Below are 107,423 nucleotides of genomic sequence, written 5' to 3'. Positions count from 1 at the left end.
GCCCCGTGTGCGGGAACCGGTCTGTGATCCCCCAGCCCGGGCTGGAGGGGGCTGCAGCCGCTGCCGGGGGAGGCTGCGGGGGCGGCGCTCAGCGGATTGTGCCTGTTGAGACAGTCACGCCGCGTGCGGTATAGTAGCACAGCAGCTGTCAAACACTTCATCAACACTTCAGCAAGCATAACCACTTTCCCACTGCCGCTGGTGACTTGTTCCCACCCGTTCCCGCTGCCTCCACGGGCGTGTTTGGGTGGCCAGGTGGCAAACCTGTTTGGGGAGATGATCCACGTAAGGAATAACCACTTAAAACACTCAGCTGGGTATTCAACAACGTCAGTGCGTCCCAGCATTTGGGTAATTTTGATTCTGTTCGTCTCAGAAGCGATGCTCAGTGCCACAGTGGTTTGGCATGGCTGCTTTCCACAGCCATCACGCTGCTGTTGCGTGCAAGCGTGAATTTTCACTGAACTCCCACCTTCTGCTACACAGAATTACTTCACGCTGTAAACTACAGTCAGAAATCAGTTAAATACTAATCCTTCTCGTGATTGCTTTAATCACTCTTTTTGATTGGTGCCCCCATGAGAGTATGCAAAACTGAAGGTTGATGGTCTCGTGATTGTTTTTTTAAAGGCAACAAATTAAACAGCTTGTTTAGTTTGGAGCTTGCTGGTCTTGTAATGCAAATAGAGATCTGGGAGTTTAAGCTGTCAGACTATCAGAGCTCTGTGTCTTCCAGGTCCTGATATCACTGACCTTTGCAGATACCAGGATCTGTGTAGCCTGAGCAAGTAAAAGAGAGATTTGCATATTAATACAAATTGGGACCATGGGCTCTAGAAGCCCCAAAGTAAGAGGATGGGTGAGGGCAAGTTTATTTTGCTTGAGCTATTGAAGTGTTTATGTCTCATATTATTCAAGTGCATAGCATGATGATTATTCCTAGCAGTGTATAGAAAATTAAGTTTCAGTTGGTTGATTTTGTATGATTTTATTTTTAAAGGGAGCATGGGGGAAAAAAAACTAACTGGTAGAATTGTAGTGTGACATAACCCATCAGTTATAGCACTATAAAGTTTAATGGTTCCACCTAGTTCATAAGTACATTGGAGGTTTTGAACTTCTGTTTTTGAAACATACCCTAGCTGCACTTTTGGAGATGGTCTTGTACATCATGGCAAATTATTTTCCTGCTGTGCATAATTATTTCTTCTGCAAAAAATTCATGTGTAATCTCTTTCTATAAAAATGACTGGTTTTAATGTTTCCCAGTCAGCATAAGTAATTTACCTTCAAAGGCAATGAATAGATAAGCATCCGAGTTGTTGGGTGCAGAGCACCAGTAATTGCTATAACTATTGCTTAATTGAGCTTGTCTTCATGATAGTGTCAGGTGGCAAAGCAGCACTGAAATGTTTGGAGAGTTAGGCTCTCTAAATACACACACTAGCTAAGCAATTGCCAGCTCCAGCATTGGCAGCGCTGGTTCTATACCCCATGTTGCTGCCTTGTGTTTAAACAGCAGCTTAGTTTATGGTAGGAGCTTTCATGTGTGGCCAGGCAGAAAACCACGTTCCACTTGTAGCTGGATATAAGTAAAACCATGCTGTTAACTCGGGGATATCAGCCATTCTCACACTTTGCAGAGAACAGGATGGAAAATAGGATCCAAAGATGTTGGGGAGGTGTTTAAGTTAAAATGGAAGTCTCTCTGTGTTGGCAGAACATGTACAAGGCCTCTCACTTGAGGGTGGGTATAAGGAAACTGCTCTAGATTTCATGTCTGATGGTAATAATTCCCATTTGTGAAGCAATTTGATGGAGGCCTCTTTCAAGACACAGTGATGTCTGTAAGTGGGAGGCAAAGGCATAAGAGCAGGTTTAGAGGAGAGGACAAGTATCCCACCTGATGTCTTCAGATCTTCAGGGAGCTGGATTCTGAACGGTGGAAAAGTGGTGGAGATGTTTGGCTTCAAGATTTGGAATAGTTAATTTATAGCTTTTTCTAGTCCTTCCTAAAAAAAAGTGACTTTCTGTAGCTTTCTTTGCTCTAGGAGCTTTCTTTGCTCTGTGCATACAAATGTCAGAATATCTGAGATGTTTTAGGGCTCCATTTTTAGTAGCTTTCAGAGGTAAAATGAACGTGCACAGTTGCTCTTTAGTTCCACAACTGAGTCTCCCTGACCACAGCTTGGTGCAACGTGGTACTGAAAGGAGTTGTTTTCTCTCTGCTTGAGGAAGAGAGGGAGGAGGGAATTCCTGTCTCCAAGCACCAGCTATGCTGTAGCTGAGGTAACAAAGCTGAGGACTGAAAAGCAGAGTGGCAGACAAGTTCACTGAGCTCGAAGAGGCAGAGGGACTGGTAACAAAGGTGCCTGCAGGTGGTATGTGCTCTTACCCTGCTTGCTGCTGCACTCTGTGGATGGGTAAGGCATGCTGGGCATTTCTCTCTTTCTCTTTTCCTATTCTTTTTGACATATATTTATTTCTCATGGCAATTGATATGTGGCTCCACCTGCTGCAAACCACAATTCAGGGGCCCAGAGTCCCTGGGACATCAGAAGAGAACAGGCAGTGGGGAGGACACTGATTTTGGAGAAAGTGGAGAGAGGAGAATGGAAAAAGTCTTACTTGAAGACATCAGGAGAGAGTTAGAAAGAGTAAGGTGAAAAGTGACCTTGAAGGAGTACAGAGAAAAAGCGAGGGTGTGGTTTGGAGGGGAAGAAAGCATTTTGTTGTAAACAAGGAAGGGGACAGCTAGGATTTTTGTTTTTCCTGGCAGCTGGGATAGGAACCTGATTGTTTTGACATCTTGTCTAGTAACTGAAATGAGTCTCTAATTCTTTTCCAGTGCATGCAATGACAAAGATACTTTGATTGATGGGGAGGACCAAAAACTTCTAAGCAAGAAAAAACCCTAACACAGAGCCCGAAGCTGCCGAGGGTAAGTTCTTTCTGCAGTGACTGTGAAAGATCAATGACTTTTTGAAAACTTCAGGTGAATTTAGCCATTGCTGGTGGCTAGTGGTTTGACACTGGAAGAACTCCTGTTTGAAGACACTCATTCTTGGTGTTGAATATTCTTTAGACCTAAGCCTCCGTACTATACTTCTTCAGAACTCCTTTGCTCAGGTATTCCACTTTTTGAAAGGTTAGGTGGCATATAAATCAAGAGTTGCTTTCAAATAAACAATGGCTTTCTTAATAACTCTTTTACCTTTAAGAATGAACAAATCTCCTAATAAACTGCATGGTTTATTCACTTTTAAAGTACCCCAATGCCCAATCCTTTAGTCATTAATCAAGAGCAATTCATGTTGTCTTTAGTGAAACCCACTTGGCAGTGATGATGTCTTGATTTCTGTGTGTCTGTGTGCAGGCATGCTGGGGAATAGTGAGAAGGCAAATCAGATCAATCCTTTCTCAAATTTTATTTCTAAATGGGCTCTACTTTGACATTAAGGAGGGCACAGTTTTGTCTGCCAGAAAACTAGGCTTGAACAGGGTAGTTTTCCAGTCATATATTAGAAAGCAATAACCACATGCTGAAAAGATATTAAAATTATGTACAAATGATTATGTGTTTTTAAAACATAATTGTGTTCAGGAATTTATTCCTTGTGAATCTCTTAGATTTGATTTAGGAAAGTCAGAGCAGACTAGGGGTGAAATTTTGACCTATGCTAAGAAAAATTGCCATTTAAAAACATCTTAAAGCACTGAGAGGCTCAATAATTCCGAGAAGATATCCTTGGAGAATTTTGCATGGAGTTCTGGAAGATTCCCTTATAATATCATCACCCGAGGGGGGTGGAACATAGTCTCAAGACATATTAAGTATTCTGATATTTGCATTGAAACACTTTGCAGAGTCCATGTGAGCAATCTTTACTTCCAGTGGCACCTTGGTAATGTAGCTTCTCTGGAACTGGATCATTACAGATGTGAAAAAATCTAGTGTTTTTTTTTCTTCCCACTAAAGCAGTTCACAAAACTCGAGCTCTTTCACTGTCAGTTTGACAGTCTGGTAGGCTTCATTATTTTTATATCCAGTGTTTGTACCATTCCAAACTCCACATAACACGTGGAGTATTTAGTATAGCTAAAAATATTTAAAATAATTGAAATTGTTTTCAGTGGTATAAGAACATTGGGTTTGAGTTTTTTATTCTTGATGTGACATTTGTCGGTGAAGCTTTATCAAATGAATACAAAGAGCAGTGCCATCTGAAAACCTCTTTTGCTGGGGAAGCTGCTCTGAACATCTCTTTCCTTAAAATTAGGAAAATTGCAATATGCCATTTTCAATGAAAACTGGAAGCCTCTGCTCTTTCTGAATGAATCCTTTTTCAAAACAGTGTATTTCAAAAAAGCCTTTGAAGTTGGTGTTCATTTCTCTCTAGTCACAAACCGAGTCTGTGTATAACATGAGTCATGCAAAGCGGTTGCCAGAGTTACCACTCCTACCTGCCTCTGCTCCAGCTGCACCTTCACAACTCTATCAGGTATGTGATCTCCCTCTTGTGTCACAGTACACATGAAATTACATGTGGTAGCATGATTTTAGGCATCATATATTACGAGGCCTCAGGCAGATCAAGTAAGGGTAGGAAAAATTAAATGGCTGACTTAAAGTACTAAGCAGATTGTCAGGTGCTTCATTAGAGCTGCTTTTATTTAGAAAAGTGTTGTTACAGTTTCTGTTGTGATCTGGATATTGAACCTTGGCAGTTTAAATCTGCTTTTTTTATTTTATAGTTCATTATTTGCTGTTAAATTTGAGATTAAATATTTTGAGTTTAAGTTTCTGGGGAAGGAAGCAAGTAGTCAAAATATTTCTTTCCAAACAAGTTGTGATTTTCCACATCCTTTTACACTCTATTTTACTCAGAGGCAGAGCACAAACCCCCCTGAGTTAGACTGCTGTTCCAAAACCAGCTGAGAGCTGGACAGCATTGATTGTACAGCTGCACAGCTACAGCCTCTGCTGTGTGACAATTAAAAATTACTTATGACAAAACTTAAGGCCAGGAAGAAGAGAGAGCTGGCATTCCCAACTGTAAATGCCTCACAGTTGCTCTTTTGGCTCATTTCTGTCAGCACTGCAGTTCATCTAAGATATCTTTCTTTAGAAAGATACTGTTTGTGAAGAAATTCAGGTAGCTTGTGATGGAAAATGGGCTATTTTGGATTTTCACTTGAAAGTTCCTATTTTCAGACAAACATATAGTCTAAAATAATGGTAAAAATGTGAAAATTGTTTAGTAAATATTTTAATTTAAAAAGACTGTTTTCATCTAAAAGTCAATTTGAAACAGCTGTTCCTATCTCACCAACTTTTTGCCCAAGGGGTTGCCATGGGTATTATGACTGGCAAGGCACCTGCTCCACACTCAGAGAGTTCTACCTAGAAGAAAAGAACATATCGTACAAAGGGGACCTAATTAAGAGAGTTTATACCAACTTTAGCAGTTCCTAAAGATACCCAGTGACTGTCTGGGGAAAATCTCCAGATCTCTGAATTATTTAAAATTCTTGTATCAATGCATCCTCCAAAACTGTAATTCAGAGACCTACCCACATGTCTAGCATGTGCAGTGGAAGAAATTGAACTGAAAAGGTTCTGTGAACTTTCAGAAGCTAATTTAAGGAGTATGATTGCAGCAGTAGTGCAAATGCTTTTTTCTTTGCTGATAAGATCAGCCCTGTCAGTCAGAAATAAAATGCAAGGCAAAGGTAATAATCTTGCCTTAGGCTGTATTTCAGATTGAGAAACTGTATTGTTGTTCTCATTAAAGCTAGCTAAAAGATTACTTCATAGCTGCATCTTGGGGTTTGGACTGGATGATCTCTAAAGGTCCCATCCAACCCTTACCATTCTATGATTCTGTAGGTTACATAAAAGAAGACATTAGTGTGAGGTCTTCTCAGAGGTCATTAAATGCTGAGAAGACAAGCTTAACTGCAGTTCCTAAGGGAAAGGAAAGAGAAATGAGGGAACCAAAAATGAGATGTTGTGAATGTATTTAGAAGCTTTTTTAAAGGGTGATCTAAAACTGATGATGGTAGTGCTGCATTGTAAAGAGGAAGAAATGAGTAATAGGACATGGCTGGATTACACCAATGAAATAAAAAATCATTAAACAAGATGTAATAAATATAGAAACAAACTAAATGTGACTTTAGACTGAGAGCTTTAGAAACCAGGGCATGAAGTACACTCATGATATTATGCTAGGCGTGCTTTCTCTGTGAGGGTATCTTGCAAAGAAAGATACTTCTTGATCCCATGTCCCTTGTGCCTGTGACCTATGTCATTAAAGTTTATACATCAGGATGGATGCCAATCCAATCAATAGATACCAAGTCACCTGAGAAAACATGGAATGAACAGATAGAAGAAATCAATTACAAATCCTGTATTGACATGCAAGAGAGAGAAAGACAAGAGCTGGATCTGATGTGCAAGAGAGAGAAAGATGAGAGCTGAATTTGTTAATCTGTATTACTTTTCAAATATTACATGGACTGAGTGTTAAAAGTAGACAGGTCATTAACAAAGGCTTGAGGAATAAGAACTTTCTAAATTTAAGCAAATATGGAGAATAAAAGAAGCAAGATGATGATGTGAGGGAGTAGAGAGTACTAGATAATGTGTAATGCCTTCTCTTTCTTATAAAAAAGACCTTGATTATGCAAAACCATGTACAAGTACTGCTGAAATGTTGTGTAAAATTATTTTTATACATGTGTAGGACATGAGGATCTAAAAATAGATTGGTGGTCAATGACTAAGTCAGACTTATGTATTTGTTCTTTATGGTAATTGATCTTTAACCCTGTTCTGTCTCTAAGAAGACTTTAAACTGCTGTGTTGGGTAAAACCATTGCTTTTTTCCTGCAATTTCAGCTTAAGAGCAGCTGTTATCCTCCTTTGATGCAACAAGCATCATGGACTAGGGCAGCTCCATTCAAAGAGCAGAGTTACTACCGAAACCCGAGTGACTCGATAGCTAATAACTACACTCTTACTGCACGGGATTTAAAGTTGAAGAATCTACACCAATTCAAGTCCTCTTCAGTGACAGGGACATCACTGGGTTCAACAGAGCAGAGAACAACCTCACTGTGTATCCATATTTCATGTGTTTATAAGTTTAGCCTTGCTTGGTCTGTACATTTTTTGTCACTATTCATGTCTGTTAAAGCATCATCACTGGAAAAAATGACTTATCCCTAATAAATACTTACAAGCTTATCACCTCAGGGTCTTCATAGACAAGTTTTCAAAAGCATGAATAACTTTATTAAAGGTAAATTAGATTAATAGATGAATACAAATTAGTTAAGCTCATCTCTCCAAATAGTCACATGCAATTATTTGGAGGGAGTTGAACAAAATATAAGTGAGCTCTTATTGTGGCTAGAAGTAAAAGTACCAATGGGAAAATAGAAACAAATTCAAGGTGCTCCCCTGTTATGCTCATACTTTTGAGTCTTGCATAACAAAGCAAGATGGAGGACAGGCATTAAAATGTTAACCTGAGGATCAAATCCAATAAATGTTGCCTAATGCACTGTTTACATCTAACCTGTGAATTGACATATTTGTTAGCAAACTGGGCATGCATATGTAAATTCTGCAATATGTGATATTATATGCTGCTGTTTCAGCTTGACACTGATAAAAAGCAAATAAGAGTTGTAATACTCTTGCTGTTTCAGTTTACACATATGTATGTATCAAACATTTTGCAGAAACAATTTGCTTAGGCTTGAAGTATCTTACCAGTTGCAGGTGGCAAATTAACTCTGTTACTTAGTCTGAAAATTCCAAAATGAGCAAGTTTTTAATGAGCTTTGTTTCCTAATTAGTTAAATGTCCTCTGTATTTGGTAAGACTTTCATAAACCATGGCTTTCTACATACTGGCAGTCTGTGGGTATACTCATCCTGCATTGTTGCTTTGCTTCCCTGAAATTGTTTTGAGACATAATAGCTTCAATATCTGCCTAGTCCTCTTGTACACCGTTTAAGAAATTTTTGGTTGTGTTCATTACATCTCTTTTATCTGTTTCTTTATCATACACTTGATTCTTCTACTCTGTAGTTTTCATGGGTGGGATGGGGTAGCAGGTCATGGTGTTTTTCTTAGTGAAAAGTCATGGTGTTAAAAAACCTCATTTATACTCTGAAAAGCACATGGTAATAGTTTTTACTTCTCAGGTTTTTCATGTGCAGTGTATTTGGTGCAACTATACATCTTACAGAAGTGCTTTTATATTCAAAATAGAAGGTCCTAGTGCAGAAAATATAGATTGTTCAGGGAGATGAGTAAGCACTGAAGTCTTAAGCATGGGCTGAATGCTTTCCTGAAGCTGGTTTATAGTTCCAGAATCAGCAAGATTGTTTAACAGATGATTTTAATGTCTTGTTAAATGCTAAACCAAAACTAAAGTTGTAGTTTTAGGTTATTTCATTTTCTGTTGTTATTCGTTTATTAGTATTGTTATTAATTATGTTATCTCATTATCTGATTAATTGACTTGGCTGTTTTTCACCAATCTGAAAGGTATCTTATTTGAAAAATATTTCTGCATGTGATTTTCTTAACCAATGCTTAAAGCTTCAAGAGAATTTGCTTGTTCTAGGAAAAAACTCAAACTTACACAAAGAAGGCAAGAGAGTTCTGATAGGTAATGTACTATAATGTTATAAATATACAGATCATTATAATTGGTCTAGATATCTGAGTTGTGATTTGCTATTTCTTTTTACCTGGATGCTATGTTAAAGATCCAAGCATGAAATATAAAGTCTCTAAAAATATACAATCTATGTGCAGTAAGACTGACATTCCATGGTGTGCTAAAGGAGTGTCTTCTTGGTGCGTGGTGTGCTGCTTTGTGACAGGACACATTTCAGTCTTGGGCATGCAAAAGGAATGGTTTTCCTTTCATGATTACTGACTTGAGAACCCAGAGTTTAGTTAGTAGATGCAGATTATGAAAATGAAGTCTCTCAGTTTTGCTGTGAGTGTTTAAAATCTCTGTAATGTAGCTAGAGTGTGTCAAATTGGGTGCTCTACTGTAGTAATATTTCCTTTTATCTTCTCCTGTATCTTATTCCTTGTCAAGATAGCATGATGATGAGTACCATAAAAAAGACAAAAGGGATACTTAAATTCTCTCCAACTAAGAGCTTGATAATGTGAAGTAACTCAAATATGGAGTGACAGCTTGTTGGCTTAGCACTGTGGACTAAGTCCTGATAGAAAACAACATATAATCATGAAAAAGCAGCCTGTAGTGTAACATTTATGCAAACAAGCATAAATATTTAAACTTTTTGCTCATTTTGGCAAGATAATCACCTGAAAATAGATGGGCAACCTAAAAAATAGTGGCAGTAAGTCTGGCTCTGATAGAATTGCTTATAAAAGACTGCCTGAGCGATACTGTGCACTTGTAAGTTCCCATGATTATATTCTTTCTATTAAAGTCATATGCTATGCTATAGAATTCTACTGACTTTTTAAAATGAGTAATTGGAACACTTCATAGATGATATTTGTCCTAAAGGCAGTGTAAGTTGTTTATATAAAGCTTCCCATTAGTCCATATTGATTTAAGAATCCATTACTGTTTCTTTATTCACTAAACTTGTTTTCCTTTTTTTTTCCCCAGAAGTACACCAACTTTGTTAAGCAGTTTGGATCCCATTTCACTGTGTGCACCTGCTCATATGCCAGAATTACGTATCATAAATTATACAGGCAACCAACCATTGACCCCTGAACAGCAATTTGTTATCATGCACTTACATGAGAAGGAGATAAGTAAACAAGAAAAGCCACCTTCAAGAAATGATATAGAGGTATTTATATAATTTCACTTTTAAGATAAAAGCAGCAGGAGTAATCATCTGCAATATATGTCTGTAAACTGTTTACTTAAAAGTACTTGAGGAAAGAAGGTGGTATATTAGGTTTAGAAGATGTAAATATTGAATATAGCAAGCTGCTGTTAAATATTGTCAGCTACTTTCCCATTTGTTTCTCTTTCTAGCTGCTTAGTCTGATTTTTGTTCTAATGGGTTGGCAAGTAGAAGTGTCTTCCCAAATTCTTAACCTCTCACATTGTTGGCTAGTACTTCAGAGATCAGTAATTTAATGTGCAGTTGTATTAGTATGTATGCTTACATCAAAAGAGATGGAAGTGTTGCAAAAATGTCAGGCTTTGGCAGTGATTTAAAAAGAACCAAGAGGTAGATAGCCAAAATACATCGTAGTCAAACACTTTTCCTTTGCAGAAAAGGTTCAAATGTTAGAAAAAGCTAAAAGTGTTTTCTGTTCATTCATGATCTGTCAGAAAATTAATACAATAAGCATAACGTTTTGCACATATTTTAGCGGTATTGTTACTACATCTCTAATGGAGTGCGGGAAGACATGCTGGCACCTCAGGATAAGGAAGTGATGGATGTAATTTTAAAGCATATTCCAACTCACATTCTTGCTAACCCAGACCTGGAGAATTTACTTGCAAGTCTAAAAGAAGAGATTAAGGCAGACTATCGTATCAGCCTCGTGAAAGCCATTGGTAAGACTCAAAATCTCATAGCAATTCAGAGTGTGTAGACATTTACTGTGCTTGGAAAGCAAATCTGTTCTTGGCACCTATGGAGAATTCCTTTGGGGTCAGTAGAACTGCAATAGATATCTGAGAGGATATAATCTGTGATCACACTACATAACATTTCAGTTTCATCAAATATCTATTTACTGAACCCTACATCTTATCACTTAAATAGTCATTTCTAAATTCAGTAGCTCCAGGTGCATGGAACTCTTTTGTCCATACTTATACAATCTCCCATTCCTAATTAAAATCCAAATCACATTCAGAATACATAATCCTGCATCATCAAATCAGATGTATAAAGTGGGGGTTGATCAAGTGGTGGGAAACAAGGAGTAATCATCTTAATTTGCAGCAGAAGAAATTAGGTAAGAAGTTAGGAAGTCATTGTAACTTTAAAGATTGTAAGGTACTGCAGCAGGTTATTAATTGATGAATGTGCTTGGATTCATTGATGAATGATGCTCTGAAGTGCATGATAGACAAGTAGCTGTTAACAGCAGTCTAAGTGTATTTGATCCTGATATGAAGAGAGGGTAAGCTGTGCTATTTTAACAGATGCTAACCAAAATAAGAGTAACTTTGTTGTTATTCTGTAGTAAGTCAGTAATACTCATTAACCTGTGTCTCATAACCTGAAGTCAGATGTTGCACTGAGATCATGTCACAAGTTCAGAGAATTTAATTTAAGACATTACAGGACTAAGGAAAATTACATGGTACATTACTGTACATGGTTACACTGCTTATGTTCAACAAATAGTGGATCATCATGTATGAATAAATATAACAGAATGTCATCATCCTTAACATTCAGTAATGCCCATCTGAAAGTGCATGTGAAGAGCAGAACATGAGATTTTCAGTTTGCTTTCCAAGAAGACTTACAGTTTTCTTGAGTTTTCCACATGTGAAATATTTCCTTTGAATTTTCTTAGGCATGGTGACGAGTAAGTAGGTGTTGCCTGTCATTCATGATAACATAAAAAGGGTAGTAGATTGAACAGGTTTCACTCTGCCTTCTGTGATCTCTGATATCTAAATAGCTTTTAATTTACCTTTTATAAATTGTAGTGTTTGCAGTCATGTTTTGTGGTAAGCTAATGTCAACAAGGGATAGTGAGTCTGCTTCCCAGCTTTTGTTACCAGTATTAGGCAGTTAGTCAGAACTGGTAGCACCTGAGTTTTGGCACATACCAGCTGATAGACCAGCCCTTTGAATATCATATCCTTCCTAGATGCAATTCTTAAGATTTATGTGTTTCACAAACACAAACCTGGATGAGTTCCTGTGTGACCTACTCTAGGTGGTCCTGCTCTGGCAGGGGAGTTCAACTAGATAATCTTTATCATGCAAGTAATTGTGTGACAATGTATACATTTAAACACTTTAAATGGCCATGCTATGTTTTCATATGTAGGTTTTGACCATACGTGCAGCCTCACCATGATAGATATGATTTGTTCTAGTTGATTACATCTTGATGGATCCAGCTGAGAGAGAGAGGCTGTCTATTGAAAGTGCCCCACGCCCTTTTCCCCAGAGAGTTGTCCGTGCACCAGTCCCATGGCACAGCTCTTATGAAGAAGTGAAAAGCTGGAATGAAAGGAATCTATTCATAGTGAATTCATTGATGCCCACTTTGCAACAGCTCTGGCTTTCTGAGTAAGATGTCTTGTTCCTAGGATCTTCATTAACTTGAGAATGTTTTTACTTTATGTCTTGATTAGAGAGTGCATCTGCCAACTTCTGTACATAGGCTACAGAGATCCTGGGGGAGCCAGTAGAGAAAAAGTGGCAAAATCTGTTCTGTTTTCTAAAGAACTTTTTTTCTGAGCCTGAAAGAAATTCAGCATAAAATGATTGTTTCCTGCAGACTCTGAGTGCAGATACAAACATGTTTTGCATGTCCTCAGTGAAGAATGGATAATTTTTTTGCTATGAAAAGATCCTCCCCTTTGTTAAAAGCTGTTATCCCTAAATTAAGATTCAAGACTCAAGTAAATGGTGATTTGGAATAATCGCCTTGATTCCTGGGGTTAACAAAATTAACTCTTAAAACTGAATCTCTTTCAAATGTCTGTTGTTGGAAGTTTTTTTCTGGGGGACCTTTGAAAATTGAGATATGTTTTTTATGAAGTTAAATATGGCAGTCAGTAATCCTGTTTTCATTTAAGCAACATTTCCCAGCATCACAGGATTTTGCAGGAATTTAAGCTCCCGGATGTTGAAGACTGTGATATCTCTAATCATTCCAGGAAAGGGATGGGAAATTATTCTGACCCTTTTAGTAAAAAACCCCACAATGTTAAATATAACAAGTACAAAATGAAATTTGTGAAGCCCTTATGTTTGTGAGTAGCAAACAAAACCATTTGAAGTGCACTTGTTGGACAGCATAGCATTATGTGATATGCAGCATTGAAATGAGAGTATTAGTGTATGGTGATAAATACAACACATATGAGACCTTCCTGGCTACTTTTCAAGGATTTTTTAAAAACCAGAATTCCATAGAACATCTGCTATTTGTTTTACTTCCATAGGTACAGTCACCTAAGGTTTGTTTGCACTGAAGAAATGCTTTGTAATGAGTTGCCGCTGTTGCCTACTGAATTTGAGGAGGTCATTCGAAGACACTGTGCAGAAGCTCACAATATTCTTCAGAACAAGTCAGTGCCAACAGTAACAGATAAATAGAGTGTCTTAGGGTCTAATTTACATGAAGCTCCCTTTTTACAACAGACCTTAGACTGAGATTACACTGGTTCCACACCACAAGGCTGCCAAAACAAAGGGGAAAATAGTAAATAAAGATAAACATCTGGATGCTGAAAGAGTTATTGAAACTACAAGAGTGCTTTCACAAGGGGAAATGGCAGTAAACTGACTGTGAATGAATGTAGATTGGTTTCTAACCCTGAGAGGAAGGGAGTCTAAACCTATAAAAAAGGTGACAGAAAACCCAACTTCTTAATTATGGAAATCAGTCAATTTAAGGAAGAGATTATGTGAGGTAATAGTCCATGATATAAGGTGACTGCAGTCTGTCCTCTGAGATCTCTTCTAAACTAACTTCCCATTTAATGGGAATAATTTGATGTTATTGCTAGTATTTTGTCCATTAATATTGATTAAAACTAATAGTAGGGCTCCATTATAACAAGAATGCTTAGTTGAAGAGCTCAGGTTTCCTCTAGGTCCTAGTAGGTAGTTTTGTTTGCCATCTAGTTAACGATCTCTGCTAAGGCTTTGAATTTTGCTTACTCTGTGGATAATTTGTGAGGTTAGATTTCCTTGCAAGGAGCAAAGTAAAACTAATGAGCTTTTAAAAAATTATCTCCACTGTTTTAGATGGATTCCAACTTGTGCATCCATTTTCCTTGATCAGAAAAAGAAATGGCTGCATTTTGCTCCTGAAGATGACCGTGAATCCTCTCAGCGAGTTGAAAGCTATTTTCATTCGGTGGCAGCTCTGATGTCGCTGCAATTAAGGGAGATGGTTGTGAACTCCTTAGAAGATCTTCTCTCTTTTTTTATGATCCACAAGGTATATGCTGTGAAGCATACCTATAGTTTTCAGTATTACATGGAGATAATCTATGTAACCATAAAATATAACGCTCTCTGAAGGCTAAAAGATCCCAGATAGCTCTTGCCTCTGTAAAGCATGACTGGGACCTTCAAAAGGTTGTGCACACTCTGAGGATGGTTTTTTTTGCATAGTCAAGAACTTCTCACTCAAATAATCATTTTACAGACCTAGGGTTAGAACCAGAAGTTTAGAGGAGTTTCCAACTCTCAAATGTACAGTATTTTTAAAAAGAAGTTTTCTTTTTCTTGACATTAACCAGGCAAAACAAACAGGTTTTTCTGAAAGCACATGAATAAGCCCTTTTGAAATCAAAAGTGTTCGGAGTCATGCATGTAATCCTTTGCAGAGGTATTTTCTGTATGCATTGTCCCTGTCTATACCAAGTGAATGCCTTATATTAAATCGAGTAATGCACATACTTGTAACAATAAGCATTACACTGTGAGAGCTTCTACCAATGTTTTGTCCACATTAAAGTTGCCTCTTAGTGGAAATTATTTCTTTAATTATCAGATCACCCAGGATCTACCATGATAAGACAAAAAGCATGTCCTGCTTAAACAGAATAAATGTGGCAGATTAAATACTGCATTGCAGCCAGAGGATCACACTTAGTACAATGTGCTGTTAAACCTTACGTTAAACCTTGCCTCTGGGTGATGATATTGCTAATAATTGGGGATTTGTATTTCCTTGTGGGTTGGATTTCATTTTGTGTTTTTCTTTGTGTGTTTTTAGTTTTTCAAATTGTTACAGCACCTACACTGGAAGTCTAGTCATGGATTAGGACTCCATTACTGTAAAGGCAATGTGTGGCAGTTCTTAGTGACCATACAAGGCAATTAATATTTGATTCTAAAATTTGTTTCTGACAGACATTGTGGATAATTTATTTTAGAGCTTTTGTTCTGTATGGTAGTTGGTTCTTTACTTCTGTTACTTAATGGAAAATCAAGGCAGTTAAGCTTAGATCCAGTTTCCTAATTCCAGCTTTCATAGATTCATTTAGGAATTGACACCTTAAAATCTTGTTTCTGGTGCATCAGTTTGTTGAATAAAAATCAGGGAAGAAGATCCCATTGGTGTTGTGTAGACAAGAGACTTGAGGGAGGGTGAATCTTTTTAAACTTGTTATAGTTACAGCTGATTTCTTTGGCATGTAAAAGTTTCATTCTTTTCCCTAAGGATGGAAGTGATTTTACAGAACCATATCAAGAAATGCAGTTCTTTGCACCTCAGATACTAACAGTCAAACTCAGTGTGGAAGAACCCAAGATTGTCTTTGAGCCATCTTTGAAAGAATGTTGGGATTTAATTAGTCGTTGCTTCAGAGAGATCCTGCACAGTGCTGAGGAACTTCCAAAGGTACTGGATAAATTATAGCTGAATACAAAGTACAGCCTAAATACTGTCTATGAGATAAAAACTGATGAGGCAGCAGAAAACTGACAACTAGGTGGACGAGATGAGGGTCATGCATCATGAACTGTGTAAACTTTTGTGGTTACACAAGATAGCATAGCAATTGTTCTTTTTCAGATTCAATTTATATTAAAGCCCTGCTTTCATTCCCATATAGTTTTCACAAGCAAACTATGTGTGTAACCAAATGTTAATTGCTAATAAGAGCCTTTTCACATTGCACTGTTTTTATCAAATAGTACTTTTTTTTTGATAAGTGGCAGATGAATGAGTAATACAATACCTTATTTCCTCTATTGTATGTATTATTACAGTACTTGCAATGGTTCCCTTTAGGTAGAAAGACTGTTGTTTCCAAAGTTAAAAAGAGATGATCTCACTCTCAGTACAGTCAAACCAGATGAGTCATTGTTTTCAGAGTATGTGAACAAACTTGAGAAGATCTTTGAAAGCAACATACTTGGTCCACAGAAGTAAGTTTTGGCTATTAACTCCATTGCCCATCTAAACCCTTAGAATCCATTGGACTCAGTTTGAGTTGATTTGTTTCCTTCTGTGGAGAATCTTCACATTGGAGTCTTATGTTTGTTTTTGTGATCTTATTTGTTTAAGGTATTTAAATGTGTACAGAAAGTACGGCAATCTCTTGAACAACAATGCCCAGCAAGATGTCACAAGTTTCTTGAGAGAAAGTCATTCTTTAGAAGCTTTAAGAGAGGTAATATGTAACTGACAAATGCTACACGTTCATACAGAAGCTAACACAGCACACTTCCTAATATATTGCCTAAAGAACTCCCATTCAAGTCACTTGTTTTAGCCTTGGGAATGCTCTGGAAGCCATCTCACTTTATGCAGCCCATTACTGCAGGGCTGCTGTGCAAATGTAGAAGGAGGTTTATTTATGGTCACCTTGTATTGATTTTGTTGTGTCTTAGTAGAAGTCCAGTGGAAGGCTACCCAGAATATTTGGGGATTCTGAGGCTTGCTTGTCTTTTGACTATCTTGTCCTTGGTCTGTTCTGTCTCCTTTTCTCTGCTTTCCTGAGTTAATCTATGGCTAAATAATTTTTGAGTCACTTGTGATGTTCTTTAATAAGGCATATTGTTTGCAAAGCTTTCAGCCTTGGAATCTGAGGACAGGAGAAAGATAAAAAATATTTGTTCCTTCTGTTTAGAATGTATTATCCATTTGCTGAATGGAAACTAAATTGTTGTTGTCTAGCATTTTTCATCTCTAGTCTTTAAGGAAAAAGAACACGTTGTTTTGTTTTCCATTTGTAGAAGATTGGCAGCTTAACAAAACTGAAAAGAGAGATTGCTTCCATGCATGTCACCGTCCCTCTGGCCATGTTCTGTCTGGATGCTGTACAGCTCAATGAGGAACTCTGCAATCGAACACAAAATCTTAAAGATAGACTGATCGAATTTGAAGTGATGGAAAACAGAGAGTTAAATAAAAGGTACATGTTTTTAGCATGCATGGTTCTTTCTGTCTGTGTGGACTGATGCTGTATATCTGTAGATGAGGACTTAATCTGTTGGGTTTCCTAGTGCTGACCAGACATCTGTAAGGGCAACAAAGTGGGTATTTAAAATTAACAGGAAAAGAAATACTTGTAAGTAAATATCTAACTTAGTCTGTATAGGGTGTAGATAGAGATTAGACTGGACACACACCATTGTTCTTTCCTCATTTACTGACCTTCTAGGACTTGGATTAAGGTCCTTGTTTCACCTGCTAAAGCAACATGACAACTGTACTAGGCAGCCCAACATTTGTCTTGTCTCTGACTTTTTTTTCTCCTCTTTTTCTTTTTCTTGTTCTTGTTCTTTTTCTTGTTCTTGTTCTTTTCCTTTCTTTTTTTCTTTTTCTTTCCTTTTTTTTTCTAGTGAAGTAATGGTCCTGATTTAATATGTTGTCAAGAAAAAAAAAGAACAACAAAAAGACTCTTACAATATAATTTCAGTCCAATGTAGTAGGATTTCTGTTTCTGTGTGCCTCGTCCCACAATCACCAAAAAGCCACCAAAAAAACCCCAAACCCCAAACACCTTGGCAATTATGGAATGCTTCCACAGTGAATGGAGAGAGACAATCACCTTAAAGAAGTGATTCAATCCACTTACCTAAAAAGCATCTTCAGGTGGAAAAGAATCTCACTCTAGAAGAGGCCTTTCTGCATTCACTTACTGTGGAGGAGATCTAGACAATGAGTTTATATTGAACACCTGACATTTGGAAGGCTTGAGTTAGTTCAGGTGAACCTGCACTTTGTGTACAGTTGCTGTTTGCATGCCTGTTGTCTGTATAGGTATTTGCAGTACTCACCTGGAATCTGGAACAAGAAAATCAGAATGGTAGGGGTTGGAAGGGACCTTTAGAGATCATCTAGTCCAACCCCCCTGCAGAAGTAAGTTCACCTAGATCAGGTCGCATAGGAACATGTCCAGGTGGGTCTTGAAGACCTCCAAGGAAGGAGACTCCACAACCCCTCTGGGCAGCCTGTGCCAGGGCTCCCTCAGCCTCACACTGAAATAGTTTTTTCTTATGTTTAAGTGGAACTTTTTGTGTTCCAGCTTCATCCCATTACCCCTTGTCCTGCTGCTAGCTACTATAGAAACAGGGGATGTCCCAACCTCCTGACACTCACCCTTTAGATATTTATAAATATTAAGATCACCACTCAATCTCTTCTTTTCTAGACTAAACAGCCCCAGAATGTATCACTGGAAGAAGGAAAATAAGAGGATTTCTTCCTTTCTTAATTTTCTGTTCCAATGTACAATGTCAAATAAGATTCTTTGATAATTTTTCTCGTTTTACCTTTATTTCATGCCATGCACATGATTTTGTTTTTCTGGGGTGGTTAAGGGAGCATCCTTTATAAATGTCTATATGCTGTTGAAATTCAATTTAAAGACTTCACTTATGAATAAATGTAGTATTATATTTATTTTACTAATATTTAATATTATTGTTTAAAAAACAATCTCATTAACAAGGCTTTGCATCTTCACTTGTGATCCCTGTGATATGTTTTCTTTTTGTTGTAGAATTTGCAATGAATATAACTTAATTGCAAAGAGAATGAGTGAGATGCCCCTGAACACTGAAGAGATCGTGGAATTTGATTCATACTTAAAGAAATCCAGTGAAGTTACAGCTCTTAAACTGAGAGAGGAGGTCACTGAAGCAGCACGGAGACTGGAATTCCTCATGGACTATGCTGATCTTTCTTGTATGTCTCAATGATGTGATGTAAAACACTCCATATGAAAATATTTATCCATAAATACTGGGCTATGCATGCATAAATGTTGCATCCTCTAGAATGCTAATGGAAAGCTCCAGAAGAGACAGAAAGGAAATAAAGATAACTTAGTAGAGGCCAAAATGTACCACTGCAGGAAGGAAAGGTTAAAGAAATGGAATACAACCCATGCAGTGCTTTTTTTCTGTGATTTAGAGAGTGTCTTAGGCATTATCAGATTAAAGTCATGTATCTGCCCAAGTGGTGTAACACTTCTGTGTTATTCAATATGTCCAGTGAAAAGCCATCTAAAATGTGAGAACCTGCATCTCTGCAGTTGAGTACTAGATCAGTGGAGACCTTTTGTTATGTGTTTCAGGAAATAGTTCTCTTCACAGTGAAGATAATTCAGCAGCTTGAAACATGTAGCTTCTTAGACAGCTTATTCCTAAATGTACTTTTAGCTATTTTGCTTACTTTTCACAACAACCATTCTACTAAATCATATGTTAAAAGGTATTTTCTTAAAGACATCTGTGTGTTTTTAATTTCAGATGATGATGTAAACCTGAATAGTAGAGTTTTCCATTGGCCTGCTCAGATTGAGGTAATCTTTGAAAACAGTAGAGATCAGTTGTGTAGCAGGAGGAATCATGCAGAGATGGTTTTGCATGAAAGGTATGGTGTTAAGACATTTTCTTTCCCTGGGTATTTTTAAAGAAAAGAAAAATCACGTTATCAGTAAAAGATACAATGTCAAAGAAAGAGAGTTTGGAAGGGAGCTCTGAAAGTAAGAAAGAAACCTGGTTTACAGTATTATGGAGATTTCAGAAAATACCATTGATGAGAGTGGATTAGAGTGTTCCTGTGCTTAAATAGGTCTGAAAGAAGGAATGAAGGATGTTGTTAGAATGGTCATACTTTTGTTGCTTAGTACAGCATTACACATAAGTTTATTGCTCTTCTCTTATTTCCTCCAGGTAGTAAAGGTAGCAAATGTAAGTGAAGTAAATGAATATGGAGGTTTGAAAACAAACCTTGAATTCTAATCCTGTAAATTGCATAGTAATGATATAACTGATGGTATAACTGAGTCCTCACTGACGTCTATATTTACGCTAGTACTGAGATCAGATTTCATTTGACAGTGCCTATTATAATTCATAAATTAATTGAAACCTGAAAGAGAATGAAACAAACATCATATTACATTAGCTATCTTTACCTTAGGTGCTCTCAGTTTGAGGAAATTCTTGAAGGCTATAATAGAGAAGTAGAAAGCTACAAAAAGCGGGATGTCATGACCATAGAAGAAATGAAGAACAACGCTGAGAAATTTAAGGAGTTAAATAAGAATCTAGATAATGCACTAACAGAATTAGAGGTTAGTATTTATTAGTCAAGGATGGACTGACTTTCCATGTGCAAAAGTTTGGTTCCTGTCTCTGTTTTTTTTCAGGGTTCTGTCCCATATATTGTCTAGATAATTTTACAATTTCCAAAATCATTAACGTGTGGCAAATTTCTTCTTGTCCCTATGTACTGAGCTGTTCCTGCTGCTGCGTTGAAGAGCATAAATTTTAGGGAAAAAGGTTTAGGGAATGAAAAAATTACAATATTGAATTACCATCTTTCCAAGCATTCAGTAGTAACAGGACACTATCCACAGAAATGTGGCAGATTTTGCAGGAGCAGAATCTTAGGGAAGTGGCATTTCCCCTGAACTCTGGTTTGTGCTGCTGTAGCTGTGTTTTCAGTCCCTCTGCTTGCCCTCTGTTTAACATCAAATGTTTACAACTGTTGGTATAATTTCCAGCAGTTCCCTGTAAGCATTAAATATGTGTTATATCATGGAAATGGAAGTTTCAGATGCTAGAAGGAAACTTAAGACCAAGATTCCTAGATTCTATTCAGGGTTCTCCATCCAGTCTACTGAGTGGTTCTAGGTAGAATAGTTTGTTGTATCTGTTCCTCCACTGGGATATGAGAATGGTTACCTTTGAAAGATCTCACAGGCATTGTGAGACATAATTAATCTTCTAAATCACAGTGAGACAATGAGATTTCTGCATATATGGAGCCTTAAGGATCCAGATTTTAATGAAGTCTCATTCAAAAGAGAAAACGGAACCAATCAAATTAGTTTAGGATTTAGTTAAATTGCTTGTCCTACATGTTAACACTCTTCATCTGATTTAAATGCATCTAGTATATTTAATTAGTGTGAGTTTACACCATTGATATGTTGTTAGAGATATATCAGAATAAGTAATTAAGTTTCTTAAGATATGATTACAATTACAGGTCTATGCACGCAATGTAAATGATATGACAATCAGCTTTGTGAATATATGAAGTTAAAAATCATCTTGATATGTGGAAGTTTATGTTTTCTGACTCAATCCATATTTAATGTCTTCATTTCAGAGAGCATTTCTCTGTCTAAACCTTTGCACATTGATTTATACTGTAAGGTCTTCTGGTCAAAGACAGTATCTTACAATGAATAAGAATACCAGTTCATATCTGTTTTGTTGGAGCTCCCAGATCGTTCTATAATAAAAAACATGATCATGAGTGAAAAAATTCCTGTAAGCCTATGTGACTGAGGAGCTTATATCCAGGTTTCAAAGTGAGTTGGTAACTTGTGAGCCTACATTTCACTGAATGGGTTATTTGAGTAGTGAAAGATACCAACAACTAGGGGAATTTTCAAGAAGACAGTTACGTTATTTGGCTAAATCTGCAAATCTGCCTGGCTTTATGATCTGTAAAAAGTTATATTCAATATTCCCTATTTAAAAGTTTAAACAAAAGGAGGATTTTTAAAATGGAAATAAGGTTATTTTCTTTTTCCTTGAAGGCTATTAATAAAGAAGAGGAGTTATTGGAGCAGGAGAAGAGTCACTTTCCTCTACTGCAAACTATAATTGCAAACAAACAACCTTTTGAGCAACTTTGGGTAACAGCATATGATTTCCATACCAAATCTGAGGAATGGATGAATGGTGAGGCTTTTGTGTTCGTTTGATGAAACATGTCATTTTCAGTTAGTTAAGTAGCAGATGAGAGGTTTGATTAGTTTAGAGAAGATAATTATAAAGAAATAAATGCTGTTAAGCAGTGTGAAGTACAGCAATTGCCTTGGATCTGGAACTAAAATAGTTTTTTTTGGCAACACAATTGATTTTCAGTTAAAGGAAAATGGTTATAAATACCTGTAAATAAACCACCCTGGAAATCTCCTCGTGCTAATGTGCCTGCTGTGCTTTTTAAAATACTGTTGTATTCAGGATCTCTCCAGGAGTTGAATGCTGAGGAAATTACTGAAGAAATTGGAAATATGTGGAGGACGATGTACAAGCTCAGTAAGAGCTTTCCAGATTTGGCTGGGCCCAGACGCTTTGCAGAAACTGTGAAATATAAGCTTGATAAATTTAAACAGCATCTTCCTGTCTTGTCAATTGCCTGCAATCATGGAATGAAGGAGAGACATTGGGAGCAGGTACTTTAAACTTTGCTTTAACTGTGGGAGTATGCTGCCACAGAAACTGGCAGTTCAGTATACTTACTCTGTATATTCCATAGTGTGAAATACAGTAACAGTTCTGTATTTCACAATAAGATCCTTTATCCTGTTACATAATTGATCCAGTTTTGAAATTTGTAATGGTACAGACAGGAGCTTCTTTGAATTAAGAATTTATGGCAGAGAAGCAAATTAGAGGGCTGTGTTAATACTTCTTTAACATCTATTTCTTTCTGTTTGAAGAGGCTGTTCCAAACATGCATCTCGAGAAAAGATTTTCTTTCTTACTTTATTTTCAGATTAGTGAAATTGTAGGATGTGAGATCAGACCTGATGAAACTACTACTCTTAAAAACATCCTGGAATTTGGACTCTCAAAACACATTCATCAGTAAGAAGCTTACTCTATCCTCATCTTTAAGACAGTCACTGTACTTTGCATGTTAGATACCAAATATTAGTTTGCTTGGGTTTTTTGTTGTGCTGTTAGAACATACCATCACTTTCAATCAATGCTTGTCAATCAGCTGTATTTTCTCAAGCTATGGATAGAAATGTTAGTTGTTCTTGTTGGAACACAAAGGCACCAAGAAGCAAAGTCAACTAAACCACTTAATTTGCACATTCAGAATTTTGACTGTATTTGTCTTCAAATTAATATCAATATCTCTAACCTGGTGAGCCTGACAGTGCAAAAGTATCCCTTGGAATAAGAGTCTATGATAGTATTAACAAACTCCTGTGAAAGGTAGTCTGGTGTGCAGCTCTACCTACAATTGCTTTTATTTCCTCTTCTGCTATGTTGAAAAACATTTTGAAGATATGTTTCGTTTCAATTTAGGCTGGAACCTATCGGAGCAGCTGCAAGTAAGGAGTATTCCTTAGAGAAATCAATAGAGAAAATGAAATCTGAGTGGGTCAACGTTCAGTTCAGTCTGGTGAAGTACAGGGACACTGTGAGTAAACACCAAATCAAGATCTATTGTTGAAAATAATTACTTTGGTTCTGGATACCAATTGAGAAATATTAGAGGAAAGTTACTGCTGATTCATTCTGGCATGATGGAAAGTGGCATCATACCACAGAGCCTGGGCAAATATCTCCATTGCTTTTTATCCTGATATTTAAACCTTATCATCTGGATAACTGGTGATCTCAGCATATTAATCCTAAAAAAATCTGTTATCCTGAGAGCTTCTCCAGTGTTGTATGTAAAAGTGACAGTAGTGAAATTTTAACTTGCCTGGGAGAAGCAAGAGTCACAGTGCAAAAGACCAAGTCAGAAGTCTCAAGCATCCCTGACTAGCATCCCATTCACAAAACAATCTGTCTCTTGACCTTTGAAACATATGTACAGTGGAGATACAATTTGACATCTTCAGGCATGTTGCAGGCTTTCTCAATGCCTTGCCACTTTCTTACCTTCAGCCATCATAGAGGAGAGGGAAATAGGAAACTGAGTGTGTGTGATTGGAGAGCAGTGAAATAAAGCAACTTCTGTTTGCCTTATCCAAATGTCATGTATTTACAGAACACCAGCATCTTGTCAGCAATTGATGACATCCAACTTTTGCTGGATGATCACATTGTTAAGACTCAGACAATGTGTGGCTCTCCCTACATCAAACCGATAGAAGCTGAATGCCGGGTAAGGATAAATTGGTTTGAGTGAGTCTGTCTCATTATGCTTTCCCTAAGTGCTTTAAGGTATTTTGGCATGATAAGAAGATATATAGTTTTTAACTGTTTTTAAGAACACATATTCATATTTTTCTTCAACAGCTTTGAATTAATGGTTTCCCTACAAAGGTATGCAAAGCCTGCTTTACAGCTAAAGAAATTGTAATTACATTACTAATCTAGTCATTATAAACATTGGGTTTTGTCTTGGGAATGGATCAGTTGATTTGAACAGATCCTGCTGCATTGTCTAAAAAGACATAGGTCTGTCAATTGTGAGAAATAATTGCCTTGAAATTCTCCAGTATTGTCACAATCCATAAGGGTTGCAAAGGCTTTTTGTTAGTTGTCTGAAGATTATGCAGAAAGCAGACTTCTTTCCCATCAGCATTTAATATCACTTTTCCTGGCCTAATAGCAATGATTTGTAAACAATGCTAAGACCTATCCTTTCCTGTGGCCTTCAGCTAAATTTTTGCTAAAGGTGAGCTCTGCTTTGCAGTAGAGCTGATGAAATGAGAGGGAAAAATTAATATAGAGTTATCATGACAATGTCCATGTAGCTGTTGCAGAACAATGACCATTAGAGGCTGGCTCTGTTTTCTCCCTGCAATACAATCCCTTTCATATCTCTTACACTGTAGACTGTCAAAGTCACAAATGCAATGCTATCTGAAATTCTGTATTCAAAAAGAATTTCTCTCTGATTTTAAAACAATTTGTATTGGTAGAGTCCCGTGAAATAGTTTTTTGAGGGCCCAAAAATGGAACCTAATCCAATTAGGGCCTGTGAACTAACATTTACTCAGTCTGCTGAATACCTTGTGAAGATTTATCCTTTTATATGAGAAGATAGAAAGCACACAAGTAAAATTAAGAGAGTCTGGATTCTGCTATGCTAGTAATCTCTGTGCTTTTTAGTCAATTCTCTCATAACTTACTGTAAAAAGTAGAAATAATTGTACTGAATTCTAGAACTATTCAGATGTTTATGACTTTTTATTTAAAAAGTTTAATTGTTGAATTGTTTGTGCTGTTTTGTTCATTTGTTTATTTTTATCTTTGAAGGCAAGCAACTAGTGCTCTTGGATTCCTCAGTGTAGATTAATTCTTGATATAATTTTGCTTAAATATGAAATATTGTCATTACAGGCTTGGGAAGAAAAGCTGTGTTTAATGCAAGATATTCTAGATAGCTGGTTAAAATGTCAGGCAACATGGTTGTATTTGGAACCAATATTTAGTTCAGAAGACATTGTAGCTCAAATGCCTGAAGAGGGCAGAAAGTTTGGGGTTGTGGATTCATACTGGAAGGACATTATGGCACAGGTGGTAAGTGCTTGTATTTAATAAATTGTGTGTTTTTGTGCACATCTGGTTATGTGATCATTGCTATCATGAAGATGTATTATCTTTTCTGAAGTTAGATGTTCTTATTTAAGTCATAAGAAGGTGTAACACAGAGTGGAAAATCCTTTACTAAAGCCCACCAAAATCTAGTCTTGCAATAAAACTGGTAGATTATATCATTATTGCTTTGACATTTCTGTTAAGCCTGAGTATTGCAGGATGAATTAGAGCTCAAGTAACATTTTTGTTCTAAATTTTCTGGCTTTTGTATGGTTAAATTGTCAGGTAGAAAGATGAGTGATTTGTGCTTTCATGATCTGCTTCAGAGTTCACTGACAATCTGTACAAAGTCTACTCTGGATACAATTAGAATTTGCATTAAGCTTTTAAGGCACACATGTTACTAGAGCAACTAAATGGCTTCTTTGTTTTAAATGAGATTGTTCTCTAGTATGTCGTGACACAGTTATTCAGAGCTGGTGAATACATACTGAGATGGTAGAATGTCAGAATAAGATAGTAAGGATATTAAGTGTAATTGGGTATCCTGCTCAGTTTCCTATAACGAAGAGATTGAGGAAGTGGCCAGATACTTAGTGGTAGCATGAGCTGTTTGTCAAAAACGTTGGGAATATGTGATTGAGTGATAAAGGTGTTGAAATAATTAATATAACTAAATAGAACTTCAGACCTGTCTAACAGCTCTGACTCTGTGAATGATGAAGCCTGTTCTGAAATAGATGCATCCTTTCAAGTAGGAAGGGTGTTACCAGAAAGAAAAAATGCAATCTAGATGTCAAGAACAGAGACTAATTGTCATGTACTGTGGCTCTGTTTGACAGAACTTATTGAATGGAAAAAAAATGTAGCAAGCTCAAGACAAGGGCACAAGTGCCAAAGATTTCAACTCCTGTGGATAATTCCTTGTTGCATTATTGTTTGTAAAGTTCAAAGTGGTGAAACTGACAGTCTGAAAAGCAAAACTAGAAAATAATGTATACATATTTAATAACAGGAAGGCACACAACAGAGAAGGATGTATAGCTTTTTAACCTCCTGCAACATATGTGATTGATCATAACAATTTTAATGTAGAAACCTATTGAAACTTTTAGCTGTTTGTGCTGTGTGTTTGTTTTTACACAGGTGAAAGACACAAAGGTACTTGTAGCAACTGAACAACCCATGATGTTAGAGAGACTTCAGGAAGCAAATACCCTCTTAGAAGACATTCAAAAGGGGTTGAATACTTACTTGGAGAAGAAAAGATTATATTTCCCAAGGTAAATTAATTAAATAGGCCTAAGTTAGACACAAAAAGCCATAAGCTCTTTCAAACCTTATCTACTGAACTGAAAAGTCTCGTTTTATAAACACATGGGACACAATCCCATGCAACAAAAAAGGAAAACCTCTTCTTTCTTCCTGAGACAACTGATTTTCTGTTAACTGTTTTTCCTGTTAAATTTGCAATGCCAGGGACAGGCAGAGGTGGGGAGGCAGGATCTGTCCAGTGCAGCATAAACTTGTGATTAGAAAGACATTATCACTTGCAGGGCATATCTGAAGGAACTTACTGCCTTCCCATGGCTGATTTGCAATTCTGTCTCTACCCTGCCTTCTTTAGTTGTGCAGAGCTGTACGGTACATTGGAGTTATATAGAGTTATATATGATTGTGAGGAATGGGATTCTGTGTTTTTACAAGGTACTTATTCATGGCATAGTATGTCTAGTCTTCCCTGGGTGAGTTTGAGAACTCTCTTCCTTTGCATGAAAGGGTGATCATACTGAAATTCTGAAAAACAGGTGTGATGAGTTTTATGATGTTAAAAATGGCTCAAGAAACGTTATATTAGTGTCTTAAGCAACAAGAAAACCAATAACATCTATGTTGCATTAATAGATTATTAATGATGGTTTTCGTGATTGGAAAATGCACATTCATTAGTTGTATTTTTCTAACAGATTCTTTTTCCTGTCTAATGATGAGCTGCTTGAAATACTGTCTGAAACAAAGGATCCCCTTCGAGTACAACCACATTTAAAGAAGTGTTTTGAAGGAATTGCTAAACTGGAGTTCACAGAAGATCTGGAGATTGTAGGCATGATCAGTTCAGAGAAAGAAATTGTTCCTTTCATTGATAAAATCTATCCAGCAAATGCAAAAGTAATTATTTTGTCTTTACTATATGCTTTTAAATTAATACATGGCCCAAAGCATATGTTTTTTGGGGGAATGAGATTTTAAAACATTTAGGATGAGAGGTATTTAGGAAGTGGGAGTGCAGACTGACATTCTAAAACAAATAGGATGCCTACAAAACTGAGTAAGACATACCACTTTGGGGTTTAATTCCTTTAGGCACTTTTCTGCTGCTTTATGCACCTACTACTGTTAAGATGTAGATAGATGAGACAGAGAGATATGCACACACATTACATCTAGGTAAACTATGCTGTCCAAATACCTATGTGTGTAACATTGCACAGCATAGCTGAAAGACAGGAATAAGGAAACTGACAAATGATTGGCAGTGAAGAATCAGAGCATTAGTTGAAAAGGCATCTCAGTAGAAACTGGAGCATTGTGAGTCTTGAAAAGTGTCTCACTTCCAGCTTTTTGTGCTGTTCTCAATGTGAAATTATGGAGCTGAGCTGCCATATGGTAGCCAAAAAGAGATGAATGGTGGGGCATATTGTAAGTTACAGATGTCCTTTTTCTCTTGATCCTTCAGGAAAAAAACATGCCCTGGGTTAAAATGAACCAAGCTTAACTGACCATGCAATCTATGGGGTTTTTTGTTTTTGCTTGTATGAAACATATCTGGCTGTGTCCTCAGCCTTATTATCTTTAGAGTTAGCTTGATTTATACCTGCCTTCAGACAGTGTTAAGCTGCAGTATTGCCTGGAAGAATTTGGGGAATATCAACCTCTCTTCCACATCTAGATCAGAAGAAAGCATTTTTAAGCCTAACACATTTTAAACAATTTGTCCTTTAAGAGGAATGTAATCAGGAAACGTGTACTGACTCTTAACTGTTTTGCTTTTTTGAAGGGCATGGTAGAAAAATGGCTTTTGCAAGTAGAGGAAATGATGCTGGCCAGTGTAAGACAAGTTCTTCGAGATGGCATAGAAGGATATATCAAGGTAATTATTCCTGAATGATAGTATAAAATAGATTTCACAAGCAACTGGACGTGAACAAGTTGCTGAAATTCTTAACCAGGGAAGTTGAAGCTGAATGGAATCCAGCTCTCCTTGTTCAGTAGTACCAGTCTGAAGCTTTAACTGAATTGCCTGAAGAAAAAGTAGTAAAGCTTTCCATGCTGAATCTCATTTATTCACATCATGAGACAAAAGAGCTCTGGGGAAAGTGATTGTTATCAGTGCCATAATCTAATGTGTTTATATAACTTCCCGTGTCTGGAATGGATCTTTTTGTTTAAGGTTCCTCGGAAAACATGGGTACTGCAGTGGCCTGGACAGGTGGTTATTTGCGTTTCATCCATTTACTGGACAGAAGAAGTATCTGAGGCTATAAGGGAAGGAACTTTACCAGTAAGATTTTCTTCTACCTTTGTATTTCTAAGTACTAAATTCTAATTAATTAAGAAAACCCTTCTTCTAGCAAAGACTATCCTCAGTTAATAACCAATTACAATTTACTCATGCAGTGTTCTTTTGTCCAGGTCCTCTCCAGCTGATTTGCCATAGGCATGTACTGGCATGTGGGGCTATTCCTTCCCAGATACAGGACTTTCCCCTTTGTTAAATTTCATGAGGTTCCTGCCTGCCTCTTTCTCTGATCTGTTGAGGTCTGTCTGAATGGTAGCAGAGCCGTCTGGTCTATCAACCACTCTCCCCAGTTCTGTATCATCTGTGGACTTGCTGAGGATGCACTCTGGTCTGTTGTCTAGGTCATTAATGAATGCTTAGTTAATCTTATATTTCATTAAACTTTCTCTTTTAATAATGAGAAAATAATTTTAAATGCTTAAAGTCACTAGAATCTATTAATTTGATGAATTTACAATTTACTACTAATTTACGAAGAAACCTAACCCAAATTTACCCAACAGAGAGGATCTGCTCATCTCTTATTGTAGAATGTTGTCATTTCTATTAAGAAGGAAGATGAGGCTTCTGCTTACACTGCTTTCAGGTCATACAGCTTTTGGAAATCTCCTTAGAAAAAGAAAATGCCAGTATACGAAAGAGAATTTAGAATGTTTGTGTAGTGCCCAACTGCCATTATTATGTTTAGTTGAAGAGATTGTCTCCAATGACTGCACCCGTGGGAGCTTAGGAACTGCTAGGTACAGCGTTACATGAATGCCTATGTTCTGTTTCTGTGACAGGATTTCTTGGAGAAGAGCAATCAACAAATTGGGGACATTGTTGAGTTAGTGAGAGGAAAGCTGTCCAGTGGAGCCCGGCTGACACTTGGAGCTCTTACTGTCATTGATGTGCACGGTAAATGTGCAGTGGTGATAGTCTTCTTCAATCTGGGGCAGTGTTGCTGTTGTTAGTTGGGTGAACAGTTTGAAAGAGGCAGCTAAAATGCTTTCTCTAACTTGAAATAATCTTTATTGTACAGTGTCTGGGCAAATGGAGATTGCTCTGTCCTGCACAGCTATGTCCCATCTACTTAGAACTGGCACTGGAGTGTAGATCATATTAAGTTGATTCCCTACGCAAACCAGATGCAGATTCTTTTCTATTGTGAAAGCCAACCTAATACTATAAATGTTGATTTACATAGCTATAAGGAAATGTTAGTTACTTATAAGTTGTTTAAAGTAAACGTAATACCATACAGGTGTTTTGATTTTTCAAATCATCTGTCCCTTACTCTGCAGCTCGTGATGTGGTTGCAAAACTGGTTGAAGACAAAGTGACAGATCTGAATGACTTCCAGTGGATTTCTCAGCTGAGATACTATTGGGAAGAGAAGGATGTAATAGTACAAATGATTACAACAGAAGCCAAGTATGGTTATGAATATCTAGGCAATTCCCCACGGCTGGTTATAACCCCACTAACAGATCGTTGTTATAGGTAAAGCCATATTGTTCTACAAATACTATTTTCATTCTTTGCATTGATCTGTATTTACTTCCAGTTGTTATAGCTAATAATAGCAGGAACCTCTGCAGCTAAGATTTTCCTGTAGGTTTTGGAGGCAAACCTTATATATTGTTTTTGCCTGAATATGGTAAAATATTTGCTATTTATAGGCTTCTACACCAGTAGAGTAATAGTCTTTGATGTATTGTAGAACATGCTTTTGAAATATGTTATCAGCTCACAGTACTGGAACTGCAGAGAACTCTCCAGTAGCACTGGTCAATTAATTTCTTTGAAATAAAACATACAGGTAGGGTATGCCTGCCTGTAAAATAAATGAGGTAATTATAGAGCCCTTCAGCAGATATTTGAATGCAGTTAGCTTCCTGTTCCTCTGCTTGCTTGCAAGAGGTTGAAATGGAAATACTTCATTCCTCAAGGTTGAAGTGTTCAAGGGCATTTGCTATTTCACTTCTAGTGGGTCCTGGAGACAGTAGTCATCTCAGCAGGTAGTTTTAGGTCTAAGGTTTCAGGAACTTTCTTTTATATTATCTCCAGGCAAATATACAGTTAGGATGTAAAGATTTTACTTCATTACTTAACTGTGAACTCACCAGTGTGTAGAAGCCACTTGTAGCAAAGTGCCTATGATAGTGCCTATACTGGCAAATGCTTTATATTTTGGCATTCACAGGAGTGTTGGAAGAGCTGCATGGCTGATGCATTAGCTGTACACTGGGGTTGGTGTCAGTAGGATTAACTCAATCTAAACTAAAACTGTGCAGTCAGCTGTGCCAGATGTAGTTTCAGAGCAAGCAATGAGCAAGTAGATTGTATTCAACACAACATAACAACTGCTTTTGGTGGGAAAGCCTTTTAATGTGGCTTCTGTAAAATCATCAGATCACTCCAGTGTTAACAAGGATCTCATTTGTAGTATGAAAATGACTTGGAGAGCAACATGATTCCCAGGTTCGTGAAACAGCCTTTATGCTTTCTCAGCCATTTCTAAAGATTGACTTTGTTTATAAAGCCAACTTGAAGGTCTTGTCATGAGGAGTTCCACCTGATGAAAATGGGTGTTTTTCCGAGCTCTGCCAGTTTGCTTACGGCGCTGTGTGTTTGCTTGTGTAATTAAGGATATATAGGGCAGATGCATGTAATAAAAAGCCTTGACATCCCTTGTAGGCCAAGTGGGTGAATGTGAGCTTCCACAATTGGGAATCAGTTATGAGACAATACTGGGTTTTTTAGGGCAAGCTGCAAGGTCAATAGGGAGCAAGCAAACTGTTTTCAGGAGAACTTGTACAGGAAAATACTTATCCATCCCTTCAGAAACAACCTGCCATTAATGATTACTAATTCCAATGCCTGTTCTTGTTTAATGTAGGACATTAATGGGTGCCTTGCAATTAAATCTTGGTGGTGCTCCAGAAGGACCTGCTGGGACTGGCAAAACAGAAACAACAAAAGATCTAGCAAAAGCCTTAGCTAAGCAGGTACCAAAATGCAAACTCTTTTTTCTTTGCATTGTTTATGTCTGGATATGTAGATACTCTTGAAATGTTGTTCTTACCCAAGTGCTGCTTCTTGTGTACCTATTCTTTATTCGCAGAAATAGTTGGCAAGAAGCACACATTTAGGACTGTGTTTATATGGCATCCTAGTGTTGTAATCTAAAACATGCAGTAATAATCCCTTCTCATTCTCAATGCTAAAAGTTATATTGTGGACTTTGTGTTGCTACTGAGAGATGTTCTCTGTGTGTTTTTGTTGTAGTGCGTGGTCTTTAACTGCTCTGATGGTCTCGATTACAAGGCAATGGGCAAGTTCTTTAAGGGGCTGGCACAATCCGGTGCATGGTCCTGCTTTGATGAGTTCAATAGAATTGAGGTAATATTTTAACTCAAATAAAATGAAAAAGCTATAATATAAACCACAAGAAGTTTTAGATGTAGACATGGCAACATTATTTACTGTTTTTTACTTTTATTTGTGATATAACCTCTTTGTTTCAGTAATCACTGACACAGAAATAAGGTACTCAGCTGCCTGCTTTAGGAGCACATGTCTGCCTATGCTGTGTGGCAGAAGTCTTGTGTTCTGAGTTGTTTCAGCTAAACAAATTGTTCCTATGCACTTTCTTCTTTTGCATGTGACAGTCATTTGTTGAGAAAGAACTGGGCTTCTCTTCTCCTTGAAAAATCAAGCTACAGCTATGGGGCTGCATTATTTGTGTTCAGCCAGACAAATCACAGTGGAGAAATTCCTGTGATGACTAGCAGAATCACTAACTGAGTGACCTGGTTAAGTAGCTGTGTAACCAGACACATCTAAACCAGTCCTTGGTCTTTGTCTGATTTTTTGGTTTTGCTGTTTTTAAGAATTTGGGTACTAATGACTTTGGATAGATTTTATTGTTACTTTGATGAAATTGTATTTAAGTAAAAAGTAATAAATGTGGAAATTCCATGAAGCTCTATTTGGCATGTTTTAGCATCCTTAACCCCTTAATTTCTCCATTTGTCTGCTGTAACTTTTTTTTAAGGAAATCAGGTATTAGCATTCTCATTTTCCAACATTCTATTACCTTGATACTTTAGAGCCCTGAAGACTAGCACTAGGCTGCCTTACCCATTCTTTGTTTACCCTCAATTTGGGGTGCAGAGTCAATCAGCCTTTCTGAAAAGCCTAAATACAATGTCTCTGGTGAAAGGAAAATGCTTTTGGAGGCCTCCAGAAGGAGTTCCTGTCCACTTAACTTAGATAGCTACATTCAGGCACATGGTGTTTCTCTGTGGAGACTTTTAGAAGCTTCTGTTAGCTGTCTAGCTTGGTTGAGTAGGAAATGGTGGCACTCACTTTCAAAGAATTTCTTCAAAGGCAGCTAATATTTAGGGTCAGTTGCCAGGCATGGGGTGATTTTCATCTGGGGAAATGTGAATATAGCCATCAAAATGTACAAACATAAACACTTTATGTTGTCTCCAAATGTCGTATGTTTTCCAATCTATTCTGTCTGTATTAGGTTGAAGTATTATCTGTAGTTGCTCAGCAAATACTTAGCATACAGCAAGCTATTATTCGCAAGCTCAAAACATTCATCTTTGAAGGGACAGAGATCTCTCTGAATCCTGCTTGTGCTGTGTTTATCACAATGAACCCTGGGTATGCTGGACGGGCAGAGCTGCCTGATAATCTGAAGGTAAATCTGGAATCCTGATTTCTTGAAGAAATTAAACAGAATTTGCAACTTCTTGTCCATTGTAATAAGAAAGGGAAGGCAGCAATCAAGTACCACACTGACAACCTGTTCAAGTGTATTCTGCTGTATTTTGCTAAGCTTTCACAAGTGTATAGGATTGTACACAATGCAGTCTCAGTTTGATCATATTGATACCAATTCACAGGTTTTACTGTGCTCTAAGTGGAAATTATTCTGATTTCCAATGGCTTGGCTAGCCAAATCTCAATTTAAACTTATTATAACTTTGCAAGTTGTTGAAACACTGCAGAGACTGATACAGACCTAGTTCTTATCCTAGTTTTGCCACAAGTTTTTACATGACCAAAATTACAAGACATTAACCATACCATGTGCTATTTTTGTCCATTATGACAATGAGATGAATGACACTTCCCTTTTCCTCCATTAATAGTTCTTTAGCATTGGGATTCTTTCTAAATGTTGCTCAGTTCTTAGCACAGATCCCTTGTTTACAGTTCTAGTAACAATTCTAAAGCAATCTCATAGATTTCAGATGATACCTAAAGTAACGAAAATTGAATCGAGAGTGTAGAAGTTCATGAATTTGTGGAGAGATGCTATTCTTACGAAACAAGAGCAAGTTATTACCATATTCTATAGTCTAAGCTTATACCTTACTTTTTCCTTCCAGGCACTGTTCCGAACAGTTGCCATGATGGTTCCAGATTATGCTTTGATTGGAGAAATTTCACTTTATTCCATGGGATTTTTGGACTCTCGGAGGTAAGACGTGCTGAATTTTCCACCTCAGTTGCATCTAACATATCTCATTCCTCTCTAAGGCATATATGTGTGTTTGAGACATAATTCTGGAAGGCTGTCCATGTTCTGTTTCTCCAGAGAGTCCTTTTTAGTCTCCCACTTTGCCATCATTTATAATTTACTATGTCATGTTGACAGATATACACCTCTGCACAGAATCATGTGGAAATGTATCATAACATCCAACAGAATTCCTAAATGGCACACACATTCTGTTGGCTTGGCACAATCAACACTTTTGCATCCCAGGTGTTTTGGGCCATCTTCTCAGCTGATGTGTCTGATAATCACTGCAGTTATTTCGTACTTGTATTATTTCCCTGCGTGGTGAGATGTTTTCATTCTACATGTAACATTTTAATATCCACAGTCTTGCCCAGAAAATTGTTGCCACTTACCGTTTGTGCTCTGAGCAGCTGTCATCTCAGCATCACTATGATTACGGAATGCGTGCTGTTAAATCTGTCCTGACAGCAGCAGGAAACTTAAAGCTGAAGTACCCAACTGAAAATGAAAGTGTGTTGTTACTTCGGGCTTTGCTGGATGTTAACTTGGCCAAATTCCTGGCACAGGATGTGCCATTGTTTCAGGTAAGCTATCAGGTCAGTGTGGTTGAGTTTTCTGATGATTAAGTCAGTTATTATCATAGAATCATAGAATGGTAGGGGTTGGAAGGGACCATCTAGTCCAACCCCCCTGCAGAAGCAGGGTCACCTAGATCACGTTGCATAGGAACATGTCCAAGCGGATCTTGAAGACCTCCAAGGAAGGAGGCTCCCCAACCCCTCTGGGCAGCCTGTGCCAGGGCTCCCTCACCCTCACACTGAAACAGTTTTTTCTTATGTTTAAGTGGAACTTTTTGTGTTCCAGCTTCATCCCATCACCCCTTGTCCTGTTACTATCTACTATAGAAAAAAGGGATGTCCCAACCTCCTGACACCCACCCTTTAGATATTTATAAATGTTAATAAGATCACCCCTCAATCTCCTTTTCTCCAGACTAAACAGCCCCAGTTCCCACAGCCTTTCCTTGTATTACAGCCTATATAAACATGTCATTATTTTCACTTACAATAGTTTTATCTTCATGCCACTGTATTAATGTAGAGTTATTTCAATGACAGAATCTTAAGGGTTGGAAGGGACCTTAAAAGGCTATCTAGTCCAACCCCTCTGCCAGAGCAGGACCACCTAGAGTAGGTCTCTTTGGTTCTTTTAGTACTATTTTGAAAAGTAAACTTTCAATGGTGGAAACCATTCTTTAAAGTTTGCATTCTGTCTTTTTGCTTCCAAAGAGACATGGACAACTAAATCAATGAAAAATTTGAAATCAGAATGAAAATGATGAAGATTCTATTTGCATGCTCCTTTAATAGAAAATAAAGACTATTCTATGCTACAGAGCAATCAATATTGAAGACCTAAAGGCTTGGGTACAAGTACACACAGAGTCATTGTGCTGAAATTTCAGAACATATACCCTTCTATTTAATTACTGAGATTCTTTCAACCACTTTCACATCCTTTCCAGTAAGAATTCTGGGGGTAATTTTGCAGAAAGTTAGGCTTCGTTTTACAATCTTGGTGTCTGTATGAAAAGCACAGGCACAATTTCTTTTTCATGTATTCAGAATACTTTCATGGCTACAGTTTGCCTAGAAGTTCATTTTGTCCAGCTGAGAATATTTCCTCTTAAGCTCCTGGTAACTATGTGAATATTGTTTTACTTACATATTGTTATGCTGTAGGATTTTCCCCTTTTTGTAATCTGTGTATAAATACTGTTCTGTTCTGTCTTTCCTTAACAGGGCATCATCTCTGACCTGTTCCCTGGAGTGGTTCTTCCTACACCTGACTATGACCTGTTTGTCCAGGCACTAACTGAAAATATTGAAAAGATGGATCTTCAACCAGTTCCATGGTTCATTGGAAAAATTATTCAGGTTTATTTTCACGTACTTCTGGGGAAGAAAAGTGTGAGAACAGAAATGTTCTTCACTCACTGTCTGTTTCGTGAATGAATAGCTAATAGTTTCCACGATTGATTAACAGAATATATTAACAGCATATTTTTACTGAGTAAAAGGAATGGAGTAAAAGCCTGCTTTGCTCATGGGGATTTTTTAATTCAGCCAGCCTGTGAGGGAGCTAATGTGTGCAGCCACGTCTTACATCTTATGGTTAGGGATGGAAAATGAAACTGAATCTCCTAGTAGCTGAGACAGTGTAGCCTAGTGAACAGATCTCTGGACTGGGAGTCAGTCTGTGTTCCCACATCTGCTTACAATCTCTTTAAAAAGTCTTGAAAGGGGTGATGTTTCTCACCCTTGCAAATACTTCACCTCCAGCTCTGTGTTCTCAGTGTTTCACATTTGCTAGTATTAGTGACCTTGTAAAGCATGCTTAACTTTTTATTCTTCTCTCATGAGTAGCGCAGCCCAGTGACAGTGTAGTGCCAAGGGCAAAACTGCATGGCCTGGGGCAGGATCACGAGGGTCCCCTCCTACAGCAGTTCAGACTTTATGTCCTATGTTCATGCTTGATTTATGCTGCTTTGCAAACCATGCTTTATTGTTCGTTTAAATAGAGGTAGTATTAACTGGTTAGGAATTTAAGGTAGACCATAAAATATGAGCTTTAACCTGTGATTAACCTGAGGACTTCTTACAGATTTATTTGAATGTGTTGTGTTTGAAGGCTTCAGTTTGAGCTGTGGCAAGATCTTGTGGGATGACTAAAGAAGTTATCACCCTTGCAGTCCAAAGCCAGCCTCTGTGGAACTAGTTATGTGATAGATCCTCAGAATTGTAGTTTCAGTCCCTTTGTGTCAGCTTCATGGGTAATCATTGATATGAGCTTAGGCTTTTATCTGCAGGCTCTGACTAGTACACTCACAGCCTGTACAATGATGCTTTTACAGTTGAGGGATGATATTTAGGAAGGAACAAAGGAGGATATCTTGAAGCAAAGACTTCTTAAATTGCATCCATAAGAATTAGAAGAATAATATGATTTCCCTTTGACTTGATTAACGCTTTGGTCAGTGTTAATAGAGTGCAGATATTTGGCTGATATTTTGTACTGCCATGTCTGAGTGCAGCAGAGATATCTCTAGTTTAATACACACAATGCTTGCTTTTGTACTGTGTTAAAGAGTCAATTTCTTGTCACTGATGTAGATATATGAAATGATGCTGGTGCGCCATGGTTTCATGATTGTTGGAGATCCTTTGAGTGGAAAGACCTGTGCATACAAGGTGTTAGCTGGAGCCCTTGGTGATTTGTGTGCAGGTAACATTATTCAGACACAAACTTCTCATTAAATGAAGTTAATTCTATGAGTAATGTTTTTCCTTTGCAGAGATATGCCCAGGTTGTTACTATATTCTGCTCTCTCAACTGTAAAGCTTCTATTCATTGAACTATTTTTGCCACATGTCTGTTTCTCTGGAAGTCTTTTGTCTGCATTTATTGGAATAGTAAAACATATTAATATGTTGATGCTTTAATGAATTCTGTTAAGCATTGTATTTGTGTGTAATACCCTTGAAAAACCAGTTTTGATTGGGAGATTGTAAGTAGCTCCCATAGACAGAAAATGTATTCTGCTCTGCTTTTCCTTTTTTTAACATGTGCTTTTGCACAGAGAACTTTATACTTCACTTGCACAAGTAACAGAAGTTCTTATTTACTGCTACCTAGCTGCCAAGTGTCTGTTTTGATTTTTCTTTGCCTGAGTCAGCTAAAGGAGGATCCTCAAGAATCTTCTTGTTCTGTATTTCAGTTGTTGAATGAAACGAACCTATCAAATCCTCAAGCTCATCTATTTGTCTTTTTACACAGCAAAATCCATGGATGAATTTGCTGTTGAATACAAAGTTATTAATCCCAAAGCAATTACTATGGGACAGTTGTATGGCAGTTTTGATCCTGTAAGCCATGAGTGGACAGATGGAGTTCTTGCAAACGCCTTCAGAGAACAAGCATCTTCTACCACAGATGATCGGAAGTGGATTATTTTTGATGGCCCAGTGGATGCAGTTTGGATTGAAAACATGAACACTGTGCTGGATGATAATAAAAAGGTAGCCTAATCTTTGCCAGTAACTTCATTCTAGCAATATTGTTACCATAGTAGTCAAAGGAGTTGTAAGCCTTAGGAAAAGCTGATGTGCTTAAAAGCATTGTTTTTGCCCTCAATGATATCAGTTTGGTTTAGTAAGCAATGTTAAGCTGTTACTTCTCCATATAAGTCTTGTCTTGCTCCTATTTTATTGAAATGAGGTTGCTCACTGGGGCTTTTTACTGACACTTTTAGGAAACTAAAATACATAAACTCAATTCTGTAACTGAAAACTGAACTTCCTTAAATTATTTAGGGAATAAATGAACCAAAAATACCCTACAGGTCATAACTGCTTTTCCTTGCAGAGTTATTTAAAGATGGAGTCTTGTTCTCTACAGTAAGAAGTGGAAAAGTTGAGATAAGGCTAGAAAATGTGTTATGAGAACACAAATGAGTGAATGAGGAGTGACACTAAGTAGTCTTCACTGATTTTATGACAGGCATTGCTTTGACTGGCTGATCAGCACTGATATGACTAGATCATGTTTATGTGATATTTTTCTTCTAGTTGTGCTTAATGAGTGGTGAAATAATTCAAATGAATTCAAAAATGAGTTTAATCTTTGAGCCAGCAGACTTAGAGGAGGCATCTCCAGCAACTGTCAGCAGGTAATGTGAAGGCATTCAGACTTGAACTGTTTTAGCTGTACATCTATTCCTGTGTCATAGTTGTTTGCTCTTCCCAGGTGTGGTATGATCTATATGGACCCGCAGCAGTTAGGTTGGGAGCCACTGAAGGATTCCTACATGAAGACGTTGCCTCCAAACCTGCAGGAAGAACACCAAGAGCTGGTACGAGACTGATTATGTTTACATAGGTTGAATTCAGAGGATTAAGTTTATAGTGATGTTCACAGTTTGCAAATTTAAAGGCAGGAATGCAGAATCAAACTGTTTAAAGTGCATTCATGATCTAGAGGGTCCTAAATCTCCTAAAGGTAAGTTATTTTATGGTGATGAATGTAAAATGTTGTTGCGAGGAAAGTGAGAGTTGGAGATGCCATGAGTACTAGAAATGGAATGGGAAATACTGGAAGTCTCAATGTTTTGAAGTCATCCTTCTTCTGTCTAAGACATCTAGAATTTAGCTTAAGAAATGCTCCATGGTAGAAGCAACTTGTGTTCACTATCAGATGACAGTTTGACTTTTTGATCCTTGAAGTATTGCCTTACACAGGTCCTTTCCTTATCTTCCTTTTGCTAACCTGGAGAATTTCTGATACCTTATATTTTATTGAGAGAGAGTTGAGGGATAGTGGGAAATATTTCAACTCCTGCATTGTTTTAAAGCCTTTTGCTTTTCTTCTGGCAGGTCAACGACATGTTTATGTGGCTAGTCCAGCCCTGTTTAGACTTTATTCACCTTCATTGCAAAGCCTCTGTACAAACATCCTCTATTCATCTGAGTCATAGCTTGATGAAACTCTATACCTGTCTGCTTGGTAAGTACCCTAAGCCTTATTCTTTTAATTTCAAGTTTTCTCTTTTTCCTAGTGTGTCCCATAACAAGGTGCATGTTATCACCTGCAAGGAAATACCAAAGCAATCTATTTACTCTTGACATCATACATCACAAGTCTTTTCTTTCACTGATCAGTATTAATAATAGTGCTCTGACTGGCACACAGAGCTTTCACATTTGAACACTGGTGGTGTTACAAAACTGACCATGATCTTGTGAGTGTGTTCCATAGTTCTCATCACTGTTTGCTAGCATCCGAAAAAAAATAATTAGGACCTTTTGTCCTAATTCATCCTTCTCATTTATTTTTCGTTGTAAACAGTATTTTCCACAGACAAGTTCCCTGCTCTGTAGATTGGCTTCATTCTCCTGAAGACAATGCTCTAAGTTTGTCTCAGAATGCTATTGCAAAAGGGCATTTTGTTTTGAGATCTATGGTTATTGTTGGCATTTAACTAACAGTCAAAACCTTTGTTTTAGATGAAATAACTGAATCTAAAGAAGAGGAGAAGGAAAGCATATCTAGTCAGCATCTCACCTTGTGGCTGCAGGGGCTTTTCCTTTTTGCTTTGGTTTGGACAGTTGGTGGGATCATCGATGCAGACAGCAGAAAGAAATTTGATTTGTTTTACCGCAACTTGCTGATGGGAGGGAATGAGGAACACCCACGCCCTAAAAGTGTGAAGCTTACCAAACACAATATCTTCCCAGAAAAAGGTGCTTCTTCATATCTGTACTTGCCTGTCCTTTTATAATGCAATAAGAAAGCTCAGCATGTCAAGGGAGAATAGAGTGCCTGGCAGATGTTAAGTGCAGCAGAGCCACCATCTGCCAAGCCTTGGGCTTCACAGCTGGGGGCTCTTTCCTGGCTCTTTTAACCAGGAGTAGCATATGCCTCATGTTGTACTCAAACAATGTAGCTGAGTCTGACCTAAAATAATTACATGATGATAACAGCAGTGGGAAGGGAGAGTAACTCTCATAGTAGAAAACCTTTGTTATCTCAGTGCTGGACGTCACATGCTAAAATGATTGAAATTTGGTTTTATTCTTTAATCAGTGGCTTTTCCTATGTTGTGTTTTTCAATTAACAGGGAGCGTTTATGACTTTTACTTTCACAAGCATGGCAGTGGGCAGTGGAACTTGTGGACAGAATACATCACAAAAGAGGAGCAAGTTATCTCCCCTGGGGCAAAGGTTCACATTGCTGTCTTTCATTTTAGAAAATAATTATTTGACTAAGTGATTTAGAGGTATAACTCAGCTACATTAACTAGCTCTGATTCTACTGTATCAGGCTGATTAATGTTTCATCAACAACACTTCATCAATTTCTGCAAGTTCCCTTCCATACTTCTGTCTTTATTCTGATGCCATCAAAATTGAAAGTTCAGCACTGCAGATGGACATGGAGCCCTGAGGTTGACTGGTGGTTAACATTTTTGGTTCTGCTTTTGACTCTGTAACAGCATCTGATGCTGGGGAAATGATCTTAGGAAAAAGGCAAAGCCTGAATTTCTGTTCCTTCTTTTTTTTCCCCCTATGTTTTATATCATGATATTATAGTATGAGTTAATCAGAAAAAGCAAGAAAAGATATTCAGTACTTCTTTGGGATACGAAGTGCAATAGTGAGAGTTCTGGATCCTCTCCATTTCCAAATAGGGGCACTCACATTTTGATGGCAGCTGTTAACTCAAGGGAAGTGCAGTGTAGCAGAGATCTGCAAAAAGTACCTATCCTGCAGATGAAATTTCAAGATAACTTAAGTGATGTTTGTTCTTCTTTTCATTCCATTGTAATTGCAACTGTTTTGTCCATTAAGTACGTGAGAGATGCAAAATTATGTTTCATTCTGCTGCCTAAAATCTCTTCTTGATACCTAATTCACAGCTGCTAATGATAAATGGAAGATGAGGAAGAGAGAAAAAAAAAATCATAGCACTGGTCTTCTCCCTTTGCACAGCAGGGGACCAGAATTAAACCATGCTTAACCCTGGAGTTCTCCTGGGTTTATATATTGTCTGTGAACCATAATACTGACAGCACGAGTTGTGCTATTCACTGTATAAGCACTGAACAAGAAGTGAGGCCATCTTTTCTACCAGAGTTTTGTTCTAGCCTAAGTTTTCAGAGAAAATAAATATATTTTTAAAAGCATTTTTGCTACACCCTTGATGTAGTTGTTTGCAAATAGTCTTGTTGATTAACGTAATAAATGTTTGCTTTCCATGAGTTGTTTTACTTTCCTGTGTAACAGGTATCTGAGCTGATCATTCCAACAATGGAAACTGCCAGGCAAATGTTTTTTCTTAAAACATATGTGGAGCATAATGTTCCTTTGCTTTTTGTGGGCCCCACTGGCACTGGAAAATCAGCTATAACAAACAATTTTCTACTACAACTTCCAAAGCAAAAATACATCCCAAGCGTCATCAACTTCTCTGCAAGAACCTCTGCTACCCAAACACAGGATATTATTCTGTCCAAGCTGGATAGAAGAAGAAAAGGATTATTTGGACCTCCTTCGGGGAAAAAAGCTATAATATTTGTGGGTAAGACAGTTTTTTGCAGGGTTTCACTACCATTTTAATTCTGATTTTGGGCAAAGGAAGTGATAGACTGAGCCTAGTAATTTTGGGTTGGCTGAGTACACTCTTTTTTCAGGCGCTCAAAGAAGGATTAGCACTGCCCCCTGCTGAAAGGTTTAAGTGGTTGTCTTCAGAAGAGTTCATAAACAGAGCAAAATTCATAAAATAAAGAGTTTCTAAAGTACACCAAAATCACCAACCACACTAAGTTAAACCATCACCTCTAAGTCTGCCTGCGATATGTAATGTCATTTGCTTCTGGTTAGTTTAAAGGGAAGCAAGACATAACATTTTTGTGCCTCTAGTTGATTTGTTTTGTGGCTTTTTTTCTCTTCTTAGCTTTGAAAGACACTATAATTCCATTTCTTAGGTTTTTTATTCACTGTGTTGTCCACAGATGACCTGAACATGCCTGCAAAGGAAGTGTATGGAGCCCAGCCACCCATTGAGCTTCTCAGACAGTGGATTGATCACGGTCATTGGTATGACAAGAAAGATGCATCCAAGATGAATATCATAGATGTGCTGCTTGTTTCAGCTATGGGTCCACCTGGGGGAGGCAGAAATAGTATTACAGGTAGGAAATATATTGCTGTGACAAGTAGTTACCTAATCAAGAGGCAGATTCAGTTTTGCTGATGACAAATTCTACCTTCTACATAGTTTAGTCGTAAACCCACAGAAACATTCATGGGCTGGGTCATTCCAAATAGAAGCCTGTATGCTCAAAGTCAATTGTGTACCTTTTCCAGGGGGAGCTTAATCAACATTAGAAACAATGTTTTCAATGTTGATTAAACTATAGATAATGGAAATAATTCTAAAATTAGAGAACTGGACACTTTTCCCATTTTCTATTCTTTGGAAGGGGGAGGGAATACATCTTCTTGCCAAGTCTTTCTGGCAAATCTCTTCTGAAATTCTCTCTCCTGCTGCTAAGATAGCTGTCTGCATTTACTTAAAAGCATGTTGCCTGCAAGTCCACGACTCCTATTGTATCACCATGAGGGAGGTCATACATTCTTAATGAAAAAGTTGTGTCAGTAAAAGCCCTAATGTAGATGCAGCTACAATGTCATAATGCACTTTATTCTACTTTGCTTCATACAAACACTCTAATACAAGTATAACTGTATGTGCTTTCAGAGGGTCTTGTTCAAATAACTATTCAATGCAGACAATTTGTGCAATGTACCAGTGTATGGATTGATTTTTTCAGATGAAAGCTGGTAACAAGAGATATAATTTTGAAAAGTTTTACTGTGTGCTATCACAATCAACAGGCCTAATGTCAGGTGAAAGCTGGGTGATAGTGCCCTTGTTAGAATGGAGATTCATGTTTACCATATTAAACCCAATTGTTCTAAGTGATATAAAACATAAACCATTTTATATTTGTTTTGCATCATTGCTGAGGCAGCAATTTGCCAGAAACAAAATCGTGGAGCTGAAGCCAGGTTGAAAAGTCATTGTTTGAGCGACAGCCAGTCCCAGAATATGTTAGCTGAAAAGTGGAAAACTGTCTGCATGTTCCCAAATCTTTCTGCATCTTTTTTTTTGTGTATTACAGGACGCTTCACACGGCACTTGAATGTTGTATCCATCTGTGCTTTTGATGATGACATACTAACCAAGATTTTTACTGCAGTTACTGACTGGCACTTCAGCAATGGCTTTGAGCCTACATTTCTAAGGTAATGTGATATATATCCCATAACACCTTTGTCATCTTTCCCCTTGCAATTTATCTGCAGAAGTTAAAACTGCATCTCTTTTCTTTCTTAAGGCTGGGTAAGGTGATGGTCCAAGCAACAATGGTGATTTATAAAATGGCTGTTGATAATTTTCTCCCAACTCCTTCAAAATCCCACTACGTCTTTAATCTACGGGACTTTTCCAGGGTTATTAAAGGAGTGCTCCTCTGTCCAAACACTCATTTGCAGGTAAGTTGTAGTTTAGTTATGTTGCTGTAAGAAAGAACAGCAAATGAAAAGAAAGAGTAAAGAAAAAGTGAATTATTTTTATAATACCAGTAAGTAAACACCTCAAAATACATGAATTGTGATTTCAGTAGACTCACAAGGTTTCAACTCGTATTATTTACTTTCTGTCTATTTCTGAAGGAGATAACTGTCATTTTTGCTAATACTCTTTACATATGTTACAGTTAGCCAATCTGTCAAGGCCTCTACATCAAGTCAAACAATCACTTCTCTTGAACTTGCAAACTAAATACACAAAAGAAACAAGTATGGGAAAAGACCAGCATCTGTCTTTTACAAATGGCAAGCTCAGCAATGAACAGGACTGAATGATTTTGCCTGTTGTCACAAACCGCAAATGAATACTGATAGATGTATATGGCTCTCATCCTTCTGCCTTTTTGATCCATGTTCACCAAAATGTCAGGTTAAATGAGTGTTAAAAGTTTATTTCTGTTGGAGAAATGTTTTTGGCACAGAAACAGAACAAAACAGCTACAAGCTATTCAGGTGAAAACCTAGCCAGGAACAGTTGAGCAGGGCTTGGGTTAGAGCCCGTGAGCCATGTCTTTGTAAGTTTTATTCTTTACTTTACATTGGAAAGGTGAGGAGACTTTATAGAGAAAAACACTTTGACATTAGTGTCCCAGTTTGTATTGGCAGGAAGGATAAGATGGTAACTAAGTGGGGAAGTCAGTTAAATTAGCACATGCTGAGCCATGTGACGTGTGGCTTGGAATGGAAAGATTCCCACTGAGTTTAGTACAAGATATAACAGGATCCAGATGGACATTTCTATCTTTTTGTTTTTCAACAAATCCTGTCTGAGCTACGTTTGCCTATTTTCTTGTATTTACATTTTCAGGATGGAGATAAGTTGATCAGACTTTGGATTCATGAGATTTACCGAGTTTTCTATGATCGCTTAGTTGATGAGGAGGACAGGAAGGTTTTCTTTCAGATGGTACAAGAGACCACATCAAATAGCTTCAAGCAGAGCTTTAATAAGGTATTTTTGGGTAATGTGCTGGGACCAAGAATGAGACTGATGCATTTTCAGAAATACTTAAAACATTGAGATTACATTAGTATTGGACACATTTTGAATGATTTATGTCAGTGCATTTAAAAATGATGAATAGTCTTTTATTCAGTATTGAGTATTCTAGGTAGTCAAGACAAATTATTTCACATCAGAACGATTCATAACTTCAAAAGGACTCTATATTGGTTCAGAGGACTATATGGAATAAATGTCTTACACAATATTTTCTGTGCTTTTGCTTAAGGTAGTATTTGAATGAGCCAATGGAATTAGTGGGTACTTTTCACAACTTTGGGAACTTATCCTATATTTAACAGCAAAAATCTCTCTGAAGTATGCATTTGTGAAAACTTGCATGTCATCCTACAGCATATTCCCCATTTAGGTGTTTGTGTGTGTGTGTGTATGTGGCTTTTTTCCCCAGACTAAGGTAATAACTAGAATAGCTGGAAAACAGTGCTTCCCACAGTATTATAATAGTTCTTATCTACATAGTAATGAGGAGACTGGGAGGGGTTCTCATTCATATTTACAAATATCTCAATGGTGGATGTCAGGAGGTTGGGGCAGCACTTCGTTGTATCCAGCAAGGGGTAATGGAAAGAAGCTGGAACACAAAAAGTTCTGTTTAAGCATAAGGAAATCCTATCTCAGTGTGAAGTGAGGTAGCCCTGGCACAGACTGCCCAGGGAGGGTGTGGAGGCTCCTTCTCTGGAGGTCTTCAAAACCCACCTGGATGTGTTCCTGTGTGACTTGATCTAAGTGGATCTGCTTTGGTTAAGGGGGTTAGACTAGATGATCTCTAAAGGTCCCTTCCAAGCCCTACCATTCTGTGATTCTATGACTTTAAGGAAAGTAGTTTTCTAAGAGTTTGACTTTTTTTGTATTTTCCCTAGGTACTGAGTCATCTCTCACCTACTGGAGAAATCTCTGATGATGACATTCGCAGCCTGTTCTTTGGAGACTATTTGAAGCCTGACAGTAATATAAAAGTGTATGATGAAATCACAGACTTACACCAACTAACAACAGTCATGGAATACTACCTTGAGGAATACAACAATATCAGCAAAGCACCCATGTCCTTAGTCATGTTCAAGTTTGCTATTGAGCATATCTCAAGGATATGCAGGGTACTGAAACAGGATAATGGACACCTGTTGTTGGTGGGGGTTGGTGGAAGTGGTCGACAAAGTGCTACCAAGCTTGCCACCTACATGAATGGCTTTGAACTCTTTCAAATTGAAATTAAGAGGTCTTATGGAATCAACGAATGGAAAGATGATGTTAAACGAGTCATGCTGAAAGCAGGTGTCGATAACAAGAATGTGTCCTTTTTGTTCTGTGATAATCAAATAAAGGATGAAGCATTTGTGGAAGATATCAACATGCTTTTAAACACTGGTGATGTGCCTAATATCTTTGCAACAGATGAGAAAGCTGACATTGTTGAGAAAATGCAAGGTGCAGCAAGGATGGAGAACAGGAAAATTGAAGCCACTCCCCTTGCTATGTACAATTTCTTTATTGAGAGGGTGAAGAAAAATTTGCATATTGTCTTAGGTCTGTATACAATGTGTTAATTCTTAGAATAGCTTTTCTTAAGCTTAGTTCTTTTTCTTGCTTACTAATTGCAGGCAAACTTAGGTAACAACTGGGATTTTTTTTTTCCAGCCATGAGTCCTATTGGAGATGCATTTCGAAATCGATTACGGATGTTCCCTTCACTGATAAACTGCTGCACCATTGATTGGTTCCAAACCTGGCCTACAGATGCTTTGGAAATGGTTGCTAACAAGTTTTTGGAGGACGTTGAACTTGAAGATGATATTAGAAAAGAGTATGAGTTTATCTATCAAGAAGCATATGAAGCAAATGCTTGTTCCCCTCCCAAAATACTTGATCATGAAACCGCCCTTGTAAATTGACAAAGCTAAGCCACCTCTGGGATTGCAGTGCAGGTCAAAGATATCAAAGATACCTAGATGCATGTATCTCATGTTTCAGGCTACTCTTCAAAAGGAGTCTAATATTTTTTACAATCAAAAAGCCATTCTGCCTTCACTAACATAATTCCGTAAGCTTAGGTTAATTTCCTCATCATTTACATGAAGACATAGTAATGTGGACAATTTTTTTCTAGGGTTGTGTCAATGTGCAAATATTTCCAAGAAAGTGTGAGAGAGCTGTCCATCAGCTATTACACTACACTGCGAAGACACAATTATGTGACACCAACTTCATACCTGGAGTTAATTCTTACGTTCAAGACTCTGCTGAACAGAAAAAGGCAAGAAGTTGACATGATGAGAACTCGTTATCTTATGGGACTTCAAAAACTTGACTTTGCATCTTCACAAGTAAGTTCCAGGTGAAAACACTGAATATGTGCCATACTTTAGATTGGAGTCTGTATAAACTGATTAAAACCTTTAAAAAGAAAACTTATTCAATTCCTTCTTTGCTATATTTGTGATGCTATTGATCATTTTCTATAGAAAGCCATTAGGAAAAGTTAGATTGGTGTTTGGATAATAATAGAAACAGCACTTAATAGAAAGCTAAATGAAATTGATGGCATCCATTAAATGTTGAAGGAATAAACCTTACAAGTTCCATTATTTTGTCAAAGCCTGATATGGAGAATCCATGCCTCAGCATCCTAGAACCCATTACCTAAGGGAGAAGTTGAAGAATGTTGTAAGACAACAATAAACATTAATTCCTGAGTAGATTTCCAGTAGGAAAACTGATCAAGTTCTAGGTGAATAACCTCCTTTTTTCAACCTATGTTAACTTTCCAAGATGCAAGATAAAGAGGATTCCAGACACTGGCTGGATGAAGAAGAATATCTGGTTTTCAGCCATATTGCTCTCACTAGCTCTGTGTTTCCTTCCAAGGTTTTTTTGGGTTTTATTTTCCACCTGTGCAATGAAGGATTATTTTGGAGTTCCTTAAACTGAAAACTGACCATGAAGAAAAAAATACAATTAATCAATTTATGTCTCATTAGTGAAATTAAGTGGATCATAAAAAAGCAAGTGTATTGCATGGATGATTAAAAAAACCCTCTTCAATTACATAAAACAGCTCTTAATAAAAAAAAGCTAGAGAACTATTTTAATAATTATTAATCTCAAATGTCCCTTTTTAGAGTGTATGAATATTGTGTCTCTCATTTTAATTCCTAACACATCGAGAGGTGAAATGCACTCAATACTTACATTTTTTTCTTGATTTGCTGTCCTGTTGATCAGGTTGCAGAGATGCAGAAGGAACTGACAGCCCTTCAGCCTGAACTGATTCAGACTTCTGCAGAAACAGAAAAAATGATGATCCAGATTGAAAAGGAAACAACTGAGGTAGATGCAAAGAAGGAACTAGTGTCAGCAGATGAAAAAGAGGCTAATGAAGCAGCAGCTGTTGCTAAAGCTATTAAGGTAGAGTACAAGGGCTTGAGCTGAAGCATGATGGGTTCTGAGCTTTTCCAAGTAAATGGGAGTTAAGATAACTTGTTAATGGTAAAATCCAAGCTCTCAAAGTAACAAAGTTGCAAGAGATGATGAATGATGTGTGCCTAATACAAACAGTGAATTTTGGCTGTTGGGAGTATCACTGTATCTCACAGTACCACATAGCTTCCCTTTCTAATTCACATCCCAAAACCTGTATAGCCTTTATTTCTATACTAATATATTCTTATTCTCAACAGATTGAGTGATGAGCTTCCAGGCACAAACACAGGTTGTTTACAGTTAACTGAGGTCATCTGGCGTGGCACTGCACAGAGCGCTGTTAGGTGTAACCTAAGAGATACTTGCCATGGCCACCCATCTGTAGCACAGAATTCCTCATGGGGAGCTGCAGGATTCCTCAGCATTTTTTTTGTAACTAGTTGGAAATGTCAGTGATAGATAATTATTGAGATTTGGGTACATGATAAAGAATTTAAGATACACAGAATATATTTTTAACCTGATGAGCACTGGAAGATTTAACTAAGAGAAACCCTGTCTAACCTGTATTTGAATTCTTCTTGTCTGACTTTGATCTTGAAAGCTTGTCTGTCTTTTTCAGCTATGAGTTCAGCTTATGGAAGTTATTAATTTCTTTACAAACCTTCCCTTTTTAAACTGTGCAGACAAATTGTGAAAGTCGTTTTTCCTCCAAGAAACACAATGTTGTGAAGAGTCTTTTTCTTAGGTACTTGCAAGCAGAAAAGGTTCTCTGAAGCTGTGCTGTAGTGGGATGATCAGGTTGCAGACCTGGTATTGTATGAAGATTTACAGGCTTCTGCTCAATGTCTTAACAGGATGAATGTGAAGGTGACCTTGCTGAGGCCATGCCAGCTTTGGAGGCAGCACTTGCAGCTCTTGATACCCTGAATCCTTCAGACATCTCACTTGTGAAAGCCATGCAGAATCCACCTGGTCCTGTTAAGCTTGTCATGGAGAGTATCTGTGTCATGAGGGGAACTAAACCAGAGAGAAAGCCTGATCCAAGTGGCAGTGGTAATGATGTGGCATTTGTTCACCTTGCCTTGAGAATGCTTGAGATACTGTTGTATTTGTGAAGTACAGAGTGCTTCTGGCATGAATGCAGCCATGTGCATTTTGCTAGCAATGACTTATAACTACACCGAACAGCTAAGAGCTCCTTTGGCTATTGTAACATACTGCCCTTGTTTGACACTGTTGTACAAACTTTGTAAATATTATCCCAGTCACCAGCACAAAGTGTCTCTTCAACTTGCTTTGACCCAATCTTGAAATTGCCTTGGCTGGAGGGACTCTGGGAGCTGGAGGTGTGCTGTGCACCATTCCACCTGGACTTTCCACTTTAATCCCCAACACCAAACTTTATCAGTTATGCTGGGAGATAGAATTCTAGCTAGAACTCTGCCACAGATAATTACTCTAACGAGCTAATAGTAACTGATTTATCTAATAAACTATGCTAATAAAGACTGTATAGTAATTTGTTCCCCTTATTTCGCTTGGCTGATTTAGAATTAATGTGTAATTAATAAAGATGACATAGGTTAACAATGCTGAAATTCGTATCTGAATTTCCTTAGGTAATGATCTTCCCAAACTAATTAACAGTGGTTGCATAGTAAAATTCTGTTGAAAAATCATTAATGTTAATCCTTCATATTATGTTTCAAGTATTTTTTTTTCAGTTTGAACATGCATTTAAGCCTGATTTTAGTATTATTTGCAATATAGGTAAAATGATAGAAGACTATTGGGGCCCATCTAGAAAAATACTTGGAGATCTGAAATTCCTCGAGAGCTTAAAGACATACGACAAGGACAACATTCCTCCTGCTGTAATGAAGAGAATTAGAGAGAAGTTTATTGATCATCCAGATTTTCAGCCTAGTGTCATCAAAAATGTCTCATCTGCCTGTGAAGGACTGTGCAAGTGGGTGCGAGCTATGGAGGTGTACGACCGAGTTGCAAAAGTGGTTGCCCCAAAGCGCGAACGCCTGAGAGAAGCAGAGGGATTACTGAGCGTGCAGATGCAGAAGCTGGAAACAAAACAAGCAGAACTGAAGGAGGTGGTTGATCGTCTCCAAGCTTTGAATGATGAATTTGAAAGCATGAACGACCGGAAAAGAGAATTAGAAAATAATATTGAACTTTGCTCGCAAAAGCTTGTGAGAGCTGAACAGTTAATCAGTGGCCTGGGCGGAGAGAAAGATCGGTGGACGGAAGCTGCACGATTATTGGGAATCCAGTACATAGACCTTATAGGAGATGTATTATTATCATCAGGAACTGTGGCTTATTTGGGAGCCTTTACTGTAGATTACCGTCTAAAATGTCAAAAGCAGTGGCAGGTCCTGTGCAAGGAAAAAAACATACCGTGCTCCAGTGATTTCAGCTTAAGTAATACATTAGGGGATCCGGTCAAAATCCGTGCGTGGCAGATTGCTGGATTGCCGGTTGATTCTTTTTCCATTGACAATGGTGTAATTGTTTCTAACTCAAGAAGGTGGGCTTTAATGATAGATCCTCAAAGGCAAGCTAACAAGTGGGTAAAAAATATGGAGAAAACTAACAGGCTGTCAGTTATCAAATTATCTGACACGCATTATGTGAGGACGTTAGAAAATGCTATTCAGCTTGGAACACCAGTTCTGCTAGAAGATATTGGTGAAGAACTAGATGCTTTCATAGAACCCATTTTGTTAAAGCTAACTTTCAAACAACAAGGAGTAGAATACATGAAATTAGGGGAAAATATAATTGAATATTCCAGAGATTTCAGGTTTTACATAACAACCCGCTTAAGAAATCCTCATTATCTTCCTGAAGTGGCTGTGAAAGTTTGTCTGCTCAACTTCATGATTACACCTTTGGGTCTTCAGGATCAACTTCTTGGAATTGTAGCTGCAGAAGAAAAGCCTGAGCTAGAAGAAAAGAAAAATAAACTGATCATAGAAAGTGCAGCCAACAAGAAACAACTAAAGGAAATAGAAGATAAAATCCTGGAGATCCTTTCTCATTCAGAAGGAAACATCTTAGAAGATGAAACAGCGATTAATATTTTGTCCTCATCCAAAGAGTTATCTGAAGAAATCTCTGAAAAGCAAAAGATTTCCTCTGCAACTGAGATGCAAATTGATTCTACTCGAATGGGGTATAAGCCAGTTGCCGTTCACTCAGCTGTTGTCTTCTTCTGCATCTCTGACCTGGCAAACATTGAACCTATGTACCAGTATTCATTAATTTGGTTCATTAACTTGTATGTTCAATCTATTGCTAAAAGCAAAAAGAGTGAAGATCTAGAAGAGAGAATTAAAAATATAACTGAGCATTTCACAATAAGCATCTATAACAATGTCTGTCGTTCATTGTTTGAAAAGGACAAGCTGTTATTCTCCTTGCTTCTGACTGTAGGCATTATGAAGGGAAAGGACCAAATAGATGATGAGGTGTGGCGTTTCCTGCTGACTGGAGGTGTTGCTCTTGATAATCCTCACCCCAATCCAGCTCCAGATTGGCTATCTGACAAATCATGGGCTGAACTCGTACGTGCATCTAGTCTGACAAACCTCCAAGGACTAATGGAACATGTAAGAGACAATTTTTCAAAGTGGAAACTAATATATGACTCTGTAAGACCCCATGAAGAGGCCTTCCCAGACAGGTGGAGCACACTGGTGGGGTTACATCGCATGGTCATTCTCAGATGTTTGAGACCTGACAAAGTTATTCCGGCAGTGCAGGAGTTCATTGTGAAAAACATGGGAAGAACGTTTATTGAACCACCTACTTTTGATCTTGGAAGAAGTTACAGTGACTCAAATTGCTGTACCCCGTTGATTTTTGTATTATCACCAGGTGCTGATCCTATGGCAGGTGAGATTAGTATTTAAAGAACCCTTTTTTCATCTGGTTAAATGTCACAGAGTGTGACTAAACTGATAATAGCACAAGCCCCTTAATTCAATCTTTGAAGTGTCGTTAAAGTACAATACAACAATGATGGAATATCAAACATTTGCATCTGTCCATTTATAAACAGGGAAAGTAAAATTGCTAGAGGGTGGAATGAATGTAGTGCTGATGAAATGTCTAGATCTCTGAGCAGCAATTTACGAATCAAACATCTTGTAACATCCAGACCAGTTAATAATTTAAGCTTGAGTTACAATTCTTTCAGTGGGTGTTTGAGACTTGCCCCAGTCTTTGTTGCAACCCCTCCTCCAGAAAGTTTCCTCCCCTGCAGTTACTAATTAAATGGTGTATATGACCACACTTAAAACCACATCTGTTAAATGTCCTTTAAAAAAATAACCACCCAGATTATTTTTAAACCTGTTTTTCTGCCAAAAGAATTGTAATATGGAGCCTTGCCTTAAGCATGTATTTCCAGGAGGTGCTGGTTTGATGGCAAAGTTGGAGGGTTATTTTTAACTAGATCTAAAGATCCAATGTACAGCTCATCCCCCTACAAACAGAGAGAGAGGAGAGCTCTAGAGCAGGCTGAGACTGAGCACTCAGAGTTAAAGGAGAGGACAGGCATCTAACCAGGATAGTTTTCTGTTTGGGTACTTCTGGTTTTACTTTATACACCTAAATTTTAGTGTATGCCTCAGAAACACAATGATACAACATTTACTACATCTTTCTGGCTTGTGGTGGTGATTTTTTTGTTGACTTTTGCCCCTTCAATTACTTTTTGCATTATAAAAATGATGAACATAGAGCTACTTTCTAATAGACTTTGTTTGCACGTATGAAACTTGTCATCATAGGTTTGCTAAAATTTGCTGATGACATTGGCATGGGAGGCACAAGCATTCAAACTATTTCACTTGGACAGGGCCAGGGCCCAATAGCAGCGAAAATGATTTATCAGGCTACTACTAATGGAACCTGGGTAGTGCTACAAAACTGCCATCTTGCAACTAGCTGGATGCCTGCTTTGGAAAAAATCTGTGAGGAAGTTATGGTGCCTGAGAATACCAATGATAATTTCAGGTAGGAGTTTTAATATTGTGCTCTTGTTAATGGGAGCATTTCTTGTTTGCTGAAGACATTGGTAAAAAGAAATGAAATTAATTTTGTGTGAACAAGTGGGGGTTATACTCCTATCTTTCATGTGCAGTGAATTAGGATGTCATCTTTTCTACCTGTCAATATAATCTATTTTATGCCTCAATGTAATCTACCTTATACCTACATTTTCATAGAATCATAGAATGGTAGGGGTTGGAAGGGACCTTTAGTGATCATCTAGTCCAAGCCCCCTGCCAAAGCAGGTCCACCTAGATCAGGTTGCACAGGAACATGTCCAGGCATGTTAATGGAGTTATGGTTAAGCTAGTAATAAAACTTACTCTTCTGCAGTTCAATATTGAGAGTTAATCAATATTGTTGATTTATCAATAGTGAGGATTTATCAATATTGAGAATTTTTTGATAATGTGCTTTTTAACATTCTTTTCAGGTTATGGTTAACTAGTTATCCATCAGAAAAGTTTCCTGTCAGTATCCTCCAGAATGGCATCAAAATGACAAACGAGCCTCCAAAAGGAGTTAGAGTGAACCTTCTTCAGTCGTACCTTAATGACCCCATCTCCGACCCTGTGTTCTTTAGCAGTTGCCAAAAGCCAGAAATGTGGCAAAAACTGCTGTTTGGCCTTTGCTTTTTCCATGCTATTGTGCAGGAAAGGAGAAACTTTGGCCCACTGGGTAAGTTATTTTGCAGGTTGTTTCAAAATGATTAGCAGTTTTGAAATGTGGTATTGGAGCCTTTCTGTAAGAAGGCAGTATTTGTTGTTAGCAATATTACAAGAGTGCAATTTGTATTGCACAGAAAATAATAAAGTTTAAAAGCCGTTATTTGCAGGCAAAACTGCTCTTGAAGCTACTAAAAGCATTACCCTGAGGAAGGACTAGAAAGTACCAGTTTTCCAAGTAACTATATTATACTGTAGTTACATTAAATTATAGCTTACTCAATTATGAATTTATGACTTTAGTTCTTGCTAACCATAAAATCCAGTTCCATTGCAAATTTCTGTAATTAAAGATGTGTCTTCTTCAATTCTGCTTTTATTGTTAATGTGCATAGTGTTTTTAACCAAAGTTACTGCATATGTTTACTTGGTATGAACAAATGTGTGCAGTGTTGCTCATAACACAGCAATAGATTTGTGTTGGTAAGATTTGTGCTTCAGCCCTTTCTATATTCTTGAAATATTTAGAAAACTATACAGAATTTCTATATAGAATGTAGAAATGTGTGGAATTATAGATAACTAAATAAAGCTTGTGCTCCTCACTGGTGTAGATGAAGTTCTCAGCTGTCTTTGTCATAACAGGTTACTGTTATGAAATGCTATATTTTGATTGAAAGCCACTGTCCTGATTTTAATAGGCAGCTGCTGAAATAAACACTAGACTGCTGGTATAAAGATGCTCATTCATTGCTTTAAACTGAAAATATATTTTTTGTAATTGACAAAGAGGTCATTTTCAAAAGCAACATGTACTGCTTGCAGTGACCAGCTGTCTGGGGGAAGAAGGATAGCTGCAGCAACAGCTCTATTTTTTGGTTTGCTCTATGGTACAGATTTTCTGAAGGATTCTCTTATCTAGAGTGTGCTCCTGTCTGTTGTTTGGGGTTTTTTATTGTACTATTACTCTGAATGTTGTATAGAAACAGCATTAATAGATGGGCAGACTGATTAAATATTAAAATCAATCCATGTTCTCATCATCTCCTGATTGCAACAGATTAGCTGAAAATAGTGTGTCTGTGTTCTGTTTAAAGTAAAATATAATTTTTCAGGAGTGTGTGATGCCAAAATGCCTGTGTTTATGTTTTAATTATCTAGAATGATGGTAATAATGCCTTAGGATACAATATTGTTATGGAGCTGTATTGTCTCTTATGCAATAAACTGCGCGGTGAATAAACTGCAAGGCTGCTTCTAGGTACTGGCAGCTGTTATCTTCAGCTCTGCAGTAGAAGTATAGGACCAATGCCATAATTTCCCAACCATGATTCCCAGTGCACTGCACCATTGCCCTGTCTATCATTTCTGAATTGAACAGGTTGGAATATTCCATATGAGTTCAATGAATCTGACCTCAGAATCAGTATGCGACAGATCCAGATGTTTCTGAATGAATATGAGGAAATCCCATTTGAAGCTCTGACATACCTAACAGGTACAAGCATTATACCCTCTAACATGTGTTGACATTACCAGGCACTTTCAGCTGGTACAGTGATAAACTGATGCATTCTTGACAAATTAAGTGGTTTCCATTCTGGTTTATTTTCTTGGCCTTCCACATAAAGACAAGTTGGATCCCCAACCCTCAGATGTCATTGCTATCTTGGCTCATGTATAGCTAGAATTGCTATTGGTCCATCAAACCTCCTGGTCTTTGTTTCATATATGTTAACTAAAAACATCAATGACCTCTGTTACACCTCAGCTGATCAATGTGATCCTGACACTGTAAGCACTGGCAGTTTACCAGAGGATGTGATAATACTCATCAGTCTGAAGGAGCAGGTGTGGCCCTGCTTTGTTGCTCACTTTGTTGCTGTGGCTATTCAGTCTTTTTTCTCCAGAAAAAAACCTGCTTCTTAGCACCTCTTTTTGTCATATTACAAAGATTATTCCTGATTTTTGTTATCTTTATGAAAAATTATTTTGAGAGCCAAGATTAAAATGATGACTGTGTGCTGCTTTATGTACTTTATATCAGTGTAAACCTCCCCTCATTGCTTACCCATTAATTAAATCTCTCCAAGCCCTTCTGCACAGGAGTATTGCATGTTTGTGGTTCCTTATTTTCTACTGTATACATAGATAATCAGGTGAAATTTGCATGAAAAGAAGACAAGGATCAGGTCTGTAGCACAGTTTGGATTTTGAGAGTTCTAAAAATTCTTATGAGAATTCCAAGCAAAAGAGCTGTCATTTAGAACATGAGATTATTTCCTATGGCATGAGTAGCAGTTTCCCAGACCAACTCATACTGTTCCTTAAACCTTTCATCATCGAGACACACAAATCTGGCCCATAGTTCCAAAGGTGTTAATGTGCCTAATTTCCATTGAATCAATTGAAATACAGGACCTTTGCAGATCTGGGGCTTTCCAATTTCAACCTATTTGAGCTATACATTATTGCAAAAGAATTTATATTTGTTTATGAACTTTCAGTTTTTCATCCTGGTTTTCTTTGTCCTTCCCCAGGGGAATGTAACTATGGAGGCAGAGTAACAGATGATAAAGACAGGCGTCTTCTCCTGTCCCTTCTTTCCATAGTCTATAGCAAGGACATCCAGCAGGACAAGTATAAGCTGTCAGCTGGAGATGACTACTACATACCACCACATGGTCCATATGAGGTGAGAAGATAGCAGATGTAGATTCAGTCTGAGTTATTGAGAAAACCTTATCTCACTGTACTTGGATATGCTGACTACAACAAACAGAAAACAAAAACATAATATCAGAATGTATCTTATATATGAAGTATGAATCTGGAACTTGTAAAGTCTAGATGTAAAGTACACATACACTTTATCTAACACACCCTAATGGAGATGTAGTGATCAGTTAATATTCTGATGTTTGTTGATGCAAACAGCCAACCCTGTGCAGGTTTCCAGTACAGTCCTAGAAAGCTAATGGGGGTCAGGCTTCAGGACTTTAGAGGGTACTTCTGTACCTTCTTGCAACTTCTTTTGCTTTGAAAGCAGCGATTTGGATGAGGAGTACAATGGCTTTCATCTACTCAATTTTCATCCCGCTTTTCCCTTCCAATAACTGCAGAGAGATAAGAAATGTACTCAAATCCCACCTATTTGTGCAGCCTGCATCTGTAGGGGTGATACAGCACGTTACCTTCTCCTGTGACTCCAACCAGCAGTCCTTGTCTATTTCTAATGTACATTCCTCTCACTTCCTTTCTCTTGCTTCTTACATGAGTGTGAAAAAACAACTCCTCAGTGAGTGTTTGAATCATTTCAGACTTTTTTACTTATCTTTGTGGACTGAGTCAAGTCCTTGATGAATTTAACTGGGAACCGATGTGCTTGATTGTAAACAGCAAGTTTCTGTCCAAGTAGGGTTTACTGATCATTTATGAATATAAAGCATTGCCTGATTTCTGGTTTCTTTAACAGTCTTACATTGAATACATACGAAGTTTGCCAATTACAGCACACCCTGAAGTGTTTGGACTTCATGAAAATGCAGACATCACCAAGGATAACCAGGAGACAAACCAACTGTTCTGTGGAGTGCTCCTGACTTTGCCTAGAGAAGCAGGGGGAGGTGGCAAGTCCCCTCAGGTAACTGGGGAAGAAAGATCAACTTGCAGTCTTAGAACAGGTGTCCTTTCCTGTCATGCCCTAGGACTCAGAGTAACCCAACACCTCTTGTCACATCACTGTGGCACTGGGAGTAGATGTGAATGTCCCTGTAGAAAAGCAGACAGATTTGGCACAGAAGAACCTGTAAAGATGGAAGATAGCCTAATGGCTTTGAATTCAAATAGGTTAATACCACACAACCCACCTGGCTGAGTAGAAGTGCAGTTTGAATGTTTCTTTCCCATTTTGTGTTTTAAAATAACAGTGAAGTGCTTTCCTTCAGTCTTGAATTGTAGTTAAAGCACAGTTAACAATCACAGTTGGTAAAGCACCTCAAATCACATCCATCTCTAGGCAATTTCAAAGTGTGACAGTTCATGCCAGTCTACAAATTCTACAAAGGTTTGTGCACTGGCCTGACTTCATGCAGCAGTGGTTGTATGATCTCCTTGTGCCATTCTCCCAGGAGACAGACTCCAGAGTGCCAGGAAATGATATCAAGTCATTTGGCCATGAGGCAAGCAATATAAGCCCATTAGGGGCAGAAGTTGCCATCCTGGTGAAGTCTGTGCTACTAATGGCACTTCCAGGCTGTTCTTATGCATTGAATTCTTGGGTTTTGAGATATGATTTTTCACTTCCCATTGGCTGCTTCAGTTTCTGCAGTCCCAAACACGTGACTGTGTTTGACTTGTGTGGACATGAACCTCTCTGTCATCTACCACTCCATGGGACCTGGTTATGAAAATGCTGGGAATTTCTTTCCTTCAACCTGTCCTGGCAGGTTAGGCCAAATCCATGTCCCTTTGAGACACAGACAAATCACTTTTCAGGCCCCTCAGATTGGACATATTTACTCACAAGTAGATTCCTGAGAAGTGGGATTGATGGAGCCTTATTTCCTGTGAGGTTGTCTAGTGATTGTATTCTCTGATGTCTTCATGAAAATGATGCCTGTCATTTTTGCCACGTTGCATGATTTTTCTCCTCCTTTATTGTGGCAGTAGCAGGATTATGCTTGTCTGTTCTGCTGCTTGTTTCCTTAGAAGTTACCTGAAACCTTTTTGCAAATTAAAAGACATTTAAAATGATTGAGAAGGGAAAAGGAGCAAGCAGACATGTGCAGAGACAGACAGGGTGATGTACAAAGACAGTAAGAGCAAGTAAGACAAAAATGCCTATGTAAATAGAGATAAAATAGAAGATCTATAGTGTTTCGTGGAATTTATTGAATAAAAATAGGTGAAAAAAGAGGAATTCCTCATTCACTGTAAACTTGTGATTTCAGGAAACTGTTGAAGATTTGGCACAAGACATCCTATCCAAATTGCCAAGTGGCTTTGATGTTGAGGAGGTCATGAAATTATACCCAGTACTTTATGAAGAGTCCATGAATACAGTTCTTAGGCAAGAACTAATTCGATTTAACAGGTATGGCTCGGTGTTTTGTGTAGTACTATTAATACTGAAATATGCATTCATCGGTGCTAGCCACTCACAAGCCTTAAAGAGTTATAAGCCTTTCACAATAAATTGTTCTTAACATGATAGATTCTGCTTTGGATGAACCTTTTAAAAAGATTTGAAAGCTGCAGCTGAATACCTGAATATAAAAATAGCGCCTATGTTCTTGGAGTATGAACTTAAATCAGGTTTGAGTTTGTTGTGTTGAGGAAAGGCAGCCTATTTAATTGTTTTTAAGTCATCCCCAGGCCCCAGTATTGACAGCACACCATGTTAATTAATGTTACAGTCTTCAAAGCTCTTGTCACTTGATTTCACTGGTTTAGAATGGGAATTTCTACTATTTTCATTTCTCTCTGTTTTTCTTTGTTTGCTTTTCTGAAGTTAAGTAAGAGTTTTGCTAACTTCAGGTGAGATAAGGAATTTCTGACAGGACATTTGCCATCTTTGATTGGCCCATCATTCACGTTGGATTCACAGATCTTTTGGCAGATAGTAAATAATATGAAGGAAATAATGAGGTGACAATTCCTTTATTTTATCTGAAGGCTTACAGAAGTTGTTCGGAGCAGCCTCATTAATTTAGGCAAAGCCATTAAAGGCCAGGTGTTGATGTCATCTGAACTTGAAGATGTTTTCAACAGCATGCTAATGGGAAAAGTACCATCAATGTGGGCTGCCAAATCCTATCCATCACTGAAGCCTCTGGGAAGTTATGTGTCCGATCTCCTCTGCCGCTTGATCTTCTTCCAGGTATGCTAAAATCAGTTTGACAGATCTAAGGACTCGATAGTTGAAAGTTCAATGGGTGAAGTGTGTATCAGTGTTGTCCTTACAGCTCCAGATTGTGAGCTACTTGTATGTACTCATGACCAAATATGCACTGCATTGACAGCATTGAAATTAGCTGAGCAATGGCTCAGCAGTGTGAGTTGGGAGTATAACCCTTTGGTGTCAATCCAGTGCTGCATTTAGTACTTTCCATACTTCCATTTCTAGAAGATATGTTTTACTTTGCATTGATGTCATAATGATGTCATAAGGACACAGAGGCAGGTGTAAGAATGCTTTAGAAAAAACAGTGTATATTAGGCACTATTACAGTTTATATACCTGACTGCAAATCTCTTGGAAGTTTAATAAGTGACAGCACTTCCACACACTTTTTGAACAAGAAATTCTGTTCTTTACCAACCTTTCCATTATTTACCTTGTATTCTTAGTGCTCTCTTTGCATTTCTTAAAATTTCAGATGCAACTTAAATAGCCAAGGCACTGAGATGTAGTGGAACCCTATACAAGTTGGGAGAAAAAAGCTAGAAAGATTTCTATAAGCAGTAGGTTCCTGTTTGCTGAATCAGAGTACTGGGGGTACACGCTTCCCATGCCTTGGTTTTCCGATGTCCTTGTGATATCCAACAGAAATACTGGCCCAAGATCTCCTTGTCTGGCATCTTTATACTGGAATGATTTCCTTTACTGGTATCTGATGTGTTGCCTCTTGTGAGTGTCGTCACAGCAACTGGTAAAGATACCATGTAAGAAAATTTGGCCATTTTTCATGTTAGGAGATTGACATTTACAAGACTGTCAAAGAGCTTATATTGATAAAAGTGTCCAAATTCAATCATTTTTTTCTGTTACTATCTAGACTTACCAAAATATGCTTACGCTACTTTCTGAAATTTCTATAGCAGTGAGTTCTGTTTGTTTCAGAATGTGTGATTGTTTTCCTCATCATCATAAAAACCTGACTTCTGTAGTGTGTTGTCTCTGAAAAATATAGAACTAATGGTAGTGTCCAGAGGGTCCTATCAAAGTTTAGCACTCATTGTGTTGTTTGGGTGCATCTGAAAAGACGTCTCTGTTCTGGTGAATTGGCACAGTGAAGCCACTAACCTATTTTTTCCTACATTTGTTTTTTCTCCCCACATTCAGGATTGGGTCATCAATGGGCCACCCACAGTCTTTTGGCTTTCAGGATTCTTCTTCACTCAGTCATTTTTGACTGGTGTTTTACAAAACTATGCCAGAAAATACACCATCCCCATTGACCATATTGGGTTTGAATTTGAGGTAAGGCAATGCAGAGAAATGTAGTGTTTCTTGAACAGCTTGAGACACGTTTTGAGGCAGCAAGGAGTAGAATTTGCAAATGGAAAGAAATTTCATTTAAAGAAGCCATTTCAGACTATCACTTAGGAGATTTAACATACTCTGGATCAAAGTAAAATCAATGATTTAATCATTCTAGGTGATGAAAGAGGAGCACACAATGGAGAGAATACCAGAAGATGGGGCTTATGTGAGAGGCCTTTTTTTGGAAGGTGCACGATGGGATAGAGAATCCTTGGTAATTGGAGAATCACTTCCAAAAATCCTTTATGATTCTTTGCCCATAATTTGGCTGAAACCTGGAGAAAGTTCCAAATTTCTTCATAGGAACATTTACTCATGCCCTGTATACAAGACAAGCGCAAGAAGAGGTGTCTTATCCACTACTGGCCACTCAACCAACTACGTTCTCTCAATTGAACTCCCTTCAGACAAGCCACAGAAACACTGGATCAATCGAGGTGTGGCAGCACTCTGCCAGTTAGACGACTGAGAGTACCCAAGCCAAAACACTCCCATTCTGTTATTAAAAGATACACTTTACTCCCCAATGGCTCCACTTTCTTTTTATATCAGGATTTCCTGCAAACTTCAAAGCAGCTCCCAAACTCCTTTTGTTTTTAGCCATTATCAGCCACTAAGCAAGAGTGAGACAAAACAGAGCACTATGAGCTTTATCTTGCAAGAGATCAGAATGAACAGAACTCCCATCAAATTGTGTGCCACTCACTCACATCATTACAAATCTTGTGAAATCCCAGTATTGCCATCTAGCTGCTATCACAGAATTGATGATTTTTCTTGAATTAAATTGAGCTCAAAGAGTTTTGCTACTGATTTTAATGAGAATCTAATCAACAACTCTTACAAACAAGACACTGTGGATTTGCCTACCGCTTCTGTGTCCCAGGAGTAAGTTGGTCAAGGAGGGAGGAGATAAGAATAGTCTGTTGTCAACATGTAAAACAAATCCTCAGCTAGAATGAACCACCAGAGCTGTTTACAAAACTATAATAACGGACACTTCTTGAAAATACATCTCAGAATTTCCAGGAAACACTTCTAGGCAGAACATGTATTGGGAGCCTGCCATTTCTCAGAACAATATGTTTGTCTCATGATTTTTAAATGTTTTTTAATTTCAGTATTATTTACCTCCATATCCCAGGTGCCTGATAAATGGAGCTGTTTCCTTTCTCCCACAGTCTCACTTTACTTCCTTGTCTTGCCTCTTGGCATGCTGGACTAATAACCACCTGAAATTTTGTACTTGTTTAAGTGCTTTCATCAGAGTAGCTCAAAGTAGCTTGCAAACATTAATTAAAAATAGAATAGCCTGAACATCTTCAAAGAGCTGTGCAGTCATTAACCAATCCCTGCAGAATGCCAAGAAGGTACTAAAGATGCATCATTAGACTTGTGTACACAGTTCAAGAGAAACACAAAGATCAAGGCAAGCATTTAAAAAAACACCCCACTGCATAAACATCCACTAATTTGGGGTCTTGTATTTTGTTTTTTCATTGCACAAATTGCAGCACTTCAATGACTTGCTTGAGGCCTTACAAAGTCGGAGCTGCAACTATAATTCAGCAATTCCCAATATCCTGCTGCAATCATTAAGTGATGCTGCTACAACTCATTGAAACATAAGGTTCTTGTCATAGGAATGTATCTGTTGTGCTTAGCTGTTACAGATGGAAACAGTCATTACTGCTTTATTAACCAGTGGTTTGGTTTATATAAGTATTCATAAAACAGTAACTTTTAAGAATGATAACATGCAGGTGAGCAAGAAGCATTAGAGTATGTTGTACAGCGCTGTTCTGCACAAAGATATACATAGGTAATTAGTACAGTACAGTATCTTCATGTACCATCATTATTGTTATGTGGTGATTAGGGCAAAGATGTGAGGAAAGGACACTTAATGGGCATTTGTTTTAATAAAGGGGACAGAGATGAGCAGGTGCTTCAACTTACTACTCCTTACAATTTAGACTAAATGATATTTGGCACCTATAGCAAAGATAAAACTTGTTTGTGAATGTTACAGCACAGTCATCCAAACTGACAGCAATTTTGAGAACAGAATCCTGTTTCAGAAGATCTATAAATAAATGAATGAAAATTGGTCCATTAAAGAAATTCTTAGGCTTCACAAGCATTAACTCAGATACTTTGTACTTTTCATGTAATTAAAATTAACTGAAACTTACTACATATTTAAAAAAACCCAGTATGGCAATTATATTTTTTAATGGCTCCATCTAATTGTCATTATCACATCAACAATTCAGATCACTAATTAGGTCACTGTGGCCTCAGAGGTAAACCAAGCACAAGCCTCCTCTTCAGGTGCTTTGCATGCAGGGCAAAGAGGCTGAGCTTGGCTGTTAGGTCCTTCCCTATGGATTGATCAGTTCAGTTGCTGCCCTTTGCTGCTCTCAAAAGGATCTTTCTATAAGATTTGAGCTTATGCATGCAAGTGACTGGTGACAGCTTACCTGTGGCTGCCGAGGCGCTGCTGAAAGGGAAACTGGAACAACTATAATCATTCTTAAAACACTAAAACCAAGATAAGTTGAGATTTGAGAACTGAGTTTTCCTCCCTCGGGTAATGCTGGTCTTGCAAACAAAGCCCTGTAGTTCAGCCATTTAAAATAAAAGCCAGATTCCCTAGTATATGCTAGTTAAATTACATTTTGTGGAGACAAATGACTTTTAAACCATTGGAAAATACTGTGGGATAGCTTGCCACGTGGCTTTCTTGTTAATGCCTTTTGTGAACAAACACTAGTGGATAGTATATTGAATGACAGTTGTGGTTGTGCATACATAGTGGCTTTGCTACTGCATTGTTTGCATTGTCCTTGCTACTGTGTTGATTTTCTAAATGCTTCTTCTGTGTTAATGTTTAGATTTAAGGTGAAGGCATTTCTTAGAATGTAATTAAAGATATTTCAAGCTTTTGTAGATGTGACCAAAAGGAGATAAGATAGAAGTCTGTAGAGGAGGGTTCATACATCTGTTGCTTGCCCCTTCACCAGGGATCAGGCATGGCTGAGTTGCTTTTGTTACTGATTACTGAAGTGTGTGATTTCCTGGGCTGCCCTTACTATTATAGAAAAAGTAATGGAATGTACTGTTGAGGGATATCTGTCTTACAGATATTTTTCTGGTTGGTTTTTTTTAAATGAGCTTCCCAATCTTATTTCCTGAGTATTGTCTAAACCTTCCTGAGGAATGATAAGCTGGCTAAACATTAGAATCCACAACCTTTCTTGGCTGAGATACATTCAATAAAAAAAAAAAAGGAGGCAACTCAGCTGTTAGTTGGACATAGTTTTGGACAAATGAAGTACTTTGCAATAACAGCATTAGAACTCTTGGCTTTACAGGTCTGATATTTCCATTTCTTAATTAGACGCTTTCATAAAACAAACCACAAAAAAACCCCACCTGGAATTACTGTAAATCACAGATTTACAGCCTTCCTAATAATTCAAAGCAGATGGGAAATAAAGGCAGCACACAAGGGAGCAAGAGATTTTTTTTTTCCTTAGAAATAACAGATTTCCAGCTAGGATAGTGCTGCAAGACAGATAGGGTTAGTACATTTTCTTAGGAGACGGAAACCTATCTCTTACCTCATCTGTACAGAAATCCATTTCAGAAACAGGAGGTATTATCTCTGTTGATTTTAAAACTGTTGGGCTGTTAGAGGGAAAATTATACAATGAAAATGCAAAAGACAAAACAAAGACCCTGAATTATTCTGAGTTCCTATAAACTCTAATGTTTTGCCTAATAGGACTAGAAAAGTTAATGAAAGGTGGAGGTCACTCCAGTAATTAGCATTCTTGAAAATGAATGTATAGGTATAATCAAATTAGTGACCTTTCTGTCTGTGGATAGAAGATGGATGTTACTGATAGCATTTCTGAGAGTAGGGCCCCAAGAGAGTGAGGTCCAGGTTGCTTTAGTTTCTCCAAATCTAAAAGGTTTTACAAGAACAAACTTGTATTAGTAGGAAGATAGATCACGTACCCTAACTCATCATTTTAACTCATTTCAGTTCTGTGATATGCTCCTTGGAACAGGTTGGGTCACTGTTGCAACTTAATGAGCATTTTCTCACCCCTGGACAGCAAGGAGTGGCTACATTCAGGATGTGGGGGCCAAGTCCATCTTCTTAAATGATTGTGTGCTTGCTAATGTTTGTGTTAAATTTGGTTTCATAAGCACATGGCTTCATGAATTACACCCTTACTAAGGATGGAATTAAGGACAGAATTTTCAGAGAGATGTTATTTAGGTATTCAAAGCCAATTACTCCTTTGTCAGCAACTGCATTGCCTGGTGGTTGGCTTGCAGGAGAGCTCATGCAACTGACTCAGGACTTTTATTTCCAAAGGATATAAAGTGAATGTCATCCTTTTATTCTAAATTATTCTCAGACATCTCCTGAGTAGTGTGACAAATTGGAGAGAGATAGTATTTACTGGAAAGGGAGTAAGAGGACGTTAAGGGAGCACAGGACAGAGTGCACGTTGACTGGTTGGATCCAATGCATTACAAACTCTCGAGAACTCAGAGGCATTTCAGGACATCTTTTTGCAAGTAAAATTCATGTGTAGGATTGACATATTGCACCATTGTTGGGATACTTCTTGGAATTTAATACAATGAGTATCAGTTGAGATGTCTGCCTACCCACTGGACTGAGTTGCAAATTAAATGGATTTAATGAAACTCCCTCAAGATGGTAGTTTGCCAGTTTGACTTCTAAAAACAAAGGGCTGTATTTAAGACAGATTCTCTTTTTCATACAGAGTTTCACTTAGGCTGTGAAAGAAGAGTTTTGCTCTCTAGTCTTGACAAAAGAGCTGACCTCATAATTTCCTTAGTTGGACAGCTCAAGGTTTCAACAAATTTCAGTCTCTGCCTTCTGGTCCTGGAAAGTAATGAGGGTTAGGCACTAGTTAATAACCTCTCAGACACTTATTTTGACAAAGTAATGGGCTATCTAGCATTTTAAAGCATATCAAGTAATGTGATGCTGTTACTGCAGTTGAACTTTGTATCTTTTCAGTTAAGCAAGTGGATACTTATTTGAGGCACTTAAGACTACTTGAGCCTTCGAAAAATTGCCTATTTATAGTTCCCTTCAGAAATAAACTCATACTGTTACTTCAATTCTCTTAAAATCTTCTGTAATTTGAGGGATGTGCTTTTGAAATAATCTACATCTCATGGTCCGTGCTGAGGAAAGAGTTGTGACTGTAATACAGATGGTAAATTTAGACTGTTCATTTACATAGCTGTTTATTCACCTGATGAGTCACAGCATCAGTACTTTCATTAGCCAACAAATGTTGACAATAAAAAAGACTCAAATGATAGTTTAATGAGAAAGAATGAGCCTAAGCTTCCATTCAAAACCCCTTGTCTCTGTGCATTTTGGTTTGGCTCAGTTGACACATCTCTGCACTGGTGTATCAGAACAAGGATAGAAGAGTCTGTATTTGGACTTAGGATTTGGACTATTTTTTACTGTCTTTATTCCATCTCCCTTTTCCTAGGCTAAAGGAATGTTGTTTTGTGTCTTCCTGGCAGCAGTAAATTTGCAAAGCTTCCACTGCCAGGCAGAACAATGGCATTTTACATGTTACTTCCCACAGGAGGCATTCCCAGGAAATAATTACATAGGAACAGATACCTTTTTGGACTGGAGCCATAAAGGGTACTGAGAAAATGGGCTAGCCAGTACATGTCATGCTGACTCACTCTCCTCATTGTTTCCTTGTACTTTCTCATCCACATGTATTTTTCTCACTCTTACAAGTACATTCCTGGGGGAGGGACAGTCATCCTGTTCTGCACATGACAGTTTCAACTTATTTTCAAGGTAGCCAGGAATGTTTCTTTGCCATTGTCTGTTAGGGTTTGGAGAGTTTAGGATGAGTTGGAGAGCCCAGACAAGGAGGTTTCATTGGTTTTGCCCATTTTAATAGGAAATAATATACACTGCATGTCTCAAATTTGCATTTTTGGCACTATTAACTTCTGTCTGGAATAGGTTGCTGCATTTACCCTCTGTCCTTATAGCAGCTGTAGCTTGTGCCCATGTGGCCTTCCAGTACAGTGCAGCTCTTGTCCACAGCTTGGTCTCATTGGTACTTCTGGCCCGAGGGACAGAAGTCTCCTCTAACTGTCCTGAAGAGAATTTGTAAACAGCCTGGTAAAGCCAGAGAGGGAGTCAAAAGAATTGGTGGCAAGTGAGAGGGAAATTTAGTTTCACTTCCACTGGTGAGGCACTGCAAAACAGAAACAGTCTTCAAGCTGAAGACCTGAGAGATAGTTGTAGATACTCTCTCTTCATAAAGCTGGGGTTCTGCCCATAATGAAAGAGTTGAGACCTCACACTAAAACAGTTGTTGAGAAAGCCAGCATGCTGATTGTGTTGAAATGCTAACTGTGTAAAAATGCACAGTGAAGACACCCAAAGCATCTTAAGCTTGCTCCCATAGTGATACCCTGAAGGGGGAGTTTTCAGTCAGTCCACACATGAGACCCTGAGGAACCCAACACTGGAATATTTTACTCCGAGTTGTGTAATGGCATTCCAAACTTTGCATTTCACATCCACACCCTCTCCAAAGGGAGGGGAGAAAAAAGCTGACACAGAGGCTCTAAGCCACTCCTCTGCAGTTTGCAAAGAAGAAAAAGGAGTGTTGGCATTTCTGCTGCCTTTGCTACTGTCTGTTTGGAAATAATAGCTCACCATAAAGATACCATGAAACGTGAATGTTTCTCTAGACACAATAAGTAGAGCAGGACAAGAGAGGAAGGGCTGCAGGTGCATGATGCTGTCACTGTATTCCCACTTGCATCCAGAAGCTCCAGAGGCTTTGCAGACTCTTACACCAGGCACTGCCTTGAAAAACAAGCCTACATAATCCTCCAACCACCACAGAGCCTCGCTGCTATAGCTGAGCAGAGTCTGAGAACCTGCTGTAATTTGTCCTGTCAAAGTAATCTTCGTATCACACCTCACTCCTTGAAAAGTGGTACTTTTATTGATGAGTCAGTGGTTGATATGGAATAAATACTAGACCAACCCTATCCGTCATGTGCAATGTCTCAATTAGCTTTTTGGCCTCAGGAAATCTGTGAGCAAGTGACCAAAACAGCTTCATTCACAGTTGTGCACACAAATCACCTGGATTGCAGTCCACAGCTTAAATGATGTGATTGCACATCACAGCTTAAAATGATGTGTTATGAAACTTCATCGTGGGATTTCAGGTATATTGGCTTAGAAATCTTCCTTAACTTTTCCTGGTGTCGCAACGTACGGCCTTGTTTGTGGGCAAGACCCATAGGAGGCAGATGGATCTGGAAAAGAAAATCCCACCAGTTAGGTGCAAATTGAGAAGCTACCTGAAAAAGAACACCATCTCAAACCAGATTACTAGACCTCTAGGAGGAGAGCTCTCTGAGGAGTGCTGGAGGGTGTAACTTTCAGGCCCTCAGTGTTGTGCTTGTTAAAATCCTGTATATTTTAGACTTTAGTAACCTTGTTTGGTAGCTTGATACCATACTGTAATGATAAAATATTTGTTGAAATAAGACTGCTGAGAATTGTTCCAGAACAGTAAGATCTAGAAAACCCTAAAAATTCCTGAGCAGATGTCTTAAAGCACTGTGTGCTTTACTCATACCTGCCTAACAAGTCACAAAATAACCTCCAACGGTATGAATCGAAAGACTGCCTTCTTGTTGTCATGATTACATATACCATATCAAAATGCTCAATGTCATTGACTCCACAAGCAGATGGAGCAATAGGTGACAGACTCTGATTGACACTCTGATGCAGCTCTGTTCCCCCAAAGTGATTGAAAAATGTAGGTGTTAGCAGTCAGATGTTACTGTTGCTGAGGCTGTCATCCTGTAAGACAGCTGTTCAGGTGCAAATAGTACTAAAAGCACTGACTCAAGCAGCAATAGAGATTTCTAGAATCTGAAAAATAGTGATCATCCAGTTTGTCTGAGAGAGCTTATCTAGGATTGATCCCTTGGGATCTTAAAGCCACTGAGAGCACATATTCTAAGTCCATTTCTAGGAGCACTGTTTTCCAGATATACTTTGTTATTCTGTACACTGGAGAAAAAGCAAAAGCTGTATGTGAAACAGATGCTAACAGGGACTATCATAGAATCATATTCTAGGCAAACATCTGGTGAAGATTCAGCTTGATTTTTACCATAACTGCCTCAGTAAGGAGATTCTAGGTGTGAAAATATCAGCTAATCAACAGGAGTAGAGGGGAAGTCTCGATGTGAGACAGCATAAAGTACTAGAGGCAGAAGTGACTGATCAGTGAGGAAACGATATTCAGTGGTGCAATAGAAGACGTTGTTGCAACTTCAAGCATTTTGGTCATCTTGGATATGTTTTTCTGTAGGAACAGGGGAAAAGAAGCAACAACATAGGCAGGTGTTTTCTAAGACCTGATTTGTGACCAGGAGAATAGTTACCAGTAATGTAGGCTACAAAAAATTATTGTATCTATGGCAGATGTAATTATTTTCATTCTCTTTTATTATGTAGAAAATTAACAGATTTGATGCCATTGTTGTCTTTGATTCCATTGCTGTCCTTTTCTACATTTGTTGGGCAGACAAGACTGATTAAATATCCACAGGCCTTAGGAAGGTAGCTCATCCAACTCCATTTAGGCTTCAACCCCTTATTTTGAGAATAAATTAGCCATTTGACAGTGAAATAAGATAGACAGAGAACATTTCAATATACATTTGCCTATTTGACTCTGATTTAGTAGCTTTTGAACACCAGCTTATCTAAAAATGCAGTGTGGTTTTATTGTCCACTGAGAGCTAAATGGGTATAGCTGAACAGTTTGTGACTAGATTTATACTCACAGGTCTTGGGTAGGGGATGTTATAGTGAAGTCCAATTTCTATCCTTGCCTCACATTCTTCTATACACTGCTTAATCAACTTTGGATCTGTTACCTAAGATCATGCAAACAAATGTTTTGTACAAGTACAGCAATTAACAATTGGAAGTTCAAGTGTAAATGATGCACAGTCACATGCCTTTCTTTAGCTTTTTTTGGCAATCCCAAGGATACAATGACTGTATTTTTCACATCCATAAAAGGTAACATTAGTATTTGCCTTGACTCAACAGTTCTGGGCTCGATGATGCTGGATAGTAAGGCCCAGAGGCTGTTATGACTGAGGCTATAGAAGGAGGTTTTTACCCAAACATGGTATTTTCACTGTAAAAAGACAATACACTTATAAACTACCAATACATGCATGAAAAAACCCCACACTCACCCATTTGTCACGCTTCAAGGTAGCTAGAGAAGGGAAGAGACTCCTTGGTTTACATTGTTATCATCCTATCAAAAAACTCCCTTTGAAGTAAAAAAAAAAAAGTGGTGTAAATTGTCACTTACATTCATTTTTTACTTCAGTTTGGTCCCAGACCAAAGTGGGATATCAATAAGTATTGTGATCTTGAATGACAAGAAGGACCTTTGATTACCAATGAGTCTGCATCGCCCCTTTCAAAAGGGGTTGAAATTTCTTAAGAAAAAAATTAAGTGCTGCTTCTTTTAAAAGAAGTGCCAATAATTACTGCTTTGAAGAGGAAAAAAAAGGAGTCTTGAGAAGCTACTGAGCTCTGTTTGCCATTGCATGGGTAATGATACACTTAAGTAGCTTTCTAAAAGATCAAAAGCTTCTTCAATTACATAGAATCTTTGGAATTTAATTTTTACTGGTATTTTTTAGTGAAAGCTCTAGACCTTTTAGACTTCTACAGTAGTCACTGAAGAGCTCAAACGGTTTGAGTTTTCTTATCACTATTTCAGGAGGGAAATTTAAACTATAATCAAATACATCAGCATTTAAGGTGAAGGGAATTGAGTCGCACGTTCGTATCTTAGCATCTGGTCACCAACTGGATTGCAAAGAGCAAGAGAATCATTCAGAAATTCAAAACCGTAAGGACACTCACATTTTTGTTCTTTTGAAATAATGTTTTGGCTTCATTTTTAATGTACTCTCTCTCTTTAATAGTTTCTTCCATCTGCCCCGATGCCGACTGCCATTTTTTGGCTATTCGGAATATCTTGCGGTAAAGGCCAAGAACTTCTTGTCGAGTAGCTGCTGTCATCTAAAAAAACAACCAGCACAGAAACCCCAAGCCTATGTATAAACAGTTGCTAAAAGGCCAGCAAGCAGTACACTTTTTCACACAATTTAATTGTTTATTAAAACATTTCTGCTGAGCTACATGAAAAAAACCCTGAAATAGCTGTAAACAATAATGAGCTGGTGAAAGCTGAAGACCCAGTCCAGCCAAGTGTTTAAACTGATACTTAAATCTGTCTCCATTCAACCTGCTGGAGCTCCTGCTTGAAGTTAAGCACTTGCTTTAGTGCTTTGCTGAATCACAAGCCTGGTACAAGAATGCCTGGGTTGTGTTTCACTGCTGTTTTGCAACAGACATTGGGCAAGTCACTGAAACTCTGAGCGTCCCCCGTTCCTGGGAAATTATCATACCAATGCTGACCCTATCTTTGCAAAACATCATGAAATCTGTGAATAAAATACATGATAAAATTATCATGGTATTGCTGAAAACCAGTATGGGTTTCAGAGGCTGAGAAGCTGATCTGTGATAGCACTAGAGTATGTAGTAATGATTCAGCTGGAGTTTGATGTGATGAAAAGGCGATGAAAACTATTTCATCTAAGCACTGCAGCAGAGGCAGAGTAACTGTGGATTTAGGAAAGTCATGAATGTCTTGATTTTTAGAGGGATGTGTAACTGCTGAGAACAGTGAATCAGCCTCAAGTTCTAATAAGAATCAAGAATGAAATTCTATTCTTATACTATGTAAATGAGCCTTTTATCATGTAATGCTGCCACTGTTTCATGTCAGACCACAAACATCCCCAAGACAAATCCACTGTTGGAATAACAACATTTCTGACATGGATTAGAAGTGAAGAAAAGATGACTTCTGCTTTAGGGACACTACAACTGTTTAAGATACCTTTCTATCCAAACCAAAGATGCAACAGCGCTACAAAGTAATTCTATGGATGCAATGTGTCGGAGACAGGACATTATCTGTCTCAGGATCCATTTGCCAAGCTGGAGCTCTAGTTACTGGGGCTGGATCTACACTGAAATCAGACCTGTGTGCTGGGAATAGCTCCTCGGGAGGACAATTGGTATCAGGGTCACTCAGGCAGCCCAAATCACTCTCTAGAAGGAACTCTTGCCCCTGCTGCGACAGAGGGAAAGCTGCTGCCCCACGCATGCACCCAAACTACTGCAGCGAGGCTGGCAATGTGGTCATCACTCATCTCCTTCCAGACTGTACCAAACCCTGGTACTGTAGAGAGTAGAAGAGGCTTTTGAACTGAAATCTCAGGCTGTACAGTTCTCAAGTGGCTGCCTCCACCTCAGCAGCTCACCTGCACTAGTATTTCAGTGCAGTCCTCCTGGGGCTGCAGACACTCACGTTGTCTTTTCCTCACCAAAGTCAGAATTACAGATGCTAACCTGAACAGAGGATTTGGCCCATAGTTTCTTCTGCTAAAAAAATCCCAAACTATTAAATCCTAGCCTCTTTTTAGGTCTTACCTGTTACTATGATGTAAAGACATCATAGTTTGTTGTTTCATGAACTCTGTTAGGGATCTTAAGAAGTACAGACATAAATCTGTTTTTCTCAGATTCTTAAGAGAGAACATTTTAATTTTGCTTTTCATATCGTAAAATGTTTAACCAATCACATATATTTTCCCCCAGATATAGAAGCTATTCTTCCTACACACCAGAAAATATTTCTGGTAAATGTTTTTGGTATTTGGGAAACAAATACCCATGATAAAATAGCTAGGTAGTCTCAGCTTGTCAAACAGTTTGGAATAAATGCTTCACTTTATCCACTCTGCAACTCCATTTCAGGCAATAACATTAGTCATACATGAAGCTGTGCATGTACGTGGAGCTGAAAAGTCTTTGCTCTAAGTAGATATTTTGTACAGAAAATAAACACTTCAATTATAAGCACAAGACGAGGCCTAAATCATGTTCTCACCTAGAGCCCCTCCTAGCCTCACCCTCTGGTGAAGCTGGTATTACTCTTTGCTCCCTGCTGACAGCTAATGAAAGGTAGCACTGCACTAGACACTTTCAGCTGAGGCTTTCATATAGTCCATAAGGAAAATAAGAGGAATGATGTCAGGAGACAAAAAATATTTGAAATACAAGTGTAAATTCTGATTGGACAATTTCCAAGGCCACAGCCTGGGACAGTGCTTGCCCTTTGCTCACAGCTGTAATCACACTTAATGGCTTTTGGATTTTAAATGGACCAACAATCTGTTTATATAGTTTTTGTTTAAAAGTTTAGAATCATAGAACCATAGAACCATTACAGTTGGAAAAGACCTTTAAGATCATCGAGTCCAACCACTCACCTCACACTGCCCAGCCCATCACTAAACTAAACCATATCCCTCAGCACTTCATCTATGCATCTTTTGAATATCTCCAGGGATGGGGACTCCACCACCTCCCTGGGCAGCCCGTTCCAATGCTTAATAACCCTCTCAGTGAAAAAGTTCTGCCTAACGTCCAACCTAAACCTCCTCAGGCGCAACTTTAAATCCATTTCCTCATGTTCTGTCATTTGTTACTGGAGATATCAACCCCCACCTCACTACAAGTCCCCTTCAGGTAGTTGTAGACAGTGATTACGTCTCCTCTCAGCCTTCTCCAGGCTAAACACCCCCAGCTCCCTCAGCTGCTCCTCATCAGACCTGTTCTCTAGACCCTTCACCATCTCTGTTGCTCATCTCTGGACATGCTCCAGCACCTCAATGTCCTTCTTGCAGGAAAGGGCCCAGAACTGGACACAGTATTCGAGATATGGCCTCATCAGTGCCAAGTACAAGGGGATAATCACCTCCTTGGTCTTGCTGGCAACACTATTTTTGATACAGGCCAGGATGCTATTGGCCTTCTTGGCCACACTGCTGGCTTGTGTTCAGATTGGTGTTGATTAACACCCCCAGGCCCTTTTCTGCGAGACAGCTCTCAAGCTGCTCTGCCCCAAGCCTGCAGCATTGCCTGGGATTGTTGTAGCCCAAGTGAAGGACCTGCCACTTGCCCTTGTTGAACCTCATGCAATTGGCCTTGGCCCATCGATCCAGCCTGTCCAGGTCCCTCTGAAGAGCTTTCCTGCCCTGAAGCAGGTCTGTGCACCTGCCCATCTTGGTGTCATCTGTGAATTTACTGAGTGCACATTCAATCTCCTCATCCAGATCATTGATAAAGATGTTTAGATCCAACAAATCTTTTTTTCCCCTCTAGTTGCTTCTGCTCTCCCACTTAGATTTTTTCTTCCTTCCTTTCTTTCTTCCTTTCTTTCTTTCTCTTTCTTTCTTTCTTTCTTTCTCACAATTGGAATTGACACAGAACTGTGTAGCCCCTCATCTAGGCACAGGCTGCACTTTGGCATCATTGCTCTTTCCCACATAAACCAGATGATGTAAAAGGTATTAAGCAGCTTGGCAACCATTTGCTCCCATGGCTCATTTAGTCAACAATTTCTAACATTAGAGACTTGCCCATAAACCATTTCTGCAAAGATCCATAAATGAAGGTGTGAGGAACCCTTCACAGATAGAGGATCTCCATCCAGAAAGGATGAGAGCAAATAAGACAAAATTCAGAGTCTCTGTCAGATTCTGATCTGAGTGGGAGTGTAAATAGGGAATAATTCCAGCGAGAGCAGAATTACTTCTAATTTAAACTGTTGTAAATGAGATTGGATTTTTTTTCTTTGGTATAAACAGAGCCCACACTGGCAGAAATGTAAGTGACAGTACAAGTCATTTATCAGGTGTAATTTTTTCAAGTGACACTACTTGTGTTAGTTTTGTGGGTGTGCAAAACGATTCTGAGTAGGACAGAAAGGAAGATAAGAGAGGCTTTCACGTCCCTGTAGTTACTCATCCTGCAACTTACATCTTTGGCATTTAGATAATAATTGTATTTCACATCTCTGGAATGCTAAGTGGATGTTACACCACTTTCCCACTGGCACTCATCTTGTGGTAGTCACACCCATTGTTTAACTTCCACCGCCCTTCATTTCATGGCAGAATGCAGCCCACAGAGGTTAACCACAGGCGTTGCTGTCAGGAAAGTACAGGGTTGTTGTATTAGCTGAGCAAATTTCAGGTGTTTGCTGCAACCAAACAAACTGGGAGAGGTCAAAGGTAGGTCTGTAGGCACAAAGGTATCAATGGGAAGAGTGGAAGGTTGCAGGTGGGTTTTGAACCCATTGTTAGAATTAAGCCCTCAGAGGGAAAGCAGGCATTGCCTCCCAAACCAGCATTTGCTGGATGCCGAGGCAGGGTTCTGACAATGCAAGGCTGTGTCATTCTTTGATCTACGTGCAAACCCCTGTTATCAACACGTAGTTCAAGCACATGAAATATCCCATTGTATCCAAACTTGCAAAGGAGGCTTGAGCAGTTAATGAGTTACTGCACGATGAGGCACAAACTTTTTTCATTGTTAATTAAAACAAATACTCCTTTAAATTATAAAATGTAGTAACACCTTTTTTTTGGTTCAGGAAACATACACATTCCTTTAGAGTTTTACATGGTTGACACCAGTCTTCTGTTGCTATTTGCAGGTTTGTTTAGAATTTAAAAGTTTATATAAAAATAAGGAAAGGAATCTGTCAACTGCACTGTAAAGTGACCCCAGTAATGCACTGTCAAAGCAAAGTTAGGACAGAAGGCAAGATGCATAGAGACTGACTGCTTATATACCAGCAGCTAAATTACAGCTGCATCCCAGTGAGGGATGCTTGGCCAAGAATGCATGTCCAGCACTCTCCTATCTGCACAGCTCCTCTGCTGAAGTTGTTAGTCTATTTTATTTCATCCTTTCTTTTCATGTCAAGCATTAGCTACTCACTTTAAACAGAAAATCTGCCAGCAGCAAGTACATAGAGGATTTTAGGAAACAAAAGGTGAAAGTAATAGACCATGGGGGAAAAAGGGATATTTTAAAACAACAGATCTCTTCTTTTACATCCCAGCTAACTAGGGCATGCATTAGTAACACACACTGAGACCTGATGCTGAAATCATATTTGCTCAGGGGAGGAGATAGTGGGCAACAGAACTCGTCATTAAATAATTTGAAAAAGCTGCTTTGAACTTCTCAGATGTAAAATGTTTTATTTGGGAGCAACACACCTTCTGTTTGACAGCTGCTTTGCTACTGGCAAGTACAGGATACTGACACAATGACAAACTGCTGGGCTGATTGCCTTCTGAATCAAGCTATGATCACATTTCTGTTATGGACATAAATGGCATAATCCAAAAGCACAGCAAACCAACATTATGGTATGGAACATCAGCTTCAGCTCTTGTGACAATCTACAGCTCATACTTTCAAGTGCACTCTTTGTTAGAGATGCAAGAAGATGTGCCTGTCAGGTTTGGGATTTTATTATAAGAGCTAAATTATACCACTTAGCTAAAGAGTGACCTGCAGTCTCTCTCCTGCTGCTAATGCAACAGATAATCAATCATTCCTTTCACAGCTGTCCACAGCAACTAGAGGTCAGTAATCCATATTCATCTTTCACGCAAGCCTGCCCAAATGAGTCTGTGGTTCTTAAGGCAGCAATGAATTTGGTCTATCATTTCCTTGAGAGATAACAACTGAAACAATGAGTTCCTGTAGCACAGGGAGAAGAGGAGAGGTCACAGATTCCTGTGACAGCTGGGCAGGTCACACACCTGCCAGTGATATTAAATTTCCAAATCTAGTTTCCACGAAAGCCCTTTTATTTTCTTTTACTCAAACTAATGACTCAGTGGCCTGTGACAGGTAGTGCCCTGCAAACATCGACCATGTGTGGCTGCAGTATGTACCTAGCAAAGCAAAAACTTTGTACTTCAGCCAAAACCAAACCATAGCAAAACTCCAATCACAGCTAAAACATCCCATTTCCTCATGGTGAGGAGAAACAAACTGAAATGAAAGATCATATTCTTCCATGATGGTGTTGTATCCTCATTTCTAGCAGTGATGCAAGCCTGTATATTTCAAAACATTTCCATCATGGATTAATTTGACTTCACTGTTTCCATCTACAAGCTGCAATCATAAATCTATGCAGATTTGGTGAAAAAGAACCAAGTTACAGAACAGAGTTATTCAGTAGTGACATCTGAAAGCAAGGTGACTTTCACATGGTTCTAGATTTTGTCATGCCAGTATGTTTCTGCTGGCAAATTGAAGCGACTGAAACCCTCATCTGAAACACCGACTGACACCTCTGAACCAGCCTGGCTGTGTCTGTGTGCTGTTCATCAGCTAAGAACTCCACCAATCTATTTGTGCCTCAGATTTCTAACTGAACTTGGATCTCTTTTAAGCTTTCTCTTACATAGGGTGGTCTTTTGATCTGAAAAAGGAAACCATGCAAAGAGAATACAATTAAATACTAAAAGCAAGGACTTGGATTTTGTCATGGGTTTTCCTGTGCAATTTCAAATAAGTGAAATTGCAGAAAATTAGGATTCTACAACATTCTCTTCTATGAAATAAATGAAAGTAGAAACCCTTAACTAGTCCTTTTTGATCCCAGAGTTTTCATTTGCTTAGTCTGAGATGGTCAAGGCATTATCTGGTTCTACGAGGACGTACCAACTCTTGCTCTGGGAATATCTCCTGTGCCATAGTAGCCTCAGGAAGAACAGAAATGCTGACTTAGACTGGGGTAAGTGGGATGAGAAATTACAACAAAAATTGCTTTGTATATTTTGTAGCTTTCTCCTGAAAAGCACACAGTGCCCAGGTGTACTCTAGGGCACTAAGAACTTGTCACTTGTCTTGGCCAACTCTGTCACTCATGCTTTCATATATTTAGAACCATTTCCCCCTCCTGTTTAGTTCTCATACAAGCAGAGAAAGAGGGTTTAATGCAGTGCAATAAATTTAGCAGAGAAAATGAAGTCTCAGCTATCCTTGGATGGCCTTAGTTATATAATATAGAAGCATACAGAAATATAACAACATGGACACAAAACCTAGTATGGATTTATGCACCTTATTCATATCTTGGCTTCTAGTCAAATGCAACTGAATGCACAAACAGAAATATTTCCCAGTATTGGAAACACTCCAAAACTCAAGAACAGGTATAAATATTAATGGTAGCAGAGAAACAATCTTCTGTACTCCCTTTCTCACTTAGTTCTGTGGGTCATTTAATAAAACCCATTTCAGGAACCCTCTCCTTCAGTTTCCAAACACAGGACATTGATACAGTTTGATTTTTGGTCACTATTTGATAACTATAGCAGGGTACATATATAAAAAAAATTGATTTTGGAAATCAAGTGTGTGAATGCTATTCAAATTTGGGAGTTTTGCCAGCAGAACCTCACACAGTATTTGCAGTAGACTCCTCCAAATGGTGTCCGTTGGGGCCTCCTGCTTCATGGGCAGCACAAGGGCAGAGGAACCCAGGCTCAGGGGAAGGGCTGTCTGTGGGGAGAGGATCATCAGGCCTGGTGGTGACACCTCTTTGACATGAGCACCAGCTCGGCAGCAACGGCAGGCCCAGGTGAGAGATTCAGGAGATTATCACACACGAGACCCTCTCTGCACCACTGAGGAGCTGGGACATCCCACAGGCAGTGGCACTGTGTGTTACAGCAGCATGGCTGTGATACAGCTCAGGGTAGGCAGTGGCTCTGTGGGTGGCAGCAGCGTGGCTGTGATACAGCTCAGGGTAGGCAGTGGCACTGTGGGTGGCAGCAGCGTGGCTGTGATACGGCTCAGGGCGGGCAGTGGCACTGTGGGTGGCAGCAGCATGGCTGGGATACGGCTCAGGGCGGGCAGTGGCACTGCGGGTGGCAGCAGCGTGGCTGTGATACAGCTCAGGGCGGGCAGTGGCACTGTGGGTGGCAGCAGCGTGGCTGTGATACGGCTCAGGGTGGGCACTGGCTCTGTGGGTGGCAGCAGCGTGGCTGTGATACAGCTCAGGGCGGGCAGTGGCACTGCGGGTGGCAGCAGCGTGGCTGTGATACAGCTCAGGGCGGGCAGTGGCACTGTGGGTGGCAGCAGCATGGCTGGGATACGGCTCAGGGCGGGCAGTGGCACTGCGGGTGGCAGCAGCGTGGCTGTGATACAGCTCAGGGCGGGCAGTGGCACTGCGGGTGGCAGCAGCGTGGCTGTGATACAGCTCAGAGCAGGCAGTGGCACTGTGTGTGGCAGCAGTGTGGCTGTGATACAGCTCAGGGTGGGCACTGGCTCTGTGGGTGGCAGCAGCGTGGCTGTGATACGGCTCAGGGTGGGCAGTGGCACTGTGTGTGGCAGCAGCGTGGCTGTGATACGGCTCAGGGTGGGCAGTGGCACTGTGGGTGGCAGCAGCGTGGCTGTGATACGGCTCAGGGTGGGCAGTGGCACTGTGGGTGGCAGCAGCGTGGCTGTGATACGGCTCAGGGTGGGCACTGGCTCTGTGGGTGGCAGCAGCGTGGCTGTGATACAGCTCAGGGCGGGCAGTGGCACTGTGGGTGGCAGCAGCGTGGCTGTGATACAGCTCAGGGCGGGCAGTGGCACTGTGGGTGGCAGCGGCGTGGCTGTGATACGGCTCAGGGTGGGCAGTGGCACTGTGTGTGGCAGCAGCGTGGCTGTGATACAGCTCAGGGCGGGCAGTGGCACTGCGGGTGGCAGCAGCATGGCTGTGATACAGCTCAGGGCGGGCAGTGGCACTGCGGGTGGCAGCAGCATGGCTGTGATACAGCTCAGGGCGGGCAGTGGCACTGTGGGTGACAGCAGCGTGGCTGTGATACGGCTCAGGGCGGGCAGTGGCACTGTGGGTGGCAGCGGCGTGGCTGTGATACGGCTCAGAGCAGGCAGTGGCACTGTGTGTGGCAGCAGCGTGGCTGTGATACGGCTCAGAGCAGGCAGTGGCACTGTGTGTGGCAGCAGCATGGCTGTGATACGGCTCAGAGCAGGCAGTGGCACTGTGTGTGGCAGCAGCGTGGCTGTGATACAGCTCAGGGTGGGCAGTGGCACTGTGGGTGACAGCTGCGTGGCTGTGATACGGCTCAGGGCGGGCAGTGGCACTGTGGGTGACAGCAGCATGGCTGGGATACAGCTCAGGGTGGGCAGTGGCACTGTGGGTGGCAGCGGCGTGGCTGTGATACAGCTCAGGGCGGGCAGTGGCACTGTGGGTGACAGCAGCATGGCTGTGATACAGCTCAGGGCGGGCAGTGGCACTGTGGGTGGCAGCGGCATGGCTGTGATACGGCTCAGAGCAGGCAGTGGCACTGTGGGTGACAGCAGCGTGGCTGTGATACAGCTCAGGGCGGGCAGTGGCACTGTGTGTGGCAGCAGCGTGGCTGTGATACGGCTCAGGGCGGGCAGTGGCACTGTGGGTGACAGCAGCGTGGCTGTGATACAGCTCAGGGCGGGCAGTGGCACTGTGTGTGGCAGCAGCGTGGCTGTGATACGGCTCAGGGTGGGCAGTGGCACTGTGGGTGGCAGCGGCGTGGCTGTGATACGGCTCAGGGCGGGCAGTGGCACTGTGGGTGGCAGCGGCGTGGCTGTGATACGGCTCAGGGCGGGCAGTGGCACTGTGTGTGGCAGCAGCGTGGCTGTGATACGGCTCAGAGCAGGCAGTGGCACTGTGTGTGGCAGCAGCGTGGCTGTGATACGGCTCAGGGCGGGCAGTGGCACTGTGGGTGGCAGCAGTGTGTCTGTGGCGCCCGGCCGGGGCCAGGCTGCGGTGGCTCGGTTCAGGCTCCGCCCCGGCCCGTAGCCGCCCGGACCGCGGGGGCCGCTGGCGCGTTCGTGCCCCCTGGCGGCCGGGGCGGCACTGCCCCACAGCCGGACGGAACCACCGCGTGAAGCGGAGGGGGTTGGCCAGCCCCCCAAGCCTGCAGCCCTTCCCCTCCGCCTTGCCCGCGCCTCGGCTCGCCCGCCCTCCGCCCCCGCGCTTTACCTTCAGGCAGCGGCGCGCCGCGGCCTCCCTCCCCGCCTCCGTGCGCCGGTTCCGCCCCGCCGGGCCCCGTGACCGCGCGCCCGCCCTGCCCTCACCGTGCGTGCGGCGTCGGGCACGCCGGTGACGTCAGGACGCGCGGCGCCGCCGCCAGCTGACTGCTCATCCCCGGAAGTGATGCGGGAGGGGGCGGCAGTCTCGCCGGGAGCCGCGGAGGTGAGTGAATTGGACCATGTCTCTTCCCGTCCGCGCCGGGCTGCGGGAGCCGCGGGCGGGGGGACGGCGGCGGGAGCGGCGCGGGGTTCGGTCCGGCCCGGCCCGGCCCGACTCGACCGGCGGCGCGGGCTGCGGGGCTCGGCGGGCGGCCTCGGCGGGGGCCGCCGCTCTGCCCCTCAGCCCCGCCAGGGCCGGTCGGGCGCTGGGGCCCCGCTGCCTCACGCACGGCGGGGTCTCCTCGGAGCCGCAGCCCGCCCCGCTCCCGGCACTGCCAGCTGTCCGCACGGCCCGCTGGTCCCCGCGTGCCCGGCCGGGAGCTGGAGCCGCCGCCGGTGCCGCGGCGCGGCGCGGGGCAGTCCCGTCTGGGGCACTTCTCCGGTTGTGCTTGTTCCGTCCGGCCCCGCGCAGGCCGGGGCAGCGGCTCGGCAGACTCGGAGCGCTGGGCGCAGCCGAGCCCAGCCTGCCCGTCAGCGGCTCTGTGCCCCAGGGAACGGGGGTGCCTCGCTTAGGGGTTTTCTTTGATGCGTGCCAGCTGCAGGATCCCCAAACGCTTCCTCCTGACGACCCCTCTGTGGTAGCAGCAGCGCGGCCCCTCCAGGGCTGAGCAGATGGGCTGCTTTGTTCAAGTGCTCTCCGTGCCCAGCCTTCACACGTGTAACGCTAAAAGGTGTGTAGTCCCAGTGCTTTCAGTAAAGAGATACAAATCATAGAGCAATTTATTTCCAACGTAGTTCTCGTGTTTTGAACATACCACTTTTGCATGGCCCCTTTTCTTCTTGCTTTAGCTTTCACTCCCCTCTCCTGAGTGTGTTTACCCTTCCTGTGAAAGCTGCAATCTGCGTTAATCACTCTTGCGCTCTGGGGCTACCGTGGTACTAATAAGCCACTCATAACAGCTTCAATTGTAGCTTGCATAATCAGTGTTTCAAGTAAATATTGAAAGAATATGCCTTCCCTATTAGTGCTGTGATTGCTGGAAAGAATCATTGATTATCTTTTAAATAGTTAACCCTGCTGATCTGCTGTCCTTCAAAACGTTTCATTGATAACTGAAGGGTCTGATGCCAAGTATCAGAATACAGCACAGATCCACAGATGAGAGCTGTTTGTTTTTTAAGGTGGTAGTGTCTGCTGTATAAATTAAAGGGGTAATAGCTTAAGTGCTGTGAGCAAAGGGATATAGTTGTACAAGCAAAAAGCACAGAACTGCCTTTCTGAAAATTACAGGCAGGTCTCACTGGCAGTTGCAGCTGTGCTGTGTGGTCTGTCTTTATTTGGGAGGACAGTTGATAAGATAGATCTTCTGATCTGATATTGTCTAAGAGCCTCTTTGTTGAATCATGTGTAACTACTGTATTAGTGTTTTATCTGGGTTAGCGATGGGAAGAGAGGAGTGTTTCTCGAGCACATCTGGTAAAAGGTGGTCCCCTGGTTAAGATTGCATGTGAAAGTAAAGAGATCTGACTACATGTTCTTTACAGCTCTGTAGCATGTCTGTAAAATCTTCGCTACACAGGTGTGTCTTACTGGTCTGTGCAAAACCTTCACAGCCCTTTACATGAAAAGCAGCGCGCACTCTAAAGCAAAGATTTTGTGCACATCAGCAGAAAAAGGAGAGCTTGTGATCTGTGTTGAATTAGTTCGGATTTGCAAACTGGCTTTACAGACTTACTGCAAGTATCAGCTCTTGTAATGATTTCTTAACTTCAGATTATTTCCTAATAGCAAGTTGTATGGAGGCGTGAATGGTTATAATCCTTTAAAAAAAATCACCAAACTATTAATGAGGAACTTACAGCTTTGCTACCACTTGGCTGCTCAATGTGATGCTTTTGAAATTGCTTTCATCTTGAGACTGATAGCCTGCAATATGATCTGAAATCAGCTCCTGGATATCTAAGGCTGGGTTGGGTGCCTTCTCTGCACAGTTTCTTGCTTTATTTCAGAGTTGAACATTGTCATGTTTATAGCAAATTGTAACTAATTTGTGTCAGTTGTTCTTATAGTCTTAGAAATGTATTCATAATTACATCTTCAATTTAGTATGAATTGCATTTAAAGAAGGTGAACTGAAGGGATGGCTTTGAGAGAAAACTAAGAACAGCTCTTCTGGAAGACCATCAGTGGAATGAGTTAAAGAAGTATCTATTGAGCAAGAAGGACTGCCAGACAGTTTGACAGACTTCTAAGACAAAGAGCCTTGTTCGGACAAATATGTTTGGTTGTGGAAGAGGCTTGATTCTGCTGTTTGATTTGGTTCAGCTTAAATAACAGAAAAAAACCTTGTATGTTATGTGTATGTGGATTGGGGCAGAGGAATATAAAGTAGAAGAATGGGGGATAGACATGACTCTTCTCAACCTGCATTTCCTTGTGGCAGAAAATGATGTAAAAAGAGATGCTCAACTGCCAGTCAGCAGGAGTGTGAGTCCCGCAGTGCTGCGAAGAACTCTCCCACACTGTGGCACCAGATTTTCTTTATTGGTGCTAGGAAACTGTTCAATTCAATTTAGAGCCTTGGAGCACTGTAAAATCTTTAGTGGTGGGATTGTGGTAGTTTGTAAGAACTTGGAAAGTGCAGAAACAATGTAATTGTTCCATTAGGCACGTGGGTCTGTAGTAGTGAGTGTAACAGGAAAACTGCTCCAGGAATAAGGAGAAACTGTAAATATAAAGGCACGAGATGTTAGAAAAACAGTCCTTTCTTTCATCCTCATTCTTAAAAATAAGGAAGGAGATGAAGATTGGTAGCCAGAATTCTTGGAGACTGAAAGACCAATCTGTAAACACTTGAGAGACTTGGTAGTCACAAAGAGATAAGAAGGAACTCCCTTAGCAGCCTTCATCAGGATTCCGACTGGGCTTCTTCTCTCTGACTGCTTCTCCCTAGGGGTCTGCATCTTATCTCGCTGGTTTCCTTTCCTCCGTTTGCCTCTGACTAATAGGCTTTGTCTTCTGGTTACTGGAACTCTTAATAATTTTTTGTCTCTTCCCCCTTCCTCCTCTCAAAAACACTAGACTAAATGGCTGTAATGTTTTGCAGATTATCTGCATTGGTGACATGGATTAATTGTATACTTGACTCCAAGTTATTCAGCAGTAATGACATAGTAACTTAACTTGAAACAATGGTAATTTCATGGCACATGTTCAAGGCAAATGTTGCCTTCTGGTAGAGAGTCACTTGCAATTTACCTCCCAGTAAACATGTGACAGGAGTAAACTGTCTGTGCTAGTTTATTTGGTGTCAGTAAGTTGTCTCAAGCGAGTCTTTTGAAACAGTCAGCTATCTCTCTTCCCCCCAACCCCCTTTCTTTTGACTTTAGTTTGAGTCAGGTAATTACAGATCTGAGCTGCAGCCTTCCCAGGGAGTGATGAGAAAAGCTAAGGCTTGCGGACGTGCTCCCATCCTTTGCTTCTACCTTGATTTCACCCTTACATGAGAAGATTTTGTGGAGCTGCTCAGCTGTAGGTAACTGACTGTCAGTGAGCAAGTCTGAGAGCTCCCAGGGTGGCAGTGGCTGGCAAAGCAGAGGGGAGCTCTGCTCTCCCTTGCACAAATGACAGTGTTCTTTATGGTGACATGAGGGTGTTCTCCTTGTCACATGTAGCTTTGGTGTGACAGTTTGGTGATGCTTTTACATTCAGATCTCAGCGTTGACCAGAGCAGAGGAAGTGAAAGTGAATCAAAGCTTTTTGCCTAGAAGATAACCTGAGAACTAGCCCACTTAGACTTGTTCTTTCTCCATGTGGCTTGGGGGACAGTTCTCCTGTCCAATGATCTCCATCCTGAAGGAAGCAGAAAGTCTGTGCTTTGGGTAAATGTTATTTAATTGCAATGTTTTGCTACTAGAAGAGTGATGGTTAGGAGACTACTTAGCTGTAAGTATTAAAAACTCTTTCACAGAAGTAAGAATACTGTAGTGAAACCAACAAAAGCATAGATGGTGAGACAGGATTCCAGTAATGAGAATGAGCTGGTATAATCTTCTGGTGTCTCTGAAAGAATAGTTATAAATGCTGTTCTGTCTGTGACATCTGGTTTGTGAAAGACAAAACTTACTTAGCAAAATGTGAGAATGCTGTTACTGACCTCCTGTCACAGTTTGTTATTCCCAGAAAGTCAGACTGCCAAAAACACTATGACAGTCATAGTTACTTGTCTCACTTCTCCTATTTAGTGAACATAAGTGGTTTTTTTAAAACCAAAAGGATTATATACTCCTGAAAAATACCAGAGTCTTGTTTTTACATCCACATAGTAACAGAAAATGACAGTTTTTAGTTCTTACTCTGAATTTGTTTAGTGTAGTACAACTTCTCTTTCTGCAACTTTGGAACATCTAATGCAGTCAGGCTTATCCTTTTGTTTTAAAACTGAAAGAGAGGGGAAAAAGTCATCCAAATGCCCATGAATAGGTATTAGTAGCTTAGTAATAGGCTCACAAACACAGATGTCCTAGAACTTGGTTTTGGTCGTATGCTGACTGTTCAATATTTTCATTGCAAATGAGTTGGTACAGAAAGCCTTGAGTACTCTGGATCAGCACATAAATGGGCAGTCTGGAAGTGCCAAAGGTCTGATGTATCCCAGTTTCAAGCACAGGTACCCTGGAGTTAGTGATTGTGTCTTGTGAAGCACAGGATGGGTACTTACACACCTTACGTCTGTTGGGAGACAGAGGACGTGAGTTGAAACCAAGGATATGTGAAAAGTTATTAACAAAATATGTGTGTTGGTTGAAGCTGCCAACAGATTTCTCACAGAGAGATGAGAGGTTTTGTTACAATGGGTGACCTAAGTTCAAGTTCTCAAAGGAGCTCCTTTGAAGCTGTTGATACAGTTAACATCTGAATACTGCAGCATCCTTTGCACAGTGAGGAGTGTGTGGTTCACTGCAATAGGGAAGTCAGGACTCAAATCAGTAGTGAGAAGTAGGGTCTCTGTAGGTGGCTTTGTGTATTTTTTGCTTTAAAAGCTGCACTCAGTGTAACAATCCAAGCATATGCTCCTGAAGCACTTTCAGCTGTCAGTCCTTTCACTTGGAACAATTTTTTTTTGGTATATAACTTAAATATGATTTCAGTATTTACATGACCAGCTGGTAATGAAGTTACTACACAACTGCATGAAATGAGTGATTCTTCTGGCTGGCAGCCTATGAACTGTTCCACTGACTGAGATGGCTGGTGGGCCTTCTGTAAACTCCTTACAAGCATCTGCTGCCAGAAACGATCTGATGAGGTGGTCTGGCTCTTGTCTTTAGACTTGTCCCTTCTCTGCCCTGTCAGTCATGATTCTCACAGCTACTTTGTGGTGGAGGTGGAACATCGTTACTCAGAGCTTCTGCAAAGATTTTTTGTGTGTGTGATTGGTGTATTCTCCTCATTGTTGAGAGCAGTAAGAAATATAAAGTTGTCCACTTATTCCAATTAGTTTAAAGCCTCTCTTGTGATTACAGGAATCACTTGGTGTCTATCTAGTTATATTCAGTTGAATGTAATGCATGAAGGTGCCTCAGCCGCTTCAAGGCTGTCTGCTACCTGAACTCAGTGCAAAAGAAAATCTGTGCGCACTCAGCTCAGTTTAAAAGTAAATGTTTTTTTTCCATTGCAGAGTGGATTGTAGACTGAGGTGATTTTTGAAAGGTATTCTGGTTTGGCTACAGGGTACTTGCAGTTTTCCACAGATGAATTTACAGAATTGACTGGGACAGAGTAAGTAAATATTTGCAGCTACTTTCAGATGCTTACAGTGGGATGCATCTGTGTCAAATATCTGAGGGCCATGGTTTCTGTTGGTCCCACAGCCTGCAGTTTTGCTGTAGGAATGTGAACTGGTTGAGTCTAAGCATAGAGTAGCTCTTCCCCTCATGTGTGCTGCTTTAATTATTCATAATACATACCGAGATGCTAAAGGTCTGTCATGCTGTGCAAAAGTTACAGTGTGCTCTGGAAAAATACTGAAGGGTTATTCTTTTACAACCCTTTGCACATTAAAAGGAAAACCCTACAAAATCTCATTAGATGATTAATTGCTTTTTTAAAGTGTTGAACCTTGGAAGTTGTATGGCCTTTGAGAAGCATCTCAGGGGAGAGGGGGAAGACCCATAGTTTTTTATACTCAGTGACCAAATCTTTGTTTTTTGAAGGTGAGAAATTCAAACTCATCCAGAGTTTGAGTTATATGCAGTGAAATAAACGAGTTTATTCATGTCTTGAGTATGTATGAGGTAGGGAGTCAGGTGGAATCTGGTTGGGGTTCTGGTTTCAGCTTTACTGAAAAGTGATGGCGTGGTCTTGAACAGCCACCTTGTTTGCCTTGTCTTGATTTCCTCTCTGCCTGTTGTCTTGTTTGTAGCTTAAGTAGACTCCTTGAAACAAGTACTGCTGCTATGTGAATTAGTTCATTAATTTATTTACATTAGAAGCACCTGAAGGCACTCTTCTCTCTGCTACTTAGCTAACTGGACTTAGGTTTCCTTTGTGAAAATACAATAATCCTTAAAAAATCATTCCACTCACCTAATAAAGTAGGATGAAGTGCATAATAGGAAAGGATTTAAAACACTTTAATTGAGGCCAAGTGGAAAAACAATGAGAAGTCATCATTAAATAAGGTATTGTGTGATTACAGAGTGTTACAGGGAGGGATTCAAAGATGATGCAAGCGTGTTGTCTGAAAAAGCTATGTAAGAAGTGTCATCCATGAGAAAAAGTACTAAAGTGCCTTTACTCTCTCTTTCCCTGTATTTTTTCACATTATTACTCATGGTTTTTTGAGCTAACCTTGCACACAGTGAACTACAGATCTGAAATATCTATTCCATTTTTTTCTTAAGACTAATTGTTGAAGTCTGAACATGAAATGTGGTGTCATTCCCCATGTCTTAGCAGAGTGCTCTTTGAGAGTGTGGAAAGCAGATTTCTTCTGCTCTGTCTTGAATGGAAAAAATCTCACTTGATGTCCCAGCCTTAGACTTGAGCTGACAGTGCACCATGTCAAAGTGCAGTTGTCTGAGAGATTTTTGCCTGCTTCCTGGTGACTGTGGGGCCTCTTATGGGGAGATGTTTGGTGTTGGCCCTAGTCCTTGGCACACAGAGCTGGCCCAGAGTTATGGGTTGTAGATAAAGTAAAGCAGTTTCTGAATCTATTGTTACTTGAATTTATTTTTTGTACCTGCCTGTCTCTTCTCTTCCAAACCAGTTAAGCCTTTCCAATATAGTCTTTCTCAAAGAAGTCCACATCTCATTTGAGAAAGTATTTGGGCTTCTAACATATTGCCAAGCCACCTGCCAAGTGGCAGCACAGACTGTGTGCTCCCTTTTCATGCATTTGTGTAACTAGCTTCTACTCTGATACAGGTGTCTTCTGTAAGGGTAAATGTTACCCTGTTTGATCAGATCTCTAGAACTGGTTTGTTTCTAAAGCTTAAAACAGGGTTAATCAGAAATAGTTATCCTGATTTGGAGCAGATTGACAAAGTTTCTATCTGTGTGCCCCCAAAATCGTAACCTGACTGTAGTTCATTGAAAGGTGCTGGAACTGCAGGAAGCCTGACAAACTAATAATTCATTTTAACTAATTGCAGTGAGACTTCTCTGCTTTTAGACTCCATCTTAAGTACCTTCAAATGAATGTATTTCTGCAGCAGAGTTGTGGAGCAGATCTGTGTGCCAGCCTGGTGCTAGTGCAGCGCTTGGTTTGGGAGATGGGGAGGTGTCTCTGGACTAATGAAAGCCCATAATGTGCCCATTGTGCTGAAGTCAGAGTGTTTTTGCTGAGAAAGTTTCGCTGCAGGTTATGACTTGAAGTAAGAAGTTTCTATAATGTACTAGCTTTGCTAACCAAAGCTTCATTTATACTTTAAGAGTTAGGCTCTGTGTACTTTGGTGCTGTAGCATGAAACTCAGCTGCACAGTAAAATCTTCCACATGCAGAACTGATCTTCTTAATTTTTGCCCAATCAAGAGGGAAACATCCTCACTGATTCCTCACTGATTTCACACAGAAAAGCAAAGGAAGTTGCCTGTTGTGAGAACACTACCAGCTCTCACCCCTGGAAAAGCTGCTGAGGACAAGTGTGGAGGGTGACAGCAGCTTTGGCACTCCAGCGTGATCCTCGGTGCACCAGTTACTCAGGAGAGCCAAAACCACAGGGAGAGTCAGATACAGGTGCAAAAAGAAGCAGGTGAGCAAAACAGAGGTCTCCACAAGCCTGAGAGTGCACACCATTTAATTATTTCTTTTCCCAGTGGAATGGAATTGCTAATGAACGGTGCAGGCTGTGTTGTGAGTTACTCTAGTGTGATGCTTCTGCACCAGCAAGGAGGGATGCTTGGTGATTATAGCATACAGGTATACCTTGCAACTCTGACCCAAGGAAAGAATTAAAACCTAGGCCACAGAGTGTTGATGTTCCTTTCCACCCTCACTTTGTGTGATTTAGGATGAAGCCAGCCATGACACATTGCTTTGGTATGGTAGCCTTTAAATACAGACTTGAAGAGCTTGGGTTTTAAAGTGCTAACTCATACTAACTTTTTATTCCACATCCCATCATTGTGTTGTGATAGAAATTGGCATTTGCTGCCATATTAAAAATTCAAAAACGGTGAAATGAGCAACTTGGTATAAGAAGCTGTAACAAGGAGGGAAGAATTGTAGCTAGTGGCTCAAACAGATGTTAAAATTTCTGGCTGCTGCTTGCAGACAGTGTGTGTGCACAGGTCATCCAACATGGACACTACTGCAAACAACCTGAAAAAGTTTGTCTTTTGTTGGATAGGGCTGAACTTCACCAGATTCAGCTTCTTTTGAACTTGAAGTAAGTGTTTGCTTCCAGTATGTGCTGTAGTCAACTGGAAACGTACATTTGGTGGATCACAGACTTCTTCCAAAGAAATACAATTCTGTTTGAAAAGTAGTTCATTTGTTGCATTGTTGCCATGACAATGGCTTTTAAAATGTGAAGTGTAAAATGCTGCCACTCCTCTGTTTAAGCAGGCTCCTGGGGGAATGAGGCTGCACAGCACCCTATGTCCCTCACTTCTCTTCTTTCCTCCCCCAATGATTTATAAAAGGAATTATTTAGTTGTGAGGGGACAAAAGAAATTAACATAGATGTGCTGGATGTTCCATTTTGTTCAGTTCTTGGAATTCGTGGGATGCTCTGGTTGAATAGAATGAAATCCCAGCTAATTCTTCCACCATGAGAGAAGCAGGAACTCCTCTGTTCCTGTACACATTGAAGCTGGATGGTGGCAGTGCACCCTTTCAGCAGGAACGGATGCTAAAGGAGCTGTGAGGCTGTTGGAGTTGGGACAAAAGTGGTAATGTTTGTGTGAAGATGAGGTTTGGAAAGGGAGGTGTAAAATACAGAGTGAAGTAGGCTTTTTGGACTATTCATGCCAGAAGTAAATGCCCAAAACAGGGTTCAGTGGAGACTGGGTTTTTCTCTTGTGTGTGGATGATGGGTGAAAGTACCACTCCACATTTTCTAGGGGTTTTTAAGCATTTTGGATGCCTGTTTCCCTGTGTTTTTAAAAGCTTTGAGAAATCTGAATTAGGTTTTGTTTCTCAGTCAGGTTTGTCCCAATCCATGCATAGGACTCAAGTTTGGGGAAAAACTCAACTTAGGTGGAGATTGACATATGCCATAAGAACTTGTTTCATGGTTGCCTTTTTACATCCATTCCCTACTTTCCACTGAAGAAAAAACACTGAACAGGTTAACGTTCCCACTTGAAGCAGATCTCATCTAAAAATCAAGTGTGCAGAAAGGCAGCTTTTGATCACCTGTCTGCTCCCTAGATGTACTAAGAGCTGTAAAACCAAGACACTTCAGTGTTTCTGTTAGCGTGGTGGAGCAGAGGAGCTTTGCCAGAGCTTTCTTGGTGACTGTTTTATTTTTCTACATCACATACAAACAGATGTTGACTAAGTGCTGTGGTTGTAGCTCTTGCTACATAAACCAGACAAACCTTTGTCTGTCATCTCTTCAGAACTTGGTAGTTATACAGCAGAGCTGGGAGTTTAAGAGAAGTGAAGTTGAGCCAGCTCGACTGGACATGGGAAAACAAACATGGAAAAGAATGTGCTAGAGAATGAAAAAAGGGAATTACTTTCTAGACCCAACTTATGCTTTGCTGGGTAGCAGCTGTCTGGCATTTGCAGATTAAACAGCCGCTTAGCTAACATGCACTGACAATGATAGCATGTCCTCTGTTTTGCTTTGAGTGCATGAAATGAAGAATTAACTCTCCCATGCTGAAAACCCTGAAAGTATCCGGAAGTGTGTGTTTACTCCTAACAAACATTTGAACTTGTCTGTTGTAGTCACTACCTGCTCTGTGCTTTATATGACAATGCAGAGTTAATGGTGTTAATGCTACTCCGTAAGTCAAAAAGTGAAGGAGCTTTATAATGTTACTCTTTGAAACAAATGGAGTTTGGCTCTGAAGGGGTTTATGAAATGCATGGTCACTTCTGAGCCGTTTGGTGTGTTTCATGGTTTTTGTAGCCTCTTCTGAATGTAAAGATTTGTGTTGTCTTTTGTCTCACAGTGTTCCATGTGGAACCCAGGGAGCCTGAAGGAGGCTGTGAAGCTAGTGGAATGATTCCCTCTGTAGCTGAAGCTATGTAAGTATTAGATGTTTGCTTACAAGGTCACTTGCCTAGCATCAACTATTACAGCAGGGATTGCTTCTGGTTCAGCAGTTGCAATGATCCTCTTGTGCCTCCCCAATTGAAAGCTCTGTGTGTCCATTCAGAGCTGGAAAAACACAGGGCACACATGATACTGTTCTGCTCTCAGCTATTTTAGAAGTCATGTGCTCCTGTCCAATAAAAGGTAGATAATGCATAGTGAAATTCTGTAAAAGTCTTACAGGCTGTGCTCAAGTGTCTGTGAAGAGTTGAGGCCTAGTTAAGCTCTGGCAATGTTGTCTTTGCCTTAGCTGCTGAGCTGCTACTCGGGGAAGGATTTAATGGTTTGCTGAGCTGTGTCCCCTTTTGTTATGAGATTCCCTCAATTTATCTTTGAGGTTTTCCTGAATGTATGGAGGGTTTTGTACTCTTCTCTCTTGATACTTTCTGCATTTTGAAACCCATTGTAAACACCTTCTGACACAACACTTTGTTAAATAGCATAATGTTTGGCTGTGTTTTGTTATTCTCTGAATGTATCTAATAATTTCTATTACTACAATAACACTGGTCACTAGAGAAAACTACAGGGTTACTTAAATATCTCCTTTGCATCTCCTCCTGCCAGTTCTCCCCCGCTTCAAGGCTGCCATTTTCAATTGTGCCATGGTGTGCTTGTATGACAGAGAATTATTACTGAGTCACTTTGTTGTTTTGCTCCTTTCTAATCTTGGGTTACATGTGATCTGGGGACTTGAAAATGGAGAAAAACTGATTTTCTTACAGCATTTGAAAAAATAAAGAACCTCGCTAAAAACCCCTCCAAAACAAAACAAACAGCACCACCAAGCTTTAGCAAGGTGCTTCCAGTCTTCTCTAGGTTTTCCTTAAATGTATTGGGCAATACAGTTCTAAACATGCTTTGTTCTTACAAGGATGACTGTCCTTTACCTGGCAGTATTCACCAGCACCGGTTTTCCTGTGTTTCCAGTTGCTTGCTTACTTCTAGAAAGGAGCAGAGAAACATCCCTGTTGATCTGTGCTTTGCTGTTCCTGTTATGTGGAAGATGGCCTTGTGGGCATCTTGGTGATTCATATTTTCTCTAGGTTATTGCTCAATGCTTGTCTGAGTAATCAAACTTCTTTGGGAGTACTGCATCCTGCAGCTCTGAGAACGTTCCAACCTTAGCCCTGAATTTTGATCTTTTTCAGTAGAATGGCAAAACTAGTGCTTAACACTGCCTTTTGTGTTGTACAAGCCTGTTACAGTACTTTTGCTCTTGGGAACTCATCCTTTGGGAATTGGTACTTTTTTACTGATCCAGTATAACCTTTGGGTACACAAGAACTTTATCCTTGTAGCTCGTGCTCCAGCTGGGAGAAACCGCTCTGCATGTCCTTGTGCTCACTTGCCTGCAGTTGGTGTGACCCAGAGGTGGCATTGGCTTTGCTGCAGATAAATGAGCACCTCTGTTGGCTCCCCTGAGAGTGCTCTTTCACACTCTTTGAACACAGAGTTCAGCTTGGCTCCTGACGCTGCAATTGGATCCTCTCTCCAGCCTTCCTTAACAAAAGAGCTGAGTTCTCCCACTTGTTTCTATCTCCTTCCGAGTCTCTTGTTCCTTTCATGCCTTGAAACCTGAGTCATGTAGGAAGCGGAGGTGACTAGTAAGTGAAGTGGATCCAGCTCAGTGAAGGCATTTTATAAAAGGGTAACTGATGGAGCACCAAAAGACTTTTCTCTTGCAAAACCAGATACATGCACAAACTGCCAGCAGATGCAGTCTGGCTGGTTTCTTTTTCAAGCTAGTTTTGCTATTTTTGGGGTAGAGTATTTCAAAGTATCTGGCACATGGCATCAAATTTCATGTAGTAGAAAAGTGAGGAATTGCAGCAACTGTACTTCAGTATCTTCTAGTGTTTGTTCATAATGAGTAGGCTTGAGCTCTGAAAACCCCCTTGGCAGGGAGGAGGAAGGGAGAGCTCTGGTACTGCAGGGAAGAGCAGTGCTAGCAGAGGCCAGGCAGTGGCTGTTCAGGAGCAGCAGTCAGCTCTGTGCAAAGCAAATAGGTAGGAGTACAGAAAATGTCCTTGTTAGAAGGGAGTGCTGTGGATAATGTGCACTCTGTGGCTTGGTGCTGCTGTGCTCTCCGGTGGTTTTTGGAAGCAGCTGTTGGGACGCTTCCTCACGTACAGGTGTTGAATAATGGTGGCTGACCTCGCCTCTGTGGATTGTAATGCTGTCTTTTCATGACAGCAGATGACAATAAACCCTGTCTGTTTCACCATTCTGCTGATGTCACTTTGAAGACTTGAATATTAGATTATCATCATTAATACAAGCTGTTGCTTAAGAAGCATGACAGCATGAATCACTTCTGTTAGGAAAATTTATCGACAGAGTATGCAAGTGAGCCTAGAAAACTGCCTGGTTTTAATTTTAAACTTTAAATTGGGATTCCTGAAGTGAGTTAGTTTCATCTGTCCATTACTCTACCTGAGACTTGACCACTGTGAGCTACTTCAGAAGAAAGTACTCTTCACTAACAGGCAGCTCTTCTTTAACCTGCCAATAGGGAAAAGCTGTTCTGAATCCCCAACTTCTGCTAATTGCTGTTATGTATTTGAGCAGGAAGTTTTATAAACTAGCTTAAACTTTAAAGTCTAATACTAGTTTTTACTCAGGAGGGGTTTTTTTTTCTATTCCATTTGTTACTTCTCTCTGAAGAAAAACGTAGCCATAGAAGTGGTAGCTGTCTGAGGAGCTGATGGAAGAGCAAGAGTTAGTGTAGGTTGAGCTTTTTGAATTCTGGTAGATTTAAAGGAGGGGGGAAAAAAAAAAGGCAGGCTGGTATCTGAGATTTAATCTTCAGCAGTAATTTACACTGCCTAATAATAGTAATTTTTGGTGTAGACTGGAGAATTTGATGTTGCTCAGAAACATGACAATTCAAAGAGCTGTGAAGTACTAAGAACAGTGAAATAGGGTGTTGGGCTTTTCATATGGAAATGCATATTTTTTAATAAATCCTTTAAAACACAAATAAATAGGAAATTATTCTTGACTACATAAAACTGAACTGTACTTGCCTATGAAATGATGCTACAAAGTTCATTGTTAAGGCAGTTTGATGAAAAGATGTACCGGATGTTTCTTCCTTCTGCTGCTTAAAAGTAGGGTTTTGTTAGTATCGTTTGTGGTTTATGGGCTTAAGAAAAGGGATTGGGGAAGGCAAAGTGGAACCAGGTTGTTGAAACCTGCATCTTGACTGTTGGAGTTGTACTGGCAAGAAGATTTTTTTTCTTTTAGAATTGCCTACATGCTCTTTTGCCAAACCAGATATAATGGCTGAGTTATGTTTGCAGTCCTGACTTCTGGACAATTCATCTGCGCATGGCGCTGCTGATCCAAGTTGGTTTACAGCTTAAAACAGGGATTCAGTCTCAGAGGAGCTTTACCTGGGAAAGAATACAGAATAACTGACACGATAGGGGAGTGCTGGAGAGAGTCCAGTGCAGGGCCATCAAGATGATCAGGGTACTGGAACATCTTTCATATGAGGAAAGGCTGCAGGAACTGGGGCTGTTTAGTCTGGAGAAGAGGAGATTGAGGGGAGATCTTATTAACATTTATAAATATCTAAAGGGTGGGTGTGAGGAGGTTGGGACATCCCTCTTTTCTATAGTAGATAGTAACAGGACAAGGGGTAATGGGATGAAGCTGGAACACAAAAAGTTCCACTTAAACATAAGAAAAAACTATTTCACTGTTCAGGTGAGGGAGCCCTGGCACAGGCTGCCCAGAGGGGTTGTGGAGTCTCCTTGCTTGGAGGTCTTCAAGACCCACCTGGACATGTTCCTGTGTGACCTGATCTAGGTGATCCTGCTTCTGCAAGAGGGATTGGACTAGATGATCTCTAAAGGTCCCTTCCAACCCCTACCGGTCTATGATTCTATGAAGTCTGTTTTATTTCTTCAGTTTTTATTTTTAATCTCTTATTTAATTGTGTAACCTGGAAGCAATAAATAGAGACAAGGCAAACCCAGTTTTTATGTTTGAGGCTTTTGCCTAACTGACAGTGGAGATGAAATGCAAAGAAGTGGGTAAAGGAGGAATATGATAAGCAATTGCTTTCTTGGAGTTGATGTTTCTGAGAAATGGCCTGTCCACGGCATGGCTGTGTGCTGATAGGATACTGTCAGTGTTAGTTTGGTTTTAACAGGGAAAATTTCAGGACGTTTTTCTCTGGGTAAAATCTTTTCTAAATATGCAAGGCGTTAGCATTGTGATTTATAAGGACACAGGATGATGAAATCAGCTTGGCATTTTAATTTTGGGTTTTTTGTTTTAAAAAAAAAGGCTGAACTGGAATTACTGCTTCTTATCTGCATGTGTGTCTGTCTGAAAGTTTCATTAAAAAGGCCCCCTTCCCTGTCTGTCTTGTTACTTGAAGGGAGGAGCTCACTTGAAACAATGAGTAAGTCCTAAACACCATCTTGCAAGACAAGGGAGTGTTGCCTCCTCTCTGCAAACACTCTCTGTTTAAGAACAAATCTAGATGCCAAACTGCTTTAAAAAAATAAAAACCAAAACACTGCAACCCTTGGCCAAAAAGCCCCACAACCAACCCCCCCCAAAATCCCTTTTACCCATTTGCTGAAGACACAGCCTAGATTGACTGCTTAAGACTCTGCCAGGTTGTCCCATCAGTGTCCCCATCCCTCCCCCACCGCTTTGTTTCAGTGGTTTATAGTCTAAATATAAAACGTGGGTATACTTTTAAAAACCATTTCCTTTAGAATATTTCTAGGTTAGAGTAGTCTGTCTTGATGAAGCCTGTACATGAATCAAGCTCTTTGTAACCTATGTTACAGTAAGAATTTTAGGAATTTCCTTTATTAGGACCCGTTAGTCTGCTGCAGCCACTGAGTGAGCTGCATTGATTTCTAGGTAAAACAGCCTGAATTGCCTGAAATTTATGGCATATGCCAACCTTCTGTACACTACTGCTTTTCAGTAGGCAAAACTTAAATATCCTGAAGTCACATTCTCCCTGGCCAACGTTGCCCTACGTGTAATACTTCCAATGTTCTTTGTGGAGAAACAGCAATTTGACGCTGAAACTGTTTTTCAGGTTAGCTGACTGCCGCTCATGGCACGGTGAGATGTGTTGAAGGGTGGCTGCGAGGGTGTCCGACGGCAAGGGGACTGCTCTGGAAGCTGGGGCCAGCTTGTCACACCATGGGCCAGTGTGTCACCAAGTGCAAGAATCCTTCTTCTACCCTTGGCAGCAAAAACGGGGAGAGGGAATCGGGCAGCAAGTCGCACAGCAAGAGAAGCGCCGTCCACAAAGACGAGCACGGCTCCGCTTGTGCGAAGCCTTCGGGAGATATACTTGTGAATGGGACAAAGAAAACAGATGCTGCTGTAGAGTCTAGTCAGCCCTCAACGTTTTCTGGAGATGCAAAGAAAGACTCTGTCTCCAGCGCAGAAGAATCTTCACTTCAAAGAATTGGGGAGTTATTTAGGAGGTATAAGGATGAGCGGGAAGATGCCATACTGGAGGAAGGAATGGAACGATTTTGCAATGACCTCTGTGTTGATCCCACTGAATTTAAAGTGCTAGTTTTGGCTTGGAAATTCCAGGCTGCTACCATGTGCAAATTTACAAGGTTAGTTGTTGTAGAACTTGTAATTATTTTCATATGTTTAAGTATATCCTGTCATCTGTATGTTGGAGAGACAGCCTCATTAGCTTCACTTACATATTGCTGCCAACACTTGCATTTTGATCAAATTAATTCCTACCACTGCAGAAGGTAAGATTCATATTGTGTGTGCTCTTTTCCCCTTCTCCTCACAGTGGGCTTCAGGACCAAAGATGTGGTTTTGGACATTATGCTGCTAATGATGAACAGTGAGAGCCTGTAGATGTTCACTTATTCTTGATTTACCCAAAGCGGTTTTACTGTATCCTGCAGCATTATCTTAGTGATGAAATTGGACACTGATATTCATTTTCACTTGAAAGGAATGTGAGATTCTTTAGCTATTGCTACCAACTCTGTTATTGTTCTGTGAAAGAATGACAGACTGCTTCCTCAGAATTGTTCCTGCCCAACTGGTGTTACACTTAATGCCTTTTTCCAAGGGTAATCCTTGTGACAGTGTAGAGAGGGAGAGAAACACAGGGGTTTTGACACTGGTAATTGTTTTGTACTGGCTGAGCAGTGATTGGTATTTAGAGTGCTGCCTGTCCTTCTGAACAAGGGGATCAGTCATCAGGCTTATAGCATGTATGATGCTAGAGAAAAGGACAGAATGGCTAAAACTTACCAGACCTGCCCCCCACCCAAAAAAAACTAAACCCAAAACTACACAGCCTCCTCCCCTCTCCACCTCCAACGTGATTATCAATGTTCAGGTAAGAGCAAGTAAAGACTTCCTCCAGGGACTGGCTGAGAGAGAGTAAATTATTTTTCAATCTGTCTAGATTGATTTGAGTAATGCTGCCTATTTTTACTCAGCTAATAACTTTCAAAATGTGGTGTTCTGAGGCTTGAATCAAGCTTCTGCTGTGCACCGAACACCAGATAGCTTTTTGAGCATCTTCAGAATCTTTGTGAATGTGGATGTGTGTCAGATGGATGAGTTACTGTGGAATGCAAATATGGGTTTACTGGAGACTGGCGGTGCAGGTATTTGCTGACATGGTAAAGGAGTTACAAGTAGTGTCAGTGATCCTGCACAGCCACCCTGAGTTTGATTAATGTCAAAATTGATTTGTTTGGAGAGTGTATATCTAGTGGTGAGAGGTTACTTTTATCTGTGGTCCTGCTCTGTGATTAGAGGTGCTGATTGACGTCTCCCACCAAGGAAAACAATGTGGTCTCCTGTTCTGAGCACTGCCTTGTCTCCTGTCTTCCCTCAGTCCGTTGTTCATCGGAGCCCGCTGGCTTTGGTTAACATTGGATGTTCTAGCACTTGCTCATGAGCATTAGAGAAATCAGAGCTGGCCATCTACCCACATGGGCAGATTATTAGTAGCTAATTAGTGTAGGGCTGGTGCTTGGAGCAGTGTTTATGCTGTTGGAGCCTGTGTTGTGTGATGCTGTACTCCTTTTCACTCTCCTGGCAGGTGTGTTGCTGCCTGTTGCCGTTGGCACTCTATTCATTTTGCAGGCTGGAAGAGCAACCAAAAACCACAGGAAAGCCAGCAGTGAACTGTTCTGAACAGCTTGCCCAGGGCATGGGCATTTATACATGTGCAATATCAAAACAAGCTGGTGTCTGTATGGCGTTTCGGGGCGTAAATGTGGTGTTTTCAAACATCTGGTGTTTCTTCTGTGGTGAATTTGATTCCCTTTTTATTGTGAGAGAGGCTGGATGTGGCGTTATCGAGTAGTCGGCCAGCCAGCAAAGTCTCTTTGGAATGCTGATGGTCCCCCAGCAGATCTGGGTGGTACCTGTGGGTCCCTAAGCCATGACAAATTTCTTGGGAACATCTCCTCTCCCATGGCCAAGGTTGTCCAGGTCACCCTCTTCCGCTTTGGCCTGGCCGAACGGAGGCGGGAAGCGCTTGAGCTAATTTCTCTTCTCTTACTTGATAGGAAGGAGTTTTTTGAAGGCTGCAAAGCAATAAACGCAGACAGCATCGATGGCATCTGTGCCAGGTTCCCCAGCCTCTTGATCGAAGCCAAGCAGGAAGATAAGTTCAAGGATCTCTATCGCTTCACCTTCCAGTTCGGCCTGGACTCTGAAGAAGGACAGAGGTCGCTACATCGGGAAATAGCCATTGCCCTTTGGAAATTAGTCTTCACCCAAAACAAGCCCCCCATTTTGGACCAGTGGTTACACTTCCTAATCGAGAACCCCTCAGGAATCAAGGGAATCTCCCGGGACACGTGGAACATGTTTCTAAACTTTACTCAGGTGATTGGACCGGACCTTAGCAACTACAGCGAGGACGAGGCCTGGCCGAGCCTCTTCGATACCTTTGTGGAGTGGGAAATGGAGCGAAGGAAAAAGGAAGAGGAAACCAAATGTGTTACATCTTCGGACACAGAGGGCCTGTGTGTGGAGGAACAGACTTAGTGGCGTCACGGCAGCGGTGATGGAAGCAACCTGTCGCCCTTCATGAAATGTAAACTCTGGATGTTTCTGGAAGTTACTGAGGCTCCAGATTTTTTCTACTTTACACCTTTTTCTGCCTTGTCTTTGAAAGGGCTCTAAAATGCTGTATCATGTTTTAGGCACTTTCTGAATTTTGGTTATTCCTTTTACTCTTGCCCTGAAATATCTGACCCTGGCTACAACTTAAGCATTTTTGGGGTTGTTTGTTTGGGGTTTTTTTTAAGACTTCAGATTAGTATAAGTAAGTCTGATATTCCTTGCACAATGTAGATCTTTTTAGTTAGGTTAAATTAACATTGCTAAATTATACAGTGCCAGATTTTTTTCATACTACATCTGTCAGGGCAGGTCTGTACTGTGTGTAGTGCTGTTTACATTGTTGAAATTTTAGGCTGTAATAATTTTAAGGTTTTATACCAAGATGAACAGCAGTGTTAACTGTTACCTATAAATGCATTAATCCCCTGGTAATAAGGCTCTAAAAAAAACCACCCCAACGTAAGCAACAGCTTTTTGTAATATGGCTAGTTCCCATTTTAAGCTAACTCTTAGTGAATGAGTCCAGATCATTCCTTTTTTGGGGGGGTTTCAAACAAAATGTTGGGATTGTTTTATAAAATTACTGTACCTGTCAGTCAACTGAGTGCTAGATGATGATTTGTATCTAAATCTCTTACACATCACATAATAAAAGAGCAGTACTACCTCAGTTTTATTGAAAGTGGACTTCTTGATGGACTTCCATTTTCTCTGGAAGTTGTATTTTTTGTGGTCACATGAGAATATTTTTACTTGACAAAAAGAACCAAAGGTTCTGCTTCTTAACTTTGCTAAACATTGACAGAAGCAACACGCAAACCCTAAGTCTTCAAGGAAAACTGTGGTATAATTCTGCTTTAATGTGTTTGATTTATACCTAAAGTATTATCTTACTTGTCTGGCAAGCACAGTACTTCTACGTAAGGGACTATCTTTTGCATTAATATTGAAGAACCAGTTTTTTAAAGCCTGTGTTTAATTGCTGAATCGCAGTTAATGCTCCACACTTTCTGGAGCAACAACATTGGCATCTGATGGCAAAGTGAATTCTTAATGTGTTCTTACTGACAACAGTGTAGATGAGTCATTTTTAGACTGATTTGATAATATTTGGATAGGAGTCAATTTATTATTTTACAACGCCTGTGTTGGGACTATTTGCCTGTTGAAACTGTTGTGACTTAAAGGGAGTTTTATTAACACTGGTTGAAACTTTTTTGGTTATTGATGCTACCTTTTTTAATTTTGGTATGTCAACTTTTTTACACCTTTTTGGTAAAAAGGGATGATTGCCAAGGCTTTCTATAGAGCTGAGTACTGGCCTGATGAATTTGATACGCTTCCATTACACACCTTTTCAGAGCTGCATTTCAGGATGATAAACTGACTTCAATTAAAAAAAAAACAAACCCAAAGACAAACCAAAAAAACCCACCCTGGACAGTCATCCATAGCATCTAATGGCTTTTGTGATGTAAGAGTTTTAAAGCTTAAAGGGAAACAGATTTGAAGTGGAAAGCTTGTTGCTGGCTCCGGGATGACATGCTTTGCACACCTACTCTGTCCCAGAGGGGTGAGCAGAGAGAGAAGGAAGATCTGCCTGAATTCTGTCACTGGCTTTGCTGGTGCACAGCCTATGCAATAGCTTGGGTCTGAGATCATAAATCACTAACAACATGTGGGTATTGAAAACTGATTAAAAAACCAGCCTACAAGCCACAGATAGCATCTCTTTAATCTAATAACAGGAGAGTTTGGTCCATCCTGCTTCTGCAGGCTCTTGCTGGGAGACGTGTTTGGCTGTGGGAAACAACTGTAGCTGTTCTAGATGCAGCTGAGTCTGTCCCTTTGCAGGAGGGAGCCCTGAACTTGCTGTATTATAGGTAAATATACCCAAAGCTTTGTCCTTGCTACTATAACCTTCCAAGCTACCATGGCACAAGCACTGTTTGGCAGCAAAACTTTATCCTGATTTGATGAGCAAAGCAGGCCAAAGCACTTGTGCTGGTATAACTGAATTTATGGTGAGACTCATGCTGGTGCTGTTCTTTTAAAGACAGAAAACCCCTATTCCTCAACAGAGGCTGCTTTGTTAGCCAAAGTTCCAAATGGAGCCTGATTTGATAGTAAACAGAGCCTGTATTTTAAGTCTGAGATTACTATTTGTTTGGCTATTAAATGCTTTGTTCATCACCTCATTATTTTTTTTGTTGTTCTCCTAAAGGGAATTTAAAATGTCCAGAGTGTGCAAACTGTCTATTCAAATGGAGAGCCAGTGCATGCTCATACAGTGGTGGCAGTGGCTGCTGTTGGTTGATAGATTCAATGGCAGTAGCTCCAAAACAATGAGGGATAGAGCTCTTTGAGAAAGGTGTTTATCTTGTGGGCTGCATGTGGACAGCAGTAAGGAAATCATTCTGTAGCACATCAAGGTTTAGCCTTTTAGTGTATCAAACGTGATACAGTTTCTTTCAAAAGATAGTGATGGTGAAAATACAGGAAAGGAAAATCTTGTTTCCTGTTGGGGAAAGGAATTCTCAGGGGCTTGGTCCTATGCTTAGAGTAGGAGAGGTCAGCCTTGCTCGTGTTCTGCTGCTTTCAGCCAAGCAGGAGCAACTCCACCCCTTGGGTAGAATACTTGCAGAAATAGCCAAATGATCTCTCTGTCAAAGTATCATTTATTCTTTTTTACCCTAACTTCAGTTTAATTACCATTTGCAGAATGCAAACCAGACCTGTGTCAGTTTTAAACTCCTGACCCAGGAGCTGAAGGTGCAACTCTTTGGCAGTGCTGAGAGGGAGAGCAGATGTGTGCCTCTCCCTTGGATTGCCCACCCAGAATAGGCTGTGCTCTGTAGTGCTTGAGTTCCTGTGTGAAAGCGGGGCTTTGACCATGTTTCTGAGAAGTCTTGGAGCCTCTGCAATTACACTTATTTAATGGTTAAACTGTGAGTATCTGTGGAACAGGCCAAATGCATTAATTGTTCATTTTAATGGAATTTAAGTCTTTATTGTGTAGGGCCCTGACCTGCAGTGAGCACAATGCTTATGGCAGCCTTGAGACCAGTGCAGCCATTTAATTTTATGGGGGTTTTTTAATTAGGGTATCCATTAGAAAACTTGATGCATGTAGTGAATCTGGTGCAACTTGGGATGAATAACCACAGATAACTATCCAGATAGTTCTAGTAATATACGGGCAATCTGGTCCAACATCCACACTCTGGGGCACTTTATTACCTTCCCTTTAATGCAAAGAAATAAACCTCCTGTAAACTTAACTCCTGAGTAATAAAACACTGACCACCTGCACCATATTATAGTTTGCAACACCTTTAAAATTTGGCTCCCAGATCAATGTGAGGCTCAGCTGTGCTGATTTTTATGCGTGTGGGTGCATTTCTGTGGTCAAAGACTATTGATTCAAGTAAAGATTGGAAATATTCCCCCCACAGCTGTCCAGAAAGTGTTTCCCAGGAAATGAATTGAATGCCAAATTGTGAGATTACTTGCTGCTGGTGCTATTCTATGTGGAGAATTACAGCTTTTTTTTAATCCTGTGCAATGGTAATGAAAGAACAATAGGAAAAATAAATGAAGGTGTGCCAGGTGGCATCAAGTCAGATAGCTGCAGGCTATGGCAGATCTGCTGGTGAATCCACCTCTGAACCACTACAGCTTTTCAGCCAAGCACAGGGAAGAGCATGAAAGGAGATTCCCCTGCTCTGCTAAGGAGGGAGTGGCTTGGGCTGGGTTGCAGTCAGAAGCAGCCCCTGCTCCTGAAGGCAGGTGGCTCTTGGGTGGGGATGGGAGGGCTGTGAGCAGCAGCATCCTTTGCCTGCCTGACTTGTATTTCACTCCTTATATGTCTGTCAGAACCAGTGGATCCCAGGCCTAGCCTGTCACCTCTGGTTCCCAGACATGGCTTTGCACTGACTAGTGACCTTAGTCTTTTCATGACCCTTTCAGCATAAGTATCTTCCTTACAGCTCTAAGCCTTGTTTCAGCAAAGTTAAAGAAACACCATGTGGTTAATAGCCACCGCAGTCATGACGTTGCCTGAGGTTACATCATTCCCATTCATTGGAAAACGATAGTCACTGTGAGTTTCTGTGTCTTGGCAGCCTTGTGTTCTGTGTGATCCCTTTTTAGAAGATCCTCAGTAGACTGGGCACCAAGTTCTTCCCTTGAGCTCACTCTGCCTGAAATGTGTGCATGTGAATTTAGCCTCACACTAAAAAGGAAGATGCTTAACCTGAAACTCTGAATGCTTCAGGGCAGTGTTTCAATATACAGCAAAACAGAAGTAGAAGTATTGAAAGCAAAGCATCTGCTTAAAGTTTGTTGTGTGCAAACAAACCCACCAGTGTTAAAAGCTTCTCTCTGGGGTATTGAAGATTGAACCTTTTGGTTTTGTATTGTCAGCTGAAGTGAAAAACGTGAGATTGTAAGACAGAAGGCTGTAACTCCTTCACCATGAAGTACATTGGGATCTCTACCTCTTGTTCCTAGACTTGAATAGTTGAAGGTTACCATCCTTGTCTCCCAGGTTTTTAGGCCTGGATGAGCAATTTCTGATTGTGTTTTTTTTAAATGACCCATCTTAAGCATTATCTCTTTGCCATACTTTTTGGTGTACTGCTTTTAATCTGCATGCAATGGACCCTGTGCAAGGGGGCCAAGGGGAGCTGCCAGCAGAGGTGTTGGTCCTCCCAGGTGCTGGCTGGGGCATGTGAGCGAGTGACCGATGGGAGCTTACAGCACCTGTGGCTCAGGGCCTTTAGCACCACACATCCTCTCCCCTGCCAGGGCTACCTCTACTGACAGGAAATGGAAGATGGAGCAGCTGCTTCCCAAGAGGGGAGGCATCAGCTTTTCCATTTGCTCTTGAGGAACTTTAGGAACCCACCTGATGCAGCACCATGAGTGTATTTTTAAATTACAGTACTGCGTTTTGGTCCATGTTGGACTGGACCTCTTAACACCCAGCAATGAGGGGAGCTGCAAAAGTAAAGGCTGCATGCATCCTTGTCCTCTCTGAGGTCAGAATCTTGCTCAGGATAAAACCCTTATGCTTGCACAGAGCTGGAGCCTTCTCAAGTGTATCGGAGGTGCCGGAGTGGCTTCGGTGCTCGGTCGTGTCCAGCGATGCGCTCTGTGCCCCCGCTTTCCTCCCTCTGAGGATACTACCATACAACTACTGTCACTGCAAATCCCAAGTTTCTATGCTGTAGCAACTGTTGCTACAAGAGTCTTCTTCCAATTGGAGGGCTGCTTTTGAGGTATGACCTCTTGCACTATCTGTACGGATGCCTATTTCAAGAGGATTGTGTGAGACGATAGGCAAAAGGAGCATGAAGGCCCTGGCCCTGCTAAGGGCTTGCCTTAAATCACTGATGTTACAGCGGGTCCTGGCTGCTATTGCAATCCTCAGTCTTTCTGCAGTTAGGTGTTAAAATCCCACACTTTCTGGAGGTTACACAATCCTTTATTTTGTTTTTGAAAGCTTGTGTCTTTGGGTAATTGCACTCTGCAGAGAAGCCTTTTCTGGATAATGTGTCACTTCACAGACAGACAGGAAAACAAAAAGACACCCCTCTCCAATCTTTTTGCTGTAAAGTGTTGGTTTTTATCCTCCTGCACATTATATTTAGACTCAAGGTTGCCTACTGTCAAACCAGTGTGTTTACTTGAATGTTGCCATTTGATGCAGTTACAACTGCTGACTTTTGATCCTCTCTGGGCCCGTGACAGGGGAGCTCGTGTGACCAGAGGTGGCAAACCTGCGTGGAAGATCAGTGGAGCAGAAGGCTGGCTGCTGTTTTTATACTCCCATATGTATTACACATTAGAGGACTTCACAGAATAGTGCTTAATATTTTGAGTTGGGACTTTTTAAGTCACGCTAAACATAGTTACCTTAACAATATGCTTGCTTTCTGGTCTATAAGTTTAAAATAGCCTTTACAAAAGGAGGTGGGCTGGCAGGCATGGTTGTAGGGTCTTGTGCTGTGAGTTATTGAGTAACTGGAGTTCCAAGAAGCATGGGTGCCACTGG

General features: G+C 40.1%; 3 protein-coding genes across 8 annotated transcripts; 2 read left to right on the top strand and 1 right to left on the bottom strand.

The window, feature by feature from the left end:
* Positions 1-826: 826 nt before the first annotated feature.
* DNAH3 (dynein axonemal heavy chain 3) lies at positions 827-62,725 on the top strand. The gene is made up of 60 exons (XM_061991999.1): positions 827-847; positions 4,401-4,502; positions 6,908-7,125; positions 9,687-9,873; positions 10,409-10,598; positions 12,108-12,303; positions 13,185-13,310; positions 13,993-14,188; positions 15,419-15,598; positions 15,992-16,128; positions 16,268-16,373; positions 16,939-17,117; positions 18,711-18,895; positions 19,462-19,585; positions 20,138-20,291; positions 21,771-21,915; positions 22,201-22,412; positions 22,736-22,827; positions 23,278-23,392; positions 23,969-24,085; positions 25,270-25,449; positions 26,614-26,750; positions 27,435-27,636; positions 28,526-28,618; positions 28,919-29,029; positions 29,830-29,944; positions 30,331-30,529; positions 31,929-32,037; positions 32,318-32,431; positions 33,567-33,743; positions 34,438-34,529; positions 34,939-35,158; positions 36,377-36,511; positions 37,748-37,859; positions 38,412-38,653; positions 39,203-39,303; positions 39,381-39,486; positions 40,007-40,136; positions 40,637-40,873; positions 41,251-41,354; positions 42,417-42,711; positions 43,145-43,324; positions 44,318-44,441; positions 44,534-44,690; positions 45,595-45,738; positions 46,671-47,337; positions 47,449-47,614; positions 47,918-48,134; positions 49,033-49,215; positions 50,088-50,286; positions 51,004-53,145; positions 54,045-54,270; positions 54,740-54,984; positions 56,353-56,469; positions 57,512-57,666; positions 58,447-58,614; positions 59,924-60,066; positions 60,648-60,852; positions 62,038-62,175; positions 62,354-62,725. Exons 1-60 carry the CDS (start codon positions 827-829, stop codon positions 62,705-62,707), a joined length of 12,123 nt encoding a protein of 4,040 aa, XP_061847983.1. The 3' UTR covers positions 62,708-62,725.
* A 4,254-nt stretch (positions 62,726-66,979) lies between these two features.
* LYRM1 (LYR motif containing 1) lies at positions 66,980-82,446 on the bottom strand. Of its 2 annotated transcripts, XM_061992190.1 has the most exons (5): positions 82,332-82,446; positions 79,768-79,867; positions 72,275-72,433; positions 71,167-71,259; positions 66,980-69,615 (listed from the first exon to the last, which is right to left on the bottom strand). In XM_061992190.1, exons 3-5 carry the CDS (start codon positions 72,431-72,433, stop codon positions 69,499-69,501), a joined length of 369 nt encoding a protein of 122 aa, XP_061848174.1. In that variant the 5' UTR covers positions 79,768-79,867; positions 82,332-82,446; the 3' UTR covers positions 66,980-69,498. The 2 variants fall into 2 exon arrangements, with proteins under 2 accessions (XP_061848174.1, XP_061848173.1); XM_061992189.1 differs by lacking the exon at positions 79,768-79,867.
* Positions 82,437-102,035, top strand: DCUN1D3 (defective in cullin neddylation 1 domain containing 3). 5 transcript variants are annotated; one of them, XM_061992185.1, is made up of 6 exons: positions 82,440-82,544; positions 83,077-83,211; positions 90,557-90,736; positions 93,111-93,186; positions 98,328-98,865; positions 100,804-102,035. In XM_061992185.1, the coding sequence occupies exons 5-6, from the start codon at positions 98,435-98,437 to the stop codon at positions 101,285-101,287; spliced, it is 915 nt and encodes a 304-aa protein (XP_061848169.1). In that variant the 5' UTR covers positions 82,440-82,544; positions 83,077-83,211; positions 90,557-90,736; positions 93,111-93,186; positions 98,328-98,434; the 3' UTR covers positions 101,288-102,035. The 5 variants fall into 5 exon arrangements, with proteins under 5 accessions (XP_061848172.1, XP_061848170.1, XP_061848169.1 ...); XM_061992186.1 differs by lacking the exon at positions 83,077-83,211 and having other exon boundaries at positions 82,438-82,544; XM_061992187.1 differs by lacking the exons at positions 82,440-82,544; positions 83,077-83,211 and adding an exon at positions 88,197-88,262.
* The last annotated feature ends 5,388 nt before the right edge of the window (positions 102,036-107,423 follow it).

The sequence above is a fragment of the Colius striatus genome, chromosome 3 (genome assembly GCF_028858725.1).
Source record: "Colius striatus isolate bColStr4 chromosome 3, bColStr4.1.hap1, whole genome shotgun sequence".
In the NCBI taxonomy this organism is placed as follows: Eukaryota; Metazoa; Chordata; class Aves; order Coliiformes; family Coliidae; genus Colius; species Colius striatus.
Note: the sequence above shows the minus strand (reverse complement) of the source record. Positions and strands in the feature narration are given on the sequence as shown.

Excerpts from the sequence above, each read along its gene's own strand:
- DNAH3 (XM_061991999.1), top strand. The coding sequence starts at position 827 with ATGGGCTCTAGAAGCCCCAAA. Across the intron at positions 21,916-22,200 it reads ATCTGAGGAATGGATGAATG|GATCTCTCCAGGAGTTGAAT; the intron begins GTGAGGCTTTTG and ends TGTTGTATTCAG. Across the intron at positions 47,615-47,917 it reads GAAGATGATATTAGAAAAGA|GGTTGTGTCAATGTGCAAAT; the intron begins GTATGAGTTTAT and ends ATTTTTTTCTAG.
- LYRM1 (XM_061992190.1), bottom strand. The coding sequence starts at position 72,433 with ATGACAGCAGCTACTCGACAAGAAGTTCTTGGCCTTTACCGCAAGATA. Across the intron at positions 71,260-72,274 it reads TATTTCAAAAGAACAAAAAT|GTAACAGATCCAAAGTTGAT; the intron begins GTGAGTGTCCTT and ends GCATGATCTTAG. Across the intron at positions 69,616-71,166 it reads ACATCCCCTACCCAAGACCT|ATCCATCTGCCTCCTATGGG; the intron begins GTGAGTATAAAT and ends TTTCTTTTCCAG.
- DCUN1D3 (XM_061992188.1), top strand. The coding sequence starts at position 98,435 with ATGGGCCAGTGTGTCACCAAGTGCAAGAATCCTTCTTCTACCCTTGGC. Across the intron at positions 98,866-100,803 it reads ACCATGTGCAAATTTACAAG|GAAGGAGTTTTTTGAAGGCT; the intron begins GTTAGTTGTTGT and ends CTTACTTGATAG.